Below are 106,389 nucleotides of genomic sequence, written 5' to 3'. Positions count from 1 at the left end.
TTAATAGCTTTAGTTCGGTTTTCACACAAACATATTTCCTTTTAGTAAGCCTTATTTGTTGTATATAGATTACGTAAGAAGATTCGGACAATGGTCAGAATGTGTTGACAGATATGATTTTTAAAGTGAAGCCGGACATTAACAATACAAAGTCGTCAAGGTATAGACCCCGTTGGTATAAGACCAATTCCAAGCAAACACATAGAAACTCTAATTTTGACAATAAGATATACTTGAATTGTCCTGGACCTCACTTCTGTGATTGGTATATGTCAATGGAAATCTTCTCTGAATACGGGACAAACATGTTAGTAGTGGTAGACCCCAATGTCCAATGATTTTCAATTGATACCGAATATTGACTATAAAAAAATGCTAACATTCCAATTTTCAATAACAGTTAACAGAAAATACATTATCGCAATAACAGATAACAAAAAAACTATAAAAGCCCAATAACAGCTAACAAAGAATAAGACAATAACAGCTAACAGCAAATATATTTTCAAAATAACAGATAACAAAGAATTAAATTGCCCCATAACAGCATAACAGTTAAACCCCTTGCCCCCCTCTATAAAAATTAGTTTTAGATAAAACAGTAGAGTTTGTCAACACAATTTTGGGTCTACAAGATTATTTACAGGGGTAATTAATATTCGTATGCACTAATTATGATTTTAACTACTAAGTACTTTGTTATATCACTTAGTATATATTTAATTGAGTACATAAGTAGTATAATACTTGTTACATGTTACATTCCCACGACTGACAGCCATTTGCAAGTTAAGCATATAAAAGATGGGTATTGCAGCCAAATGCTTTTTAAATTGGCACTGGCTACGGTTACATGGAAATGTAACAATAATAAAAATATTATTGTTACTTTGGAGACTAATTGCCGGAATGCAAAGTTGGGTAAGGAACCGATTAATTACGAATGTAACAATAATTATTCAGGCTACGTTTACAATTGCGTTATTGTTACATGAAAAACAGCAATGTACGCTAGATATATTATTAAACTTAAATCTTCTATATAGTTTTGTTGCTTAATTCATTCATTCTACTAAATAATACTTGTTATAATAATAATTAATAAATATTATTATTCAACAAATGGTGTTTAAATAGTTTTAGGTATTAATGGATTTGATGTTCTTAAAGATATTACTTCATATTAGTAGTACCAAAGGCGAAAAATATAGTTCAATGGTTTGTTGTTGAAAACTCGGGCTGAGAAAACTGTTCACTTTTAATTATGTTTTAAGTATTTAACTGCACACCTACTCGTATTACTGTCATTATACTTTGAACAAAAGATGAAGAGATTCCTATTACCAATTTTGTTTGGGTGAAAAATTTAAAGCTTGCATGGGATGCGTTTGAAACGACACTGAAACAATATCAAGACACAAATTTCATACAGCTGTACAAACGCACTTACCAAAAATTGATACATCAAAAGCAAAGTTTGCTAACTGTGAACTAACACTGTGAACTTCTGTATACATGTATAAAATTGAGAATGGAAATGGGGAATGTGTCAAAGCGACAACAACCCGAACATAGAGCAGACAACAGCCGAAGGTCACCAATGGGTCTTCAATGTAGCGAGAAACTCCCGCACCCGTCGGTGGCCCTTCAGCTGGCCCCTAAACAAATATGTATACTAGTTCAGTGATAATGGACGTCATACTAAACTCCGAATTATACACAAGAAACTAACATTAAAAAATCATACAAGACTAACAAAGGCCATGCAAATGCTCCTGACTTGAGAAAGGCGCAAAATTGCGGCGGGGTCAGTAAACATGTTTATGAGATCTCAATCTAATTAAAAACCGATCTCTCATCGCTCCTGTTTCTGATATGTCACGTGGGAGATCTAACGAAACCGGCTTTGAGGTCAGATGTGAGTGAACTAAAAGTTATGAATTTATAAAGATATGCAAATGATTTGACGACCTATTAATAAGCCAATCAAAAAAGTTTATGAATTATTTTGACTGACGATTTCGTCGTAAATAAAATGAGTTGCATCCCTTTGCCTTACGTTAAACTTCCAAGATCGTGGAAGACTCAATTTCATTGGTCGAAAAAGACACACCTACGAGGTCACTCACATGTGACCTCAAAGCGGGTTTCGTTAGATCTCCCACGCGACATATCAGAAACAGGAGCGATGAGAGATCGGTTTTTAATTAGATTGATGAGATCTCAACCCTTCCCTATACCTCTAGCCAATGTAGAAAAAACAAACGCACAACACTACGCATAGTAAAACTCACATATCCAACTAAGTTAGACATCACGTGACTTTTGTGACGTATAATAGCCGCCATTTTGTATTATATTTCCCCATATAAAATGCATATATGCTTCAATAAAGTTTAATTTTCTCATAAACCTGATCCGTTTTCTTACTTTTGCAAATCAATCCTTGATATTCAAACATATTTCTATCAAACAATGTTGGTCCTAACAGTTTAATTTTTGATTAAATTCGGTCAAATCGACATCGTAAAACATGCACTTTTTCTCGTCATTTCTCCGTTGACTCAATGCTAAATTACTGATACCCATGTCTACTTTTACAACAAATAAAGAAATTCTGTAAATAAAACACAAACTTTGCAAATCGATCAAGTATATTCAAACATACAGCTGGCGAAAAATACTACTTAAAACAGTTTAATTTCAGGACAAATTCGGTCAAACATCGATTTAAAAAAGGGAATTTTCCGAGATTTTTCAAAATGGCGGCTGAAGTATCATATGGAAATGTTGCATCAAATCAATGATTTCTATAGTAAGACTTTCCTGGATTATATCTAATTTTTCATAAAGAATCTCTGATGTTTCTGTTATTTTCCTTTAGTGATATTTCGATATCATTGATTTCAAAATTTCTTATTAAAAAAAAATATTTTAAGTGTGACACGGGAACATTTATTTTGACAGATATTCATCCAGGAGATACTATTACCAGAAAATAGTTTACAATATCTATAATAAAAAAAATTCTCTTCAATTTTTAAAAATGTTTTTCAAGTTTTCTGTATATTTTATTTTTCTTTAGAAATATATTATACATTCCTTTTAGAACAAAAAACAAATTTCATCTTAAGAGAAAAAAAAAACGATGTCCAATTATAATAGATAAATATTCTATACCTTTACATTCCTAGACCGAACAGGTGAAATCTTACATGGGTTAAATGTTACATCATACTGTTACTGTTACTGGTATGTTCCTCCTATCTAAGGAGCACTCCCGAAGGATAAGAATATGAATATTTACATGTATATGAATATTTACAGGGACCTGTTAGTAGCACCATTACCCATATATAAAAGTCATCACTCTATACACACGTTTTATGCCCTGATTACTAACGACACATTCTCAATATATACAATGTCTTTCACTTTAGATTGTCATTCTGATGTTAAGCATAATGCTCTTGTATATTTGATAAATTTGCAATCCAATCAAGCCTTGGTCTGATTTAATAAAGTTCGTTTTATATGAAGACTGTAGCATAATGTTCTTGTAATAGCTTCAATATCTTTACAGATTGATTTCTTCAGTTTGAATAGTTCTTTAAACTTTGTTGCTGATGGATTAAGAATAAATAGTACAAGCAATCCTTGTTCCTCTACTCTGTTGAATGTTCCAACTGGTGTGTTGTTCTTCAAGTAGGATTTAAGAACCGACAAATGTTTATCTCTCTCTATCTTTAATGCAGTACATGTTATCAGAAAGTGGTGGGTATCTTCACGGCTAGTTTCACATAGCAGGCACTTGTCACTTTCTCGACCTCTTGTGAATTTTTCTCTGTCTGATTGTAATGTGTAAGTTCTTGTGATTAACCTTGCTTTAATTTCGGCTTTTTTCACTTCGATAGTTGTATTTGGTACTAGCTGCCAGATTTGATGAGGCTTTCCAATAGGCTGTTGATTTATTTCAAGATATTGCATAGTGGTTTTATTTTCTTTCTCTACTAACCACTGTTTTTCCCAATGCATGTTTATTGCCTTTTTTACAGTCCTTTTCCAAATCTCTTTTGTTGGTTTATTGTTCATTATTTCTTGTGCCTTTGGTAGGCCATATTTATCCAAAATTTCTTTAAATCTATTTATAAAGTTGTTACTATTTGGTGGTGACATGCATAGTTGCCTTTCTATGATCATAAATTCGATGCTAGCACTATCCTGAATAATGCCTCCGAAAAAAGTAAGGACAAGACGATCGATAGTTGACTGTATTGGCTCCACCCCAAGCATAACATATGTGGCGGCGTTTGCTGTTCTGTTTGGCAATCCCTGAATTTGTCTACAGACCTGTTGTTGGAGTCTTTCAAGCTTTAAAATGTCAGTTTTTGTATAATTCATGATCTCTATACCATACAAGCATCTTGGAATTGCATATGTTTGCCATACTTTCAGTGCTACTATAGGTGACATTCCTTTTCGTGCGTGAAGGCCTGGACCTAACATTGCATATACAGTTTTCCTTGCGGTTTTCAACCTATCCTCGATATTCAGCTTATTTTTGGAGTCTCTGACTAGTCCTAGATGTTTTGTTTCTGTCTTTTGATCTATAATGTCATTTCCAAGTTGAACAGAGAAGTTTTCACATTTTGTTGTTAATGGTACTAAATCAGACTTATTTGGATTTATTGTCACAAGATCTCTCTTTGTGCTATCATGTACAATATCTAATAGTGCTTGAATCTCATGTTGATTACTAGCTAACAGCGCTATATCGTCTGCGCAAGTCTACGACGCTTATGTTGCCTATTTTTGCTCCTATATCAGCCCGATCCAAAGCATCTAATATGTTGTTGTTGTATCTTTTGTAGAGTATCGTGGAGAGTTTGGCTCCTTGTCTTACCCCTTGTCTCTGAATAAATTGATCTGACATAGTATTATCCCATTTCACTTTAACTGCTACGTTTTTGTACATATTTCTAAGCAAAATCCAAATGTTGCCAGTTATGCCGTCATGGTAGAGTTTATTGAAGAGAATCTCATGGTCTAATTTGTCAAATGCTTTCTGAGCATCTAATGTCAGGAGGACAAGTTGTGCAAGTATTTCTTTGTAGAAATCTGCACTTTGGGTAACAATAAAGGCTGCATTGAGTGACGATGATTTTTCAGTATTCTGATTCGTTGTCAGTGTTGTGGCTTCTGTACAGATCTTCAAAGTAGTTTTTCCAACCTTCCAGTATATCTTCAGGTTCTGCCTGTTCTTTTGCATTAAAAATCATAACATCTGTATTCACTTTCTTGACACCCCTTTGATTTTGTATAAGCTGATGAAATAGCTTGTTGTCGTTTTGGGAAGCCATCATAATCTGCTCTATGAAGGTGTTTTTCCTAGATGCATTAGCCCTTCGTTGTGCACTTCTTAATAGACGTTTGGCTTTTGTCATTTCCTGCTTTTTCTCGATGTTTTGTCCATCCAACTTCCATTCATAAAAAACTTTTTTGGAGTGTTTTGAAGCCTGACTTATTTCTTCATTCCAAATACCATTTCCAATTGCTTTTGATGTTACTTGTTTCCTGTAGTTTGGTATTGAATCTTTTCCTGCCGTATGCAATATGTTTGTTAATTTTTCTATTTCTTCAGCTGATGAACTAAGATTTTGAATATTAATTTCATCAAGGTTTTTTAGAATAGAGGCCTGATAACTGTTTTTGTCACACCTTTTCCAGTTTGGCCTTTTAATCACTTTAGTTGTTTTTCTCTTTGTTCTTACTACCTCTGCCTGTATAGTTGCATATACGATTGTATGGTCTGAGACATTAAGCGGTTCCATATCTAAGATTTCCACTTTATATTCTAGCGTTCGGAAGTTGCTCTTGTGCAAAAAATAGTCTATCTGAGATTTGTACAGGCCATTATGATGGTAGAAAGTGTTTTTGTTTGGAAAATTTTCTACTAGTAGCAATTGGTTTTCATCTTTAAATTTTCTGAAGGTTGAATCTCTTGCTCCGTTATTCCTAACAAGGGAAGCATTCATATCTCCACATATTAAGATATCATAGTCTTTCTGGTATTTGTCTATTATTTCTTCAAGTTGACATAAGTTGTCTTTATATTGTTCATCACTATTTTTGTTCTCTGACGGCATATAGTTATTGATTATACATAAGGGTCTCTCCTTAATATTAAAAAGTAAAACTGTTGTCCTTTCATTTCCATCTGGCATAAATTTAATAGCATGATCCAGATCATTTCTCCAAAACACTGCGACTCCCCCATAACCTCTATTTTTGATAAAAATTTCTGTGTCTGCTCTGTCGTCTACAGACTTTGCCTCTACGTTATGAAAAGATGAGAAATCTTTTAATTTATCCTTTTCGAAAGTATATAGCCAGTGCTCCTGTATGCATAAAATGTCGCATCTTTTTAGCACTTGATTCACGTAAAGCTGATTTGAGATTGCATTTTGTACGTTAAGTGTTCCTATAACGATCTCCTTTTCGTCCCTTTGTTTGTGGAGGCTCGGCCGTGTTCTAAAAAATGCTCCCTGTTATTTTGACTGTTTCCTGCATTTGATTTACTGTTTTCAGGAGATTTCTCGGTCTCTTCATGTTTATGTTGAGTTGTGTTTTTGTCTATCCTCGCTGAAAGTGTTTGCCTTGTTTCATTGTGTACATCAGTAGTTGGTGCTCTCTGTTTACTATTTTTGTTAGCTTTTTCTCTAGGAACCTTCTGGTTGATCTCTTTAGACAAACTATTGTGGTCATCACTTTTATTTTGTTGAATGTTATTGCATGGTTGAAGCATTTTGTCATTGGTGCTATTTCTTGCTATTTGGGTGGGGTGCCCTAAATGGTTTACATGATGCTTTGCTATGGATGCAGGATTTTGTACCTGTTGTCTGGTATAGTAGGCATATTGTTGTTCGTTGTTTTTCTCATGCATTCGTCGGTTTATATTGTGTTGGGGTAACACAGGTGTGATTGTCTGATGTGTTGTTACTGGAGCCGATGGTCTGATGAATCCAGGCTGTACGTATGGTGGAGGCCTTATGACTTGGTTATACAATGCTTGTGGTAGTATGTTGGTATATCCTGGTGTCCTCAGATTTTGCCAGTAGCCGTGCATATTTTGCATAGTAGGTGGTGCATTTGCATAGTTCAGTGTTTGTTGTACTGGAGGTGCCCAGGGGGCATTTGTATAGTTCGGTGTTTGTTGAACTGGAGGATGTTGTCCATATCCTTGAGAAAGTGTACTAATTTTTGTTTTAAGTTCATTTATCTCTATAAGGTGTTTCATGTTGAGCTCGTTGACGTGAAGTCTATGTTGCATCTCTATGTCCATGATATTTAATTTATTAGAGACAGTATCTTCCAGCTTTTGCATTCTATAGTTCATGCTATGCATTTGTTCGTCGTTGTATGGTTGAATCAGATTTGTCCTTTCCTCAGCTGTGGAGATGCACCTTTTCTTATGGAGTATATTTATAGTATTTGAAAAGTCTTTATTTTGTTCTTCAAGTATAATTATTCTTGCCTTAAATGCTGCAATCTGTTCGTCTTGTTGATTGGCATCCTTTTTCTTGGCCTTTTTTGCTCTTACTTTCTGTGAAGCTTGTGCATTTGGACTTTGTTGTAAGTCACCTATAATTCTAGGTTCTTGTACTGTTGGTGTGTGCTGCACGAGAACAGTTTTAACAATTTTTTCATCACTTTTCTTGCTATTTACTTTTGGAGTTTCAATAATAGTTGATTTTGCAGATGTTTCATCATTCAATATGCTTATATCTTTTTGACGCTCATGAGTTGTCTTTAAGTCCTTTGCGCATGCATGATCTGCGTCATCTTGTTCTTGAATATTATCTGAACTGACGGGATTTGTTTCTATGTTGGTATCCTCTTCATAATTGTCAATTGAGAGATCTAGTGGTGTATATGTTCCTTCTCTGTCCATATCCATATCAGGCATAAACATACTATTTTCTTTGCAATCCAGATCCAGATTGTCACATAATACACATTTGTATACCATGTTTTCGTTGCTTGTTTGTTTCAAAAATTGCGTATTTGATAGGTTTGAGCATTCTTTATGGATCCACATATTACATGTACTACATTCTATGGAGTCACCGTCGATTACATTCTTTTCACAAATAGGACAGAGGATATGCGATGTATTTGCATTGACACTGTTGTTTGGTGATTCATCATATATGGCTACAATGTAACCATCTGTTGTCTGAGGAGTATTGATTTCCTTTCGGCTCTCTTTTTTGGTCTTCTTATTTGGACTCATTGACATATTGGGCCTTTCATTCTTACTGCAGATTTCTACTTTAGATCTACATGTATCTATGTTCTCAATGACAGACTCACATAACTCCATAATTTTAGAGTTCATTTCATCTACCCCATCCATTTTGATTGTTTTGATAATTTGTGGGAGATCATGTTCTATAAATGCTTGGTAAGATCGGCCATTAATGTCCATCTTGCTTGTGGTGTTGAACATGTTAATTCTATATTGCTGTCTTCTGTCTCCACTATTTTTACATTTTATAGACAGAGATTCTTCAACAATAGCTTTTCTCAGAGCTTTACTATCTGTAGTGCTAGTTTTATCTGTCCTAGTATATGATTTTGTTGTACTACTATCATAATATTCATATATTGCTTGTTTGTATATTTCATAAGCAGCTGGACTATACGTCATAACAAGTGTGCCTCGTTTTAATTGAATTTCGACGTTAAAGTGTCTTTTAGTTGCTTCCACTTTTTTAAACAATGCTTTTCTTTCATTTAATCTGTAGTTCATATTCATTTCAGACTTACTTGGTGTATAAACCTCTCTTGGAGTGACTCTCCTAGCTGGTTTCGTCAAGGCGATGGAGGCCGCCATCTTTATTTCTATCACTTCCGGTGGTAAAAACTCAAAATTTTCTTTTTTGGATAAATACAAATCACTAGTGTCTCACCTGACACCACCACAATTCACCCTGCTATTAGTAACAATCTGTGTTAAGTGTTTGGTATAGCGCGGAAAAACCACACTGACCAATGAGGGTATACTCTAAAGCGGAAAACTGGCAGTATAGTATAGCGCGGAAAAACCACACTGACTAAGGCTGCGAGTAGTCTGAAGCCCAACTGAACCAGTATAGCGCGGAAAAACCACACTGACCAGTCAGAGGGGTGGAGGAGTAACTGGTAATAACCTGGTGAATTATGTTTGTGCCAGATAGATGACCAGAGCTGATGATTTGATATTAATATATATATAGCTGTACTACTGTATATCAGTACGCAATAATACAATTAGAAATAAAAAGACAAGGTACGGAGACGGTTAAGATACAGAGTGAATTTTATGTAAATCTCCTTGTAGATATTTAAGTTATGGTTATTAATTATAGGACAGATTACAGATCTAGAATTAAGTGGCTCTGTCAAGAAAGTTACAATGTACTTCTTTAAAATTGTTATCTACTTACTAAAAATGTCTTTTAACTGAGGAAAAAACTTTTAAAATAAAATGAAATCTTTCTCTATTTTTAACAAGTGGATCTGATTAAAATTAATAGTGAATATAAATATACTGCACCAAATTAAAAGACAAGCAATATCAGAATTAAAGGACAGACAGTATCAAAATACAAGTACTTTAAGAAGGTTACAATGTACTTCTTTTATATTTATTATGTACTTAAATCCAAATAAAAAACAAGTAAATGAGAGCTGTCTCTAGATCTAAAATTTGGGTATATCTAAAAATAACAGTGGAGATAAAATACAATGCAGCAAATTAAAAGACAACCTAGATGACAGTTAAAATGACAAACAATATGAGAATACAAAGAAAATAAAAGTATAAAATTGATATAACCTTACACTGAAGTTATAACACAGACACTGCAGATGTATCGTAGTCAAATATTGTGATTAAAATCTAAAATAATAATAAATGTCAGATTATAACATGTGATATATTGCAACGAAACCTATTGATTAAAATCTAAAAATGAGAAAAAGTCGTCTATAACCTGTATATGTATTGATTTATATCTCTCTACAGCTGTATTGAGTTATCTTTTATTTAGTCCAGCAGTCATGGAAGATTTGCACTACAAGCTTTTTTAACCAGACTTTGGCCAGAACTGGGTCAGGGTGTATTCCGTCTGGATAAAGAGCAACGTTGAAGTATTTTCGTTGTTTCTTTCCCTTGTGGTTTGCTGTTTTACAATTTGAGGTTCTATACAAGTCGTAGGAGAAATCCGGGGAGTGTGTGCCAAGAGAGGAGTTGATGTTTTTGACTTAAAATAACTTGCTGTTCGAGTAGATGATCTTGTTCCAGAAATGTTGAAGGGTTTTTGTGATTTTGTTTTGAATTCCAGTTGACAATCGAATAAAATGGCGTTTCCAGAAAGGTGAGTTTACAATTTGGGTATTTAGCAAATAATTGAATTATCTCTTTGTATGTTGTCGTGACTTGGTCTACTGTTTCTTGAGATTTTGTAGATGATAGGCAGATGTATCTCGTACTGCGATCAAATGACGTAAGATTGCAAGTGCCGACCCAAATGTACAGCCAAATATCTCCAATGAGTTGAATTTCTGTTTCCAGATTTGTTTTTAACCAGTCAATAGCCTCATGTACTTTCCTACCTCTCTTGCACCACCAGATGATGTTACTCTGGTCTTTGTGAATGAACTGTTGTTGAAGTCTGACGCCTTTACTATCTGCTAGTATGACGGGTCTAAGAGTCCTTTTTCCTGTAGGTCCCTCAATATGCTTATTTCCAAACTTGGTTAATTTTATCAACGACATAAACCCAACAATAGTTTTAATACAGATAATACACACAGAGAGGAAAAAGATTTCAAATGTTTCAAAAAAAAAATGTACAGATTTATGCCTCACTTAAATGCACAGGATAATAACTATATACCTATAGTCGGTGTAGCGCGGGAAAACCACACTGACCAACTGAGGAATTAAACAATGACTGGGGGAAAAAAAAATTTAAAATTACAAGATGGTAATTATATTAAATAACTTTTAACAAGTTGACAAGAATGAAAGGCTACACACCTGTACTAATAGACAACTACACCCTAGTTAAAATGAGAATACAGTTTCTCTTTATTCAATTTAAAGTACAATGGCAGTATAAATAACAGATGAGAGTGTTAAGTGTCAAGTTAAAATGCCGGTATTATCTTTTTTAATAACCTTCAATAAATTTAACAAATTTACCAGTAAAAATGTAAAATCCTGTCTAGACCAATTTAGTTAAGTGAAAAGGACAAAAGAAAATAAAAAAGAAACAAAAACAAAGACAAGATGTCTTCCCCTTATCAAACAAAGATGGCTACTTGCCGGGAAAATATGAGACTAAATATCTGGATTTGACAGATTTCTCGGGTTTATCAGGGATTTAAAATTGTGTATGATACAAAGGGACTAAATGTGTATGTGTAGGGATGATTGTGCTATACAAAGGTTTCGAAAACCAAGTGAAAATGCAGAAATGTTGCAAAAATTTCAGCTGAGCTCAAACAGTGCGTCCTTCTTCTCGGCCTCACTTTCGAAGATCGAACATTGTGACATAAATATACTATATTGTCAGGTAGACGTGCAAACCAAAAGCAACCAGGTGACATTCAACATCCTGTCAGTGTGTATACATGTATTACCAGAGTTTAAATTTTGTGATATACAAAAGTTTTCATAAATGTACAAATAAATATATTCTCCTTTCCGTGTCAAATCAGAAGAAGTATGGTTCATAATAAACTTTAGGAGAATATTAATATTATGAAAATTTCTTTAAAAAAAATATTTTTGCTTAAAAGGCATTCAAATATTTATATGTTTCTATAATTATTTCAAAGAAATATTCTGATTCAAATTTTAATTAAAATGAATTTCGATCATTGAATATGATTTTATTGTTATTTATTTTTTAATTCAATATTTGAAGCTAAAACCAGGCAATGAATCGATATAAAGTTTAAATTGTGTAAAAAAAAAAGAGTTATTGTATACATTCCAGCAGAGACGCATGATACGATTGATCTGGTTTTAACAATATTGTATACCCTATAATATCTATCGACAGAGTTATCGGTCCTGAATAGGACTGATATAGTTGGGTATGGTTTAAGAGATGTCCGAGTCCGATTTCAGAATACATGGAGGACGTACTATCAAAAAATCAAAAAATTGTATGTTATACTTGTAATAATGTATTGTAAATATAAGATAATGTCTTCAACTTTTATTATTTAGTACATATTATACTAGTCCCATCGAACATTGCTGTTTTTCATGTAACAATAACGCAATGTAACCGTAGCCTCAATAATATACAATTATTGACTTTTGATGAGGTTGATACAATGATTTATCAACCCCAGAGATGTGATATTCACCAAGGCCAACGGCCGAGGTGAATATCACATCTGGGGTTGATAAATCATTGTATCAACTGATATCAAAAGTCAACAATTGCTTTATTATATGACTCTTTAGTTCTCAGTGTCATTTTCATATTTTTAGATTGTGAAATATATCCTTGGTTAGATGGTATTTTGCCTAGACTGTTTTTATTTTATGCTTGGGTTTGATTTTTATGCATATTTAATTCTGCACAATTAAAACTAGAAGAATATTGTATCATTTCAATTTTTAAAGAACAAAACATGAACAATATTGAATACAACAGAATAAAAAACTAGATACATGTACATGTACGCTAGAATCTGTTGATCGGCGAGTATTTTTAGAATCCTTTTCTATCAAAATCTTCTTAATTTCCTCATTATTTAACGATGGAAAGCGTTTTTCAGTAGCTACTTCTGCTGCTCCAGCCATACTTTGTTGCCGGAAACATGTAACTGTCGTCTGTTAGATCGAAACGATTTTATGTCGAGAGCGCTGATTGGTTGATATTTATTCGGTCGTCCAATTAAAAACCATTTTATTTATACATCCCTTAAATAGCTAACAAGAATTCCCCGTTTCTATATTTAGGTACACGGACGCTGTTCCAAATCTTATATTAACCTCTCGTGATTTTTGACGCGGTGAATATAATGTTTTATCAAAGAGGATTTCCTATGCTTTTAGCCAATGAGAAAACAGAAAATTTATAGTCATATAATAATTATTGTTACATTCGTAATTAATCGGTTCCTTATCCAACCATGCATTCCGGCATTTAGTTCCCAATGTAACAATAATATTTTTATTATTGTTACATTTCCATGTAACCGTAGCCAGTGCCTTTTAAATTCCCTTTCATGATTTGGAAAAGGGTTGGGGCGAGTAGGTCAGTGGAATGAGTTGTCTTGCTTACTTCTGAACTTTCATCTGTTTTGTTTACCTTTGTCGATATATATATGGTGCGGAATGTTAAATAAGGTACGAATTTAAACGGTACGAAATGATAGTATAGGGTACGAAATAAACTCCATAACTTAAACTAATATATAACCAAGGACCGAAATGGACGTGAAAGCAGCAAAGTTATTGGAGTCAACCTCAAGTGTTTCACACAGTACTCTCTCAGTAGTACCAAACACTTCTTTATGTGTTTCTTGTTCCCAAGTTGAGCCCAAAAAGTGTACCATTTTATCAAACAGTGGGTTTAAAGGTTCTGCATTTGAAGTTTGTTGTCAATTTTACGAGACCGATTTCTACTGCAAAGATAACCATGGTTGTTACGTATGTCAACATTGTAAATGGTATGTTATATTTATATACATATTTTTTCAGGAAGTTGTACATTTTGTAAGTTATGGCCTTTAAGAATTGGTTCAGATCTGTTACATCAGGGGCGGATCCAGGATTTTTCAGTTAGGGAGGGGGGGGGGGGGCGCTAACTTAAATTTTCGCCAAGCGGAACGAGTCGATAAAAATTTTTGAGGTATTGTTATCGAAATTATTGAAATATTCTTCTAGAGAGGGTGCAATGTAGATATCTTGCCAAGCGTGGGGAGAAATAAATATTTTGCGGTAAAATTAGCGAGTAAGTAAAGTCTCAAGCTACAATGTAAACCCGCATAAATCAGCCCCTGACAATAATCTGCAATCACCAAAATTAACAAGAAATCTGCAAGCTTCTATTCATCTACTCAATAATAGCTCACCAACCAATATAAGATTTTGAAAACAAAAATTTCTACTTTTGCCAGCGATTTTTAATTGTCTTTTCTTAATTTTTCTTTTCTCCTGAGGTGTGTCAAACTTTTTATATACATTTTTACCGCAAACCAGTAAAATCAGAATCTTCTTGCGAAGAGATGTTTATTTTCGTGGGATCCTATGTAATACGGAAGTATATGGGTTGGAGCCTTGACCGCTTATGCATGCTTCGGCAAACTTGACAGGCTGAAAGTGAGAAAAATATATATTGATATCATACAGAGATATTAAATAATGATACAAATTAATAAACTAACCTTTCTCTGAAACCAGTATCCCTATCTTTCATTAAGAAAGAATTTAAACAGGACTGTTTTCATGGCCATGCCATGATGAAATAACCAAACCAACCATGGGTAGGGCACTTTTGACTACTTCGTGGGAAAGTGAGGTACAATGTAGGGGTGTTTTTGAACTTCGAATATCAAAGAAATTCTTGTAAAATCCGCAACTACCCTGTCACAATTCTTTTACTTGAACTGCTGAAAGCTTATGATATTTTTTCACCAAACGCAGTACCGTGTTTGACACCTTTCTTTGCAGTATAATATATTTAAATAAACCGTAGGTCATAGAAAGATATAAGAAGATGTGGTGTGAGTGCCAATGAGACAACTCTCCATCCTAATAACAATTTAAAAAATGTAAACCATTATAGGTCAATGTATGGCCTTCAACACAGAGCCTTGGCTCACACCGAACAGTTTATTAGTAATCAGGTTGATTCTGTTAAACTTACTGTTTTATATACTTCTTTGATTGTTAAACAATGTTAAAACAGATGCAATGCGACGAAATTACTATTCGTCTTCTGTTCAGATACTTAATTGAGCTGAGGACAACCCATGCTTTGCAAATTTTAGGGGGGCACACGCCCACCACTCCCCGCCTAAATCCGCCCCTGTACATATATGTGCAAGGTTTATGACCCCTTCTGTGGCCTGTCAATTACAAAATTTCAAGCTGCAATTATAGTATCAACAAAGAAAAGATAATGAATAATACAGATTGACCATTTTGTACATATATCAAGTGACAACTTAGTCCAAAGCATTATTATTGATAGTTTAATTGTATTTAGTTGAGAAAAAGAATTTGGTGAAAGTAAAACATGTAAAACCAAGATTTTTGTAGAAAATTCACAGGCTTTAATACATGTAATACAGAGATTTTTGTTATAAATTTTAAACATTGATTACTCACTTGTTTTCCTGTGATGAGCTAGCATTTATTGTTTACAAAAAGTCGTAAACAACCTTTAAATTCCAAAACACTGCGTGCTGAGTCACTTAAGTTGAGCACACCCTAAAAGGTGTACTTAGATGGGTCCATATTTATATTTGTTATAACCCATATCTAAATTTATAAACTTGTTGTAAGGAATCATTGCTAGCACTGCACATTTGTGTCTCCAAGACACAACAATATCTAAAAAAAAGTCTCACATTGACTTTGATATAATACAGTTACTTCAGAGTGGAGTGCGGGTGCGTCACTTAGTCTAGTTTATGTTTATGTCTCCAAGGAATAGATTACCTTAGCCGTATTTGGCACAACTTTTTGGAATTTTGCATCCTCAATGCTCTTCAACCTTGTACTTGTTTGGCTTTATAACTATTTTGATATGAGCATCACTGATCAGCTGATGAGTCTTATGTAGACGAAACATGCGTCTGGTGTACTAAATTATAATCCTGGTACTTTTGATAACTATTATGTTTGTTTTGTAAAAATTACAGGCATGACAGGAATTTATGCGTTTAAATTTTAACTTCTGTGACATTATTTTTTTGTGGTCTAGAGAATATTGAAATAAACCATAGTCCTCTAGTTTCTGTAATAAACTCCAGGAAAGGGCAATTATCATTGACAGAATGTTCAGCTTAGCACAATCCCTACAACATCTTGTTACAGAAACTGGTAAAAGTTAAAACATATGAAATTAAGGAGATGTGTTATGACTTCCAATGAGACAACTATCCACCAAATTTCAAATGAAGTGGATGTAAGCAAAATATTTATAGACAACCATAGAGCCTCCAATAACATGAATAATGAGAAAACACAATGTCGTATACTAGAAGTTACATGTAGCTTTAAAGAAAAAATCACAAAATGAAAATATAAACACATGAAACAATGCAATTGAAAAAAAACTAACGCCTCATTTGAAATTTCTAAACAAGTTGAAAACCAAATATTACAGACATGAACCAAAGACAACTACTGACATATTGAAAATGAAGTATAGTTTTATTATACTGTAAACCGGGAAATTTTGTGGCAGCTTTATTTTCCAATTTACAAATACAATCTGAATTTTTGCATGTTATGAATTTTGTTTCCTTGACATTTTTGTGGTTGTTTAATTTTGACGTTTCAATTCTTACTGCTGATAAAGCTAAAATAAAACTGCTGTGAAAATTTCACAATTTACAATAATAATACATTCAGTATATATATGTCGCATTCTTTATGAACTGTGAAATAAGTCTGTCCTTTTGACTAACAAGAATTATGGATAGGAAATCTTCTTATTATCATTCAGGTCAATGGAAAGGGGTCTTCAGCTATATGCAAAAGCAGACGATTTAACAAAAAAGATAAAATCCAAATCACAGCAGTTACAAGAAAATGTATCAACAAAGAGGTTATGTTCGTTAGTACAAGCACCAGCAAAACGACACAAATCAGCTATGCATCATGATCATTACAATCATACAGGTACATGTACAGGTAAACCTTTTTATAGTTTGATTGTATGGATATTTATCTAAGGCCAAAGAAAAATATATGTGTGCCATTTTGTGTGGTTCACCAGTTAGCTGACTGACCTTGTTTAAACCCCCCGACCATGCCGACCCTAGAACTTTTTTTTTTGATTTCTAGAAAAAATAAATTTTCAAATGATTAAATTTTGAGGATTGTGAATTAAAGGATACTACAAAATTAACTAAAAAGGTAACATGACTGTTTATTTACAACCAAACACATGTAAAATGGTGAACTTCCATGCCAGTAGGGGCGTTTATAAGACTGGAAACAATTTCGGTAAACACACAATTTTTTTATGGATTTTGACAATCACATGAATCAAAAGTAAAAATTTGGAAAAAAAATTAAAAAATTTGCCTACTTACCTACCAACCCTACTTTTTAAAAGTACGGTACTGGAACCACACATATTTTTATTTGGTCTAACATAAGGTAACATCAACTTTATAAGATGGTTATTTGAAGTTCTTGTTCTTGAATAAACCAGTTATTTTACCATCAGAAGGACGGGTACTGGAAAATACAAGCATACAGTCTTTTGAGCTAAAATGTGCATTCTCCACATTCAGGTGAAATATACTAACTTTTTTTCATTTTCAATTGATAAATATCCTTTTTTTAGTCTTACCGGTACCTAGACATGCCAGAGGAACATGTAAGAACAAAGCATATACATGATATATGTATTCAATCTGAAATTTTGTTAAGGGATACCAGAAATCAATCACTTTGTAAATTATGTAATGCATGGGATATTAAAAACAAATTATAAAAAAATATTCCAAAATTTGATGTTGCCTCTGAAGTTTTAATCAAGTACTTGAAAACACAAATAAAATACATAATAAATTTTATATTTTACATTTGTGAGCTAAGGGATTTGATTCATTAAACAAGGGGGGATTTTCCAGTTACCCTACTACAACAACTCTAAAATGCTTTTCACAATTCTCATGAAACTTTTGTTAAAATATCTTGATGTATTAGCTCCCTTTTGAATTTCATAAATTTGTAATATGACATTGAGAAGTAATTGAACTTTATTCTTTGAAAATATGAAGGGCATATCATGTGCTGATGGCACAGCTGTTTATTTTTATTTTTCTTAGTTTGTTTGGTGTATTTATGTTATTTGTATTTTGAAGTATGTTTAACATATGTCATATCAAAAGTGCAGATTTTATTATGAACAGTAATCTTAAGCATGTTAGGAATTTGTTAGGTTTTGCATGACTTGTGTCACAATTGAAATTTGAAATTTTTAAGAGATAAAGCTATTTAACAGGAATGAGAAGTATTATATGATTTATCCAATTTAAAAAATATGGGTTAGTTTACTCAAGTCTTCTGCACGTTTTACAGTCAACATACAAAAATATCATACTGTGGAACCAATTTTATAAATACCATGTAATTACAGTAACAAACATATATTTGTTTTCTAAATCATTAAATGTTAGTAATATTTCTATCCAAAATGAAAATACTGTTGATCAGGGTTTATCCACTATATTATATATATATATATATTTACAATGTATATACTTAGAAAGTGCCTACCACTGAGTTTTGTTTGGCTCATTTAATTCAGAATTTTGCTGAATTGCAGGCCTTCAATTATACAGAATTAAAAAATTAAAGAATGAACATATCATACAAATTAAGAATTCCTCAAAAACATTAAACTCACATATTTTTGTGTGTGGATTTAATGACTACTCAATGGACACTGTATCAATTCATTTATTGATTGATTGATGTTTGCTTAATGTCTAGTGGCAAATATTTTATGCATTTTAATGACGAAACAACAGAAACACTGAAGTGCAAAAAAAAAAAAAATGACAATGCAACACACACAGAAACGAAATGATTAAACACATCAAACGAACGGACAACAACTGCCATATTCCTGACTTGGTACAGGCATTTTCTAATGTAGAAAATGGTGGATTGAACCTGGTTTTATAGCACTTAACCTCTCACTTATTTATATGACAGTCCCATCAAATTCCATTATATTGACAATGATGTGTGAACAAAACAGACATAATGGGTAAAATTGGCAAAATAGGGGTCCAACCCAAATATTAGTATCCACTAGAAATAGAGTTCTATAAAAGAAAAAAAAAAATAGCGAATCTCTTGTATATGAAAATACACTGAAAAGAGACATGAGGTAAACATCAATGAAACACTGATCCAAAATCTCAATGAAATTAAGATAATTTTATAAGCAAAAAATTAATATCTTCACTTGAATAGAGGAATAGGACATCTCACTGGAGATACTAATAGATAAATAAATATTTACAGACTTATTTATTAGTTTACATATTATTTTCTACTAAAACATGGAGAAGCCTTTTGTCATCTTAGACTTCTTATTAACAGAAAGCTTCCCATATCTTTACCGAAAATGTTAACACACTGAATTAAGAATGCAGAAAGTGTTTAATGTGATTATGTGATTTGTTATTGTATGTTTTATCCCTGTATCTTGCAGATAATGTAGCATCCAATTGTACACCTAATATGAAAGTTAAGATCGTTCAACATGAAAATGCAGATAGGAGTATTGAACAGAATAGTGGTCAGACAGGGAACCAAAAAGTCAGCAATAATTACACAGTTGAAAATGTTGATATTCAGTCAAGTGAAAACAGTATAAAGTTCTCGTTCAAAGTAATGCCCCCTTTCATGCCTGGTGCATATCAGACAAATCAGAAGTCAAATGTGGCATGTCAGACAGACAGCAAGGCACATATTACACTGAGTCAAGGATGTCAAACAAACAATAGATTTATTTTTAAAGGATGCCAAACAGACAATACAATAAACTTTATGAATGATACTCAAATCACAAACTATTTTAAAACAAGGAATTCTAGGGGACAATTGATACATTATCGTTCAATTAACATTAAAAAATGTCATGCTCCTGTTGTAAACATCCTTGCAAATGGAAATGCCAAAAAAGCTGTTGAATCATTATTCCACCACGAGGACCAGGGTGTGAGATACAATGTTGTACAAGGTTTAAAACAAGTTGTAAAAATACATTGTAGAAACTATTGTAAAAAAGAAGAAACCCTTTTGAAAATGCAACCGGACTCAAAATCTGTTTTACAAAAATTTGATTTTGAGAAGTTAGCGGATGAACTGAAAAAAGAAGTACCTATTTTATGGTCTGTTTTAAAAGCAGCTTCAAACCGTAAAGAGGATAATGATAAATTGAATGATGTAAGAATGTCAATGGCTGTGGCTATAATTCTTCACGCAAAATGTCAATCAATTAATTTTCTTCAACAAATCCTAGGAATGTATCTTTACAAAAAGTATAACCTCAAGAAAAGAGGTTTTAGAATCCTTTCTCATTTAGGTTTGACTGTATCCTACAGTACTTTAAATAAAAACCGTAAAAGATTGAGTAAAGATACTTTACAAGAGATGGTCAACATTTCTGATAAGCTTCTTGGTGAGGAAACTAAAAATGAAGAACTTGAAAAAGAAAAAGATAGTAATGATTTCATGGAAGATGAAAGGTATATAGAAAGACCTAAATTCAGAGAGGTTGTGGAAGAACAACCAAAATTCATCTTTATTGACAAACAAAGCCTTTATACTGAAGAAATAAATCCATTAAAGGTAATTGAAAAAGAGGCTTTGGACATTAACAAAGAAAATGTATATACTCAAGATCATAACATGATTTCTACAGGAGCCGACTTAACATTGGACGAAAGTTTCAGCCATGCAGCAACCAATCATAACTGGTTGTTGCCTGAAGGAGGAAAAGGTCATTATCTAGAACCTAACAACGATAGCAGAAAAATTAAGCAAACACCAGAAGATATGGACAGTATGTTTACAGAAGCTGCAAAAGAATCTAAATCGGAAAGTGAAGATACTACCATTCATAAAGTTTACATTGCTTGCCCTGTGTCACAAAATGAACTTACTGATGAAGAACTTGGAGACATGATAACACATGATAACATAGAATTTGATGAAGTTGATATTGATCAGACTGAAACCATTCATCAAGATCAAAAAAATAATAATTGGGATCATGGTTATAGTTCATATTGTTAAACCACCATAACCATAATTGAAAAGTTGATAAACTAACTGCTTTTATCCATTGTTTAATGCTAATTTTATTTGGTGACCACTTGTTCACTATTCATAAACAAATATTAAATATTTAGATATAGGTGCAATTGCACACATTTATTCTGAGTATAATCTTGTCTTATATAGATATAGGAAGATGTGGTATGAGTGCCAATGAGACAACTCTTCATCCAAGTAAACTGAATTTATAAAAGTAATCCATTATAGGTGTTGGTTCGGCCGTCAACATGGAGCCTTGGCTCAAACCAAGGACAGGTCAGCTTTAACAAAGTTATCTACTAATATCCATTATCTCTCAAAAGACTATATTTAAAAAAAAGGAAATGTGGGGTACATGCCAATGATTGTTAGGTTATTTAAAACAAATCAGGGTTACAAACCAAAACAGGTGGAAACCATGAACTATAAACAACAGAAAAACTAAAGTGTAACAAAAACAATCGACAATGCAACACACAAAGAAAAAACTTTAAGATAACAACTGCCATTTTCCTGACTTTGTACAGGACATTTTAAGAAAAAAAAATATAGGTTGTACCTGGGTTAGTGGTTAGCCAAACCTTGCGCTTTTATGGCAATGTAATAATCTTCAAACACAGTCATGTTGTATTGAAGACCCATTGGTAGCCTTCGGCTCTATGGTCGAGTTATTGTCTCTTTGACACATTCCCCATTTCCATTCTCGATTTTATAAGTTCTTCTAAAAGAGGAACGAAAGATAGCAAAGGGACAGTCAAACTCATAAATCGAAAATAAACCGACAACGCCATGGCTAAAAATGATAAAAAAAACAAACAGACAAACAATAGTGCACATGACACAACATAGAAAACTAGAAAGTAACACGAACCCCAAAAACTAGGGGTGATCTCAGGTGCTTCAGAAGGGTAAGCAGATCCTGCTCCACATGTGGCACCCGCGTCGTGTTGCTTATGTGATAACAAATCCGGTAAATAGTATAATTTGGTAGGTAACATTCATGAAAGGTAAGGGGATTGTAGTAACGACGTAAGGAACATATCCGACATCATTTGTGAAACGGTTATTCCATAACGGTCAACCAACTCGTGATGGCGTCCGTAAAATTTACGAAGGGATGATTTCATCTTCACCGTTTGGAACTCTTGGTTTAATAGCTTCCTTGTGAGCAGCAACCCTCTATCAAGAAAATCATGATAGGAAATGCAAGCACGGGAATATCGTATCAATTGGGAGATATATACCCCGTATGCAGGTGCTGCTGGAATGTTGCTACTAAGAAATGGAAAGTTCACTATTGGAAAGCTGAAATCATCTCTTTTCTAAAAGACATTTTGGATTTTGATGACTCTGAACTGTCTCTTTTTGCAATGCGAAGCCAATGGATGCAATACCTGTAGAGTTTTAATAATATAGTCTCAATTCACTAGCAACTTCACTAAAACATGTAAAATGTCATATTTTAGCAGAAAGTACGATGTTCAGAACTGTAAATCTATAAATTTCGTCTATGGATTAGAGTGTAACCTTTGTAGAATGGTATACTTCGGTGAAATTAAAGGAAGGCTAAACAAACGTATGTGCGGCCATAGATCAGACATCAACCACAATGCAAGCGACTTTCTCTACCAACATTTTATCCAGCCTGATCATTCAATTTTTCTATGCATGTTCTTATCTTCGAAAACATATACCACAAGACTAGAAATCCTCAACTTGCAACGCCTCTCCGTAAACAAACAGAAGACTACTGGATTCGACTATTTGGAACTGCGACACCATATGGTTGCAATGACAAAATTGATGGTATAGGTATATCCATCTGGTCCTTCCTGTAACTAGGTGAATGTGATGGATATTTTCATCTCAACTCCTGGACATGAATATCTCTACCATAGATGTAATACCCAGTGTGGGTATGACATCTATGTGTCTACTATGACTTGCTTTCATTTATAATAAAGCCATTAGGTGTTCATCACATTCGCACGAATCTATTCATTACCACTGTCAAAACTTCATTCTCTGTTCAATTTATGTTTGGAAACCACTGTTACAATCCCTCATTCAAACCAATACAAACTTACTATCATTTCGGATATTGCAAGTCACAGACCTTTCAAAACATTACTTCGCGTTGGAAAAGATGAAATAGAGAAAAGATCATTTCTTTAACTTCCCGCCAATTTATCAGTAATTTCTTGTACCTTTAAGGTTCATCATAACCTTTTGGCTAAAATGGCCGTATTTACACCCCAAATTTTACTCTGAGTAAAGACTAACCTATACACCTGCAACAGTTTTAAGAGATGGCAGGAACTAGATATATAAATTTTAAATGCATTTTATGTTTCAGAAAATTATAAACTTTTCTAGATTTTGATATCCATTTTTTTTCGTTCCTGCAGAAGGTGCAAAAATTAACTAAGTAGTGAAAACGATTGAGAAGCTCCCCTCATATAATCAATGTTGTGAGTAGTATTGATTTAAATGGACAATAGATGGACAATAGACACCTGTAAACAATAAGTGATTTAACAGGTTTAAACTGTGTAACTGAGTGGACCGTATCAAATGAAACTCGGGTGTTTGTTTATTTTGCAGACTGGAAAAAAATGAACATCAAAATCTAGGTAAGTTTTTAATTTTCTGAAACGTAGACTTCATATAACTTTTATATATCTAGTTCCTGCCATGCCTTAAAACTTTCCTGGATGTACCAGTTTGTCTACATACTCATAGTAATTTTGGAGGTGTAAACACGGCCATATTTTTCAATTCCTTATGATGAACCTTAACAAACCAATTTCAAATAAAATTTTAAATTACAAACACGTGTTGCAGAATGTCAATATTGACGACCTCAAGTCCAAACCTCCTGATTGCAACTGTGCTTGTTCTCCATTCATATATAATCCGGATGACCACGGTATAACCGATGATTTCAACATTGTCAATAACACTTCCCTGCGAAATGTGTTGTCAAAAATTCTGAAATATCTTGAGCCTAAATCCATCAATTGAAACACAACTTCAATATGCTGATGGATTCAGTGGAGGATTATGCAAGACAATACTAGTAGGTTAGATGCGAGAAAGAAGACGTAGATACTCTTTCTGAATGGATTAAGGCTATGAGGTCGTTGATACAAATCAGAATTAAGAAACTGAATGGGTCTATATAAAACCCATGCAACGTCAATCTTTAAAGACCCAAATGTTGCGAAACATTCCTTCTTAAGAAAATGCCTGTATCAAATCCGGAATATGGCAGTTGCTATCCATTAGTTTGATGTGTTTGGGGTTTTGATTTTGCGATTTGATAAGGTATTTTCCGTTTTGAATTTTCCTCTGAGTTCAGTATTTTTTTTGAATTAACTTTTTGTCCTTACTCCATGACAAATACGTTTTTCTCAACAGATAAAACCCCAAAAAATTATGTGTGTGTGTGTAAATCACAGTAAATTTTACAAAAATTGCTTGATAAATGAATTAGGTAATGACAATTCACTTGGGAACTCAAAATATACCCTCACGACACTTACTGAAGAGAATATCCTGGATAATAATTGGTCTGTTCTATGTTCCTTTGGAATGTCAATCAAAGATGAAGATCTAGATCTTCCATCACTGTGTTCCAACTAAATAAGTGTGGGTACAAAGAACCGTATATTGCTGGGTCTTCCAAGTGCTAAACGAAACCTCTTTCGTAATTGGTATCATCAATTTTATCAGCAATCAAAGCCGGACTTCAAAGTTTTCGTGAAACTGCCCATTCTATATAATGTGTCGTGAATCAAATGTGAATACTAAAATATTCAAAAGTAAAATTACAAAAAAAAAACTGAACTCCGACAAAATTCATAACGAACAGTCCCTAATCAAATGGCAAAATCAAAAGGTCAAATACATTAAACGAATGGATAACAACTGTCATATTCTTATAGACAACATACAAACTATCTTGCAATGCTATTAAAACATTTGACTTTTCTACACTTTACACAACTCAACTTTTCTCAACTTTTCCCCATTCCAAACTAAAAAAAAAATGGATAAAATGGTATTGCGTTATTTAAAGGGCCAACGCAGATACAAGTATCTGGTCTTAGGAGGGATAAATCTTACTTTGTAAAAAAATCACTGTGATTCAAAGAAAAATTCTCTAAAAATGACATGGTCGAGATGCTTGATTTCTAGAGTGACCGCATATATGTTACGTTTGGAAGACGTGTCATTCAGCAAACTCGGCATTCCTATGGGAACAAACTGTGCTCCTCTTCTTGTCGACTTGTTTCGTTATTCTTATAATGTTGACTTCAGAAAGGAACTTCATAAGGAGGAAAATAAGTTAGCAGTTTCCTTTAACTTTACTTTCTATTATATATACAGTCCTATTTTCTTTATATATCTAGTGCCCATTTAGCGCAATATTCTCTTATTTTTCTCGTAAAATACCCCTTTTCAGGACAGCTATAAATTTAATTTGACTACAAGACTAAAATCTTTTTAGAAAATCAAAATAATTGTGAAAACACATGAATGTTTTTGAATATTAAAAATCAGAAAGCATTCATAGTTAAACTATAACGTTTAAGTTTCAACATGTTAGACGATATAGCACTAAGCACTAAAAGTATACAGGCACCCTCAAAACCGACTTATTCAATTGTAAATGTCTATAGTCGATTATTTTCATCTATGACCTATAATATTTACAGGGAATATAAAGTGTACATCGATTGATCATGAATAAGTTGTATGACTTTGTTACATTCATTATTAAAGGTTGCATACAAAACTCAAATATATGCAAAATATTTCTTGTATATGTTATCTTTCACTAATTAACCTTCTTCTAGATAATTAAAATGGATAGTTTTTTATGCATGTATCGCTGCATGAAGTTTGCTGGGACTTTGTGCGTTAAACTGGACAATTGTGTATAGAATCTTGCAAGTTTGAACATGTTGAACTAATGCATCGACGACAATTGGCAATTCTACATTGTTTTTATTATGACAATAAATTTATTGTCACACATCTATCATTCAAATGTAACTTACATTAATTTTGATATGAGCGTCACTGATGAGTCTTGTGTAGACGAAACGCGCGTCTGGCGTACTAAATTATAATCCTGATACCTTTGATAACTATTTACAGTAAATCTTCAATGAAATACAACTGAAAATGCTAAACCAAGACGAATTTCTTACGATATTTAAATCATGTTTCTTCGTATATTTTTACAGAAGCCATCACGAGTTGGTTGAACGTTATGGTATAACCGTTTCGTTTCACAGGTGATATCGGATATGTTCCTTACGTCGTAACTACACTCCACTTCCCTTTTCATTAATGTGACCTACCGAATTAGACTATTTACCGGGTTTATAATAACATACGCAACACGACGGGTGCCACATATGGATCATGATCTGCTTACTCTTCCAGAGCACATGAGAGCATCCCCAGTCTTTGATGGGGTTCGTGTTGCTTAGTCTTTAGTTTTCTATGTTGTGTCATTGTACTATTATTTGTCTGTTTGTCTTTTTAATTTATAGCCATTGCGTTGTCAGCTTATTTTCGATCTATGAGTTTGACTGTCCCTCTAGTATCTTTCGCCCCTCTCTTGTATAAAATAAAAAAAGAACAGAAAACCACCAGTTGTTGTCACGGTCAATAAATAATAAAAACACAAAAAAATTGAACTACGAGGAAAATTCAATAATCAAATGGCAGAATCAAAAGCTCAAACACATCAAACGAATAGATAATCATAAATTCACCATATGAACCGTTTTGTTTTGTTGATTTTAGGGGAGAGTTGGGGCCTTCGAATATGTTATACTTTTCCAAAAAGTATAAACACAAAAATACTGAACTCCGAGGAAAATTTAAAAAGGAAAGTCCCAAAATCAAATGGCAAAATCAAAAGTTCAAACACATCAAACGAATGGATAACAACTGCCATGTTCCTAACTTGGTACATGCATTTTATTATGTAAAAAAAGTGGATTGAACCTGGTTTTATAGCTAGCTAAACCTCTCACTTGTATGACAGTTGCATCAAATTCCATTATATTGTCAACGATGCGTGAACAAAACAAACAGACCCATTCTGTAGGTGCCTGTCCCAAGTAATTCAGTGAATGTCATTTGTTGCTGTATATTCTATTTGTATTTTGATTATTATTTTGTACATAAGTCAAGGCGTTGGTTTTCCCTTCTGAATTGTTCACATTTGTCGTTTTTGGACCTTATATCGTTGACTATGCGTTATGGATTCTACCCATTTTTAAAGGCCGTACGGTGACCTATTATTGTTCATTTCTTTGTCGTTTTGTTTCTAGTCGAGAGTTACCTCAATGACAATCATACCTCATCTTCTCATTTTTTTATATTTCCTCTAAAAACTTCTTTTTTTATAAATTTATGTTTGAAGATTTATAGAAATAAAAAGGACTTTAGACTATAATCTAGGGATAAATCAAAGCACACATTTTAGTATCAACTTCACAACTTGTTTCCTGAATAAATAAAAACAGAGATTTCAATGTTTACAGTAAAATGTCGGATTTTTAAGTTATAACTTTTATTTTAAAAAAAAAATGATAACATATTGAGATCAATGATAAATGCCAAATGAAATAAAATATAACAGGTTAACTGTTCTATAATTGAGCTATATCTTCGGAGGTTTTATTAGCACCATGTGTCATCATGACTCTCATGTTTGTTTACATATATGCGTTAGATGTTCTGTCTCCACTGATTTATCCATTGTTGTATTTGTTGTTTTTGCACTACACGTGCTTGTTTAACACTTGCTGGGTCCATGGGATTGGCACTTCTGAGGTTATGAAAAATAAGTATACATAAGGATGGTTAAAATACTAAAAAATACATTTTCAAACATACCTGAACATACATGTGGAGTTTTGGTTTCCCGAGGGTATCACTAACCCAGTAGTCAGCACTACTGCGCTGACACGAATGGTTATATTTACGAATTAACTTTTTATATATATTTTTTTTTATTTTAAATACTAAGGCTTTTCTACCTCAGGAATAGATTACTTAAGATGAATTTGGCAAACATTTTGGAATTTTGGTCATCAATGCTCCTCAACTTCGTGCTTTGTTTGGCTTTTTGACTTTTTTGGATTCGAACGTCACTAATGAGTATTTTATAGACAGAACGTGGGTCTGGCGTGGATAAAAAATTAAATCCTGGTATCTATGATGAGTTTATTAGTCACTGATCAGACTTTTGTAGACAAAACACGCGTTTGGCACAAAAATAAAATTTCAATACTGGTATCTATGCTGAGCTTAATTAGTACACTGAACGTTTAAAATAAACACGTCAAAGAATAATAATACTGTAAATGACAAATTAATTGATTTTACCGTTTTGAAAGAATCTACTGAAATTTCAGATATCTAAAGCATTAGTCGAATGTTATAAAAGCTACGTTTTGTACACAATCATGTTATTCTTAATTCTAGGTGCTCGTGATTTATGATTCTTTGCCTCAAAATAAGAATCCAATATTTCATGCTTTTGGAATAACGTATTTTCAGGTCAAATATGATCAAAATAACGTACCTTAAATCTAAATGGTGAGCTCCACCTTCAATCAATATAACTTTTATTCCTGGGTTTGAGGTCGACAGCACCTGCCATACAATAGTAAAAGATCATTTGTATACCTGTATTATTAAATTATTATTATTAGTATATACATTGTAGTAGTATTATTATCAGCATTATTATATATAACAATGTCAGGAAGTCTATTGCGGTTTAACACTTTATCTGAATGTTTTGAATCACATGGGCACACTATTAATGAATGTTAACCATTACCATGTGATTTCATGTCACACAAGGCAATTGAAAACACTCGATAAGTGTTCCTATAAGTTGTCTATTCATGTGACATCAAATCAAGGTCCACTAACATGTCGACTGCACTTTGAGACACAAACAACTTGTAAAGGTCAATGAATTTGTGATGATGACTGTACACATTTGTAGTGTGTATTTTCGACTTTCTTACTTATCAACTTGTTGAGAAGTGTTTGCGTTGGGAACACACCCATGCACAGGAACACATATACACGTGTTATGTTTGAGGGGAGATCTGTAAATCAATATGCGAAAGGCCAGATCATACATATAAAAAATCGCTAGTCGATAAAAGCTATAAAATTATATAAAACGTATTGGAGCATTAAAAAAATAAAATAGTTATAAGACCTGACGGCTTTTATGTGCATTTTAAAATCACCGTGTATCATCAGTACACCGGATATAGGTACAAACCAAGCGGGGGTGATCGATTTTGACCTCACACGGTAACAAAAATCTTTGTTTTGTTCACATAAAATCAATGTGTACCTCAATCTAAACATAATTGTTGTTTAAAGAAATGATTTGGTCGTAGGTTGATGATAAGAAATGTCTCATTATTTTTCCCAAAACAAGAACGATTAATAAAAACATGTGCAAATACTTGTCCATCCGAGATAATTCTATATTCTTTTTTCGATATTTTATTCCGAAAAGAAGCATTGTGTACGGTGTTTAGCTGACCACTTAAATCCTTCTGTACGGTACATGGTAAAATTGCACACCGTACACAAAAACTAAATTTTCCTTTATTGCCCAAAAAAATTCAAGGAATGAGTAATCACAGGTAGGTTTATGATTGGTAACTATTAGTTTTGCCCTGTATTAGCTTTCTTTCAGGTAAAACATGTAAATGTCTCGACAATTGTATCGAAATTAAAAGTTGGTGTAGTCATTCACTACTATTTGCGCATTTAATAGTTAATTGTTCTTATTAGAATATAAAAGTTGTCTTATAAATAGGAAAAAATCGATGCAAAAAATATTTTTGAGCAGGAATTTCAGATGTTGAGAAATGTACACTGAATGTTGATAAAACAAAATAAAGATTTTCGTTAACGTGTCAGTTCAAATCGATCATGCAGACTTGGTTAGTACCTATATCCGCTGTAAGATGATACACGGTGAAAATGTTACACAGTATAATATTAATACCAATAATGATTTAAAATGGTATTTTCAATTATGAAGTATACTGTGTGTCCAACATGAAATAATCTGTCTCAAAACATTTACTAAATAAATTGAAGACCCAAACAATAACTGTTTGTCTAATGTATCAGTCGGTTGAGTTTCACAAATTTACACTCAATATACATGCATATGTTTTCCAAGTCTTAAAAACAACATATCCTATCTGAGTATAAGCCCTCATATGAAAGCTTACATTTTATGATAGGTTACCGGTAAAGTACATCCGAATATTTTTTTATCACTGCTCTTAATACGCTTCCGAACTCGCCAGGGGCCTCGATGGTCAAATTGTCTAAATAATCACTAGTCAGTCAACACTAAGGTTGTGAGTTCTAACCCGCACGTGCTGGTGCACTCAAATCTTTATTGACTAGGATTGTCAGTTTTCCTATCGAAGGTCGGTGGTTTTCTCCGGGCACTCCGGCTTCCTACCAATAAAAACTGGCCGGCACAAAATAACCAAAAAGCGGTGCTTCGAAGTGGCATTAAAACACATAAATCAAATCCGAACTTACCCCTCCTCCCATCCATGGATCCAAGTTGCCATTAGCAAATACTATGTTACTAGCACCTTTCAGATCTATAAAAGGAAAAACGTGTCAGAAAAATATAAATAAATACATGCAAATGCCTGGAGCATCATATTTGTTCATATTTTTTTCATTTTACGCTTTTTTTGTAATTCAATCATTCATTATTTTACCATATACTGTGGTACTACTAGGTTTTAGGGAAATGTTTGAACTGTCAAAACTAGACAAAACACCTTGTTCATTTTAAATCAAATTCATATCAGTAAAATATGTTGACCAATTCTTCAAACGCTGAAATCATGAGGGATATAATAAAAAAAAAGATGTACAATTAATTAATAACACTAAAGATTGTATTCAAAGTTCTAAGAAATTTGTTAATGTGGGTCGTTTGTAATATGACATTTAAATCAATGTGCTATATCTAATTTTTTTTCATAATGCTAAATATGTCTAACATGCCGTTTTATTGACATTAGCAACATTAGTCATCTTCAATATTGTTTTGATACAGTTGACATTTTTTACGACTGTGCGAAATCTATTGTTTCTTTAAGATGAAAGAAAAATAACTTGAGAGATTTTCTATAATTCTTTTACTTAATTTTTAATACTCCATTAAGCAAAACTTCGCATGAGATATTTTTACAGTTATTCCTGCATTTATGCTGATTTTTAAGATAGATACCAAGGAAACAAATTGTACTGAGATGACATTTGACACTAATGTTATGGGGTCATGTTTTTTTTAAATTTTACTTCAGGTTGCAGTCTTGTAATTGACTGCTCCATAGGCTTACATGCAAAACAGCCGATCTTTGAAAATAAAAATAATAAACAAGAGTGCACACACTGAAATGTCTCGCCTTCTTTACTAATCATTGATATTATGTTGATACTCCTAAATATAAAGCTTTATTATGACTGTCACATAAACTTAACATGAACCATAAAAATGAGGTCAAGGTCAGTTGAACCATATGCCAGGCAGACATGTACAGCTAACAATGCTTCCATACAACAAATATAGTTGACCTATTGCTTATAGTTTACGAAAATAGACCAAAACACAAAAACTTAACACTGTGCAATGAACCATAAAAACCAGGTCAAGGTCAAATAAAACCTGCACGACTGACATATAGATCATAAAATATTTCCCTATACCAAATATAGTTGACCTATGACATATAGTATTAGATAAAAAGACCAAAACTCAAAAATTTAACTTTGACCACTGAACCATGAAACTGAGGTCAAGGTCAGATGACATCTGCCCGCTAGACATGTACACCTTACAATGATTCCATACAACAAATATAGTAAACCTATTGCATAAAGTATGAGAAAAACAGACCAAAACACAAAAACTTAACTATAACCACTGAACCATGAAAATGAGGCCAAGGTCAGATGACATCTGCCCGCTAGACATGTACACCTTACAATCATTCCATACAACAAATATAGTAAACCTATTACATAAAGTATGAGAAAAACAGACCAAAACACAAAAACTTAACTATAACCACTGAACCATGAAAATGATGTCAAGGTCAGATGACACCTGCCAGTTGGACATGTACACCTTACTGTCCTTCCATACACCGAATATACTAGACCTTTTGCTTATAGTATCTGAGATATGGATTTGACCACCAAAACTTAACCTTGTTCACTGATCCATGAAATGAGGTCGAGGTCAAGTGAAAACTGTCTGACGGGCATGAGGACCTTGCAAGGTACGCACATACTAAATATAGTTATCCTATTACTTACAGTAAGAGAGAATTTAACATTACAAAAAATCTGAACTTTTTTTTCAAGTAGTCACTGAACTATGAAAATGAGGTCAAGGACAATGGACATGTGACTGACGGAAACTTCGTAACATGAGGCATCTATATACAAAATATGAAGCATCCAGGTCTTCCACCTTCTAAAATATATAGCTTTTAAGAAGTGAGCTAACACCGCCGCCGCCGCCGCCGCCGCCGGATCACTATCCCTATGTCGAGCTTTCTGCAACAAAAGTTGCAGGCTCGACAAAAATGCTACATAGAAAAAAATAATCATGTTCATATCATGTATGTACTAATGTGAAATTGTGATTTAATCCAAAAAAAAAGTGGGTCATGCCACGAAGAATAAAAAGTTACGTAATCCTGAAGTCAAAACATTTTTTTCTACTTTTTGTTTGCTGTTTTTACTAGGCCGCACCACTTCCAGTAAACATGATATCTTTCCACTTTCCTGGATTGATATCCCCCAAAAGATGCAATATTTTTAAAAGTCTATATATATGTTTCAATTCAGCATAAACCTATAATCAAACAGAAAAAAATGAGTTCAGAAAAAAATTCAGAATAAAATGCACTATTTTCCCTCAATGTTTTGAAATGCACCTGAAACTGGAGTTGTAATACAAGACTGGTACCTTCAGAGTTAAAATACTTTGTGTTCACAATTCGTATTTGTAATATCCTATTTATTATATAATCTAAGAGAAAATAATTAAAACTCATAACAGGGGAAGTCAATAATCCTATATGTCATGTAGCTTTTGATCAGAAAATGTAATTTCATAGGCAAAATAAATCCCACTTGCAAGGTATGACCAAGTTTAAAATTTGACACAACTTATGACATCATATCATGTCAGTTTGTCACAGTGGTACAACTACCTATCTATAGCTACCTAAATTTATCAGCTGTACTTTCCCCCATGAATCTCTAGGTACCACGCCCCAACGTTTAAAACAATATTTTTGTCTTATTTCGTCTGTGAACGGAAGAACTGGAAACATATCTGTTGTACCATCTGTTCCTTGTGGAAGTCTAACCTCGGTACAAGCCTTTAAAAAAACACAACATGTAGTGTAAATATAAAAAAAAATATGTGGCATGATTGCCAATGAGACACTCCACAAGAGAGCAAAAGGACACAGAAATTAACAGCTATATATCACCGTACGGCCTTCAACAATGAACAAAGCCCCTCTAAGCATATAAAGTATATCGTTGTATGTAAAAATATGTTCTTTGTGGAAGTCTAACAGCATGTAGTGTAAGCATATATAGTATATCATTACATCTTGTTCTGACAAGACTGTTTTCACAAATTAAGATACGAGTCATCCAGGATGAGACCTCCCTAGGTAAGGAATACAACGTTTTATCCTGTTAAACTGTGAAATAGATTTCTATGTCTTGTGTTAATGCAGTGGATTAATTCCTACCATACCTTTTACCATCAAATTGAGTAAAACAATTATAAGCTAAACTTTATAGTTTATGTATCTATTTTCTTGGTCTTCATCTCAACCCAATTTTATTGTACCAGATCGCATTGTGTGTATTGCATCGCTATTATTCACCAAATACATTTAATAATAAATGTATTTTGAAGACGCGAATGCAGGATTTAAGGGAACCATAGCATTTTCCAAACGGAGGACAGTACAAACAATTCTGACATGTTTTATGTAAAACCTTACTGTACAAATTTTTATAATCAATTTAGTTTTAACTTTATGGCATCGTGTATTTTGTAAAGGAAGCAAGATGTTATGTATAATATTTGTTACACTGATGGTGTTATTTCTAGGGATTAGATTTTAGAATTGTTTGTTCATATGATTGTTATTTAAAAAGTTTATAAAAAGTACCAGGATTATAATTTAGTACGCCAGACGCGCGTTTCGTCTGCATAAGACTCATCAGTGTCGCTCATATCAAAATATTTATAAAGCCAAACAAGTACAAAGTTGAAGAGCATCAATCCAAAATTCCAAAAAATTAAAGTCACTTCAAAGCCACACATTTGAAGATGAAAGTATTTTTTTATGTTTAAGCAATTAGTTACGATTTTCATGACATAAATCATCAAATATAACAATATACAATTACCTATGTGACCAGTCATATTTTGTTTCATAAAAAGAATGGCCAACGTAGATACAAGTATCTTGTCTTAGGGAGAGATAAATCCTATTTTTTAAAGGAACACTCTGATTCAAACAACAAATTCTCTGAAACTGATATTATCAAGATGATTGATTTCTTGATTGACAACATATTTGTTACGTTCGGAGGACGTGTTTTTCAACAGACTGTCGGCATTCCAATCGGAACATACTGTGTCCCTCTACTTGTCGACTTTTTTCTTTATTATTATGAGGCTGACTTCATGCAGGATCTTCTTAGGAAGAAAGATAAGAAGTTAGCAATATCCTTTAAATCTACTTTCCGCTATATAGATGATGTTCTTTCACTAAATAATTTAAAATTTGGTGACTATGTGGAATGCATCTATCCCATCGAGCTAGAGATAAAGGATACAACAGATACAGTTACGTCGGCCTAATATCTTGACTTACATCTAGAAATTGACAATGAGGGTCGGTTGAAAACAAAACGTTACGACAAAAGAGATGATTTCAGCTTTCCAATTGTGAACTTTCCATTTCTAAGTAGCAACATTCCAGCAGCACCTGCATACTAGGTATATATCTCCCAATTGATACGATATTCCCGTGCTTGCATTTCTTATGATGATTTTCTTGATAGAGGGTTGCTGCTCACAAGGTAGCTATTAAACCTAGAGTTCCAAATGGTGAAGTTGAAATCATCCCTTCGTAAATTTTACGAACGCCATCACGAGTTGGTTGACCGTTATGGAATAACCGTTTCACAAATGATATCGGATATGTTCCTTTCGTCGTAACTACAATCCCCTTCCCTTTCATGAATGTGACCTACCGAATTAAGACTATTTACCGGATTTGTTGTCACATAAGCAAACGATGGGTGCCACATGTGGAGCAGGACCTGCTTACCCTTCCGGAGCACCTGAGATCACCTCTAGTTTTTTGGTGAGGTTCGTGTTGTTTATTCTTTAGTTTTCTATGTTGTGTCATGTGTGCTGTTGTTTGTTTGTCTTTTTCATTTTTAGCCATGACGGTGTTAGATTTATGAGTTTGACTGTCCCTTTGGTATCTTTTGTCCCTCTTTTGAAGCGTCGTTTGTAGTTGTATTAATCATTTGTGTCAATAAGGGAATTTCGAATTGATAGCGATCTCTGATAAATTGTTTGCAAACCATTTTTTTGAGAATTTGACTGATGTAGAACTTGTTCCATCAACAGGACACGTCACACAAACTCTTATGTCCACTTCATAATATCATATACACACACAATATACACAACTCGTTTATGTTTATCGCATCATAGAGCAGTATCATATTGCAAAGGTAACTTTAACTTTAAAAATGACACTTGATGAATAACATAATTTGACAATTTGACGTCACGGCTTTGTGGTGTTTTTATTGTGGTTGATGTGTAGCTCAAATCCCACTTTGTACACATGAATGAATTATACGTTTTGTTATGATCAAAAGTGAAAAGAAGTTGTTGGCTTTCTTCAACTTTCTACTGTAATAATGAGTTTTTTTAAAGTACTTTTATTTCATTTCTCAATAATGTTCGGTCGACTTATATGACAGGTAAACTATATCATAAAATTGAGAATAGAAATGGGGAATGTGCCAAAGAGACAACAACCCGACCATAGAGCAGACAACAGCAGAAGGTCACCAACAGGTTTTCAATGCAACGAGAATTTTTCGCACCCGGAGGCGTCCTTCAGCTGGCCCTTAAACAAATATATACTAGTTCAGTGATAATGAACGCCATACTAAATTCCAAATTGTACACAAGAAACTAAAAGTTAAAATAATATAAGACTAACAAAGGCCAGAGGCTTCTGACTTGGGACAGGCGCAAAAAAGCGGTGGGGTTAAACATGTTTGTGAGATCTCAATATCATGTATATATATGAAAATAAACTCAGCATAGATACCATTCATGATTGAAATTTTGTATTTGCGCCAGACGCGTATTTCGTCTACAAAAGACTCATCAGTGACGCTCGTATCAAAAGTTTAAACGGCCAAATTAAGCACGAAATTGAAGAACATTGAGGATCATGCGTAAGAAAAACGTAACATGTTATACACATACTTGATAATCCCACGCCGCCCCAGCATCTCCAGTGCCACACCCAGTCGGATCAGCACATTCTATATACTCCGAAAATATATCGAAACATTTCAGAGACCCGTTTGTACCATTGTAAAACAAACCTGTAATATATTGAGTAGTAACAATTTATAACCCGTTTTCCAAATTCCCCCAAATTCATTTAGTTGATCTGGACAAAAACTTATTTATTATTTCAGTGATTTTGTAAAACTGCTAGTTGAATTCAAGGTTTTTACTAATTCACTAATAAAATTAGAGATTTTACATAACTCTTTAAATTTCAATTATCTTACAAATCCTTAATTTACAAATGCACTGTGATAAACAATCTATCTGTCATCAACCAGATAATGCAATCTATTGTTTGGTCGATTAAATATCGATCAAAGTTGTATGTATGATATTTAATGTTCTGTATGTCAATACAGTTCAATATAAACGTATTATAAAAGCAATTATGTTAGAATTTCTTAAGGTTCCTGATCATTTGATTTGCTGTATTAATTCAACATAAAAAATGCTAGCTTTTGGATTGCAGTATGTTTTATATTGTAGTATTAATCTCATTTTATATTTTTGTAATATTGTAGTTAAGTATTTCTGTTGTTCCGTAGTTTTCCCTGATCGTTGATGTGTTTTTTTCGGTTTCATTTGTTATATTGTTTTGTTTTTGCTTCATATAGTTATGACTATTGAACACCAGTATACTACTGTTGCCTTTATGTCTTCATACCTGCAGCCTTGGAAAGTCCTACAACGGAATCCTCTTCTTCCATCAAATAACTACATGCCTCCTACAAAATGAGAAAAGTTATTATCACAAGAAATCAATATTTTAAAATTACCAGCATTGATTACAAAAGAAAATATAGAATATTGCCCTTCAAGCCAGTTTACCTGTTTGCAAGTAAATCTTTTTATATAATCGAACATATAAATTGAGATTAAAACTATTAAAGATGAAAACTTAAATTTGAATGATTACGGCTATTCTATTTACACCCAAATAGTTTGTGTATTTAACAGCGAGATCTTTTGATCAACCATTTTCTACTTAAGAAAACGCATGTTCCAAGTAAGGAATATGACAATTCTTGTTCATACGTTTGAGCTATTGATTTTGCCATTTGATTAGGAACTTTCCGTTTTGAATTTCATCGGAGTTCAGTATGTTTGTGATATTACTTTTAAACCTCTGGTAGTATTTCAGAAAAATATGTTTATAGAAATTAAAGTTTATTTAAATATTTATATGTATAACAAGTAAATTATCCCGTAGCTGTAGATATATCATTCAAATGGAACCATCTCACCGCCTTCTGTCCTACTGTCCATTTTGAACCACAGCCAGTATATAGATTGTGTCACGATCACATTTATCATATCAAAATTTAGCACAGGGAGCTCACACACGTTTAAGACAGTATCAACTATTTGTTACATATTTGATTTATTTCCTCAAGGAAACTCATTTTTGGAACTCTGTAACTTTTGTCATTCAATGATAGAGGATACAGTAATTGCATAACCTGTTACTCTATCTCTTAGTCTTGAAAACATTCTACTTTAGTTGTTCGAACCTATGACAATTGACGAAAGTCTTACAGTTTTAGAAATTTCAAATATTGACACTTAAGGCATTTAATCAGGCTATGGATTCGTAGGAGGTCGTAGCATATCATACTACATTTGTATTTAAAAGAAATATATAAAGAGGTAGCTATACAACAATATTTTCAACTTTAAATATATCAACAAAAGATTGGATGTTTTTTAAAATTACCACGATTAATGAGACGACATAAATCCAGTGAAAATGTGTAAATTGTTTAAATATCAAAACTTCTTATCACTATTAATTGGTTATTTTTCAATTGTTAGACAATCTAACTTTAAGTGGCATTATTTGCAGTAATAAAATTAACGGTACATATTTTCTTGCACTAGATGCGCATTTCGACAATACATATCTCTTCAGTGATGCTCGTGGCCAAAATATTTGAAATCCAAAGCTTATATATAAGATGAAGAGCTATAACCCAAAAGGTCCAAAAAGTATAGCCAAATCCGTGAAAGGAATCAGAGCTTTGCATGAGGGAGATACATTCCTTAATTTATAATAATTTCTATCATTTTGTAACAGTAAGTCATCATCTGACTAAAATCGACCAGCATAACTGAATTTGTAATATATTACCTCAGAAAGTTTCTCTAAACTTATCAAAAATTCTTATTAGGACAGGGTTATCTATACTGACCACTGCTATTGTAACCACCGAATTCAAAGACATAATCATGTTTTCGTGTTTATCACCAAAAATAGTTGCAGTCCAGTTGTACATGTATTATTATTCAATATAATGTGCTTTGACAAATTAAATGTAACAACTTAACAAACTTAAAGCTCTGATAAGTTTAATATTTTCAATGTATCACATCAGATACTTGAAATCACGACTAAGAAATATCTAGAGTAGTTCTACTTGTGATTGATGTACAATAGTCATTCATATCTCTTTATAGAATAGTGATTTTAAAACACCAAATATACCACGCTTATATAAATTATGTATGTCAGATGCGTGTTCAGTCTATTACAAGCAAATATAGGAAGTAACACTGACTTTGTCGACGCACCCTGTCTCACTTCTTATGGAGTTCATGTGATTCCCTTATTTTTTTTATATTTCTAACCCGATTAGTACCTTCTTTGAGATTTGAAATGTTTGGCTTTAAGCGTTCCTGATGAAGGTAAAATCCAAAAAAGCGCTTCGGACACATGGAATTATTATACGTGTTGTTTTCAATTTTTGAACACCAGAAAAACTACTGCTTTCATTAGTTTAGTCCCACTAAATTCAAAACAGTTAGAAACAAAACCAAGTACGTAGTCAAAAAGCTTTTAAAACCAAAAATTATAAAACAAAGATGTGACAAACCGTGACAACGGTCATCTGTACCTACTGGTAAAAAATTGTGGTGTAAATAATTTTATAAACAGTTAATCTACAGGAATGTCTTTTAAACCAAAATTATATGATTTATTTCATATTGTCTGCTCTACTCGACCATTGGTGAAATTATTTCGAAAAAAAATGCTTCGATGAGCGCAGCCTGATACGACCACAGAGGTTGAATCCTGAACAGTATAGGTTTCTGACACAACACAAATGTCAGGATCTGACAAATCTATTGCGCAATACGGTGCAAATAAAGATTTCTTCTTGAAACTTTTCAAACATTTTGAAAAAAATGAACCCCTTAAAATATTGGATCCCCACTCCCAAGACTTTTTGAATCCATCCTTGTACCAATTATCCCAACACTCAATCCCAGCCTTTCCTTTGTAGTTTGAAGCTTTGCAGTACAAATCAGAGTGATCCACACACTTAAACACAAGTTATTGTCTGGAAACTAAAATAATGCTTGTTTTTGGCCCTTTTTTTACCCCAATTCCTGCATGTAAGGGGCAATAACCCCCAAACTTAATCCTAGCCTTCCTTTTGTGGTATAGAACTTTATGGTACAATGTCAGAGAGATCCATACACGTACACACAAATTATTGTCCAGAAACTTACAAAAATGCTTGTTTTTAGCCCTGTGTTGGCTCTTAATTATTAAACTGTTGGCACCATAAACCCAAAATCAATCCAAACCTTCTACTTGAAGTATTAAACATTGTGGTACAAATTAAGAGCAATTGAAATACTTATATACAAGTTATCATCCTGAAGGTAAAAAAATGCTTGTTTTGGACCCCTTTTGGGCACCTTTTCCCTAAACTGTTGGAACCAGTATCCCCAAAATCAATTCTAACCTTCCTTTTGTGGTATTGAACCTTCTTAACAAATTTTGAAGAGATCCATTGACGTAAACTAAAGTTATTGTCTTGAAACCAAGTGTGTCTTCGGACGACGACAACGACGACGCAGACAACGACGACATCATATCATTATACGATCCCCAATTTTTTTTTTGCAGTCGTACAAAAATAGCCCAACAGAGAGGGACTTCCTGTATGTCATTACATTCATTTTCGCAATGCTCTTTATTTTCAAAACATTAATCAATTACCATAATAGTAGTATGTCGGTGTTTAAGAGTCATAAATCGATTGAGAGATAACAAATCCAGGTTACAAACTAAAATCGAGGGAAACACATCAACTATAAGAGGAAAGCAAAGAAACAACAGGAACACAACACTGAAGTGCAACAAAAACAAACGCCAACATACATGGGAACAAGGTATGTGTATAACTGCCATGTTTCTGACTTAGTACAGGACATTTTAAGAAAACATGAGGGGTTGCACCTAGTTATGGATTGCCACACCTCTCGCTTTATAACAATGTTACAAACATATCGCTAAAAATACAACACTATGTGACAGAAATACAGTACAAACACACAAGAACATTCATCACAGAGAAACGCAAAAACAAATGATATATTAGTCGACACAACATGCAAAGATGCATCTTTTCTAAAATAAAATAAGATACATGAGGTAATCTATTAAGTAATTTTCTTGATCTAATAACACTTAATGTATTTGAATCAAATAATGCCGTTTCATTCTTTAAGTTCTGCCATTAAAACTTGTGCTGTCTGATTTTGTTTTTATGTGTCCCCTAAACTCTACTAATATAGCTTTAATATTATAAAAAATATTGATTCAGCGAAACATTTTCAAACGAACTAACAATTTTGAAGAAACAAAACTATTTACAAAAAATGAATTCTAGCAGTTTCAGATTTTCATGCCATCAGAATTTAGACTTTATTCTCAAGATCCGATTTAGGCTTATATAATGGAATCATTACCTTAACTGGATATGCAGGTAGATTTGCTAAGAAGTCTGTTGGATAAGGATAGTCCATCATTGACAATGACCCAAAAGCATTACGTATCCATAGTAACAAATGGCGATATTGCACTAAATCTGTCAGTTTATTACACAGATGGAACTTGGAAGATATTGTACTGAAATCTACAAAAAAAATATACAATGTATGGTTTATACTGTGTTTGATTAATAATTATGTGTTAAAAAATATGACGGCTAAAATTATAATATATAATACAATCATTTGTCAGCTATGTTACACTACAAAACTCACAGAACACATATAAATTCATAGTTTTTGCGCCTTTATATTTAGTTAGAAGATCGATGTTTTATATTAAATTTGTTTAATAAATGCTATAGAACAGGACATATTCATAGATGTAATTAAACACATACCAGTATTTAACCTCACAAGCCGAACACATAACAACAATGCCATGACAATAAAACACGAAAAACGACTAAGAGACGAACAACAGCATACAACACTAAAGACTATGCAACACAACACAAGCCCCTCCTCCCCAAAAAAATATTTACCGGAAGTGATCTCGTGTGCTCAGGATGAGTAAGTTGATCCAGGTCCATATACATGGCGCTCGTTTTAGCGGATAGTGATCAAACATTTTATTGAAATCAAGAATGACCTACACTGCATGTTTCCTCACTAAGTTATTCATTAGATCTAAATTTTAGAAACTCAAAAATAATCTACCATGCATGTTCCCTTAACATAGTTATTGGTTATTTTTGCCATGGGGTTGTCAGTTTGTTTTCAACTTATGAGATTGAATTTCTTTGTGGTATCTTTTGCCTTTGTTTTGAATCTACATATGATAAATACAAGAACGACCTACACTTTATGTTCCCTAATAAAATTACTGAATCTTCATCTTATACATTAAACTTATGGAATAGTAAGCTAATGTCAGGGAAACTTTTAAAATGACTAGTATTGACCTCTCATGTAATCAGTTTTGTAAATACAAAATGTAAAGGCAATAATAGTATACCGCTGTTCAGTAGTCAGAAAAGAATTTTCATTGAGCAGTTGTGAAAGCATTGTGAAGACAACACACCATATTTTAATTGTGAAGACGTACCTCCTTTTGCAGCTGTTTCATTAATTATACTGAATGCATCTCTTACTTTTCCTTCACATTTGGAAGATGCATCGTTGAAGTCCTAAAATATGAATCAATGTATTATCATGATTTAGTTGTGATTTCCAAGATTTAAACTACATCAAAAACACTTAATCCAAATATTTGAAAGCGTAAGTATAATATGTTTATCTGAGATAACGTTTACCTTGGTCCATGCCCTTTATAATCAGGTAAAATTAGACTATTTATATAAAGGAAAGTGAGGAACAGGGGTAAGTATTAAGGCCCTTAAGTAATAACTAATGATAATCAGCAATGTATATCAAAAATATACATATACAGTTTCAGTTTATTTTAGATTTATGAGTTTGACTGTCCCTTTGGTATCTTTCGTCCCTCTTTTACCATATAGCTTTCGGTTGAAGACAGCACACAATACTGACAATAGCCGTTTAATGGTGACATTTATCGTTCGCGTACAATTTGGGAAGAGACTGAATAATTTTCATAACCATCATAAATCTTATGGATAGCTAGAAACATGCTGTTATGTAAATTTTGTTTTATTAATTCGCTGCGACAAGAAATGTAAAGGAAAGTATTACACAGTTAATCATCAATAGAAACAACATGTCGCGCGTGTGTGTTCATAAGTGTGGTAGATATGTTGAAACCCGTTCTTCCGCTTGAATGTCCCATTGAAAAAAACTAGGGTTTGACGGTTATGAATATGAAGATGTGTACCCTAAAGATATTTTTAAGGATGACTAAATTAAAAAGACAGATTATTAGGAAAAAATACACACCTTTGTTACAGTTTTCCAAAAGAATGTCTTTGGAAAATTTGGATCTAGAAGATAAATAGGGGCACTCGAAGCTATACTGCCTGCTATAATACCAGGATATTTATACCTCATATATGCACTCAGCATCCCTCCATAACTGTAATAAGAGAAAAAAAGAATTATCAATATCTAGAGAGCACGGTGTACGACAATTTCATACTTTACCATGTCACCGTTATGAATTTAACAGTCACTATATATAAAAGACACCTGAATCTTCGTAATATTGTAAAAACCTATTAGCTGTCCACATTAAAACACCTGCTTCAGCGACTGATATAGGACATCTCGTGATACTATTTAATGTGTATGTAACTTCAATATAATGGAATCTGATAGTCTAAGGTACTTATAGGACTAATTATTCTTGGATTTCAAGTCAAATGTATTGAAACTATCGTACACGCCTACTGAATGGCCTATCTTAGACGTAACGTCTTGCATTTTAACATGTATATCTTATTTATAGATACATGACGAAGAAAGTCTTGAAATAACCCTTCCTTGACATAAATTCATAACCCATTAAGAACATAACATTCACATTGTAACCGCCGCAGTCTGTAGCCAACAACCAGTGGATAACAACCGTTGCTTTAAATATTTTAATATAACGACAATAAAAAAGGAAAAAGGAAGGAGAAATCTTCAAACAGTTCCATAATGGAAGGAATACGCACAATCTCAATTAGACTAAGGGTTTCAATATTTCTGTGAATTATCAAAGACATAGTTCTTAACAAAAAGGTAAAATTTTGAAAAAGGTAGATGGGACCTCAATATACTGGTATTTCCTCATTTATGGTGCCATTATCGGGTTTTGCAAACACTGTGTGTTTCATTGCCGTTTGTTTTTTCTTGCACTTCAGTGTTTCTATTGTTTCGTTGTTTTCCTCATATATGATGCGTTTCCCCTGGTTTTAGTTTGTAAGTCAGATTTGTTTTCTCTCAATCGTTTTATGACTTTTGAACAGTGGTATACTACTGTTGCCTTTATTGTTATTGCCACAAGTATGATGATCTGAATGTGTCATGTTTGAGATATTTGTCATACCTGGTGTTGAGGGGAAACCTGCCAGACGATTAAAATACACACACAATGATGATATATATTGTCCAGCCCGTGCCTTGTAAACAGCAGACTACACAAAATTAGGTATTACCCAAAAGACTTGTTTGTTGTAAAATAATGCTTTTGTATGCATATTGAATAAAATACACTAACATGCATTGGCATGTACCTCTCATTTCCTTTTTTAATACATGTATAGTTTTTTGTTATCTCTTTTGAGATGTAATGGATATTAGTATTAGTAAACAGCTTTGTTAAGGCTTAATTTGCCATTAGACAAAATTATACTCAGAATAAATGTGTGCATTTGCAACTATATCTGAATGTTTAATATTTGTTTATGAATACTGAACAAGTGGTCACCAACCATAATTAGAATAAAAAACAATGGATAAAAAGGCAGTTAGTTTATTAACTTTTCAACATGTACATGTTCAATGATTAATGATTATAATGGTTTAACAATATGAACTATAACCATGATCCCAATTATCATTTTTTGGATCTTGATGTATGGTTTCAGTCTTATCAATATCAACTTCATCAAATTCTATGTTATCATGTTTTATCATGTCTCCAAGTCCTTCATCAGTAGGTTCATTTTGTGACACAGGGCAAGCAATGTAAACTTTATGAATGGTTATATCTTTACTTTTCAATTTAGATTCTTTTGCAGCTTCTGTAAACATACTGTCCATATCTTCTGGTGTTTGCTTAATTTCTCTGCTATCATTGTTAGGTTCTAGATAATGCCCTTTCCCTACTTCAGGCAACAACCAGTTATGATTGGTTGCTGCATGGCTGAAACTTTCGTCAAATGTTAAGTTGGCTCCTGTAGAAATCATGTTATGATCTTGAGTATATACATTTTCTTCGTTAATGTCGATTGCCTCTTTTTCAATTGCCTTTAATGGATTTATTTCTTCAGTATAAAGGCTTTGTTTGTCTAAAAAGATGAATTTTGATTGGTCTTCCACAACCTCTCTGAATTTAGGTCTTTCTACATTCCTTTCATATTCCATAAAATCATTATTATCTTCTTCTTTTTGAAGTTCATCATTTTTAGTTTCCTTACCAAGAAGCTTATCAGAAATGTTGACCATCTCTTGTAAAGTATCCTCACTCAACCTTTTACGGTTTTTACTTAAAGTACTGTAGGATACAGTCAAACCTAAATAAGATAGAATTATAAAACCTCTTTTCTTGAGGTTATACTTTTTGTAAAGATACATTCATGGGATTTGTTGAAGAAAGTTGATTGATTGGCATTTTGCGTGAAGAATTATAGCCACAGCTATTGACTTTCTAACATCATTCAATTTGTCATTATCCTCTTTACGGTTTGAAGCTGCTTTTAAAACTGACCACAAAACAGGTACTTCTTTTTTTAGTTCATCGGCTAATTTTTCAACATCCTTTTGATGGATAATGACAAAGTTCTAAAATCTAGAAAAATTAGGGGAAAAAACTCGTCGAACAATTCTATACTAGCAGGTGCACAATTTCAATATACCTGCAGTCTTCCATTAAGAAAATTCTGGGTTCAAATTGTTGAAAAAGGTTGATTACATAAAATAAATACCCACCTTTTCCTGCTCGACATCAATATAAATAAGACGTTTTTGTAACCTCATGCAACCCGGCAAAACTAAGTAAATATCATTTGATTCACACAGAATCCGAGTCACTGACAACAGGACGAATGAATAACTTTTACACTGTAAGTCAGTCCAACAGCAGATAATATACTTTATTTTACTCAACCTATTAGCAATGTACAAACTATTAACCTGCAAATACCTATACATGTCAGAGTGTTAGTCACTTTGAGTTAATTTGGTTGTCGTTTCCGGATTTTGATGGTTTTATTTTCTTTGTACGAAAACGTTTGGCATAGTAAAGATTTGTATCGGAATTATGAACTGACTTACCTGCCACCAAACGCTATAACCGGACATCCTGTGGCATTCAATGATTTCTTCAGCGATGTTAATAATACAGCATAGTCAGCCAAAGCTTGTTCTATAGTTAATAAGCCTACGTTTTTGGAATTAAAATTGTCACTCGGAAATGGCATGGACTTCCCATAAAATCTCTGTAAATAATGATACGGATAAAGATTAAAAAGAGGTGCAAGTTATGTGGAAGTAGGACAGCAACACAAAGATACAAATAACGTAACATTACCTGGTAAAAACAAGTTATTCAAAATTGACAAATGTCTCTATCGTGGTTAGAGCAATAAACTGTCACATGACCTAGAGGTACATGTGAAAATAAATACACAACCGCTATTTCCTACAAAAGTGTGACCCAATAAAAACCAAATGATTTTAATAGTAATAAGGGAATGTGTTGGGGTATAATTTACAATGCTATAAAATAAGTTTATACATATTTGTCCTCCCTCCTTTACATCTATAATATGTGTAATATTAGCCAAACTATAAACCTGAACTTACATGTTCTGCAAATACAACAAGTGCACCAAATTCTGGTGCTATATCAAATACAAATCCAGTATTCGCCCAGAATTCATCAATTGGTCCTTCATTTCCTGTATAAAAAAATATTGGACCAGAGCCTCTCTTCCACCATTTATCTACGAAAGCAAAGAAATGGTTCATCAAACGGAATTGATAAATATTACCATGTTTTAATAACAGTTTTTACCACAAAACCGTATCTGACTACAGACTAACCTGTGTATCTAACAGAATTTTAAGACATGGCTTGACCTAGATATATATGACTCATATATTATGTTATTTCAAAAATTTAAATTTTCCGGGGTTTTGATGTGCATTGCCTTTTACACGTCTGATGACACAGGATGACATAATAAACAAACAAGTCCGAGTGTCACTTGATAGACTCTTGATGCGGAAATAAATAAAATAACCTGAGAGGAGCTTCTCAGACGTCTTTCTCATTATCCTTCTGAAGGAAGGATAAAAAGGAATAGCAAAATCCAGTTATTTATTTTTCTACTACTTTGAAACTTAGTTGGGTTCAAACGTTATTTCTTGAGGTCCAGGCATGCCCTTTTTATATCCCCAGTGCACAGCATTTCCTGTACTCAAGCGTAGAATTTGTGGTAAAAATACGAACATGCCGAAAGCTACGAAACGTAAAAATACAAAACTGTAATCTATATTATTTTAATCAGTACCATGAAGTAAATAAATAAACTATGAATACTGTCAAACTGAAAGCGAAAGTAGGATAACTTCAATGTACATACCTTGAGTAAGAACCCTCTGTTTAAATGTTTGTTGACCAAATGAAAGGAAATTAAAATGATCTACAAATTGATCAAAGTATGACTCCTTGTATGGTTGTACATTATAACCATGTCCTTGAACAATGGTTTGCACTGATGAAAAAACTATAGCTAAAACGACAAGCTGTATGGGCGCTGCCATTTTCTATTATTGATGTCATGTGATATTTCATCACATGGCTAGTAACATGAGCGTCATCACGATGAGATCACATGGGATTTAACACGGGGTTTATCTTGTACCAAAATATAACCTTTATTAAAACCATATCGCGACTAAAAATTTAAGAAAAAAAAAAGATTTTTTTTTAACAAGAACACTTTTGTAAAAGTAAATTAATCATTAAAAAAAATGTGAATGTGTCGTGGGTATTTTGTATTTATAAGACAAAACAATATAAATATAACAACTGAAGACAGGCGCTAAAGTATATATATCCCCGAGGAACCAGTAATGACGCACCTAACGTTGTGTTTGTCTCTGCATTTAATCTACCATTTAAAAGAAAAAGAAACACGGAATAGAATGAAAGATTGATCACTTGTTAATGTATTTCAATCATTAAACAGTTGATTTTTGAAACAGTAAAAGCAATAAAAATCATGTTTGCTAACATTACAAACGGACTGTCAACTTATGATGGGTACCAGTAATGACGCACTATAAACAAACCAGTAAAAACCACTTGCAGTGTACCTGATGTTCGAAAAATTGCTTCAATCCGGATAATTTAAAGTTAACACTATTCAACAAATTTAATTTTAATAACAAATTTTGACATTTACAGTCACTTTTATGATCATGTTGATAGCAACACAATTTTTTTCATTAATTTAATTGTAACCTATATTTTATTTCAAATTTTATATAAAATTGTTCAAAATTTATCAAAGTGACATATATATTCCATATACTTGAAAATAAGAAGTAATTGCATTCATAAAACAACATTGACATTAAAACATTTATCAATGTATACTTCGTACAATGAATGAAAAAAATCGATAAACAATAGAAAATTATATAAGCGACGATCATTTGTTCTACAGTGATTCCCGCTTAAATGTAAAACCATGTCACATGACAGTCATATGATTTGAAAAACACAAACTGGGGCAGCATGTGCATACATACTTTTGCCGGCCAAAGTGGATTTAGGACTGATAATCATTCTGGGAAGGGTAGACTGTTTTTGACCTTAATAAAATGGCAGAAATTGCATTATCTTTACTAATTCAAGCAATAATAACATTTCTGGACAGAGTTTGAGGCATCTATGTTGTAGTCATATGACCTTCACCATCATGTTATGAATAGTAATTATCGATGACGTCACATCTTTTGTTTAGAAATATAAAACCCAAAACTAAATTGGTGCGTCATTTCTGGTCCGCGTCAAAACAGGTACCAAGACGATATTATAAAATTGAGAATGGAAATGGGGAATGTGTCAAAGAGACAACAACCCGACCAAATAAAAAACAACAGCAGAGGGTCACCAACAGGTCTTCAATGTGGCGAGAAATTCCCGCACCCGGAGGCGTCCTTCAGCTGGCCCCTAAACAAATATATACTAGTCCAGTGATAATGAACGCCATACTAATTTCCAAATTGTACACAAGAAACTAAAATTAAAATAATACAAGACTAACAAAGGCCAGAGGCTCCTGACTTGGGACAGGCGCAAAAATGCGGCGGGGTTAAACATGTTTGTGAGATCTCAACCCTCCCCCTATACCTCTAACCAATGTAGTAAAGTAAACGCATAACAATACGCACATTAAAATTCAGTTCAAGAGAAATCCGAGTCTGATGTCAGAAGATGTAACCAAAGAAAATAAACAAAATGACAATAATACATAAAAAACAACAGACTACTAGCAGTTAACTGACATGCCAGCTCCAGACTTAAATTAAACTGACTGAAAGGTTATGATTTCATCATATGAACATCAGGCACAATCCTTCCCGTTAGGGGTTTAGTATCATACCATCATAACATATATGAAAAGAATAAGAAGAACATAAATATGATCAAATTGAATATGTTCATATCTTTTTTTTTACCATGCCCTTAAACCCATTATGTTATATAATTCAGAGGTGCGGGAAGGTTATACTGTTTCTTGTAATAAACTGTTCTTTTCATTTGATCTTGAAAATTGTTATAAACGGTACTTTTTTCATATCATATTTACCTAATTCAAGTTCAAGATTCTGATCATATATTCTAAATTCAATATAAAGTTTACGAAATTCAAAGTTTGAATGTGGTTAATAAAATTCTGTCTCAGTATCTGTTTTGAGATCTTTGTAGAGAAAAAGTTTATAAAAAGTTCACATAAGTGTTCAATATTAGTTTTGTAGAGGTTTTTCATGATATCATTAATACACATCTTGATAATTTTTTTAAAGTTATGACTTCCTTTTTATATTTCAAGTTTTCGATTGGTAACCGGCTTCCAACTTCTAAACTTCAAAAGGTGATCCGCTATCTATATTAAAAACAAAACGTATCAACAATGGTGTTACTACAGTTTGCACGAACTTTTGCTCCAATGGGTGGTAGGTATGAGTCCATCATACATACTTCAATGTTATAAGTTAATGCATGTTTGGCTAATGAGTAAAAAACTGTATTATTTATATATAGATAAATCTGATGTACAGTAGTTGTCGTTTGTTTATGTAATTTATACGTGTTTCTCGTTTCTCGTTTTTTTATATAGATTAGACCGTTCAGTGGTTTTCCCGTTTGAATGGGTTTACACTAGTAACTTTTGAGCTCTTTATAGCTTTTTCTTCGGTATGAGCCAAGGCTCCGTGTTGAAGGCCGTACATTGACCTATAATGGTTTACTTTTATAAATTGTTATTTGGATGGAGAGTTGTGTCATTGGCACTCACACCACATCTTCCTATATCTAAGACCTTTACATCAACAGAATCAGATTTGTCAATCCAGTCAATTCTCAGTCATTTCAGCTGAACGGACGTGCTGGGCCAGCTCTCCTTTACCCGCTATCCTCGATGAGGGTTTACCTTTGGATGGATCAACGACTTACTACTTTAGATGACAGAAGTCAATCCAACGCTGTACAGTAAACGTTTGTTGTGCGTTTATTCCCGCGTCAACATGCACTCCAAAACCCATTGTAGATGAGGGAGTGTTATGCCGATTGACATCCGAGGGCTGTATCCTAGGTGTTAGATGATGGACCTTCATTTTACTGCCTCACGGCTTTGGTCCTGATAATGCTTCCTGTCATCTTTAATACTACGTCCATGACTCATCTACCAGTATTACATCATCGAGGTTAGCGGGCTGCCAAGCTGACTAAACTGGCCCTGAAAGCAGCCGTTGTGAAGAATATAACATCAAAATAGTCAATATACCAAACCAAAACAACTCACAAAATCAAGATGGTGTCCTCCAAAATGGCGTCCACCACCTGGTCCTGACCGATGACACAATATTATTCAAACGCTCATCAAACGCCTTCGGGCACCGAGCCGACCGTGCGAGGGATTTATAGCCAGTCAAGGTCGTTAAAAACTTCCATTTGTATCAGATTTGAGCTTATTACACTTTCTCTCTCTAGTTATCTTTCCAGTCAGTAGGTACGTGAGATTGAATGAACAAACGAATGATTCAGTGAGTGAGTCAGTGAGTGAGTCAGTGAGTGAGTCAGTGAGCGAGTAAGTCAGTGAGTGAGTGAGCGACAGATCGGGCGAGAGAATAGGAGAGAGTGATAGCGTGGAGGAAAGAGAGAGAGCGGGGTGGAAAGAGAGCGGGAGTGAGAAAGCGAGAGTGCTAGAGTCGAAAAAAAGAGAATTGGTTTGGCAGAGTGATATTATGTGAGTGGGTGGAAGAGGGAAGAGAAAAGTTGGAATAGCAGAGTGCGAAAGCGAAAGAGAGAAAAAAGTGAGATTGTGCAACTGAGAGTTAGTTAGTCATATAATGCATATAGCTATGCAAAATAAACTAATGTGAGTTGAAGACTTGAAGTGGTAGTGAGGAGAATTGGACTGTGAGAATTGGAGCTGTAAAAGATAAGAAAGATGAGGGATAGACACACGGTCTAAATGATGTCGACTTACTCAACTATAGGTCACCATACAACCTTCAGCAATTAGCAAAATCCATACCGTTCAGAAAGTATAAAGAACCCGACAGTTGCATGGTTACTAACATACTATCAAGAAAAGTCTTTACTATTCAAAAGAAGGTGCAGTTCTTTTGAAAATGTTTGTTTTTATGCCCCACCTACGATAGTAGAGGGGCATTATGTTTTCTGGTCTGTGCGTCCGTTCGTCTCCGTCCGTTCGTCCGTCTGTCCCGCTTCAGGTTAAAGTTTTTGGTCAAGGTAGTTTTTGATGAAGTTGAAGTCCAATCGACTTCAAACTTGGTACACATGTATCCTATGATATGATCTTTCTAATTTTAATGCCAAATTAGAGATTTTAATCCAATTTCACGGTCCAATGAACATAGAAAATGATAGTGCGAGTGGGGCATTCGTGTACTGAGGACACATTCTTGTTATAATATGCAAAATACTTCCAATAGATATATTTACTAAGTTAACATAAAATAAATACAATATATGTTTGTCAGCCTTATTCTTTTAAAGAGTCGAATTTGAAAACTACCTAGCTGATATCATACTATAAAAAGGTCAGTGGTTCTTTGTATAAAATATATAATTAATCGCGGCCGTATGTAATCATTATGTTCCTGTAGAAATAACTTTCCTAGGTTAGGTGAGGATTGAGGGCACACAAAGGTGTAATCGCGTGACATTCTTCATGATATGTCTATACCAAGTCAGGAGCCTCCTGTAATTCAGTGGTTTTCGTTGGATCATTGTCTGTGAAACAATTCAAACGAGAATACCAACGGTCCACTTTATACAATACAATTATCATCATTTTTTGTTCGTAAAGTAGGCAGTTCGTTTTCTCGTTTGAATTGTTTCACACTCTTCATTTCAAGGCTGTAAAATATATATAACCGACAATACGGTATGAGTTGTGTCTCATTGATGGAGCCGTACATTGAACTATAATTGCCTACATTCACTTCAATTGAACTCCGTTAGTTGTTTCATTGGCAATCATTCGCCATCTCCTTACTATTATACTAATCACTTCCTTTACAATAGTAAGTTCACTTGATACTAAACTAATGCTTATTACTTTATAAATCTTTACCATGGGAATTTTAAAGTACTTTCACTTTCATTTAAATAAAATTAAATCATCAATAACATAATGTGTTTCCATGGTGCTTTGTTTATAGGATCACAAATCCAAGAAAAGCATAATTCAATCTAATTAGATTGGGCATAATTTACCGTCACAGTACACACAAATATAAAATATAAATACTTTTTGTAAAATTTTGTATTGAACGAAGCCTTACCTAAGATCTTATATCTGAAAGATTTGCATTCGGAAAAATCTTGTTTTCATTTGACATATTTCGGGTCGTGGCTAAAGCTAGGTTCACACTGCCATTCAGACCAGCTCGATCAATCTCGATCCAGACAAAATACGCGATCGGGAGACTAGTCTGTCTCAATCGACAAGAATGTTAGGGGTGGTCTACCTTGGTTGTCATCGATCTGACTTTCTACCCGAGAGTTTTTGACATGTCAAAAACATTCGAATAAGGATCGAGAAGCCAGTCACTCGAGAAGAGATCGAGAATTCGTCGAGTAGCGGTCGAATTGTTCGGGAAAGGATCGTGTAGAGATCGAGTTTGGTCAGAATATAAATAGTTTACCGATCAGTACTCGATCATTTTGATCTTTGCTCGACTAATATTCGATCAATTCCCGATCAACGACAACCTGTACGATATGTGATAGATTAACTCGACTAATGCCCGATCGCTTCTTGATCACTGCAACTTCTATATATTTTTCATCCCAGATAAACTCGACCATTACCCGATCTCTACACGATCACATTCGACCACTCTTCGATCTCCTCTCGGCCATACACGAGTATACATGACTGCTACACGATTCTCTAAAAATGTGTGCAGCTCTGATTAACTCTCATAACTTTGCTTCTGCAAAAATATCTTGTCACTATTTATTTTTAACTGTACACAAATTCCTCCATATACAGTTCGCGTCTGTACTTTTGCAAGGAGGTGTAAAAGTTTTAAAGAGAGAACACCGATACTAAAGGAACAATAAAACCCAAAGCTCAAACCGACACAGACATAGCGAAAAAACGAAAGCCGACGAGAAGACAAACAGAAGTGAACATAACACAACACACACAAAAAATAAAAACATAGCAACACGAAACCCAATAAAATCTGGGATGATATCAGGTGTTTTGGAAGGGAAGTAGATTCTGCATTTTGGCCTCAGAGGATTTTTCAAAATATGAAAGAACTTGTGCATTCAAATTCATTATTAGACAGCTGATGACTAATTTAGCCTTCAAAGTTAGTTTTTGGGCTAATGGGCTCTTTTTGGTTGACTGTCCCTATTTTCCGTATGTCAAGAAATTTTTGTAGTATAAAAATAAGAAGATGTGGTATAATTGCCAATGAGACAACTCTCCACAGGACACCAAATGATACAGAAAATAACAACTATATATGTCACCGTACGATCGAATGTTTACAAACACTTTTTTTTTCATACGCTTTTTGAAACAGTTTTATTGAAAAATGAGACGAATGACAAATGATTTTTATTTGAACTTGTGATAGATATATGTAAACTGTTTCAGAAAAGGTATCCTCAATGGGATTGAAATTCTATTTTTGGTCAAATTTTTGGAAAATATGTCTTTGCCCCCTTTTTGCAATATTATTAGTAAAAAAAGGCAGATTGCTGCCAAGGATACACCAAATATAAATATATTGAACTATTCAACTACTGGGTATCAGATCTATAAAAAATACTGATTACATACATATGCACATATATGGCTCAAACAGTAGGCTTAATTTGTAAGAAAGCAAGGAAAAGGGGATGGTAGTATTTATGTATATTGCTATCTTACAACAGTTCTTATCCAGTGACAAATTTGATTTTGAAGAAAAGAGCAGTAAAACTCCTATAACAAATCAGCGTCCGATTCTACTTTCAGGAAGTTTTATAACAATTGGTTCCTCTTTGTTCAGCTCCTGCAAGTCTCTCATACTTATGATTTTGCCATTTGATTAGGGACTTTCCATTTTAAGTTTTTCCTCGGAGTTAGTATTTTTGTGATTACTTTTAATACTGCCCACACAGTGGTTGCCTTGTCAGCAACTGCATATCTAGATTTGTCGGCACCCTTTGCTGTCTACCCCGCCACAGCTTTAAACCTGTCTATCTGAACCTTAACCAATTTTCTAAACAATCCAACTGCTTGATTTCCATGTAGATAATTATTTTAAGGTGACTTCCGATACTAAGGGAGATAACAACATTTTACTGATGTAAAACTGGTTCCCGTTTAAAAATTTAGGATATATCGCCTGTATATCTAGGTCACGGTAACAGTTCCGATGTCGTCTGTTGTCAACGTGTGTAAACAACTTCCAAGTTACAGCTCATCGCTCAGAAGAAAGGAAGGTTTATCATAAAGGATAAATGCATGCGTTCTTTAAAAATAAAGAATATGAATAGCTTCAGCCTGAAAGTTCACTCAGTCTTAAATGATTCTCAACTTATAATATCATATGATATAAGTTTTTGGAAGTTGGAGAAATTCGGCGTCCGATCACAGACAGTGATGTTTTGTTTGACGAAACCTGGAAAGAAGGTCGACGGCTAGCTCTGGTTGATCACCGAGCGCAGAATATGTTCGTTAAGATGTAAAACTGTCGCCTGCGGATACTGTCTGTGAACGGAAATACGACCTTCAAGGCTTGTACCAGGAGGTGGAGGCCGTGGAGCATTTTGTCCATACCATATCGTTGTAACTGCAGTGCATGTAACCTGCATATCATGTGTGACAGTGTAGAAACGAGGGGGAAAATGGGACTGGTGAATTTTTTATCAATTCAAAAGCTGCACATGGTAAGAGAGTTCAATTTTCTCTTTACACATTTTACTGGTTGGAGAAGGTGTATGGTTTCATGTCTTGAATAAATGAACCTGCCCCACACCTCTCTTTCAATTTTCTTTCTTTAATTCCACTCTATTATGGTCTGGGGTTTATGAAGTTTGAGGGTAAAAAGCTTTATTTTGAGGGGAAGTGCTGCCCAAATTTTTTATGAAGCTGGACTTAGTAATTTTTCTGGAATTTTGCCCCTGGAAGTTATTTATCATTTTTGCAATGAACACAAAGACATCTATACATAAGGGGCTTTTTAGTTTTGTATCCAAAAGGAGTGGATTATTTTGTAAATACTTATTTGGTAGCAATTTAATATATAACCATACATAAAATTATAATTGAAAAAGTAAACAATTGCAGTCACAATGATTCATTCACAAAAATAATGTTTTACAAACTCAAAATATTAGTTTTCTTTATTTTATAATCAGAATTTTCATATTAAGTCATCTTTTGCATGTGATCAGAGACCAAGTGGTCTGATACCTTACATATTTAGTCATTTAAAAACACCTAGAATGATGTGTAGAATGCAGGATAATGCATGAAGGCAAAAAAGAAAATTAAGAAGGGGGGCACCCATTCTCATTCCACATTATTAGAAATAAATGTGAGTCTGTGATCTATAAGAATAAAGGTAAACATGAATGCACAATCATATTATATAAATATAAATTCAAAAAATCAATTGTATATTCCAAATAAAATTATGAACTCAAGTCTAAATAGTTTATAGTTTATCTAATTAACCAATACATGTGCAAACTGACATTTCATATCATATTTTTCAGTAATGATACATGCAGGAATTTGTGCCACACATTTCAACAATTTCCTTAATGGATTGATAGTACTTTCTGTGAATTCATCATACTTAAAGAAAAAGGAGAATTAAACTGGAAAGAAAATATTTGCAGTTGCAAAAGAATCCTGTAAATAAAGTCAAAAGAAGAAACAGTTTTAAACATGGTTAATTTAATGAATCATTAGAAGGTAATTAAACCTTTAGTCATATAATTTCAAAGTATTTTTTGATAATTGTCCTAAGTAGATATATAAAGTATAACGAGGACCATAATTATATTCATATTTGCACTTAAGCAGTCATAAAAATGAATTAACAGATCTTGGTAATAATTTCAAGTTTAGGGTCAATATTTCAAATCAATTTTGTGGTAAAGCATTGTTATATATACTTGAAGACTTTCATGTATAGAACATGACAGAATTTGTTTCAACAAAAATATTGAACTAGAATTGTATAATTTCAACAAATTTAATGAAACCTATTTGGTTTTGAAAGCCTTTATACATATTATTATTACAAATTTCATTGTTAACAGCCTGAGTTTCCAGTTAATTTTAAATGTAATATGTTTTAGCTATAGTATTTGAACACTGCATGCACTTTCATTTATTTTTATTTGTTATCACTTTTTTTCATTAGGTTGAAGCTAGTTTTGTTGCAGAATTGCAAATGTTTGGTACTGGTTGAAACTATGAAAGTAATACAGGTAAATTTAAAGAATTTAGACTTTAACTTTATTAATAGAAAAGATATTCCCAAATGTCAAGGTGAAAGTGGACATTGTAGATTCTAAACACCCATGTGAAAGCAACAGTCTTCTATGGTGAGAGGATGCCATACTTAGCATTAATGCTCTTGTTATTATATGGAATATGGCTTTTTTATCATTATTTTCACTATTTTGATATTCAACAACCAACATTGATAACAAGCAATATAAAACTCTCACTTTTTATGAATCCTATATCATATCAATTTACTTATTTAATTTTTGTTATATTTGTTATCAATTGTAGGTCTCATGGTTATCATTTAACAGCAGGTTATTAGCAGCAGTTTTGTAGAAAAATGAAGGATGACTGTCAATGGTAAATACATACATTTTAGGATAATTACATGTAGTTACCTTTGAAAAAAAACTTAGGTTTCATTTAAGACTTTTTAATCTGATAATGGTGTTTTGCAGGCATTTATAACATTTCTTTTTGGACAATATATTTAGTAGACTCAACTATAAAATGTAGGATCATGTAAACTTGTACACAGATGTCACTGACCTACATTTTCCACTTCACTGACTTTGGTTACATTAAACATCCAATTTCATATCCAACAAATGTATATCTCAGCAACTAAAAGGTGTCAGATCATGCAAACTTATATATACACTCTCAGAGTCTCAGTAACTCAGCTTCCAGGCAAAGAAGGTCACAGTGATCCACATTTTACACTATTGATTTGTACTTTATTTTATAATTTAAATACAAAGTATATTATCAAGACTGCCACTGGTTCTTATGTGCCACAATTTTGACAATGAAGATAACTATGTGATGTAGACAACTTATGTTTATTTCAAACTTGGTCACATGCTGTATATGTAAATTTTTACCAAAAAGAACAGTTCAACTGTATTGATTTAAGGTATATGATAAAGGTCACACCTATTAAATATACATGTATACCTTGAATTTGAATTGGACCCTATAATGCTTCCTATATCATTTATGTTGTCAATTATTGCAATCCAAATTGCCATGATTGTACACAAAACAAAAACCACTAAAAAGGATGGCCATCATATGCAAAAGCAATATAAAATGCATACCCATCAGCTGACCTAATTATTGCAATCACTTCAAAAACCTGGCCATATATCATATTATAAAACTCTTAATGAGTACCTTTGTTAGTCAGGTATATATAGATTCTTACACTGCAACAAGTGTATTACGATATTTCTCCACTCGAGACAGTTAAATTTTATTATTTAAGGCGCGAGGCTTGCCGAGCCCTTTAAATAATAAAATTTAACTGTCGAGAGTGGAGAAATATCGTAATACACGAGTTATAGTGTAGGAATCTGTTTCTCTAATGCTTTTTATCGTTCTTTTTCAAAGATTTTCAGAAAATTGTGCTCTTTATATGCGACGTCATCAGGCAAGGTCGCCTTTTTTCATGACGTCACAATAGGAAAATTGAGAAGAAAACAAAACATTTTGACGTCATAATCAAATTTCGACTAATCATTTGCCGAGAACAGATTTTTCACTAGTGAGGAGAAATATTTTTCTCACACCGGTCAGGAAATGTGAAAATAGCAAAAAAATTAGAGAAAATATAATCTTTTTAAATTGATGTTGTAAGCATGATTGGATTAATTTTGCACTCACTGAAATATTATATAGATTTAGTAGTTTATTAGTATATATTACACCTTTCAGGTAAATGCAGCAATGGAATGTTCCCCTGGAAAATTTACGCAGAAAGTTTGGGAAAGTATGAATAAGAAATTAGAGAGGCAAACAGATAACCAGAAAACAAAAATTTTAAAAGAAAAGAATTACCACTAATAGTAATATGATATATCTGACTGGGAACAACATGTTCTATTCAATATGGAAGGATTTACAATTTTGACTGAGAACAAAGTGAACTCTAATAATGCTATGACTATCAATAAGTACTTGACTGAATCAGAGGAGTAAACTATTTACATATTTGTAAATATAACAGTTATATGTTTGCTTGATTATTGAGGCATTCAAAATAAAGAAAGTTGAAAAACCTTTGAAAAAGTTATTATTTCATCATTTTTTGGTTATAAATGTTACTATGACAACTGAAATATATAATGTATTATCATTATGCTCGATCAAACTTAAATCATTAACTGAGGAAAAGGTGACAAAGTCTTTTTTAATCCATTTACTTGCATGACTGTTACCTATGAATCGATAATTTAAAAAAAAATATATTTGGTGATTTTGGCTAACTTCTGAGTAATTTATTTTGCTCATTTAAGACCACAGTAATGCTAATATAAGCTGCATTAAAATGTTTCATAATATTTGTTTACATTTACATAGAAGCCATGTGTTGTTGGTCTGAAATCATGGTATTTGATCTGCCATTGTCTGTTAGGTTGTTAATCTTGCACATCAGAACAATGCAAAAACTTGAATTTTCCAACTTCATGTCCTGTTGCCATGGTAACCGTTGTTCATAGAAACCAAAAAATTGTTCTCATTTGATTGCCTTGTGAAACTGTATTATTCTGTGTTAGTTTAACAAAGGATATGACTACATATGTCACACTTTGATCACCGATGATGAAAGATATACAAAAAACTGCTGTTGATCACTGTTTCGTTAGGGGTCACAAAAACATTTTTCGTGCAAAAAATAGTCTGGTGACCCATATTTTTTTTTATTTCTTTTTAAAGCTCTTTGTTATGACCATCTTATGTCAAATTTAAAAAAATATTCATTGGACCATTTTTTTGGAAATTTAAGAAAAATAGAATTTTTTAACAAAATCTGTGTTTTTTTTTGTGGAGCAGTGTTGATGAAATTAGAGACGAAATCAATGAAAATGAATAAAACTGCCATTATTTGTGTTTTATTTACATTTTAAATAATAATTTTGTAATAAATGAAGAACAAACCCTTCAAAATACTTTCAAAGGCTTGAAAAAAATCCAGAGTTTCTACATCAGGTATGTATTTATGCATACACGTGATGTACCAACTTTGGTGACCGTTACCATGGAAACGAGTCTGGTGACATACTATTTTTAACTCAAATTTTCATAGAGGCCATTGCATAGTATATGTATGCAAATTTTAAGAAAAATTCAATGGTGAAAAAAAAATTGCTATATCTGTAGGGATCCACCTTAAATGTAAAATTTTACTCAGACCTTCTGTGAATTACTAAATCTAAATAAATAAACTGGGAACGTGTCCATTGTACACAGATAATTACCCAGCTTGCATATATAACGTTATAAAGAATCATTACTCAAGTGGTAAAAGTGACGCCACCCAAATTCGCACTTGATCTGTGTATTATGGTATTGCTTTTGATAAAATTTGGTTGAGGTAAAATAAAATTAGAGAACGGAAACTAATTGTTGGAACGTTCGTTTACGTACTCACGGACGGACATGGGTAACACTTAATGCCTCCTCCGCTGCAGTGCCCGGGGTGATATAAAACAAATTCAGATGTTTTTATACTATAATTGTACATACCCGATCAATGCCCGACTATCCCTACGACCACTACACGATCAAGTCGATCTAGTCTGGCCGAGATCAGGCTGAGATCGAGTATAGTCGATTTGGTCAGCTAGTCGAGTAAAGATCGTGTAGAGATCGTGAATTGATCGGAATTATCGAATATGCATTCAATTAGTGGTCGGTTTTGAGTCGTGATCGAGTCGTTAAGGGGTCGTGAATGGTAGGGTTAAGGTCGTGTACAGTCGGATAGCAATCGGGAAGAAGTCGTAAACAGGACCGATCAAGAATTTGGTCACGCTTGGTCGTGGAAATTTGGACAATCGGGATCATCGAGTCGATCTTATGGGCAGTGTGAACCTAGCTTAACATTCATGGAAAATTGCAAATGGGTTCGCATTTCATTCTTTAAAGCACGTTTTTATTCTAATCATTCCGAAACCAACAATCAATCCATCAAATTAACTAAAATTTCTATCCTACTGCTAGAACTACTACAACAAATTACACTCCGAATTTATAGTTCTAAGATTTTTCAAAGAAAGTTGTTATTTCAATAAAAATGCATTGATTTTCTAATATTGGTCCTGCTAATGTGAAATAAATATAATTATATATATAGATATAGAAATTGACCCTTAATTAACCTTAACTTTAACACCGAACCTTTAACAAACTAGTACAAAAGAACTCTCATTCCAGACTTTGAAAGAACTCTTGATTACAGACTTGAAGTAGTCTCGCAGGCCACATATTATGACATCTACCTAGTAATAGTAATTGTAAATACACCATTATAAGATATCAATACTAGTTCTAAGCACCAAATGGATCGAGTTCGTTCTGAATTTAAATCTCAAAAAGAACAATGAGGAGGCATGACTCTAGTTTTTACCCGGTTAAACTTTCAAATATCATCGGAGTGATTTGTTTTAACATTTATATTAAAAAGGAACATAAACAAAGGCAACTATTAGGATGTTCCTCTAATATTTACAAATATAATTGAAATAAGATTCATTAATTGCAGTTCATCCAATCTAATCAATACTGGTATTTGTTTCCATTATAATCCATAGCGCAGCTAACGACGTCCCTAAATAACCATAGCAAATAGTTTTCTATAGCTTTAAAACTGGAATAATCACGTCGTATTATACTGAGTAAACACTGTGGTAACTGGACATACACATCTGAACCTAGCGAAGGTAAGTCTATAGAATTAACTTTATCATTTTACTTACTTTCTCATGAATAAATGTCATTGCTATTTTTGTATTAAATTGATTGAATTCTGGGACCTTCAAATACATTTTCAGGGCCGTAACTAGCCTCTTCAAATAGTGAGGCAAAATATATCGCCGAGCGGAGCGAGGCGAAAAATTTTTGGCGAGGGGACTGGGACCGCTCAAGCCCCCCAGAAGCTCTGAAAAAAATAACGTAAAATCGTGCATTCTGAGCGTTTCCCGGACTCTTTCTGACATTGAAACGCAACTAATTTAAAGCTTTTTTTTCGACAATATTCTGGTCTGAAAGCAAAAACATAGACTCATTGTAATTTAAGACTTTAAGGTTTTATGGACAACATTAAAAGACCGATATGTAGGACAAAGCAAAATTCGTAATTCTCATAATCATTAATACCGGATCTGTCTGTCTGTTTAAGTTTTGTATTGTGTTGATATTTTTATGACTAGATTGAAATATAGTGACAGTGCAGTATTATGCTTTAAATACTAGTACTGCTTAAGTCGACACTAGGGACAATCTTGACCCTGTTTTACGGTATTAATGATTCTTTTATTGTTGAAGACCTTCCAGCAACTTTGACCAAATGAATGATCATTAGTATTTTTTATGCATTGACTTTGTGTGCGATTAGGTTTCGTGCACATTTACTCCATATTCCTTTATTTTCTGTAAAAGGGTCTGAACATGACTTAATGCAAGTTTAACCCATCAATGGAAATGGTCATATGGCAATACATTATTGCTTTTTTTTCAAATTATGAGATACCAGAAAATTGGTGACCTTACTTTAATTATACCATTTAAACTATCTAGTTTTATCAACCAAAAGAAGCCAGTTGTGAATTCTTTGATATCAAATTCAATTCTCCATGCAGAAACGACCATTTTTTTCTGTGTCTTGTATATTCTTAAAATATTTTCTAACACAATATCTGGACATCGGTGGGCATGCAACATTGCATAACCACACGTTTACAAATGAAAATCAACACTCAGACTATTGTCATAAAGTAGGACAATAAATGAGCAAAAGACAAACCCGGGACACAGAAGTTCAAACAGCAGACCATCAACTCTGAAAACTAAAAGTAAAACAGAAACGTAGATCACGAAAAACATGCAGGGGCGACACCAGCGAGTGAAGAGAACTTGCTTCTGCCTAGACACTTTCCGTGAAAACAATTTGATATTAAGACAATCTTTTGTTTCATTTTTTTTTGAAATTTCTAACATGAGGCATTTGCCTCATTTGCCTCAATGTAGTTACGGCCCTGCATGATTTTGCTTTAGAGGAACCAGTATATCGATTGATTGTCCCTACAGGATTGTAAGTGTTCTTTTATCAAAATACCTATAATATGATATGATATCAAATAGAACTATTTATAAAATCCCGAACCTAATTGCATTGAAAATATTAAAAATCAAGCTGAGGAATTGGTAATTCTAAATCCAAAGAAACTGAAAAAAAACCTGTTCAAAATCACACTAGACTTTGAAGTTAGGTGATGTGATCGATATGACTGCCAAAAAGTATAGGAAGAAATGATCTGATATACTTATGCAGGTTATGCAAGTGACTTTTTTACAACAATAAATACATACTAACACAGCAGCAGCAGATGTGTAATACCGTGGTACATCTAACAATGAATAGATACTAACACAGCAGCAGCAGATGTGTAATACCGTGGTACATCTAACAATAAATACCTACTAACACAGCAGCAGCAGATGTGTAATACCGTGGTACATCTAATAATAAATACCTACTAACACAGCAGCAGCAGATGTGTAATACCGTGGTACATCTAACAATAAATACCTACTAACACAGCAGCAGCAGATGTGTAATACCGTGGTACATCTAACAATAAATACCTACTAACACAGCAGCAGGCCAGCAGATGTGTAATACCGTGATACATCTAACAATAAATACCTACTAACACAGCAGCAGCAGATGTGTAATACCGTGGTACATCTAACAATAAATACCTACTAACACAGTAGCAGCAGATGTGTAATACCGTGGTACATCTAACAATAAATACCTACTAACACAGCAGCAGCAGATGTGTAATACCGTGGTACATCTAACAATGAATATGTCCAAGAAAGGCAAAAGATACTAAAGGAACATTCACACTCATCAGTTGAAAATAAACTGACAACGCCATGGCTTAAAAGAAAAAGACGAGCAGACACACAAAAGTACATAACTTCAGCACAACACAACAAAGAAAACTAAAGACTGAGCACCAAGTATACTTGGAACAACAGTAATAAGCACTGAGGAACTTCCTTTAATGAAAATTTCGGTGCTTTTGTTCCAATTTCAGGAGACGTATGTTTTATGAAGGTAATGAAACAAAAACACTCTGGTAGAAAACGATGAGAATACAATACGGAATCAATACGAAAATATAGTCCTATTTTTCCTCGTCAATTTTCATGTCTACGCTAAGTATTATATTACTTGTTTCTCTCTGAAATTCATTGACATTACGAATCAGAAAGAAACCATGCAAAAAAACTAATTAGTAAACTTTGATGTTTTCTAAATTTTATAAATCATCAAGGGGGAAAAAAGGTAATCCAGTCTTTCCTTTACAGGCAATCTTGATCAAAAGCCAGCGAGAAAATCTTTTATTTCAAGACATCGGGAACTAAACCGAATATATACGTTATACGAATGACAATAAATAGCTATCCCTGTTGCAGTTTTAATTATTTTTTAGATAATGAGTAAATGTTAACCAGAATGTCAGAAACAGAAGTGTGCCGTTTGTGTTTAGAAATACGATTATGTTGTCGATCAAATGACATACATGTGTTATGATGGTCTGGAGTAGGGGTCCGTGATTTATTGATTCTTTTATTTTGAAATATTTCCCTCTTTTCTTTATTAAAGGAGAAGGTTCATGAAGGGTTAACATTGGCCCTAAATTTTTAATGTTTTTTAAATTGGGCCAAACGATTACAAATCAAATATAAATACTTATGATAAGACTATTAAGACTAAAATATACTTTTTTGGCCCCATCCTATAACTTTTTTGGAGCTATGACCCCTTAAATATACATTTATGGTATTTTAGGTCATTTTGGTCAATTTTGTCAAAACTTTTAACAGTTTTTGGCATAATTAACTTTGGCCGCCATCCACGATCCAAAAAGTTTTTATTTTGATGAATTCTATATCGCATTGTGAATCTTTTGGTTACAAAACATTTTGGATCGTAGGTGGCGGCCAAATTTTTCTTAAAGCTTTTAGGTCTAAAAATTGCCCAAAATCATCAAAATTTGACAAAATGTTAAAAATGGGCCTAATTTGGAATGTATTATGTACTTTAATGAAAGGAACTGATTTATTGAGCATTAAGACTTTTGAACTAGATCCCTTTATGAACTCATTAGTGAACTTTTTGGTGTTTTATGATAAAGTTGATATTTTAGGCCATTTGGGCCATAAGTGAACCTTGTCCTTTTCCTTTATCTAGTTTGCACTAGTATAATAGTCCTAGGTTTGCCATTTCCCCCCCCCCCCCTTATTTTTATATTCTAACACCTAGATATTCTTATTTGTTTTGTCCTTTATTCTACACTCAGAAGTCTTTTTATGATAGTTTTATTTGTGCTTTAGTTTTATTATTCTTTGTAATTGACACATAAAATGCAATATTTTTCAACAGAGAATAAGCTTCGTTTTGAGTGTTACGAATAAGGCATCGCGAAAAAAATGAAATATTTTAAAATACTTAAAATTGAGAATGGAAATTGGGAATATGTCAAAGAGACAACGACCCTAACAAAGAGCAGATAACAACCGAAATCCACCAATGGGTCTTCAATGCAGCGAGAAAACCCCTATCGAAGTACATGTATTCATTAGACAAAGTCTATATTCGGATCCTTGGTAAGACTAGTACGCGAATCTGTTAATTCAGATTGCAAATTTTGACTATCTGAAATGAATTAAATTTATTCTGTCAGGTACAAGTGAAATTTGGAGTTTCGTCATCCATATACCTAAAGGACACAGCGAAAGTAATCCTTAACAGTGGCGGATCCAGGGGGGGGGGGGTTCCGGGGGTGCGCACCCCCCCTTTATTTTTGCCGATCAATGCATTTGTATCGGGACATATGTTTTGCACCCCCCCCCTTTGCCCTGGGTGTCCTGGGTTAGCACCCCCCCCTTTCGAAAATTCCTGCATCCGCCCCTGCTTAAGCTGGTGCTTAAATTGTACCATGTTTCTAGGGTTAAAGTTACTGTGTGTAATGGTGTCTGTTTGTCTATTCTTCATTGGCAAGAGCTATAGAGGAGGGTTGAGATCTCTCAAAACAAGTTCAACCCGACTCATTTGTGCGCCTGTCCAAAGTCAAGAGCCTTTGGCCTTTGTTTGTCTTGCATATGTTTATTTCAAATGTTAGTTCATCTATATAATTCGGGTAAGTGCGGTGTCCATTAGTCTGAACTGGTATACATTTCTGTTTTGGGGCCGGCTGAAGACCAACTCTTGGTGCGGGATTTTCTTGTTTAAGACCTATTGGTGGCCTTGGGCGGTTGTCTGCTCTTTTGTCGAGTTGTTGTCTCATTGGTACCTTTCCTGTTTCCATTCTCAACTTTATACCTTTGAACGAAAGTTAAAAAGAAAAATAACAGTCCTATTATCATTACAATGGGTTTTACAAAGAAAGTTCGTGTTTAATAGTTGACAGCGATGTTTAAAATATTGATTGATCTTAAGTATGATATATATTCGTATACATAATGATATATATATAGTTTTCATTATAGTAGCGATGGGATCTATGTTATCTATTACTTTGTAGGTTAATTAAAGATGAGATATAGGTTATTATGTCTAATTTGCTTATTTGTAGGTTAATGAAAGAAGAGAGATAGGTTATTATGTCTAATTTGCTTATTTGTAGGTTAATGAAAGAAGACATATAGGTTATTGTGTCTAACTTTACGTATTTGTAGGTTAATTAACGACGTAACTAGATATCTGTGTACATCTATACGATGGAGAGTAACAAGGGTGAGTTCTACGTTTCGATTTTGTAAGTAAGTGATAATTGCTAGAAACATGTGCCTTTCGCTTCAAATATGTGTTAGAAAAATTAATACTATATACTTTGCATACACATGATTTTTCATGTTTCAAAATCACACAACTAAGATCATATGATCATACGGATGCCACAATTTGTATGAATGCTATCATAATTAGAAGTTTGGTGTGTAGGTTTACTCTGAATATATATGCATAAACGATAAAAGGTCAAATGGGGGTATCGAATTAAAACGTTTAAACCCATTGCATTTGTTTGTATCGGTCCTAATTCGAGAACCTGATGTTCAGCATTGGCCTTACTCTCAGGCATATTAAGTGTGGAGGCGGGAGTCCAAATATTTGTAATGAGGTAAATCCTTTCCATTTCTAAACTGGTATATTTGACCATATAAAATGAAACGTTTTTTGTCACATTTAAATTTGACTGACAGATTCATACATAGATTCATACATGCAACTTATTACAAAGATGAAACTATGACAAAAGCAGCAAAAAAATGAAAAGAATTGTACCCTTTATCTGATCCTAGGAACTTAACAGATTATGAATACTAAATTCAATGATAGACCATAGAACAAAATGTTTCATAAGTTTTGTTTCATAGTTTTGCTTGAAATATAGGCTAATAAATTATTTTCTCTTAGTAGGTCCGGATGCTCGGCAAGTAATAGTTAGTGATGACGGACCCGGATGTTGTGGTTGTATATTGATGGGACTATCGTATTTTATTGTGGTCATATTTTTCCCATTTTCTCTGGCTATGTGCATAAAGGTAAGCATATTTCCAATACAAATATAACGTGATATATATACCATTTCTTAAATTAGGGACTGAAATGCATCAACTTACTGTAATCAGCTTTCAAGTCACAGTCCAATTGTTGAATGAAAGTCATCTAAAAAGAAAAAAGATGCTACTCAGCCCCGTTTTCTTTTCTTGCTAAACATTTTTAACTGCATACACTTGCCTTCGGGAAATCTAATGACTTCTTCATAGGTGACTGGATTGTTTGAATATTGTAAGATATTCGGTTCTTTTATAAAAATAATCTGTTGACAGCAGATTCTTTTTACATTGTTTTAGAATCTGTCGAATAACGTTTGAAAAAAAAACCAAAAAAACACTGCGATTATTTTATTTCTTTCTCATTATCTCTATTCTTGAAAATCTGGACCAAAATTTTAGTACTTTTTTTTTGGATAATAACAATAAATATGTCCAAGTGTACAAAGTATGACAGACATAATTACAATCTAATCAAGTACTAGATTCAATCGGATATGTGTTTTAATTTTATTCCAGATTGTTCAAGAGTATGAAAGAGCTGTAATATTCCGGCTAGGTCGTGTCCTACCTGGAGGCGCAAAGGGACCAGGTTAGTTGTACCAGTTTCCTAACTTTTCAATCTTTGTCTCGTCACTTGGCGTTCGTTGTCTGTATTGAGACGTGACTCTTTCATGGAATGACTGAACCAAATTAAACTAAACTCAAGTGGCATTTTCAATTCTGTAATTTCACGGATTTTTATGATTTTTTTCAAGCAACTTGAGCATGTGTAGAACTACACATGAACATCAAAACAAATTTACAATTAGCTTATACACACTCGGAGATATAGTAAATCAAAATTGAGATTGGAAATGGGAATATGTCATAAAGACAACAATCCAAGCAAAGAGCAGAAAACATGGAGAATGAGAAAGATTAACAAATGTATAGGGTGCACGTACATGTATTTGCAAACATATTGAATAGCATGACTATAAGGGGCGACATCAAAAAATCAGTGAAGGATAAAAAACTTAATTCAAATAGTTTGGGTCAAATAGTTTGGGGTGGGGGTCAAATCGCTGCAAGTTTTGTATAAATTGACATCGATTTTACATATATCCTTATTGGTCAATCAATGTTTCCCAAATTAAATTAAGAGGGTGTTAGGGGGGTCAGTGAAAAAAATATATGAATTAGGTTTTTTTATCCTTCATTGAACTTTTAATGTCGTCCCTAAATTGTCCTTTTTCAAAAGCCTGTCATACGAACTTTCCTGAAAAATTATATGCTATCAAGGAAAAACAGGAGTATGTTTTCCATCATTTGCGACAAAACTAACATTTTCTATATTTACAACTTTGTATAATAAAAACAGGCACGAAACAGTTATGCGTGAATAAATTTCCATGTGTTTTAAAATCTGTATTGTAAATATACACGGCATAGTAATAATTCATGAATAAATTGAAAAAAAATATATTTAACCCGAACATCAAATTTCCAAAGTTGACTTGGTGCACAAACTACCAATCTAATGACAGGAACCTAAATTACTACAATAGTCTATAAATGCCACACTCGTGTATAGAATTGACGGAACTTATATGAAATCTGCACCGTATCATAAAGAGTAACTTACAAGTACTATTGGGCCTGTAACTATGTTTTCTTCCAAATAATGAAATATGTCCTCGATTTATATCTAATTGATTAGATTTCAAGTAACTTATAATTTTGTAGGGATGTTCTTCATTTTACCATGTCTGGATGATTTTAAGAAAGTTGATTTACGTACAGTTGCTAACGACGTCCCCCCTCAAGAGGTAGGATTTTTACTTCTGAAAATACTGATTTCATCTCACAGATATAGTTGAAACCCATTTTATGCACTATGTTTTCAAAATGTATTCAAATTATACGTTCTTTTATTGCACTATGCACGAATTTACATATTTACTTATATTAAAATTTCAATTTCCGTGGAAATTGTTTGATATTGGAGAACAGTATCTTAATTATCTTATAACATTAACTTATTCTCTGCATTAAATTTTATATGTTTGCCTGGGGAATTGTGAAAAGCTTCCTTTGGAAGTACATTTATAATGGAAATGGATTAAAAAAAAAACTTTGGAACAAAATCAACACATAACATGATGCAAGAATGGCTATGCTGGCACTTCAGGTACTACAAGATAGACAAAAATCTGGAAAAAATATTTCCTACGGCTTTAATCGACTATACACAGCGAAGGACGTGCAGAATACACAGTTTGGACTTTTTAAAGTATATGTATCACCAAGACTTCAAAACATCATTGTCCACATTTAAATGAAGTGGTTGCTCTCTCACTACCATTTTAATATATTTGAATTTTAGATTTTAACTAAAGATTCCGTGACTGTAGCAGTTGATGCAGTAATTTACAGCAGTATATATGATCCGACCATGTCTGTTATTAATGTTGAAAACGCTGACGCCTCTACCAGGTTGCTAGCAGCAACGACCTTAAGGAATGTTCTCGGTACAAAAAATATGTCGGAAATTTTAAGCGACAGAGACAGTATTGCACATCAAATGAAGGTATAAAAATTGTTGAAAAACAAAAGTTTGTGATATATCATCATTTTGTGTTAAAACATGTATGCACATTTATAGTTCACTGAAACTTCCAGACCACGGGCCATTTATTGGTTTCATTTTTCACATCATGTATCGTTTCATATACGGGGATGACACACTCTGAAAGATAATGAAACAAGAAAACTTAGTGAAAGAACCTAAATAACATTCTTGATTTATTTTGATATTGCTGTCAAAGTACATTTTAAGGTTGAAATGTTAATCTGAAAATCTTAAAATCTTAAAAAAATAAAACACAGTTTTAAAATCACTCAGAATGAAATGAAACCCAGAGGAAATTTGGAAATTTGCTTTAAATGTATACAGAACACGCCTTATTGTTAGAATATCTTTCGTGAACATAACACCAAATGGTACAAAACCTTATGCATGTAGGCAATTGAAAGCAATGCAAATGCTACATAAATACCAACATCAAAAATATTATCAACATCCCTGCGTATTGTTATCCTTATTTGTGTTTCCCTCGATCTAAACCAAAAAAATATCAAGACTGAGAATTCTTTATCTACCACTTCTTTATGAACAAAACTTTTGGGAAAAAAACCGATAAGTATATCATCAAGTCTGATAATGATGGTTGATATATATAAAAAAAATAAAGAAGTGTAAATTTCATATGAGAAATGATAATTTATAAGTTCCCTTAAAATTTATTTTTTATCCTATGAATATGGCTATGTGATACGGAAGCCCATTAAGGACCTCAAAAAATATGATTTTAATTCGAAATCACGAATTTAAATCGTTATCACGAATTGCATAATTCGTTATAACAGATAAAATATCTGATAACAAATTGGTGGAAATCGTTATAACAGATTATGCAATTCGTTATCACATTTTTTTGTAATTTGTAATAACGAATTTAATTCGTAAAAACGCTGTTATACCGATTTCAACCAATTCGTTATCCCAAATTAAATCTGTTATAACTTCGTAACAACGATTTATATTCGTGATAACGATTTAAATTCGTGATTTCGAATTCAAATTATATTTTAGGAATGTCCTAAATGGGCTTCCGTAATGTGATGTTGTTTTTTTGATTTTCACTCAAAACATGCAAATAAAAAAAAAGAAAAGAAAATAACGCAACAAACAATCAATTGAAAGATATATCACAACATTAAACAGTTAAAAGCACAATATTATTAGTTCACCGTCAAAATACTGTCTGTACGTTTGCTGATTTTTTTTTTTCAAACTCGCATAAACAAATCAGTTCATTTATTATGAACACCAAATTAAACGGAAAAACTAAAATTTTCTATTCCTTAAATTATTTATAGATATTTCTTTCAATTTTATTCTTTAGGCACTCTTAGACCAAGCTACTGATCCATGGGGTATAAGAGTTGAACGGGTTGAAATGTGAGTAGTTCTTTAAATGATTTTCATATTCGTTGACATTCGACAAGTTAAGACGATTCTTAACTTTCATATATGAATCCGTTTTTTAGATGGAAAAACATTCTCTTATTTCTAATGGCATATTTAAGATACGCATTTTTTTGTACAAAACATTCATATAAGACGATAGCAAGAAATACCAAGAATATATTTAACAAGAATGTGTGCATAGAACACGGATGCCCCACTCGCACTATCATTTTCTATGTTCAGTTGACCGTGAAATAGGGGTCAAAACTCTAATTTGGCATTAAAATAAGAAAGATCATATCATAGAGAACATGTGTACTAAGTTTCAAATTTCAAACACATTCATCAAAATCTGTCTTCACCAAGAACTTTAACCTCAAGCGGGACAGACGGACGGACGAACGAACGGACGGACGCACAGACCGAACAACATACTGTCCATCAATGGGGCATGGAAATCTCATGTACAAGATGGACGAAAAACACCACAACCACAGAACACGACGAAACGACAACCAAGAGTCAACGAAACTTTTAATCGTCTAATGGTACAAAAATGGGGAAAGTGATAAAAAATGAATAAACAACATACATAATAAAAACAAACAGAAAAAAATTAAACTGTCTGTATGTTTGCTGATTTTTTTATGATAATAAACATCAATTCAACCACCAAAACATTGTTTAAGATATGCATTTCAATTGAATGCATGAAGTAATCATACATTTTATTAACAGCAAAGATGTCCGACTTCCAATGCAACTACAAAGAGCCATGGCGGCTGAAGCAGAAGCGTCGAGAGAAGCTCGAGCAAAGGTACGTTGTAATTAGAATTGAATAGTTAATTGACACTACTTATTAAACTGTTAATAGTAATGAGGCTTAAATTTCCAGTAAAATCCTATGTAAGGTTATTTTTGTGTTGCAATTAACAAATGACCTATGGGAAGCAAAGGAAACCATATCATATTACCACATAGATGAAATAAATAGAAGCAATATGTATTTTAACAGTTTGTTTATATACAATAGCTTTCGTATAGACTTCTGATCCGTGAACATAAATATGCACCAAGCGTGAACAGTTAATATTAGTTTTTAATTATATACACAGACATAAAAATAAGTTAACAGAAATATCAAATTCAAAGGTAAATACCAAAAGAGAGGTAGATAAAACCTAACAAAACAAACGCTCGGTTATCAACCAATTGAACACATTAAAAATAACTGTCATATTTGTGACTTAAAACAGGCATTTTCGAAGAAAATGGCTATTACAATTGGTGTTAAAGCTAGCTAAATGTATGGCATTTATTTATAGTTTCGATATATTGACAAATTTGGATGAAGATCCCAAACAAATGAAACAGCTGTAATAGGTTAACGTGACAATGATCTGTATCCGGCAACCAAACATGTGCAAATTGCCGCCACACAACTGACTTTAAAAAATCAAACAAACTATAAAATAAATCCGTCAAAGACGCCAACAAAAAACTGTTTATAGTTGATAGTACAAGTAAATGTAATCCCCATTCAAGATATATTTCATTCTAATACAGGTAATAGCAGCAGAGGGAGAACAACATGCATCACTTGCTTTGAAGGAAGCAGCTGACATCATGGCCTCCAGTCCAGCCGCTATACAACTTCGATACCTGCAGACACTTAGCACGATAGCATCTGAGAAGAATTCTACTATTATTTTCCCGCTTCCAATCGACATGCTTGCGGCGTTTGGAAAGAAATGAATTAATATCTATCAATAACAATAATGACTAGGCTTTAGAGGGAATTCCTCTGAGATTTTGTATCTTGTCAATAAATCCACCCTTTTCATATTTAATCATTGGTAAATTGATCACAATATATCTATGGATAATTATCAAACTATCTTTCCAATCTAATATCAAAGAGCAATAGTTTTTTCTTCAAATAAGTGTGATATTTTAATGAAGAATCATATTGGATTTTAAAGTCATTTACTATTTTTATACATGAATTCTATAACTTTTGTGATCATAGTCAATGATTTCGCCACACAGAGACTTATATCGATTATATATTTCAATATTTCATATATAAGAGTTGCTGTTTACTTATGTTTGGAGGACTTGGCGATAACAGAGAATCTACATGTTCATGTATTGTGTAGAAGACCAACATAAACAGGACGAAACCTGCTACATTGTTAACGCCTAAGGACGATCCAGTAAAACAAGAACACGTGATCAGTTTGTTCTGTTATAATGACTGTGATGTACCGCATATGTTTTAATTTTTACCTCTATTTTCAAAATTGAGGTTCACCTTTATCTTTTAGAGTTCGTTAAATCCATGACCTTTATCTTTTAGAGTTCATTAAATCCATGACCTTTATCTTTTAGAGTTCGTTAAATCCATGACCTTTATCTTTTAGAGTTCGTTAAAATCCATGACCTTTATCTTTTAGAGTTCGTTAAATCCATGACTTCTGATCATTGTCATTTTTCGATATACAAAGTCACGAGCAATAACTCTCTCATGGCAAAGAAGTATATAGTCTGCCTATTTTAGAACGATAATTGAAAAATAATGTTTTTGTATTCTCCGAGATCAAGAAGTTGAAATAAAAAAATGTCCTGTAGTCTCATTGTGCAGTTCGTATATCAAACCAAATGGTTTTCAGCATAACCATGAAAACGGAGAAATACCATAAAACATTGTATTTGCACGAAACACGCAACATATCTTTAATTGAAAACTAGATTTTCAAGACCAAAAGCTATTTTAAGTATTGATTTTACCATAAACGAATGACAAATTTGTCTTTAATTTTAAAGTTACACAGTTTAACAATAAACATTAAATTTACATGGACTCAAATAACCATTCTCAATTAAGACAAAATCGTTACGTTTAAAAAATCAAAGCACCAAAGGCGCTGTAGGCAGTTAAATAAAAAAAGCAGAGGCAAACTTGGCAGAAGTTAAGACGAATATTGTTGAAAAATTGGTGAAAATATTATCTCGGCTATTTCTCAAGTATTGAATAATGTTTGTACCCTAAAATTTTCACTATCCAATCCCGCCACTTTCAAAAGTTATGTCCAATTATTTATTTTAACATTTTTATTAGTTTTTATTGTTTTACATTTGTAATTCCTGGTCTTTTAAAGCTTACTATGCAGTATACATGTAGGTTTTGCTAATAGTTACAAGCTCCATGGAGGAATATACAACTGCTTACCAAATACCATTGACTTTTCATAAGTTGTCCTTTTTGAACAAACCTTTCGTTTTCTAGTTTGAATGGTTTTACACTAGTAATTCCTGGGCCCTTTATAGCTTGTTGTTCGGTGTGAGCCAAGAAATTAAAAGTGACAAAGTTTATCCAACTGCACACCAAATATCATAAATAACTGACCTAATCAAAAACTAATACATATTAGTCAATAGACCATGACAAAGGGGGTGGGCTAAATATTCTGGTAATGAGATATACCTACATAATTTTTGTATGTTCCTGTCCCAAGTCAGGAGCCTGTAATTCAGTAGCTGTCGTTTGTTTATGTGTTACATACCGTAGAAAGGGGTGTATAGTCCGCGGTGTTTTACCCTGGAAATGAAATTGATGGATGTGGTGCGGACTATGCAGTACTATAGGATTTCATGACATTTTTTTCTGAGGTTTGGCCAAGTAAACAGAAACATCATGTGTTGTCAATGTTATAATGTATTCTAACTCTTTGTATTTTTTAGAAATAAAAGTATTCTTGACTACTCTTTGTTATTATTTTTAAATAAAATAAACAATCTAACAGTGTTGACTTAGTAATTTGCATAAAAATCAGCCTTTAATCGAATGTCCGCTTCGTTTCGGATTTGGTAAAATTTGTGTCATTGCATTTTAAGTGTACCTGAATCCTGAACATCAATAAAAGATGAACCCTTCAATAATGAAACCATTATAGTCAAGATAAAACCTAGTGAAATCTTCCCAAGATCGATTTCGTTTAATGTTATTCACGTGTGTACAAGAAAACCACGATGCGCCATTTTGAATATTTGTGATTAAATTATCAAAAATTTTCGTATCCGACTTTTTGTGTTTAACTCTTAACTTGTCGACTTAAATAAATCAAGACCTAACATTTTTAAATTTTAAATTGTAACCATTAATACTGAAAGTGTAAACCTGAAAGAACTGGAATTTTGTATACGAAACTTTATTTCCAGGTGAAAGGTCACATTGTACAGGTGTATCGTCTTACATGAATGAGTTTACAGGTTTGTGTGTAAAGCAATTAATTAACCATGTCAACTTTAGATTTTCCTCTAAGTTCAATATTTTTGTGATTTTACTTTAAACTAAAACACGATGAAAGAAACCATCTTGAAATGACCTTAATTGACATCGACAAAATCTATAAATACGTATTCAAATGAGGTCCCGATTGAAATTGTAACGGCCCTGATCGAGTATAATGTTTTGGGGTTTACACGATACATAGCAAGTACGGAGAGACAACGATGACAAATAATAACATCAGCTTGCATTAAATAATTAAATAAAATACATATCTTCATACAATGTAGAAATAAAATAATCAAGTATTCTTACAAATCCAAGACTTATACAGAGAGGAAGTAAGACAATGCTTTTAAATATTTACCTTTAGTAGGATGGAATCCACCAAATTCAACGGCGTAATAGCCGCAAAATAATATCCATGCGCCATTCATGCCATTTGGCAAATTTTAATGCCTTCATTACAAACATTTTCGGCGATGAAATTATTCTTACAATAGTTCACTTACATCTTCTTCAAAAGCACAGACGATAAAAAGCTATGCTTAACTTTTTAATTAGCACTTTTTCAAATGGGGAACCGATCAATTGTTTTGGGAAAATCGACGATCATTTAAGGTAATCTTACTTATATTTATTGTTTTTTATAACAAAAAGTGTGAAAAAAATGTCTAATTAGTTATAAAGAAACTACCAGACCTGCCAGATCAGAGCAATGGCACTTTTTCAAAAAATCCCAGGGGGGAACCCAAACCCAGGGTGCTCGCATAAGGCAGCTTAACTGCCTAAAAATGATTTCTTAGAATTAGGAAACTATTTTTATATTATTCCTATTCATATTTGATTTTTTCGAGAAAATGACACAGCTCATGCACTCCAAGCCGGGATGATGGTAACGCTGAAGTTCAATGGTCTAATCAAAATACATTTGCAATGATTTTCATGTCGATGTAGAAGTCTATGTATGGGAGGGTTGAGATCTCATAAACATGTTTAACCCCGCCGCAATTTTGCGCCTGTCCCAAGTCAGGAGCCTCTGGCCTTTGTTAGTCTTGTATGATTTTAAATTTTAGTTTCTTGTGTATAATTCGGAGTTTAGTATGACGTCCATTATCACTGTACTATTATGCATATTTTAGGGGCCAGCTGAAGGACACCTACGGGTGCGGGAATTCTCGCTACATTGAAGACCCATTGGTTGCCTTCGGCTGTTGTTTGCTCTATGGTCGGGTGGTTGTCGCTTTGACATATTCACCATTTCCTTTCTCAATTTTATGTTAAAGCAGCTTTTAAAGTTGGTAAGAGGTTTGTAAACTTTTAATACTACGAGAAACGTTCTGCAGCGATTGGTTCGATAGATATCTACAAAAGGATCTGTTTTAAGGACTATGGAGCGTGACATTCTCTAAATACATACGGGTACACAAACCGACTATGTAGTATATACGAGATACGGAATCAACCGCGAACACTAATCCATGAGATGAGGTCGACGTCAGTTGAACCTTGTCTGACGGATATCCCATATACCCCCAAAAAATATCGTATTACTGGCAATAAATGAGCGTTGCAATTGGAAAAAAATCTTTTGTTTCTTCAAAGCAGTCGCTGAATCAACCGGTTACACAAGTCTAAAGAATGTTTAAATGTTTGTCAAGAAGGAAAATGCTACACCCCATTTTCTCCTATTTAAAGTATTTCTATGGTAATATTTTATGTTTCACGTTTTGCTTATGTAACAGGTTACTTGTTTTTCTTACATGAAGTTGGAACTACTTTTATTAACAAAGTTAGCAATGAATTCAGTTGAAGGCTCTCTCATTGTAAACAATTTCGTAAAATAATAGCATATTTCTTCAAAACTAAATTTAGGAAATTCAAAGTAATAACGTTTCATAAAATATGTTAATGACATATACGACTTATTTAACCAAATAATTAGAATTTCAATTATTTAATCAATAAAATTGAGAATGGAAATAGGGAATATGTCAAAGAGACAACAACCCGACCAAAAGAGCAGATAACAGCCGAAGGCCACCAATGGGTCTTCAACGCAGCAAAAAAATCCCGCACCCAGAGGTGAGCCTCAATTTTCCCCTAAAAAATGTGTACTATAGTTATTAACGCAATTGAAATAAGTAAATCAACAGTGGAAAGCTATCGTATTCAGCAGACATGTCAAACACTGACGGCAGATATTGTTAACAAGATGGCAATAGTAAACAAAAGTATACAATTTATTTTTTCTTGCTTTCAGATTAAAAAAATCGCCCAGTTGTCGCTATTATTCCACCTAAGGTTGATTTTTGACTCATTTCTAAATGTCTAATGCTTAATCAGTCTGTAGTATTCCTAGTTGATAACTTTTCGATTGATTTTGTATTATTACCTTCACAGAGGTTGTTGTTAATAAAGTATAGTTATTATTAAACCAACAGCTCTTAGTGGTGATGTTTAAAACATCCCTCCGTGTTGCTTAAGCTTTAGGTTTCTATATTGTGCTTTGCATACAATTGTTTGTTTTTATTTTGGTCTATTTCGTTGTCAGTTTATCATCGGTTTAAGAGGAAATTAGCCAAATAAAGGCATCAGTAATAAAATTATACCGCTGTTCAAAAGTCATAAATCGATTGAGACAAAACAAATCTGGGTTACAAACCAAAACCGAGGAAAACACATTAACTATAAGAATAAAACAACAAAACAACAGAACACTGAATTGATAACAACTGCCCCATTCCTGTCTTGGTAAAGGACATTTTAAGAATCAAATGATGGATTGATTGGTTATCAAAGGTACCAGGATTATAATTTAGTACGTCAGAACCTGGTTTTGTGGCTAGCCAAACCTCACGCTTTACGGAAATGTTAAATATAGTACCGCTAAAATGACAACATTACATGTCGTCTTTATTCTAATTAACTGATAATTCAGTCCAATCTAACTAAAATTAAATCTCCGCACTCGCTGCGACCAAGCACAAAGAATGAGCGAGTGCGGGATTTAATATCAATTCTATTGATTTCAGTCCAAAATGGAATACAAAGCAATGTTAATAGTAACTTAAAAATTTATAGTCTGACGTGGTTCCATTATTGTATTTTATAAATATTGACTGTGGTATTATAGTTGTTTATTACTAACAGTTCTTTTGTTTCACGTTTATAAGATAAACCGGTCGGTTGAGTGATACCATCGTCTGCTGTCAGGACAATATCATGTTTCTCCCCATTATTAGATATTCTATGTATGTTGTTTGATCCTAGTCCTGCTACATATACATCACCGCGGTCGTCTACAGCCACCGCACTTGTCATGGTCAGGTCAGAACTTTGGTATATCTCACGTTCTTTTCCATCTGATGTAACAACGAAGACTTTAGTACTAAAATTGTCAATACAAAATACATCCCCATTGTTATTGGCACAGATAGCCCGAGGATCAAATGTTGTTCTGAGTGTGTTCAGAACTTTACCATTGATATCCATCATGGTTAGAGTGTTGCGTTCATTTTTTACCCATATTTTATCTTTTACACTGGTGATTCCTTCACACATTCCTCCAGCATTTATAACCTTTCCACTAGGATTTAACGATGTCAGGTCAATGATTTGGATATATTCATCACCTTGAGATACTAATGCATATTTGTTTCTATACAATGTAATATATTTTGGTTCATAGTTCAATTTAATTTCTTTAGAGTTTGATCCATCATGTTTACATGCAAAAAGCTTTCTACCAATATACTGACAAAGGAGTAATCTATTACAAGGGTAAAAACAACCTATTGAAATACCCACACCATAACCTAATTTCATGGTCTGGAATGAATTAGTCAGCGACAATTGTCTCTCGTCTCCATGGGCTCTGACAAGAACCTGACTTTGTTGGTCGAGATCTAGCACAGGTATTGGTTCTGGGACATTATCTACCGTTATATTACCCAAATCTATCGTTTTAACATTTGATTCCAATTCTAGAGGATGATACGTGAGTGTTGGAATAGTTGCTATTTGAAGTTCTCTTATTTTCAATTCTTTCTGGTGAGTTTTAACATCGAGACATTTTACCACCTTGAATAAATGGATTTCAGATGCGTGTTGTTTAAGCGAGTTTAGATCCCTTTTCCATGTAGACAATGAGTCAGTGTTGGAACGGACGCCATCTTTATTTAGGGATATCATATCTGTACATTGTTTATGCTTGTTATCAATGTCTTTATGCATATCTGATTCTAGTTTATCTAAATAATCGACAAGTCTCTGTTTCATTTCCGACACTCTTTTCTTGATATTGTTACGAATGTTCTTTAATTCTTCAAGTGTTCTTTCATTTTGACTTAGTATTTTTTTTTGTGACCTGACTTAGGTTTTCAATCCTTCTCTCTAAGTCGGAAATAGCAGTGCTATCTTTCACGCCCTTGGCAGCCTTTTCAACTGAGATGATTGGTTTGCAATTCTGATGTGATACAAATACACATATATTGCAGACCACCTTGTCATGTGTACAACAGAACAGTACACTCTTATGACGGGGATGAATGTCGCAGTTCTCGGACATTTCAATAAAAGTTGAAGTAGGTTGTTGTATTTCTTTACTTGGTACTGTTTTATGAGCTGGTAACATCTTTTCGTGAATGCTAGCACATGTGTGACCAACAACATCGCTGCATCCATTGCACGCAGATATTGTTTTTGTGTCTTCATCCCTATGCTGGCAATTGACACCAAATTGACTATCCGCCATACTACTGTAATATGAGAAAAACATAACCTTTGCATTAAAAGGGCTGACAAATGTTTATCTGACAGTATGCATAGGTGTACATCAATTCACAATGAATCGACATTTACATAATATTATTATAAATGAAAGTGTATTTTTGTATCTAAATTCATCACAATTTGCAAAAAGCAAAGTGAAATATGTCAAAAAGATGATAAAAAATGGTGTCCTGGTAAAATAATGATGAAAAGCAAAGCAATATCGAAAGGAAATAATAAATCATGTTAGAGTAGCAGGTGCGAAGGGATGGCCTCATCTTTTTTTGTGATGTTTAAGGTTATGAATTACATATATCATTAACATTTCGACTACTTTCAGTAATTTGATGCGTTTTACTCTGACTTGTAGAGGAAATTGTACAAATGGTATAAACTACAGAAAAAGACTATTGAAATTAAAGAACCTTAGTGAGCACGCTCACATACCCCCACGTCCCCACATTGTCATTGGAGAAATTAAATAAGTGTAAGAAAATAAAATTGTATAAGAAAAAATATTGAATAATAATTTCCTGTCAATATGCACATCAACATAGTATGTCCTTATTATCTACAAAATTTCATGAAATTCTGTTGTGTGGTTTCAGAGGAGTTGAGATGACAAACTGTTGCAGAAGTACATTGAAGCAAATAAGTTCAAAGGGGCGTAACTCCTAGAAAAAAAATTGAATCGTAATTTCCTGTCGATATGCACATCTACATAGTATGACCTTATTATCTACAAATGTTCATGAAATTCTGTTGTGTGGTTTCAGAGGAGTTGAGATGACAAACTGTTGAAGTAGTACCTTAAAGCAAATAAGTTCAAAGAGATGTAACTCCTAGAAAAAAAATTGAATCGTAATTTCCTGTCGATATGCACATCTACATAGTATGTCCTTATTATCTTAAAAGGTTTCATGAAATTCTGTTGTGTAGTTTCAGAGGAGTTGCGATGACAAACTGTTGCAGTAGTACAATAAAGTAAATAAGTTCAAAGGGGGGTAACTCCTAGAAAAAAAATTGAATCGTAATTTCCTGTCGATATGCACATCTACATAGTATGTCCTTATTATCTAAAAAGGTTTCGTGAAATTCTGTTGTGTAGTTTCAGAGGAGTTGCGATGACAAACTGTTGCAGTAGTACATTAAGCAAATAAGTTCAAAGGGGCGTAACTCTTATAAAAAAAATTGAATCGCAATTTCCTGTCGATATGCACAACTACATAGTATGTCCTTTTCATCTGAAAAGGTTTCGTGAAATTCTGTTGTGTGGTTTGAGAGGAGTTGCGATGACAAGAAACAGGACTGACGGACGAACGGACGGACGGACGGACGGGTCAAAAACATTATACCCTCCGCAACTTCGTTGCGTGGGGTATAATAAGGGAAAACGTGTTTAAATGAATATCATAATAAGCATGCCAAGTAATAATTCAAAATGAATAATGGTGGAGTTAAAATAAAAAACTTTCATAAACTGAGCGATTTGTTCCTTTTAAAAGACAAAGGGACGAGTTTAGTATGAAATTCAAAACAGTGTAGCTGTGGCCATTGATTGACACATTAAAATCATTCATTGACTGGGACAATTTAGGTGAACGTTTGTATGTAACGACCAATGCTCACTATGTACTTTTTAAAGACACTTAAACTATGGGGTCACCAAAGGTTCTCAACACCTAAATAAAGTAATTCGAAAAATTAATCAGAAATAACACGATATTTTGATTTATATCAATTATATAAATCAAAACACAAAGGTTATTCCTGATTAATTTTTCAAATTATTATAATTAAAGGCGTTAAGAAACCTTTGTTGACCCCACAGTTTAAATGTCTATCGTAGGTACGTCATGAACAGTGGTTGTTACAGACAAACGTTCACGTAAATTGTCCCAGTCAATGGATGATTTTGATGGGTCAATCAATGGCCACAGCTACACTGTTTTGAATTTCATACTATGTTGATTTTAATGTTAAGAAAGTTATCAAATAAACTCATCATAGATACCAGAATTCAATTTTAATATTTAGGCCAGACGCGCGTTTCGTCCACACAAGGCTCATCAGTGACGCTCGAATCAAAAAATGTTAAAAATGTCAAATAAAGTATGAAGTTGAAGAGCATTGAGGACCAAAAATTACTAAAAGTTTTGCCAAATACAGCTAAGGTAATCTATTCCTGAGGTAGAAAAGCCTTAGTATTCCAAAAATTCAAAGTTTTGTTGACAGTCAATTAATAATTATGAACATATCAATGATAACTCAAATCAACACAGAAGTGCTGACTACTGGGCTGGTGATATACCCTCGGAGAAATAAATATTCAACAGTAGTGGCATAGACCCAGTGGTTGTAAATAAACTCATCATAGATACAAGGTTTCAAATTTAATATTTACGCCAGACGCGCGTTTCGTCTACACAAGGCTCATCAGTGACGCTCGAATCAAAAAATGTTAAAAATTGTCAAATAAAGTACGAAGTTGAAGAGCATTGAAGACCAAAAATTACTAAAAATTTTGTCAAATACAGCTAAGGTAATCTATTCCTGAGGTAGAAAAGCCTTAGTATTTCAAAATTTCAAAGTTTTGTTAACAGTCAAAAGTAAAATCACAAAAATACTGAACTCAGAGGAAAATCAAATCGTAAAGTCCCTAATCACATGGCAAAACAAACCACATCAAAAACGAATGAACAATTGCTGTCATATTCCTGACTTGGTACAGGCATTTTCAAATGTAGAAAATGGTGGATTAAACCTGGTTTTATAGCGCTAAACCTCTCACGTTGTTGACAGTCTCATCAAATTCCGTTATATTTACAATGATGCGTAAACTAAACAGACATAATAAATAAAATAGTCAAAATATGGGTACAGCAGTCATCATCGTATAACAATTTTAAAAGGAACAATTTAACAGAACACAAAAACATCTATCTACAAACACATTCATTGATTGGCGTGTCTGACGTCAGAAAATTTTATACGTCACATATTTTTGTCGTTCAATGTTTATTCAAACAATTTTAAAATTTCACATGGGCAATGGTAGCATACAGGGTTAAAAAATCAAAAATATATCAGATTTTTAAGAAATAGACCGAGATTTAAAATAGTCCAAAAGTTCTATTGAATTTATAAGAATCCACAAATAGTTCATTCCACTGCGCGATTGAATAATTTTGACGTTTGTGGTTCAACGTATTTTCTAATTCATAATAGAAATATATCATAATGACCTATTATAGAACAATAGCATACTGACAAGACCTTTTAAAGTACAGAGTCACGTTATAAGAAATAAAGAAACACAAAAAGTCGCATATACAAAACACACCAGCAAAAATGAAAGATACATTTGTAATACCAACACATTGACGGGATGTTTAAGTACCGAGCCACGTTAAATGGATATCACATAAAACATTCCAACAGTAAAAGTAATATAAATAATAGAACAAAGACAAATGGAAGAACAATATAACACGTTGTTAAGATGATAAACAACATCAGTACGCAGAATCTATACATCAAGACTATCATGTATTATTTGTGAAGTTGATACGGAATATATTTATCAACAAGGTCTTGGTACCTTCCAATGAACTTTTTTTTTGAAAAAGGACAAGACATTCTTTGACATACCCCTGGTTCATCAACTTTCTGCTCAGACACTTTATAATTATGGACACATCAATGATAACTCAAATCAACACAGAAGTGCTGACTACTGGGCTGGTGATACCCTCGGGGAAATAAATCTCCATCAAACCATACTATGTCGTCTCTGTACTGAGTTTTATATTATCTACAGCATTTTTTCCAGCCTGTATTGCGAGTTGGTATTCATAATTCATGTTTTGGTGTACAGTGACTTTGAATTGTAGTAACATATTACAACCTGAATATTGGACGACACAGCATACAATGTAGGTTGACACAAAATGAATGTGGTCAAAGAATTGAAAATTTGAAATTTGACTGTTACCTATTATGATCTATTATGGTCCAATATCCAAAATCGAAGTACATTGTTAGAATCAGCCTAAGAATTACATTTTTGATACTTATTAACTATACCATTTCTGTTCAAAGGGAAACAACTTATCCTTCATTTAGTCACAGGAAATTAAATTTTTAAAAAATGCGATCAATTAAATACCGTTAGTTTTCTTCTATTTCTTTCAAAATTAAGCTTTCATATGGTTTTGTGTTGTTATATATATTCTACAGTCAGATTGTCCTGGTATTTTATAAAATTTGATTATGATATATAAATCATTTTGTAAAAGAGGGGAGAAAGATACCAGAGCAACAGTCAAATTTATAAATCGAAAATAAACTTACACAGACAACACCATGGCTAAAAATGAAAAAGACAAACAGACAAATAATTATAAATTGAGTTTAGTTTAAACATATTTTATTGGCCTAAATGTGAAAAAGGGATGAGACACAAAGTAATCAAACTTATAAAGTCTTCTCCCAGAAATTGAGTGAGACTTCAGTGAGAATACAACATTTGTCATTACTGTAATGGGTACAAGTCAAATTGGCACTTGGTGAAATCAAAATTCCCATTTATAGTCAATTCCGCACCTAATATTAATTTTCCTTCCCCCCCCCTTTTTTTTGGGGGGGGGGGGAGTAGAAAAGCTTCTGACTTGTCCACTTCACTGTTTCAAATTATCACATGAAGTTAAGCAGTCACAATAAATAAAATAAAATGTATAATAATCTATCATGTCTATATATAAATATATATAGGTTTGTTGTTTGGTTTTTTGGTACATCGATTTTAGGATTGCTACCTTTCACTTAGATAGTATAGTAACATAACCATGCCATACTCGTAATAAAATGGTTCCATAATTTAAATGGATATTATTAAGGAAGAAGATTTTTTATGATTACCAGAATTTTTATTTTAAACTTCTATTTTTATATTATTTTCCTATAATACTACTAGTTACTAAATCTTTCTACTCTTAGACTCTTACACAATTGATGTTACTCATTTAATTATTTTTTTCTCCTAACGTCCTTGTATATTTTCTGTTTGATAAAAACCAAGACAACACTTACTTTCGTTTTCAATGGGATTTCCCTTTGATCAAAGGGAGATGATCTAGGGTCGTGCTAAAATGAGGGGAAACACCGAAGACCTGAACTTGGACCTGAAAAGACCTGAATATATATATACTATTCGATTTATTTGGTTTTCACTTATTTTAAAAAAGAATTGAAAAATTTAGTCAAGGATGAAACAAATATTCCCTCAACAAAAAAGATGATAATGAAATAAAAATATTGATGCCGAAAGAAAATTGTGACTTGAAAGAATGAAAAGAAAAGCCTTGACCTGAACGGATTTAGTCCATTTAACTCAAGTTATGATATCTTGAAAGTCTGTTTTGATATTTTGCTGTGACGCCTTTCTGTTACGGACATAAATTTATGAGGTCACACTAACTCAAACTTCTTAATTTTGTGTGCGTCATATTTTGTTATAAAAAAGAAGATCGAAGAAAAACACATTCTTCACATGTCGTGTGAAAAGTTTTACAACAATAAAACCCTATAGTGTTTTATATCGACCTTTCTTTCTTGGTAAATTATGTTTAATGGAAAACAAGCATTTATTTTTTATTTTATTTTTTGTAAGTGAGATTCATAAAGTGAGTATTTTGAGGGACTAGTTCTGTTTCTTATGATAGCCTGTTTTGTAATAAGTTTACGAAATTCATAACCGAGGGATTGTGAGAAGTATAACTGCCGGGCTCTCTATTTTAAGATCATAGCTTGTAGAAACAAGCCCTTGTTTATTTTGTTCATTTCAAATCAGTAAGTGAAATTGGTTTATATAACAGTAAAACAAAATATGGTAATTATGCTTGTTAATGATACAACTCTCCACAAGAGACCATATGCCGTTGGATATAGCTTATATTCAAACTATTAAGGCTAGATAAATACAAACAACATTTACAAATCGTCTATTTGATGACTCCTACCGTTTAGTAATACAGGAGTATACATTAGAACATATCAGCAGATATGTTCACGACAAGAGTTACACGATTGGTGTCACTAGTGGATTAGCCGGGTACAGTAACTGCTAGCTGACATTCCAATGAGAGCTTAGAAATCGAACTTTACTTTTTGGTGGGGTTAATTTCATGTCACAGTGTTGAAGTAAACTGCTTTTTACTCAATATCTCCTTAAAACAAGAATGTGTCCCCAGTACACGACTCGCACTATCATTTTCTATGTTCAGTGGACCGTGAAATTGGGGTAAACACTCTAATTTGGCATTAAAATTAAAAAGATCATATCATAGGGAACATGTATACTAAGTTTGAAGTCGATTGGACTTCAACTTCATCAATAACTACCTTGACCAAAAACTTTAACCTGAAGCGGGACAGACGGACGGAAGGACGGAAGGAAGGACAGACGAACGAACGAACGGACGGACGGACGCACAGACCAGAAAACATAATGCCCCTCTACTATCGTAGGTGGGGCATAAAAAAAGGTATGTTCTCAAAAAATAATTGTTCATTTTACTGGCAATATAACTGACAAATCAAATTAAGTAGTATGAAATTCAAAACAGTGTAGCTGTGGCCATTGATTGACACATTAAAATCATTCATTGACTGGGACAATTTAGGTGAACGTTTGTATGTAACGACCAATGCTCACTATGTACTTTTTAAAGACACTTAAACTATGGGGTCACCAAAGGTTCTCAACACCTAAATAAAGTAATTCGAAAAATTAATCAGAAATAACACGATATTTTGATTTATATCAATTATATAAATCAAAACACAAAGGTTATTCCTGATTAATTTTTCGAATTATTTTATAATTAAAGGCGTTAAGAAACCTTTGTTGACCCCACAGTTTAAATGTCTATCGTAGGTACGTCATGAACAGTGGTTGTTACAGACAAACGTTCACGTAAATTGTCCCAGTCAATGGATGATTTTGATGGGTCAATCAATGGCCACAGCTACACTGTTTTGAATTTCATACTATTAAAATATGAGATTATTGTAGTAAGGAAAATGTTACCGTAAAATGGTTTGCATGTTCAAAGTCTGTTGTTAAATCGAACAAAAGAGTTGTACATGAATAAAAGTAAGGCTTGACCGCCAACCCCCTTAATTAACACGTAACCCGCACCATTTCTTAACGCTCCAATAATTCTATCACTGATTAAGCTCAAAGAACCAAATTAGGCTTCTGTGTCTTACCTCTTCCACTGAAATTGTATTCAGACAACTAAAACAATTGTTATAATGAACATTGCATATAAAATAAGATTGTAAGAATTTATGGTAAGATTACACCAAGGATAAAACAGAGGTACGATTTCTTAGATGAGAATTATTCTAATAATTATCAAACAACCATAAAATAACTGTTAAAAATAAAAAAAAGTTTCAGTTATCTTTGTTATTTAGTTCCCTCTATTGTAAGTCAACGGTCTTGTATTTTAATGTATGTCTTTCAACCAAAAAATTGAGATTAAAATTGAAAAAGATTTTCAAAAATCTTAAAACATCAAGCTGTTGTTAAAACGAGATGAATATGTATCTTATACACCATTGACGATTCAATTATCACTCTCGGTAAATTTGATGATTGCGGACTGCTGCCTCTTAGCGGAATTAGTCTTCTCTTTTTCGAAATCTACATGGGTGTTTTTTACATGCAAAGAGATATGGCTCTCTCTTAACACGGGTCAGCCTCCCTTCCGACGGACTATCATCGTTTCTCAAAACCACACTCGCAAATGGTGTCAAGGAAAAGCCAGAACGGGGATCGATCAATGAACCTTTGTGTTAGTAGTCCGATGCACTAACCACTACACCAAGACTCCCCATCTATACATGCTATATGTGAAAGTATAAGTTATAGTTCATGAGATTTTGTTCATAGATGTGTCTTGAATAACCAAGGGGTCCTGATAAAAATAAGGTTATCTAAACCTACATTTCACACATGAGTGATTGACTGAAGTTTGCGTTATAGTCCATATCTGAGATAATACTCGTGGAGAAATCATATTTTGTCAGTAGATGCGTCTGTAATAGTCAGAATCGAGGGTCTTAAAATTGTCATCTTAGCATAAAATTCATTGATGAGGAAATGAGGTGAAAGGCTACGTTTAAGTCCATAACTAAGATGAGGAATACAAATATTTTGTCAGTAGATGCAACTTTGATAGTCAAGAGTTTCATAATCAAGTCTTGAAAATGAATTAGATAATTTTACATTTCATCAACTGCACTTAAAATATATTTCACTTCATCAACTGCACAATTAAGTTTTATCGTATAGCATTATCATAACTAATTGGATTGAACCAGTTCTGTCAATTGAGTATTAAAGTCAACTCAATATAAAGATTGTTTACATAATATTTTGCACTGTTTTTCACCCCAAAAATCTCCATATCCGGCCCAAAAAATTTGGTGTATGCACCAATTAACTTTCTTGTATACAATTGATACATGAAATAATGCAACCGTTATACTTACAACGATTACAAAAATTCATGAAAAATTGTTATGATTTAACTTAAAGGGAATAAATACTTCGGGGTCAATTGACCATTTTGGTCATTTTGACCTATTTTTAAATCTTACTTTGCTGAACTTTATTGCTGTTTATCGTTTCTTTCTTTCTATAATAATATTCAAGATAATAACCATAAACTGCAAAATGTCATTAAAATTACCAATTCATTGGCAGCAACCCAACAACAGGTTGTTTGATTCATCTGAAAATTTCAGGGCAGATATATCTGGACCTGATGAACACTTTTATCCGGTTCAATTTGCTCTAAATGCTTTTGTTTTTGAGATATAAGACAACATCTTCATTTCATCCCCATGTTATATTTTTAGCCATTATTATTTAAGTATGATAACAAAACATTAAACTAAAAAGCACATCAGAAAATAAAATAAAAAAAGGGGGATAACCGTTTTCGTTTTTCAGATACAAGCTGTTTAAATTTACAGCATGATACGCCAAAAAATAAAAAGGATATATATTTTTACTTTATCAAAATTTTCTTTCTCGTCCACAAAATTCGCAATTTGATTTCTAAATTTAAAACACGAACGTTGGATCCATTGGTTTAAAGAAAGTCCTTAGCAACCGTCCTAGTTTTCAAGCTATATCGTCTGCAAAGTTTGATTTTCAGCTGTAAAAATAAAATGTATTCGGCGACGTTATTGATGTCTACTATAACGTCATCATAAATTCTACTATATAACGATAGTATACCGTACAGTGTCGTAAAACAACATCGTGAGTGTGTATAAGTTGATACTAACCCATTTTCCAAATCATTGCATATGCTCAAACTTAATCGAATATAGACTTAATAATTTCTAAAGATATTTCTGATGCCAAAAAAATTGCAAATTGGCAATTTAAATATACTGCAAGTGAAATAAAGTTACTGTATGGACTCCGTCTTTCCTACATGCAGGGTTCCACATCTTTTTGTAGTTGTTTGTATGGTTCTAATAATTATGAATCAAATATCGAGTTTGAAATTGTCCTGGTGAGCACAGCATTGATAGAGCAATTCTATTTATATTTAAAAAAATATCGTTATAATATTGGGATTGCGTATACAAGTCTTTTTTTAATATCTTATTTGTGCGTGTTTGTATATGAAAGAAGTAAATTATTTTTTCTGCATCTTTACATCTTCACCAATTCAGGTGCTTTTCGATGGACTTGTACAGTTGGATTTACAGTTTAGATTTACAGATGCTCGAGGCTAAATTATTTGAAAATTGCTCGCTCATTTAAATTGAATAGCTGACATGAGAACCATGTGTTAAGGCAATATGAATTAAGGTGACAATTTTACAACTTGAATATCGATAAGGAAGAGACATATCTAAATAAAAATAACTGAGGGACTCGCATGCAAGGTGCACCGACAATATAACATCTGACATGCATGCATCACCTACAATTCCAATTTTCACTCAGTATAAATGTCATTATCGCTATTTTGTGCATTTTTCCTTTGATCTTATTTTTGTGATAATTTTTCATATCATGCTACTCGCTTGAGATGGAAAATTATCGCTAGAAACTTAGCAGGCACGTGGCGTTGCTAACGAAATTGACATGAAATTGACAACGTCGTCATAGGTAAAATAACGATAAACAGATTACCATTGGTCATCTCAACTCGATTGCCTTCTCAAGCGAGAAAATCAATCTCGTTGAGATGATCAACGATAATCTATAACTACTGGGAATAAGACACAATCAGTAAATAAACTCATTATAGATACCAGTATTGAAATTCTATATTTGCACCAGACGTGTGTTTCGTCTACAAACGACTCATCAGTGACAAAGGTTTGTAAACAGTTAACTTATAATTATTACCATAACATTACTGATCAGGCGTCTACACTGGCATCTACAGATTTTAGATTTTAGATTTGAATACAAATTCGTGATGATGGCAGTAAAATTTATGACGTGTCGATTTAAGTCGTCCTTCCTTATAACTCTGTTGGGGCAGTTTTTGTGTATGTACCACAATTCTTTTTGTCTTTGAGAAGGTTCTATATTTGCTCATTCGAGTATAAAATCAAGTCTGCTAGTATTATAATGAGTAACTATGGAAATACCGACTATCTGCTGAATTGTTATTCCACAAAAGTGAACAAACATGTTTTTGCTTTAAAAAAAAAGTCCAGCATCTTGTCAATTCCATTGCATTGTATTGTCGGAATCAGTGCGGTTCTTCACAGAGTAATATTTTTCATTACCTATAGCAACGAATGTATAACTACGTTCTTCAGTTTTGTAGAAAAGATGTCTTTGATGAGATAATACCGTCGATCTTTCAATTGATCATAGAGAATTTTAGTGAACAGATCCGATAAACAAAAAGTGAAGATATTACTGCCAATTTGTAAAGATTTTAATTAAATATTTTTATCTGGACTGGACAATTTTGAAAGTCCCTTTCTAAATGACACCGCTTGTTGACTATACCTCATCACAATATTTCTGAACGCCTCATTTGACTTTATCGCACCATAGGAAAATAAGTGCGATGAGATCGATTTAACACTGACGCTATGTGATCCTCTATCCTATGGATTATGAGGGGTCAGAAGATTTCAAAGGGGGCATCATGGCGTCCTGTCTTCTATCGTTCATATATTCCATGTATGTTGGGCGTTTGATTTTGTTGCACTTCAGTGTTGCTGTTGTTCCGTTTGTTTTCCTTTTATAGTTTCCCTCAATTTTACTTTGTAACCCGTTTGTTTTCTCTCAATCGATTTAGGACTTTTGAACAGCGATATACTACTGTTGCCTTAATTTATAGTACTAGTTTAGTATTGTTTAATTTAGATAAATTATAAAACGAAATGAACAGAAAAAGTTCGCTGTGCGAGAAAATTCGTTAAATGATTCGGTACTGACCGCTAACGACTCCTTAGATAATGAGAAAAATCTATACTGGGATTCGAAAAATGGCACACCCTTATGGATGTTGACCCACTTTGGATCCGTAGGAGGTCAGTAGCAAACCATATTACTTATAGTGGATAGAATGGTGGTAACAACTGAAGATATTTTGAAAATCTTGACATCCGGCAGTATAATACATTTTGTTCAATAAAGGCAACATTAATATACCGCTGTTTAAAAGTCATAAATCGATTGAGAGAAAACAAATCTGGTTTACAAACCAAAACCGAGGGAAACACATCAACTATAAGAGGAAAACAACGAAACAACAGAAACACTGAAATGCAACCTAAAAACAAACGATAATTTAACACACAGAAACAAACAATAAGATAAGAACTGCCATTTTCCTGACTTCGTTCAGGACATTTTAAGAAAAATAGTGTGAACTGTTTTTTGGCTAGCCAACCCGCGCACTTTCATGGTAAGGTTAAATATAACCCTTAAATAATAACATTACATGACAGGACTACAGCGCAAATACATGCAAAAACATTCAGGACAGAGGAATACAGAAGTCAGTTTGGATATTCAGTATAAATTTAAGATGGGAGAATTTCAACATCCTTCCTTTTGTTGATACCAAAGAAGAGACGGACGAATTTTTGATTTTCTAAAATCTGATATTTCGTGACTGATGTAGGGGCATATACGTGGGATCCCATTATTTACTATGTGAATCATGAAAAAGAACTACAATATGCCTGCCTATTCATACATTTTGTATAACTTAAAATTATCTGTCAAAAGGTGTTCTGCAAGGATCATCAGTCATTTACCTTTCATTTGATACCTAAATAACCAAGATGTATTCCACATAGTTTGATATTAGCTATTTTGTTTTAAAGATGTACTACTTTCCAGCACTAGTAGCAATATCTAAGTCTCAAACGGTCATTCTGGTCTGATCAAGTCTGAATCGACTGGATTTACTGCTAGAGAAAAAAAAAACTTTTTCAGACTTTCAGACGCTGTCACGATTTACCGTGTTACGTCCATACAGTCATATCAAGATAACCAAGAAAGATTGTGCTTGCGTCCGATTACGACTTGATCAGACCATGTTCAGATCAAAGGTAAAATGCTGTTCAGATTTTGTATTATCGTGTTCAGTCGTATCAAGATTTAAAATATTCGCATGCAAATTATTTTCTTTTTGACCGGGGCTGATTTGATCTTACCAAGCCTACTTATATTATGTTGCAAATAATTCTGCTATAACCAGTGTTATTGGTCGTTTTTAACTTGCAGTGGAGTGAGCGTGGTTTTTTTGTTCCGTGTCGAAGCCCTTACTTTTACTTTGAGATAACGAAAAACAGTTGGTTTTTTTTTTACTGTATACTGATTTTGTGTCATACATGGATCCTTTGTTTTTCTATTTTATGTTTTAATGCACGCTGTTTAACCAAATATAAAGTATTTATGTGATAAAATGCTCTATCTTTTTTGAACATATGTGTAAATAATTGAGCACATCCAATTATGTACACTTCAACATTAACTGTTACTTTCTAAATACAATAGAACATACACAAGTTTAGATACTGAATGGCGCAGTTACAGTTAGACCACCTTAAAATTTTATTTTCCAATACAATACAATATGTATTTGATCTGGTCCATCAAACTAAAATAATAAAGTCCATCAAAACACAAAGATACGCTGCCATGTAGAATCTTTGACAAATCATGTGCTGCAAGAAAATAATCTACAAAATAAATACAACACATTGTTCTTTATAAAACTTGAATACAAATTTTTTTGTATACAAAAAAAAAATAGATAAATATATAAATAAACTTCTACCTATCTATATAACGTGCGATTATGTGTGGTCACTACCCAGTCCTCGATAACTAAAAAAAAACATGCAATTTACTTTTATACTGACCGCCAAACCGGTTAACGGCAATAGTTATACATCTTGTACAAAATCCCAATTATAAAATTAATGCACAATCTTTCATATTCATTCCGCATTCCGCACATAAATTCATTTATCATGAATAAATCATATTGAACTTTTCTATTTTTTTCAAGTACAAATATATAGATACAGATATCATGTTTGATTTAACAGTAATGTTTCCTTTAATTGGTTTGATAAATATTGATTGTTTCACAATCGTTGTTTATCACTAACAGTTCTCTTGTTTCAAAGTTGAAAGATAAATCGCTTGGTTTCTTGATATCATCGTTTTCCGTCAATACAATCTGGGTCTGTCCATCACCAGATATTCTGTGTATATTGTTGGATAAATATCCTGCTACATAAACATCACCATGATCATCTACTGTAACACCACTAGGACATTTCAGATCAGAGCTGTTACATATATCTCGTTCTTCTCCATCCGCTGCTATGAAGTAGACTTTACTTTTAGTAACGTCTGTACAATAGACATCACCATCTTTGTTGGCACATATATCACATGGATCAAACGTTGTTTTTATCGTATTTATAACTTTACCACTAATATTCATAATAGTTAAAGTTTTGGGTTGATTTTCGACCCAGATCTTATCTTTAACACTGGTGATTCCATAACAATGTCCTCTTACTTTAAGTTTTCTTCCAGGTTTAAATAAGTTAAGGTCAATGATCTGGATACCTCCATAACCTGATGATACTAAAGCATGAGTATTGTCATACAAGCTCATATGTTCTATTTTATAATCAACTTGTATTACTTTTGGGTTGGAGCCATCAAGTTCACAAACATAGTTTATTCTGTGAAAACTGACTAAGGAGTAACCTATTACCTGGAATAAAGCACCCTCTATAAACGCACACACCATCACCTAATCTTGTGGTCTTAAATGAATTTGTCAACGATAACTTTCTCTGTTCTCCGACCATAAACTGACATTGTTGGTCAATATCTAGTACAGATATTGGTGCTTGGACATTCTCTATATCTATTGTACCCAAGTCTGGGAGTTCATTTTGTATGTTTGACTCTAACCCTGATGGATGATACGTAAGTGTCGGAACAGTAGCTGTTTGAATATCTCTGATTTCCAATTCTTGTTGGTGAGTTTTCGCATCTAGAAATTTGACTGCCTTGAATAAGTGAATTTCAGATGCATATTGCTTCAGAGATATGATATCTTTTTTCCATGTGGATAGTGAGTCGTAGCTTAATTGGACGCTATTTATAATTTGGGACACCGTCTCGTCACACTGTTCATACTTATTATCAATGTCCTTATGTATATTTGATTCTAACTTGTCTAAATGGGCGATAAATTTCAGTTTCATTTCCGTCACAGTTTTCGTGATTTTGCTTCGATTTTTTTTCAAATCTTCAAGTATTGTCTCATTTCGACTCAGTATGTTTTCTGTAACTTGGCTTAGGTTGCCAATTCTTCTCTCTAGGTCCGAAATAGCAGTGCTATGTTTTACGTTTTTGGCAGCCTTTTCGACTGAAATGATAGGATTACAATTAGGATGTGATACCGGTACACATGAATCGCAGATCACCGTGTCATGTTGACAGCAGTAAAGTATGATCTTTTGATCGGGATGATTCTCGCAGTTCTTGGACAATGTAAGAAGAGAAGAACTGAGTTCTTGTATTTCTTTCATTGGTACTATCTTGTGAGGTGGGTACATTCTTTCATGAACTCTAGCACATGTTTTACAAACTTGTTCACTACAATCACTGCACCAGGATTCGGCTATTATGTCTTCTTTACCACGCTGACAGCCGACACAACGTATACTGTCTGCCATACTGTAACATGAGAAATACAAAGCGTAAACATTAAACTGTTAACAAAATATAAATATATATAAATAAGTTTAAATTGAAAATAACGTTCAAACCTAAGTTGATCACAAGGTGTAACAATATGGATCTCTATATTAGTTTTATACCAAGTAGAAAACAATAAACTTGCGGCAAGGATAGTAAACAACAACATGAGGTGCTAATTTTTATACACCATATCCGGATTTCGATAATTAATGTCTCTTCATTGATGTTAGGGATCGAAAAATATTTGGAAGGCGTTGAGTGTGCCGCAAACCAGGGTCCCTTTTCCATGCCCTGATGGTTAGAACAGGGTCCCTTCTTCATGTCCTGTTGGTAAGAACATGTCACTGTTTCATGTCCTGCTGGTGTGAACAGTGTCTTTTTTTAAGGTAGTATTTGTCTGGAACAGGATCGCTTATTTAACTGTTAAAGATACAGTCTAGATCGGCATCTATTTTATACGGTCTAGAACAGGGTATAAATTTTCTGCGCGTGTTTAGAACAGGGTATGTTTTTCAATATTTTTGTTTAGAACAGGGTATGTTTTTCAATGTTTTCTGGTTAGAACAGGGTATTATTTGGCAAGTGCTGTCGGCACAGTTATAACCAAAAGGATAGGCATAACCCACACCCCCGGGAAAAATATATTTTAACAAAATTAACAAAACGCATTTGACTAGCAGGTCGAACAATTGATGTTCTTAAACCCTACTGACTACCTTTGACGATAGCTAAATAAATTGATCACAAAATGGATCTCTATATTAATACCAAGTAGAAAAATATAAACTTGCGGTAAAGATAGTAACCTTGGATTTTTTTTTGTTTCTCGTGGTAATGAAATCAAAACAATGTTCAGTATATTTTGTTTTCTTTACATGTGATTTAATAACACCAACTAAAAATCTGTTTCAGATAATCACTCTCGTCGTCTTGGATCATAACACAAGCAAGGTAAACATTGTGCCATTGGTTCATTGCTTTGAAAGAACGGATTGCAATTGTTCCTAGATCATTCACATCCTTTTTTTGCCTGTAAAAAATTTCTCAAACCAGTTTCTGTTTACCTTAGCCGTATTAGGCATAACTTTTTGAAATTTTGGGTCCTTAATGCTCTTCAACTTTGTTTGGCTTTATAACTATTTTGATATGAGCGTCACTGATGAGTCTTATGTAGACGAACCGCGCGTCTGATGATTAAATTAAAAGTTTTCATCACATAGTCCGTTTCTATGTTTGTTGGCGTTTGTTTGTGTAGCAGTTCAGCATTTCTGTTGTTCTGTTTTTCCCCCTTATAATTGATGTGTTTCCATCGGTTTGGTTTGTGACCCGGATTTGTTCCAGTTAAATCGATAAAAGACCATTGAACAGAGATATTGTTTTGTTCAGGCATCGTTGTTAATATAATGGAATTTGATGCAACTGTCATACAAGTGAGAGGTTAAACGCTATAAATTCAGGTTCTATTCACCGTTTTCTACATTTGAAAATGCCTGTACCCAATCAGGAATATGACAGTTGTTGTCCATTCGTTTGATGTGTTTTATCATTTGGTTTTGCCATTTGATTAGGGTCATTTACAGAAATGCATAAGAAATTAATTGGTCAAATTGCACTCACTGATCGCAATAAACTTTGTGGTTAACAAAAACATATCAAGGGACGGACCTAGCCATTTACAAATAAAATATCCATCCCCTCTCTCGACCCCCCCCCCCCCAAACTGCTTTGATCCGCCACTGTTTCCTTTGAGTTATTTAAAGGTAACTACATTTAATAACATGAAATGAAAATTACGAAAACCAGCTTTGGTATTAATTTCATTCCATAGAGTATGAAAATCTAAAAATAAAATACAGGTGTAAACAGGATACCGATGTTTTTTTTCATAGATTTTTTCAAAGTACTAACCCTAGACTATAAAAAGTTAAAATGAAACTTAAAGAAGAATAAGATGAATGCATGGTAAAGCCGTAAACTTTACAATCATAGACAGTTACAATACCATGAATACTAAGATAAACGGTGTTCCATTATCAAATCATAAAACTGCTGAAGTAAACAAATATATGACCTACTTACAGGTCAATCAGAGAGAAATCGGCGCTTCAACTTAGACGCGATATATTTACTTAAAATTATAACATAAAATCATAGACAAATTTACTTACACTTAAGTTTACCAAAGATTGCACTCGATACCAGAATTTCAAACGGCGAAGCCAAATTCCTTCTCGACAGTTCAATGTGGAATCTTATTACTTACACATTAACATATTCAAATCAAATCACGTACAACAACCATAAAACACGTGTTAAAGGGCGGAGATTTTGAAGTTTACAAAAATATGTTTTAATAATGCGAGCCAGAATTTTTTTTCTTACATAATATTTTGGTTGCACTTTCTTTTATGCAGTTTTGGACTATTGGTTGAATGTCTAAATAACTTGTTTTAAATAAACAAATCAACATCACAGTATACAAAGGTTTACATGATGCTGTGAATTGAATGCCTTCATGGAATAAATCCGGAGAGACTTATTATGATATACAGAAATCATCGATTGATTATTTCAGTCTGAACTATGTTTTATAAATATCAACAGTTTCTGAATTCGTATTTACTATTGTAGAGCTTTTGAAGAAATCATGACGTTTGTACATGCATAGAATTTCGATATATTTGTCATTCATTTTCCTTACATGAATGTATAAAACATTGACAAGGAATATGAGCCTTTATCCTCTGTGAAGATGCTGAATAATAAACAATATATAACTATAATATAATTTTGGATGTAACGTGTCTTCTGATTGGCTGACATTGTTTTGTTTATCAGCTAATAAACATTATTTTGTCATGTGACCGTGACGTCATCAACGGTTTTTTCATGATTTACTCCGGTTTAAAATGGAATTTATAATTTATTCGAAATAACATTAAAAAAAAATTAAAATAACACGTCGCTACGCGGGTTATTCAGTGTGCACCACATTTTTTATGTTATTTCTTCATAGACAGAAACAACATATTACAGTCATTTATGTATTAACAATAATTCTGTAAACCCAATTAAAAAGAGAAAAAAAATAGTATACAGCACAAAACTTACCATGATATCACTAACTCGCACTGAAATTAAGTCAATCCTAATTTTATAAGGGAAAGGTGACATGTGCTTTTATTGACTGGGTAAGGCCATTTTAAATATTGACAAATTCAAACCAGGTTAGTCGTGTAGGTAGAACTATTATTACCCGTAAACATGTGTTTTTGAACCATAAATTGATTTGAAATACATTAATATTCCATTCTCAATTTTATCATTGTAAAATTATCATTTGTATATATGTCTACTACCTGGAATTCGATGACGTATTACAAAGACTGATATGACATTTTATTAATAACAATAAAAATTACAATACTAATTGATATCAAATTATGGTAGAAACTGCTCCAACAAAGTTATGAGGAGGACAGATTAAAATTGACACTCCGTAAATTTTATGGACACCATCACGATTTGGTGGATCCATACGATGTTTCGTTGACCAAACTAGCTAAGGACATTTTTACCACATGGTAGATTGTGTTTTGTCATAATGTCGTCTAATCTTTTAATTACCAAACGTGACTTATTCCCGATTGTGACTGTTTTGCCGAGTGTGAACTCGCATTACTATAAGACGTGGTACGGTACTTATACATCCCAAATTCATGTATTTAGTTTAAATGTTTAATGTTATATTTGTAATTCTCATCGGATTTTGTCAAATGTGTTGACGTCTTTTCTATTATATTTATGTGTTATGGTAAAGAAAATTAATCACCGCCTTCATTTATCAGATTTGATTTCGTTCAAAGTAATCAGTATGATATTTTACGTTTGAAGTTAGATTCATAACAAACCTGACATAGTTTTATAATATAGTTAATTGCTACCTCAGTTTTATATTAATAAGAATTAAAATGTGCTTTGTTATTAAATGCAATATCAGTATTTAGTTCAAATACATAATCTTAAATTAATCCTAATTCTATCTTATTCATTCTTATGTGACGTCATTTTTCATTTTTTGATGCTCTGTTTTACTAATTCAAATGACGTCATTTTTTCGTCATTTTTCAGTTTCAAATAGGACGTCACTTGGCGTAGAGGTTTAAACGTATTCGGATGTGTCTACTTTTGTGTTTCAAATGTCTGGTTATGTAAATGTATTTCAGTTGTTTCCTGTAATTAGTTAATACTTCAGCTTTATCATGTACATCTTTTGAATATTCATTTTATTAAATTTACTGTTTGCAAAAGTATAAATTACTCTAAATTATAGGGATTTTCTGGTAACTTAACAGAAAACCCTTGCCGTTTTTGGCACAACCTTTTTGATCTTTTGGTCCTCGATGCTGTTCAACTTTGTACTCGTTTCGGCTTTCAAACTTTTGTATCTGTGCGTCACACATAGGTCTTGTGTGGACAAAATACACTTCTGGCGTATTAAAATTTTGAACTTGTTGCCTTTTGTTGGCTGTTGTTCGTGTGATTCTTTGTCAATTGTGTTCTCCAATTTATTTATATTGTAGTCCTGTGTTGTCATTTTGATGTTATATTTCACATGGCCATAAAAGTGCGAGGTTTGGCATGCCACAAAACCAGGTTCAACCCACCATTTTTTCCTTTAAAAATGCCCTGTACCAAGTCAGGAATATGGTCATTGTTATATTATAGTTCGTTTCTGTGTGTATTACATTATAACGTTGTGTCGTTTGTTTTCTCTTATTTTTGAGTGTAAATTCACATTGCGATAAGACGTGTCACGGTACTTGTCTATCCCAAATTCATGTATTTGGTTTTGATGTTATATATGTATGTTATATTTGTTATTCTCGTGGGATTTTGTCTATATGTGTTACATTTTAGTGTTATGTCGTTGTTCTCCTCTTATATTTAATGCGTTTCCCTCGGTTTTAGTTTGTTATCCCGATTTTGTTTTTTGTCCATGGATTTATGAGTTTTGAACAGCGGTATACTACTGTTGCCTTTATTAGATAATTAACTGTATTGTCTAGCTATGTCGGTGTTTCTACTGAAACAAACTAAACCAAATATATCGTATTAATTTAATTTCGTTGATCCAAACTAAAATCTAATAAATGAACTGAATGATTAATCATCTTTACCATACCACACGAATACAACACAAATAAAATAAGATTTACAACTACAAACGTTAAGACATTTGACAAATCCAATGAGAATAACAAGTATAACATCAAAACTAAATACATGAATTTAGGATGAAAAGTACCGTGCCACGTCTTATAGCAATGCGAATTCACACTCAGCAAAACAGTCACAATTGGGAATAAGTTACGTTCGGTAATTAAAAGATTAGACGACGTAATTACAAACCATAATCTAACACTTACTAAAAATGTCCTTAGTTAGTTTGGTCAAGGACACATCGTATGGATCAACCATTTCGTGATGGTGTCCGTAAAATTTACGGAGTAACTCCTCATAACTTTGTTAGAGCAGTTTCTGCGTTAGGAGTACACTCCTGTATATAAAGTCCGTATAGTGTGAAATACAGACATACATTATAATATACATATAATCATCAATTGATTATATCTGTATGAATTAAATTATGCTTTATAAATATTGACTGTTTCAAAATCCGTGCTTACTATTAGAGCTTTTGCAGAACTCGCTTGTAGAGGACGTATTCGTATATGAAATTCTAACAAGTGTTATGGAGTATGAGTATTCCATATGCATAGAATATAGAATTTCGTTATATTCACGAATTTTTATTCCTTTTCCTTATATGAATGAGTGAGGTTCTCTATAAAAAGAAATAGGACGTACCACTCGAAAAGTGTACTTTTAAAGTAGTATTTCGTTGTACGTTTTCACGATAAGAGTGAAATTGAAAAATGTCTGAAATTTTTAAATTCTACAAACGAAACTATAATTATCTAAATTTAGATTTTGAAAATGCATTGCTAATTTTGCTGTGTGTATTTATCTATGTTGTATACGAACTCAGAGGATGTTAACTTCGGTGTTTCAGCAGTCCGGTATAATGTCTAGCGATAAACATTTCTTTACCAGGTCAGTTATACAGTAATGGGGAAAATAAGTTGAATGTGGCAGCAACTAGTTAGATGTTTTTTGTTTGTTTTTGAACTTCACACAGAACAAGGGCACATATTCATTGTCAGTGTTTTATATCGTCTGAACTGTCAACTGAAGGCGATACACACTGACAGGGAATATAAGCACACATCCCCTGTGAAGATGAACAAAGATTAACATAGTTACTATTGTTCAAGACACTGCAGTATAATATAATTGTTATTCATGTTTCACAAGGAGATATGTGATGTCAGTGGCAACTCAGGGTATATAAAATATTGACAAGGAGTATGAGCCAATATCCTCTGTGAAAATCCTGAATAGTATATAACTAAACAATAATGTATTAACAATAATTCTGTAAACCTTACATATGTATATATAATTGTATATCAAATAACAAAACATAACCAATAGATGTTTATGAGCTGTTTTCAAAATGAAAATAAAATAGATGCTTTTTAAAAAGAGCATACGATACAGTCACAGGTGAGGTAATGACGTTGCTAAGGTGAATATGTTTTTTGCGACGTCAAACTGTGATTTATCATGAAAAATGCATTTTTGGATTGTTTTTTTATGATCTAAACTAATTTAACATTAAAACAAGTATATGGACCCCCCTTTTTCATCATGGGATTAGGTTTGATTACATATGAAGATTATTTGTACCAATTTTAATGAGAAATTTAAGTCAACGAATTTTTTTTAAATTAGAGAAAAAATCCTGAATCTTTGTTAAAAATAAATTGTTCCCAAAGAATTGTTATATATATATTAGGACTGATGTACCCATATTTTGATTATGTTATTCATTATGTCTGTTTAGTTCACGCATCGTTGAAAATATAACGGAGTTTGATGAGACTGTCGAACAAAGTGAGAGGTTTAGCGCTATAAAACTAGGTCTAATCCCCCATTTTCTACCTTTGACCATGCCTGCACCAAGTCAGGAATACGACAGTTGTTGTCCGTTCGGTTTTGATGTTTTTTTGTCATTTGGTTTTGCCTTGTGATTAGGGACTTTCCGATTTTATTTATTTATTTATTTTCCTCGGAGTTCTGTATTTTTGTGATTTTACTTTTTAGGAGAGTATTTATGTAAAAAAGATTTTCATAATGTTGGGTTGTTTTTTTTTTTTATAAAAATGCGCTTCTGTTGAAATAACAAATTTAAAAGTTATCTGTGTCTGTTAAAAGGATAGAAATGTCCAAAACATCGATATTTTGAGTAATTGTCTAAAATGTCGACCCCTGGTATCTCTTAAAGTAGCACTTGAGCGTATTTTTTTTCATTGTATATTTGAATTGATTAGGTATAAACTAGTTTGTATACAAATTTTCGAAAACATATCATTGAAAGATCGACAATGCATCGTATGCCCTTAATAAAAGAAAGGGGGAAACTTGAATCAGCCGTTGAAAAATTTACTATTAATCTAGTAAGTTTCCCTCTTTCCAACAAACATTGTTGAAAGAAAATTCAAGCATTTCAATGTAAGGTTGTATGTTTTACGTTTAATGCCTCATCAAGTTCAACGCTTATCTCTTTCATACTTCACAAAAATATATAGATAAATAACAAAATGTTTATCTATACTAAATATTAAAATATCATTTTACATGCTTAACTAACAAGGAATGTTAGGGATCAAACTTTTGACCGTTTCAATTGTATGTATAAATTTATTCACGTGTTTCTGAAAATAATTAAAAAGAGAAATACTTTGTTATACAATGCTATACTTACCATGATAGCTCTGAAAAAGGAAGTCAATCCTCTTTAAATAAGGGAGAGGTGACACAAAACTGTATGTTTTCCTTCTACTTCAGACATTCACCTGTCAGAAAGTTTACTGACGGGATAAAGGAGAGGCCATTGATTATATATTGACAAAAGATAAATTCAAACCAGGTTAGTCATGTTAGTAGAACTATTATGACTCGTAAACATATGATATTGAACCATAAATGAATTTGAAATGTATTAAGACATTGGAAAATTATCATTTGTAAATAAAATTGAGAATGGAAAAATATCTTTTTACCTGGAATTCAATGGCGTATTACAGGGGTATCTAGACAAACAATATAATCGTGGAAAAAAATAATAAAGTTTTTAAACCAACACCCACTTATGTTATTTAAATCATGACTGATACATTCATTGAAACAAAAAAAAAACAACAAAAAAAAAAACGAAAAGAATAATAATAAACAATTTGAACATCATGATGAATGTGTGTACGACAAGCTAAATATTCAAGTAGGATATGAGAGTTGTAAGAGCCAATATGAGTAAAATAAATAATTTTGTTTCCGATCTACTAGGAAATTCACAATTTGACTAATATGTGACTTCATGAAAAGAAAACTGATTCTTACAACAAATAGACCTTTCTCATATCAAGTCATTCTTTGGATATGATATATTTATATTCTATAGCCTTATTTGAAATATTAGCTAGAAATATGAACTTTATTTGAACCTGGTCGAACCTTTTCCTTTGAAATATTTTTAACACATTTTCTACGTGCTTGTGTGTCCTTTCATTAATGTATACTTTTTTACGTCCTGATATAAATCAAAAACAAATAAGAAGATGTGGTATGACTATCAATGATCAAAGGACTAGGATTTGAAGAATCAGGTCAACTAGCAGCCTTACTTAAAAAAAAAAACTCTTAATGTTTGACAAACTATAAAATGCAGCGAGTTGGCAAAATATGAAACAATTCAAAGAGAAGGCATATAGGGTAATGTTTACTACAATACAACAAATGCCAAACAATTCTTACAATCATTAAACAACAGTACCAATGTTTAATAAGCCAACAACCTGAATCAATCACGCAAATAATGTGTCTGGGTAACGTGTTTTATCACTCAACTCTACGCTTAACCTTGAACAGTGGAGTCAGAACAGTTTAATATAAGATCAAACTATTTGGAAAGAGCTTGATTCATCAGATCAGTTTTAAGTTCGACAGACACCAGCACGAAGAAAGTAAGACACAATTTATTAGGAACTGCATTTACTGAAGGTGAGTTTAAATACAAATAATTATTCCTTACTTTGAAATGTGTCGTTTTAGTTCTGCCATTCCTTTGTTTGTCTAAGCCCTCGTTGAATATGGTATGCATTAAATCAGAATTATTTATTTTTTATTTGACATTTGAATATACGAGGTGCAAATAATAAGACAGCTATTTGTTGGAAACTTCTTGCACGTGTCTCTTGCCATACTGTAATAGCAAGAAGAGATAAGTCGAAGAACGATGTTCTAATTTTGTTTTAAAAGTAAGGAAATGTCAAGTCTCAGTGTTATTATATGTTTTCTTTTTAAAGGCTCCTGTGTTGTGCCATGCATTTATATCCTTCTATAAATTTTTAAATGGTTTATATCATCAAGCAGCAAAACTCATTGTCATCGCTAAGTAAACAGTTTAATCATAATGTCATTATGAAAACAAAACCTTAACCTGAACAAAACGAAAATGCTAACTTCTATAACCTTTGATAACTGTTGATTATCACTATTTTAAGAAATTTTCCTTTGTTCTTATTGACTGATAATTTCCTTTCTCAGCACAGTAGAGTGATATGAAAAATTATTGCTAAAAACTAAGGGTGCACGTGTCGTTGTCAATGAAATTACCAACATCG

At 33.0% G+C, this 106,389-nt stretch overlaps 3 protein-coding genes and 2 long non-coding RNA genes across 9 annotated transcripts; 3 read left to right on the top strand and 2 right to left on the bottom strand.

The window, feature by feature from the left end:
* The first annotated feature begins 13,320 nt into the window (after positions 1-13,320).
* Positions 13,321-21,214, top strand: LOC143062638 (uncharacterized). 3 transcript variants are annotated; one of them, XM_076234321.1, is made up of 3 exons: positions 13,321-13,420; positions 16,752-16,939; positions 19,485-21,214. In XM_076234321.1, exons 2-3 carry the CDS (start codon positions 16,756-16,758, stop codon positions 21,071-21,073), a joined length of 1,773 nt encoding a protein of 590 aa, XP_076090436.1. In that variant the 5' UTR covers positions 13,321-13,420; positions 16,752-16,755; the 3' UTR covers positions 21,074-21,214. The 3 variants fall into 3 exon arrangements, with proteins under 3 accessions (XP_076090436.1, XP_076090435.1, XP_076090433.1); XM_076234320.1 differs by lacking the exon at positions 13,321-13,420 and adding an exon at positions 13,482-13,743 and having other exon boundaries at positions 16,752-16,927; XM_076234318.1 differs by lacking the exon at positions 13,321-13,420 and adding an exon at positions 13,482-13,743.
* Positions 21,215-27,702: 6,488 nt separating this feature from the next.
* Positions 27,703-48,114, bottom strand: LOC143062637 (dipeptidyl peptidase 2-like). Its single transcript, XM_076234317.1, has 12 exons — positions 47,909-48,114; positions 47,127-47,266; positions 46,596-46,759; positions 43,554-43,689; positions 42,745-42,826; positions 41,616-41,782; positions 37,522-37,582; positions 36,768-36,889; positions 33,441-33,597; positions 30,725-30,789; positions 28,710-28,780; positions 27,703-27,950 (listed from the first exon to the last, which is right to left on the bottom strand). Exons 1-12 carry the CDS (start codon positions 48,087-48,089, stop codon positions 27,851-27,853), a joined length of 1,446 nt encoding a protein of 481 aa, XP_076090432.1. The 5' UTR covers positions 48,090-48,114; the 3' UTR covers positions 27,703-27,850.
* A 7,237-nt stretch (positions 48,115-55,351) lies between these two features.
* On the top strand, positions 55,352-59,629 carry LOC143062636 (uncharacterized). 2 transcript variants are annotated; one of them, XR_012974801.1, is made up of 5 exons: positions 55,352-55,983; positions 56,815-56,992; positions 57,471-57,537; positions 57,848-57,919; positions 59,276-59,629. It is a non-coding gene; the product is annotated as an uncharacterized LOC143062636 (long non-coding RNA). The 2 variants fall into 2 exon arrangements; XR_012974800.1 differs by having other exon boundaries at positions 56,815-57,016.
* A 2,337-nt stretch (positions 59,630-61,966) lies between these two features.
* Positions 61,967-74,130, top strand: LOC143062635 (stomatin-like). 2 transcript variants are annotated; one of them, XM_076234316.1, is made up of 9 exons: positions 61,967-62,280; positions 67,313-67,370; positions 68,055-68,179; positions 68,711-68,783; positions 69,920-70,002; positions 70,560-70,763; positions 72,142-72,197; positions 72,945-73,023; positions 73,773-74,130. In XM_076234316.1, exons 2-9 carry the CDS (start codon positions 67,355-67,357, stop codon positions 73,959-73,961), a joined length of 825 nt encoding a protein of 274 aa, XP_076090431.1. In that variant the 5' UTR covers positions 61,967-62,280; positions 67,313-67,354; the 3' UTR covers positions 73,962-74,130. The 2 variants fall into 2 exon arrangements, with proteins under 2 accessions (XP_076090431.1, XP_076090429.1); XM_076234314.1 differs by having other exon boundaries at positions 68,052-68,179.
* Positions 74,131-79,556: 5,426 nt separating this feature from the next.
* Positions 79,557-86,399, bottom strand: LOC143062634 (uncharacterized). Its single transcript, XR_012974799.1, has 2 exons — positions 86,362-86,399; positions 79,557-81,257 (listed from the first exon to the last, which is right to left on the bottom strand). It is a non-coding gene; the product is annotated as an uncharacterized LOC143062634 (long non-coding RNA).
* Positions 86,400-106,389: the final 19,990 nt, after the last annotated feature.

This window comes from Mytilus galloprovincialis, chromosome 2, assembly GCF_965363235.1.
Source record: "Mytilus galloprovincialis chromosome 2, xbMytGall1.hap1.1, whole genome shotgun sequence".
Taxonomy (NCBI): Eukaryota; Metazoa; Mollusca; class Bivalvia; order Mytilida; family Mytilidae; genus Mytilus; species Mytilus galloprovincialis.
The sequence above is the reverse complement of the archived record's forward strand: the minus strand, read 5'-3'. Positions and strand labels throughout refer to the sequence as shown.

Bases quoted from the DNA above. Each gene is read 5' to 3' on its own strand.
- LOC143062635 (XM_076234314.1), top strand. The intron at 70,003-70,559 runs GTAGGATTTTTA...TTTGAATTTTAG, and splicing joins ACGACGTCCCCCCTCAAGAG to ATTTTAACTAAAGATTCCGT. The intron at 73,024-73,772 runs GTACGTTGTAAT...ATTCTAATACAG, and splicing joins CGAGAGAAGCTCGAGCAAAG to GTAATAGCAGCAGAGGGAGA.
- LOC143062638 (XM_076234318.1), top strand. From the start codon at position 13,505: ATGGACGTGAAAGCAGCAAAGTTATTGGAGTCAACCTCAAGTGTTTCA. The intron at 13,744-16,751 runs GTATGTTATATT...ATTATCATTCAG, and splicing joins GTATGTCAACATTGTAAATG to GTCAATGGAAAGGGGTCTTC. The intron at 16,940-19,484 runs GTAAACCTTTTT...TGTATCTTGCAG, and splicing joins TCATACAGGTACATGTACAG to ATAATGTAGCATCCAATTGT.
- LOC143062637 (XM_076234317.1), bottom strand. From the start codon at position 48,089: ATGGCAGCGCCCATACAGCTTGTCGTTTTAGCTATAGTTTTTTCATCA. The intron at 43,690-46,595 runs GTAAGTCAGTTC...CTCTTATTACAG, and splicing joins GTTATAGCGTTTGGTGGCAG to TTATGGAGGGATGCTGAGTG. The intron at 41,783-42,744 runs GTACGTCTTCAC...TTTTTTTTGTAG, and splicing joins TGAAACAGCTGCAAAAGGAG to ATTTCAGTACAATATCTTCC.